This window comes from Elephas maximus, chromosome 7 (genome assembly GCF_024166365.1).
Source record: "Elephas maximus indicus isolate mEleMax1 chromosome 7, mEleMax1 primary haplotype, whole genome shotgun sequence".
In the NCBI taxonomy this organism is placed as follows: domain Eukaryota; kingdom Metazoa; phylum Chordata; class Mammalia; order Proboscidea; family Elephantidae; genus Elephas; species Elephas maximus.
The window spans coordinates 468,031-612,209 of record NC_064825.1 but is presented as its reverse complement, the minus strand read 5'-3'; positions in this window follow the sequence as shown (position 1 = coordinate 612,209).

The window sequence follows — 144,179 nt, the reverse complement described above, 5'->3', positions numbered from 1 at the left end:
ACACATAACATAAACTTCACCCCAAGCCTAACCCTAAAACTAAACATAATACGAAATCTCCCCCAACTCTCACCCTAACCCTAATCCGAACCCTAAACCTAACCCTAACCTGATCCTAACCATACCCCAAACACCTAACTCTAATATTTACCCAAACCCTAATCTTCACCTTCACCCTAAACCTAACCCTAAAACTAAACCTAACCCTAAACTATCCCCTCACTCTAGCCCTAAACCTTAAACTAACACTAACTCTAACCCTGACCCTAACCGTAACACCGTAAATCATCAGCTTAACGGTAAAACTAACACTAACCCTCCCACGAACCCTAACCCTTTCCCTAAATCTAACCCTATCCCTAATCCTAACTCTAAACCTGCCCTAAACGTAACCTTTACCCTAACCCTACACTTAACCCTAATCTTAACTCTACCCTAACCCTATCCCTAACAATAACTCGAAAGCTGACCCTAAGCCTAACCCTAAACCCTAGTACTAACTCTAAGCCTAAACCTAACCCTAACCCTAACCTAGCCCTACCCTTGAGCGTAATCCTAGCCTTAACCCTAACCTTGCCCCACCCTAACCCTAAACCTAAACCTAACCCTAACACTAATCTGAATCCTGACTCTAACCTTAACCCTAACCCTTACCCTAACCCTCACTATTAACTGAAAATTCACCCTAACCCTAACCCTAACTCTAACTCTAACCCTAACCATAACCCTTACCCTAAACCCTCACCTTAACTCTAAACCTAACCCTAACCCTCACCCTAACCCCTAACCGTATCCCCACCCTAAACCTAACGCAATCTCTAAACTTATCCCTATCCCTAACCCAAACACAAACAGTAACCCTAATCTAACACTAACCCTGACATTAACAATAAACTTAACCCTATCCTAACCATAAACCTAACCCTAACACCCTAAACCTAACCTCTAACACTAAGTATAATCCTCACCCTAATCCTAACTCTTATCTTAACCCTCACCCTGAACCTAAACCTAACACTAAACCTCTATGTTCCTCCTAAAACTTACCCGAACCCTAAACCTAACCTTAACACTAACCTGAACACAAAATCAAACTCTAGGCCTAATGATAAGAATAACCCTCACCCCATCCTACACTTCCTCCAACCCTAACCCTATCCTTAACCCTACACCTAAACCAAACCCAAACCCTAACCTTAAACCAAACTCCAACCATAACACTGCTCCACCTGTAACCCTAAAACTAAGCCTCACATTAGCCCTCAACCTAAGCCTAGACCTAATCCTAATCCTAACCATAGACCTAACCCTAACCCTAACTCTAACCTTGACTCTAAATAGAACACTCACTCTAATTCGAAACCTGAACCTAAACCGAAATCTTACGCTACACCTAACCCTAAACCTACCCCTAACCCTAACTCTAACCCTAAACATAACACTAACCCTAATCCCTCACCTGAACTGTAAAACTAACCATAACCCTCACCCTAACCCCTAACCGTATCCCCAAACCCTAACCCTAATGCTCTCCCTAATCCTAATATAGACCAGAAACCCTAAGCCCGAAAGATAACCCTAACCCTAACCCAAACCCTAACCCCTGACACCAAAGCCTAACCCAAACCTTAAGCCTAACTCTCACCCTAACCTAAACACTAACCCTAAACCTAATCATAAACCTACCCCTAACCCTAAAACAAACCTAACCATGACCAGAACCACAATGACTAACAAGTACCCTCACCCAAGCCCTAACCCTAAACTGAAACTCTAAGCCCTAACACCTTACCATAACCAGAATCCGAACCCTACCCAACCCTAACCCTAAACCTAACACTCACCCCAACCACAGCGCCTAACACAAACCGTGACCTAAGCCTAACCGTAACACTAAACTTAACCCTAACCTAAAATCTATAAACTAACCCTAAAACTAAACCGAACCCGCAAACTTAACCCTAACACGAAACACAACCTTAACACTAACCTGAAAACTAAACCAAACCTTAGCCATAACCCTAACCCTAACACTCACCCGATCTTAAAGTTCACCGTATCCCAAACCTAAAGCTCACCCTTAACTCTAAACCTATCTATACCCCTCAACCTAACCCTAGCCTTCCCCTTGGCCCACCTGTAACTCTAAAAGTAACCCTTACAATAACTCTGATCCTAACCCTCACCCTAAAGCTAATCCTAACCCTGACCATAACCCTAACCTAACCTTAACCCTAACTTTAACCCTACCATAAACTCAAACCTAACCCTAACAATAACTCGAACCCTAACCCTAAACCGAACCCTCACCTGCAACCAAAATTTCACCCTACCCGTAACCCTAAACCTACCCTAACTTCATTCCAATCCTAACCCTAACCAAAACTAAAGCTAACCCGCAACCTAACTCTAACGCTAACCCTAACCCTAAACCTAACCCAGACCCTAACCCTGACCCTAACCTGAACCCAAACCCCTAACCCTAACCCTAAAGCTAACCCTCACACATAACATAAACTTCACCCCAAGCCTAACCCTAAAACTAAACATAATACGAAATCTCCCCCAACTCTCACCCTAACCCTAATCCTAACCCTAAACCTAACCCTAACCTGATCCTAACCATACCCCAAACACCTAACTCTAATATTTACCCAAACCCTAATCTTCACCTTCACCCTAAACCTAACCCTAAAACTAAACCTAACCCTAAACTATCCCCTCACTCTAGCCCTAAACCTTAAACTAACACTAACTCTAACCCTGACCCTAACCGTAACACCGTAAATCATCAGCTTAACGGTAAAACTAACACTAACCCTCCCACGAACCCTAACCCTTTCCCTAAATCTAACCCTATCCCTAATCCTAACTCTAAACCTGCCCTAAACGTAACCTTTACCCTAACCCTACACTTAACCCTAATCTTAACTCTACCCTAACCCTATCCCTAACAATAACTCGAAAGCTGACCCTAAGCCTAACCCTAAACCCTAGTACTAACTCTAAGCCTAAACCTAACCCTAACCCTAACCTAGCCCTACCCTTGAGCGTAATCCTAGCCTTAACCCTAACCTTGCCCCACCCTAACCCTAAACCTAAACCTAACCCTAACACTAATCTGAATCCTGACTCTAACCTTAACCCTAACCCTTACCCTAACCCTCACTATTAACTGAAAATTCACCCTAACCCTAACCCTAACTCTAACTCTAACCCTAACCATAACCCTTACCCTAAACCCTCACCTTAACTCTAAACCTAACCCTAACCCTCACCCTAACCCCTAACCGTATCCCCACCCTAAACCTAACGCAATCTCTAAACTTATCCCTATCCCTAACCCAAACACAAACAGTAACCCTAATCTAACACTAACCCTGACATTAACAATAAACTTAACCCTATCCTAACCATAAACCTAACCCTAACACCCTAAACCTAACCTCTAACACTAAGTATAATCCTCACCCTAATCCTAACTCTTATCTTAACCCTCACCCTGAACCTAAACCTAACACTAAACCTCTATGTTCCTCCTAAAACTTACCCGAACCCTAAACCTAACCTTAACACTAACCTGAACACAAAATCAAACTCTAGGCCTAATGATAAGAATAACCCTCACCCCATCCTACACTTCCTCCAACCCTAACCCTATCCTTAACCCTACACCTAAACCAAACCCAAACCCTAACCTTAAACCAAACTCCAACCATAACACTGCTCCACCTGTAACCCTAAAACTAAGCCTCACATTAGCCCTCAACCTAAGCCTAGACCTAATCCTAATCCTAACCATAGACCTAACCCTAACCCTAACTCTAACCTTGACTCTAAATAGAACACTCACTCTAATTCGAAACCTGAACCTAAACCGAAATCTTACGCTACACCTAACCCTAAACCTACCCCTAACCCTAACTCTAACCCTAAACATAACACTAACCCTAATCCCTCACCTGAACTGTAAAACTAACCATAACCCTCACCCTAACCCCTAACCGTATCCCCAAACCCTAACCCTAATGCTCTCCCTAATCCTAATATAGACCAGAAACCCTAAGCCCGAAAGATAACCCTAACCCTAACCCAAACCCTAACCCCTGACACCAAAGCCTAACCCAAACCTTAAGCCTAACTCTCACCCTAACCTAAACACTAACCCTAAACCTAATCATAAACCTACCCCTAACCCTAAAACAAACCTAACCATGACCAGAACCACAATGACTAACAAGTACCCTCACCCAAGCCCTAACCCTAAACTGAAACTCTAAGCCCTAACACCTTACCATAACCAGAATCCGAACCCTACCCAACCCTAACCCTAAACCTAACACTCACCCCAACCACAGCGCCTAACACAAACCGTGACCTAAGCCTAACCGTAACACTAAACTTAACCCTAACCTAAAATCTATAAACTAACCCTAAAACTAAACCGAACCCGCAAACCTAACCCTAACACGAAACACAACCTTAACACTAACCTGAAAACTAAACCAAACCTTAGCCATAACCCTAACCCTAACACTCACCCGATCTTAAAGTTCACCGTATCCCAAACCTAAAGCTCACCCTTAACTCTAAACCTATCTATACCCCTCAACCTAACCCTAGCCTTCCCCTTGGCCCACCTGTAACTCTAAAAGTAACCCTTACAATAACTCTGATCCTAACCCTCACCCTAAAGCTAATCCTAACCCTGACCATAACCCTAACCTAACCTTAACCCTAACTTTAACCCTACCATAAACTCAAACCTAACCCTAACAATAACTCGAACCCTAACCCTAAACCGAACCCTCACCTGCAACCAAAATTTCACCCTACCCGTAACCCTAAACCTACCCTAACTTCATTCCAATCCTAACCCTAACCAAAACTAAAGCTAACCCGCAACCTAACTCTAACGCTAACCCTAACCCTAAACCTAACCCAGACCCTAACCCTGACCCTAACCTGAACCCAAACCCCTAACCCTAACCCTAAAGCTAACCCTCACACATAACATAAACTTCACCCCAAGCCTAACCCTAAAACTAAACATAATACGAAATCTCCCCCAACTCTCACCCTAACCCTAATCCTAACCCTAAACCTAACCCTAACCTGATCCTAACCATACCCCAAACACCTAACTCTAATATTTACCCAAACCCTAATCTTCACCTTCACCCTAAACCTAACCCTAAAACTAAACCTAACCCTAAACTATCCCCTCACTCTAGCCCTAAACCTTAAACTAACACTAACTCTAACCCTGACCCTAACCGTAACACCGTAAATCATCAGCTTAACGGTAAAACTAACACTAACCCTCCCACGAACCCTAACCCTTTCCCTAAATCTAACCCTATCCCTAATCCTAACTCTAAACCTGCCCTAAACGTAACCTTTACCCTAACCCTACACTTAACCCTAATCTTAACTCTACCCTAACCCTATCCCTAACAATAACTCGAAAGCTGACCCTAAGCCTAACCCTAAACCCTAGTACTAACTCTAAGCCTAAACCTAACCCTAACCCTAACCTAGCCCTACCCTTGAGCGTAATCCTAGCCTTAACCCTAACCTTGCCCCACCCTAACCCTAAACCTAAACCTAACCCTAACACTAATCTGAATCCTGACTCTAACCTTAACCCTAACCCTTACCCTAACCCTCACTATTAACTGAAAATTCACCCTAACCCTAACCCTAACTCTAACTCTAACCCTAACCATAACCCTTACCCTAAACCCTCACCTTAACTCTAAACCTAACCCTAACCCTCACCCTAACCCCTAACCGTATCCCCACCCTAAACCTAACGCAATCTCTAAACTTATCCCTATCCCTAACCCAAACACAAACAGTAACCCTAATCTAACACTAACCCTGACATTAACAATAAACTTAACCCTATCCTAACCATAAACCTAACCCTAACACCCTAAACCTAACCTCTAACACTAAGTATAATCCTCACCCTAATCCTAACTCTTATCTTAACCCTCACCCTGAACCTAAACCTAACACTAAACCTCTATGTTCCTCCTAAAACTTACCCGAACCCTAAACCTAACCTTAACACTAACCTGAACACAAAATCAAACTCTAGGCCTAATGATAAGAATAACCCTCACCCCATCCTAAACTTCCTCCAACCCTAACCCTATCCTTAACCCTACACCTAAACCAAACCCAAACCCTAACCTTAAACCAAACTCTAACCATAACACTGCTCCACCTGTAACCCTAAAACTAAGCCTCACATTAGCCCTCAACCTAAGCCTAGACCTAATCCTAATCCTAACCATAGACCTAACCCTAACCCTAACCCTAACTCTAACCTTGACTCTAAATAGAACACTCACTCTAATTCGAAACCTGAACCTAAACCGAAATCTTACGCTACACCTAACCCTAAACCTACCCCTAACCCTAACTCTAACCCAAACATAACACTAACCCTAATCCCTCACCTGAACTGTAAAACTAACCATAACCCTCACCCTAACCCCTAACCGTATCCCCAAACCCTAACCCTAATGCTCTCCCTAATCCTAATATAGACCAGAAACCCTAAGCCCGAAAGATAACCCTAACCCTAACCCAAACCCTAACCCCTGACACCAAAGCCTAACCCAAACCTTAAGCCTAACTCTCACCCTAACCTAAACACTAACCCTAAACCTAATCATAAACCTACCCCTAACCCTAAAACAAACCTAACCATGACCAGAACCACAATGACTAACAAGTACCCTCACCCAAGCCCTAACCCTAAACTGAAACTCTAAGCCCTAACACCTTACCATAACCAGAATCCGAGCCCTACCCAACCCTAACCCTAAACCTAACACTCACCCCAACCACAGCGCCTAACACAAACCGTGACCTAAGCCTAACCGTAACACTAAACTTAACCCTAACCTAAAATCTATAAACTAACCCTAAAACTAAACCGAACCCGCAAACCTAACCCTAACACGAAACACAACCTTAACACTAACCTGAAAACTAAACCAAACCTTAGCCATAACCCTAACCCTAACACTCACCCGATCTTAAAGTTCACCGTATCCCAAACCTAAAGCTCACCCTTAACTCTAAACCTATCTATACCCCTCAACCTAACCCTAGCCTTCCCCTTGGCCCACCTGTAACTCTAAAAGTAACCCTTACAATAACTCTGATCCTAACCCTCACCCTAAAGCTAATCCTAACCCTGACCATAACCCTAACCTAACCTTAACCCTAACTTTAACCCTACCATAAACTCAAACCTAACCCTAACAATAACTCGAACCCTAACCCTAAACCGAACCCTCACCTGCAACCAAAATTTCACCCTACCCGTAACCCTAAACCTACCCTAACTTCATTCCAATCCTAACCCTAACCAAAACTAAAGCTAACCCGCAACCTAACTCTAACGCTAACCCTAACCCTAAACCTAACCCAGACCCTAACCCTGACCCTAACCTGAACCCAAACCCCTAACCCTAACCCTAAAGCTAACCCTCACACATAACATAAACTTCACCCCAAGCCTAACCCTAAAACTAAACATAATACGAAATCTCCCCCAACTCTCACCCTAACCCTAATCCTAACCCTAAACCTAACCCTAACCTGATCCTAACCATACCCCAAACACCTAACTCTAATATTTACCCAAACCCTAATCTTCACCTTCACCCTAAACCTAACCCTAAAACTAAACCTAACCCTAAACTATCCCCTCACTCTAGCCCTAAACCTTAAACTAACACTAACTCTAACCCTGACCCTAACCGTAACACCGTAAATCATCAGCTTAACGGTAAAACTAACACTAACCCTCCCACGAACCCTAACCCTTTCCCTAAATCTAACCCTATCCCTAATCCTAACTCTAAACCTGCCCTAAACGTAACCTTTACCCTAACCCTACACTTAACCCTAATCTTAACTCTACCCTAACCCTATCCCTAACAATAACTCGAAAGCTGACCCTAAGCCTAACCCTAAACCCTAGTACTAACTCTAAGCCTAAACCTAACCCTAACCCTAACCTAGCCCTACCCTTGAGCGTAATCCTAGCCTTAACCCTAACCTTGCCCCACCCTAACCCTAAACCTAAACCTAACCCTAACACTAATCTGAATCCTGACTCTAACCTTAACCCTAACCCTTACCCTAACCCTCACTATTAACTGAAAATTCACCCTAACCCTAACCCTAACTCTAACTCTAACCCTAACCATAACCCTTACCCTAAACCCTCACCTTAACTCTAAACCTAACCCTAACCCTCACCCTAACCCCTAACCGTATCCCCACCCTAAACCTAACGCAATCTCTAAACTTATCCCTATCCCTAACCCAAACACAAACAGTAACCCTAATCTAACACTAACCCTGACATTAACAATAAACTTAACCCTATCCTAACCATAAACCTAACCCTAACACCCTAAACCTAACCTCTAACACTAAGTATAATCCTCACCCTAATCCTAACTCTTATCTTAACCCTCACCCTGAACCTAAACCTAACACTAAACCTCTATGTTCCTCCTAAAACTTACCCGAACCCTAAACCTAACCTTAACACTAACCTGAACACAAAATCAAACTCTAGGCCTAATGATAAGAATAACCCTCACCCCATCCTACACTTCCTCCAACCCTAACCCTATCCTTAACCCTACACCTAAACCAAACCCAAACCCTAACCTTAAACCAAACTCCAACCATAACACTGCTCCACCTGTAACCCTAAAACTAAGCCTCACATTAGCCCTCAACCTAAGCCTAGACCTAATCCTAATCCTAACCATAGACCTAACCCTAACCCTAACTCTAACCTTGACTCTAAATAGAACACTCACTCTAATTCGAAACCTGAACCTAAACCGAAATCTTACGCTACACCTAACCCTAAACCTACCCCTAACCCTAACTCTAACCCTAAACATAACACTAACCCTAATCCCTCACCTGAACTGTAAAACTAACCATAACCCTCACCCTAACCCCTAACCGTATCCCCAAACCCTAACCCTAATGCTCTCCCTAATCCTAATATAGACCAGAAACCCTAAGCCCGAAAGATAACCCTAACCCTAACCCAAACCCTAACCCCTGACACCAAAGCCTAACCCAAACCTTAAGCCTAACTCTCACCCTAACCTAAACACTAACCCTAAACCTAATCATAAACCTACCCCTAACCCTAAAACAAACCTAACCATGACCAGAACCACAATGACTAACAAGTACCCTCACCCAAGCCCTAACCCTAAACTGAAACTCTAAGCCCTAACACCTTACCATAACCAGAATCCGAACCCTACCCAACCCTAACCCTAAACCTAACACTCACCCCAACCACAGCGCCTAACACAAACCGTGACCTAAGCCTAACCGTAACACTAAACTTAACCCTAACCTAAAATCTATAAACTAACCCTAAAACTAAACCGAACCCGCAAACCTAACCCTAACACGAAACACAACCTTAACACTAACCTGAAAACTAAACCAAACCTTAGCCATAACCCTAACCCTAACACTCACCCGATCTTAAAGTTCACCGTATCCCAAACCTAAAGCTCACCCTTAACTCTAAACCTATCTATACCCCTCAACCTAACCCTAGCCTTCCCCTTGGCCCACCTGTAACTCTAAAAGTAACCCTTACAATAACTCTGATCCTAACCCTCACCCTAAAGCTAATCCTAACCCTGACCATAACCCTAACCTAACCTTAACCCTAACTTTAACCCTACCATAAACTCAAACCTAACCCTAACAATAACTCGAACCCTAACCCTAAACCGAACCCTCACCTGCAACCAAAATTTCACCCTACCCGTAACCCTAAACCTACCCTAACTTCATTCCAATCCTAACCCTAACCAAAACTAAAGCTAACCCGCAACCTAACTCTAACGCTAACCCTAACCCTAAACCTAACCCAGACCCTAACCCTGACCCTAACCTGAACCCAAACCCCTAACCCTAACCCTAAAGCTAACCCTCACACATAACATAAACTTCACCCCAAGCCTAACCCTAAAACTAAACATAATACGAAATCTCCCCCAACTCTCACCCTAACCCTAATCCTAACCCTAAACCTAACCCTAACCTGATCCTAACCATACCCCAAACACCTAACTCTAATATTTACCCAAACCCTAATCTTCACCTTCACCCTAAACCTAACCCTAAAACTAAACCTAACCCTAAACTATCCCCTCACTCTAGCCCTAAACCTTAAACTAACACTAACTCTAACCCTGACCCTAACCGTAACACCGTAAATCATCAGCTTAACGGTAAAACTAACACTAACCCTCCCACGAACCCTAACCCTTTCCCTAAATCTAACCCTATCCCTAATCCTAACTCTAAACCTGCCCTAAACGTAACCTTTACCCTAACCCTACACTTAACCCTAATCTTAACTCTACCCTAACCCTATCCCTAACAATAACTCGAAAGCTGACCCTAAGCCTAACCCTAAACCCTAGTACTAACTCTAAGCCTAAACCTAACCCTAACCCTAACCTAGCCCTACCCTTGAGCGTAATCCTAGCCTTAACCCTAACCTTGCCCCACCCTAACCCTAAACCTAAACCTAACCCTAACACTAATCTGAATCCTGACTCTAACCTTAACCCTAACCCTTACCCTAACCCTCACTATTAACTGAAAATTCACCCTAACCCTAACCCTAACTCTAACTCTAACCCTAACCATAACCCTTACCCTAAACCCTCACCTTAACTCTAAACCTAACCCTAACCCTCACCCTAACCCCTAACCGTATCCCCACCCTAAACCTAACGCAATCTCTAAACTTATCCCTATCCCTAACCCAAACACAAACAGTAACCCTAATCTAACACTAACCCTGACATTAACAATAAACTTAACCCTATCCTAACCATAAACCTAACCCTAACACCCTAAACCTAACCTCTAACACTAAGTATAATCCTCACCCTAATCCTAACTCTTATCTTAACCCTCACCCTGAACCTAAACCTAACACTAAACCTCTATGTTCCTCCTAAAACTTACCCGAACCCTAAACCTAACCTTAACACTAACCTGAACACAAAATCAAACTCTAGGCCTAATGATAAGAATAACCCTCACCCCATCCTAAACTTCCTCCAACCCTAACCCTATCCTTAACCCTACACCTAAACCAAACCCAAACCCTAACCTTAAACCAAACTCTAACCATAACACTGCTCCACCTGTAACCCTAAAACTAAGCCTCACATTAGCCCTCAACCTAAGCCTAGACCTAATCCTAATCCTAACCATAGACCTAACCCTAACCCTAACCCTAACTCTAACCTTGACTCTAAATAGAACACTCACTCTAATTCGAAACCTGAACCTAAACCGAAATCTTACGCTACACCTAACCCTAAACCTACCCCTAACCCTAACTCTAACCCAAACATAACACTAACCCTAATCCCTCACCTGAACTGTAAAACTAACCATAACCCTCACCCTAACCCCTAACCGTATCCCCAAACCCTAACCCTAATGCTCTCCCTAATCCTAATATAGACCAGAAACCCTAAGCCCGAAAGATAACCCTAACCCTAACCCAAACCCTAACCCCTGACACCAAAGCCTAACCCAAACCTTAAGCCTAACTCTCACCCTAACCTAAACACTAACCCTAAACCTAATCATAAACCTACCCCTAACCCTAAAACAAACCTAACCATGACCAGAACCACAATGACTAACAAGTACCCTCACCCAAGCCCTAACCCTAAACTGAAACTCTAAGCCCTAACACCTTACCATAACCAGAATCCGAGCCCTACCCAACCCTAACCCTAAACCTAACACTCACCCCAACCACAGCGCCTAACACAAACCGTGACCTAAGCCTAACCGTAACACTAAACTTAACCCTAACCTAAAATCTATAAACTAACCCTAAAACTAAACCGAACCCGCAAACCTAACCCTAACACGAAACACAACCTTAACACTAACCTGAAAACTAAACCAAACCTTAGCCATAACCCTAACCCTAACACTCACCCGATCTTAAAGTTCACCGTATCCCAAACCTAAAGCTCACCCTTAACTCTAAACCTATCTATACCCCTCAACCTAACCCTAGCCTTCCCCTTGGCCCACCTGTAACTCTAAAAGTAACCCTTACAATAACTCTGATCCTAACCCTCACCCTAAAGCTAATCCTAACCCTGACCATAACCCTAACCTAACCTTAACCCTAACTTTAACCCTACCATAAACTCAAACCTAACCCTAACAATAACTCGAACCCTAACCCTAAACCGAACCCTCACCTGCAACCAAAATTTCACCCTACCCGTAACCCTAAACCTACCCTAACTTCATTCCAATCCTAACCCTAACCAAAACTAAAGCTAACCCGCAACCTAACTCTAACGCTAACCCTAACCCTAAACCTAACCCAGACCCTAACCCTGACCCTAACCTGAACCCAAACCCCTAACCCTAACCCTAAAGCTAACCCTCACACATAACATAAACTTCACCCCAAGCCTAACCCTAAAACTAAACATAATACGAAATCTCCCCCAACTCTCACCCTAACCCTAATCCTAACCCTAAACCTAACCCTAACCTGATCCTAACCATACCCCAAACACCTAACTCTAATATTTACCCAAACCCTAATCTTCACCTTCACCCTAAACCTAACCCTAAAACTAAACCTAACCCTAAACTATCCCCTCACTCTAGCCCTAAACCTTAAACTAACACTAACTCTAACCCTGACCCTAACCGTAACACCGTAAATCATCAGCTTAACGGTAAAACTAACACTAACCCTCCCACGAACCCTAACCCTTTCCCTAAATCTAACCCTATCCCTAATCCTAACTCTAAACCTGCCCTAAACGTAACCTTTACCCTAACCCTACACTTAACCCTAATCTTAACTCTACCCTAACCCTATCCCTAACAATAACTCGAAAGCTGACCCTAAGCCTAACCCTAAACCCTAGTACTAACTCTAAGCCTAAACCTAACCCTAACCCTAACCTAGCCCTACCCTTGAGCGTAATCCTAGCCTTAACCCTAACCTTGCCCCACCCTAACCCTAAACCTAAACCTAACCCTAACACTAATCTGAATCCTGACTCTAACCTTAACCCTAACCCTTACCCTAACCCTCACTATTAACTGAAAATTCACCCTAACCCTAACCCTAACTCTAACTCTAACCCTAACCATAACCCTTACCCTAAACCCTCACCTTAACTCTAAACCTAACCCTAACCCTCACCCTAACCCCTAACCGTATCCCCACCCTAAACCTAACGCAATCTCTAAACTTATCCCTATCCCTAACCCAAACACAAACAGTAACCCTAATCTAACACTAACCCTGACATTAACAATAAACTTAACCCTATCCTAACCATAAACCTAACCCTAACACCCTAAACCTAACCTCTAACACTAAGTATAATCCTCACCCTAATCCTAACTCTTATCTTAACCCTCACCCTGAACCTAAACCTAACACTAAACCTCTATGTTCCTCCTAAAACTTACCCGAACCCTAAACCTAACCTTAACACTAACCTGAACACAAAATCAAACTCTAGGCCTAATGATAAGAATAACCCTCACCCCATCCTACACTTCCTCCAACCCTAACCCTATCCTTAACCCTACACCTAAACCAAACCCAAACCCTAACCTTAAACCAAACTCCAACCATAACACTGCTCCACCTGTAACCCTAAAACTAAGCCTCACATTAGCCCTCAACCTAAGCCTAGACCTAATCCTAATCCTAACCATAGACCTAACCCTAACCCTAACTCTAACCTTGACTCTAAATAGAACACTCACTCTAATTCGAAACCTGAACCTAAACCGAAATCTTACGCTACACCTAACCCTAAACCTACCCCTAACCCTAACTCTAACCCTAAACATAACACTAACCCTAATCCCTCACCTGAACTGTAAAACTAACCATAACCCTCACCCTAACCCCTAACCGTATCCCCAAACCCTAACCCTAATGCTCTCCCTAATCCTAATATAGACCAGAAACCCTAAGCCCGAAAGATAACCCTAACCCTAACCCAAACCCTAACCCCTGACACCAAAGCCTAACCCAAACCTTAAGCCTAACTCTCACCCTAACCTAAACACTAACCCTAAACCTAATCATAAACCTACCCCTAACCCTAAAACAAACCTAACCATGACCAGAACCACAATGACTAACAAGTACCCTCACCCAAGCCCTAACCCTAAACTGAAACTCTAAGCCCTAACACCTTACCATAACCAGAATCCGAACCCTACCCAACCCTAACCCTAAACCTAACACTCACCCCAACCACAGCGCCTAACACAAACCGTGACCTAAGCCTAACCGTAACACTAAACTTAACCCTAACCTAAAATCTATAAACTAACCCTAAAACTAAACCGAACCCGCAAACCTAACCCTAACACGAAACACAACCTTAACACTAACCTGAAAACTAAACCAAACCTTAGCCATAACCCTAACCCTAACACTCACCCGATCTTAAAGTTCACCGTATCCCAAACCTAAAGCTCACCCTTAACTCTAAACCTATCTATACCCCTCAACCTAACCCTAGCCTTCCCCTTGGCCCACCTGTAACTCTAAAAGTAACCCTTACAATAACTCTGATCCTAACCCTCACCCTAAACCTAATCCTAACCCTGACCATAACCCTAACCTAACCTTAACCCTAACCCTAACCCTACCATAAACTCAAACCTAACCCTAACAATAACTCGAACCCTAACCCTAAACCGAACCCTCACCTGCAACCAAAATTTCACCCTACCCGTAACCCTAAACCTACCCTAACTTCATTCCAATCCTAACCCTAACCAAAACTAAAGCTAACCCGCAACCTAACTCTAACGCTAACCCTAACCCTAAACCTAACCCAGACCCTAACCCTGACCCTAACCTGAACCCAAACCCCTAACCCTAACCCTAAAGCTAACCCTCACACATAACATAAACTTCACCCCAAGCCTAACCCTAAAACTAAACATAATACGAAATCTCCCCCAACTCTCACCCTAACCCTAATCCTAACCCTAAACCTAACCCTAACCTGATCCTAACCATACCCCAAACACCTAACTCTAATATTTACCCAAACCCTAATCTTCACCTTCACCCTAAACCTAACCCTAAAACTAAACCTAACCCTAAACTATCCCCTCACTCTAGCCCTAAACCTTAAACTAACACTAACTCTAACCCTGACCCTAACCGTAACACCGTAAATCATCAGCTTAACGGTAAAACTAACACTAACCCTCCCACGAACCCTAACCCTTTCCCTAAATCTAACCCTATCCCTAATCCTAACTCTAAACCTGCCCTAAACGTAACCTTTACCCTAACCCTACACTTAACCCTAATCTTAACTCTACCCTAACCCTATCCCTAACAATAACTCGAAAGCTGACCCTAAGCCTAACCCTAAACCCTAGTACTAACTCTAAGCCAAAACCTAACCCTAACCCTAACCTAGCCCTACCCTTGAGCGTAATCCTAGCCTTAACCCTAACCTTGCCCCACCCTAACCCTAAACCTAAACCTAACCCTAACACTAATCTGAATCCTGACTCTAACCTTAACCCTAACCCTTACCCTAACCCTCACTATTAACTGAAAATTCACCCTAACCCTAACCCTAACTCTAACTCTAACCCTAACCATAACCCTTACCCTAAACCCTCACCTTAACTCTAAACCTAACCCTAACCCTCACCCTAACCCCTAACCGTATCCCCACCCTAAACCTAACGCAATCTCTAAACTTATCCCTATCCCTAACCCAAACACAAACAGTAACCCTAATCTAACACTAACCCTGACATTAACAATAAACTTAACCCTATCCTAACCATAAACCTAACCCTAACACCCTAAACCTAACCTCTAACACTAAGTATAATCCTCACCCTAATCCTAACTCTTATCTTAACCCTCACCCTGAACCTAAACCTAACACTAAACCTCTATGTTCCTCCTAAAACTTACCCGAACCCTAAACCTAACCTTAACACTAACCTGAACACAAAATCAAACTCTAGGCCTAATGATAAGAATAACCCTCACCCCATCCTACACTTCCTCCAACCCTAACCCTATCCTTAACCCTACACCTAAACCAAACCCAAACCCTAACCTTAAACCAAACTCCAACCATAACACTGCTCCACCTGTAACCCTAAAACTAAGCCTCACATTAGCCCTCAACCTAAGCCTAGACCTAATCCTAATCCTAACCATAGACCTAACCCTAACCCTAACTCTAACCTTGACTCTAAATAGAACACTCACTCTAATTCGAAACCTGAACCTAAACCGAAATCTTACGCTACACCTAACCCTAAACCTACCCCTAACCCTAACTCTAACCCTAAACATAACACTAACCCTAATCCCTCACCTGAACTGTAAAACTAACCATAACCCTCACCCTAACCCCTAACCGTATCCCCAAACCCTAACCCTAATGCTCTCCCTAATCCTAATATAGACCAGAAACCCTAAGCCCAAAAGATAACCCTAACCCTAACCCAAACCCTAACCCCTGACACCAAAGCCTAACCCAAACCTTAAGCCTAACTCTCACCCTAACCTAAACACTAACCCTAAACCTAATCATAAACCTACCCCTAACCCTAAAACAAACCTAACCATGACCAGAACCACAATGACTAACAAGTACCCTCACCCAAGCCCTAACCCTAAACTGAAACTCTAAGCCCTAACACCTTACCATAACCAGAATCCGAACCCTACCCAACCGTAACCCTAAACCTAACACTCACCCCAACCACAGCGCCTAACACAAACCGTGACCTAAGCCTAACCGTAACACTAAACTTAACCCTAACCTAAAATCTATAAACTAACCCTAAAACTAAACCGAACCCGCAAACCTAACCCTAACACGAAACACAACCTTAACACTAACCTGAAAACTAAACCAAACCTTAGCCATAACCCTAACCCTAACACTCACCCGATCTTAAAGTTCACCGTATCCCAAACCTAAAGCTCACCCTTAACTCTAAACCTATCTATACCCCTCAACCTAACCCTAGCCTTCCCCTTGGCCCACCTGTAACTCTAAAAGTAACCCTTACAATAACTCTGATCCTAACCCTCACCCTAAAGCTAATCCTAACCCTGACCATAACCCTAACCTAACCTTAACCCTAACTTTAACCCTACCATAAACTCAAACCTAACCCTAACAATAACTCGAACCCTAACCCTAAACCGAACCCTCACCTGCAACCAAAATTTCACCCTACCCGTAACCCTAAACCTACCCTAACTTCATTCCAATCCTAACCCTAACCAAAACTAAAGCTAACCCGCAACCTAACTCTAACGCTAACCCTAACCCTAAACCTAACCCAGACCCTAACCCTGACCCTAACCTGAACCCAAACCCCTAACCCTAACCCTAAAGCTAACCCTCACACATAACATAAACTTCACCCCAAGCCTAACCCTAAAACTAAACATAATACGAAATCTCCCCCAACTCTCACCCTAACCCTAATCCTAACCCTAAACCTAACCCTAACCTGATCCTAACCATACCCCAAACACCTAACTCTAATATTTACCCAAACCCTAATCTTCACCTTCACCCTAAACCTAACCCTAAAACTAAACCTAACCCTAAACTATCCCCTCACTCTAGCCCTAAACCTTAAACTAACACTAACTCTAACCCTGACCCTAACCGTAACACCGTAAATCATCAGCTTAACGGTAAAACTAACACTAACCCTCCCACGAACCCTAACCCTTTCCCTAAATCTAACCCTATCCCTAATCCTAACTCTAAACCTGCCCTAAACGTAACCTTTACCCTAACCCTACACTTAACCCTAATCTTAACTCTACCCTAACCCTATCCCTAACAATAACTCGAAAGCTGACCCTAAGCCTAACCCTAAACCCTAGTACTAACTCTAAGCCTAAACCTAACCCTAACCCTAACCTAGCCCTACCCTTGAGCGTAATCCTAGCCTTAACCCTAACCTTGCCCCACCCTAACCCTAAACCTAAACCTAACCCTAACACTAATCTGAATCCTGACTCTAACCTTAACCCTAACCCTTACCCTAACCCTCACTATTAACTGAAAATTCACCCTAACCCTAACCCTAACTCTAACTCTAACCCTAACCATAACCCTTACCCTAAACCCTCACCTTAACTCTAAACCTAACCCTAACCCTCACCCTAACCCCTAACCGTATCCCCACCCTAAACCTAACACAATCTCTAAACTTATCCCTATCCCTAACCCAAACACAAACAGTAACCCTAATCTAACACTAACCCTGACATTAACAATAAACTTAACCCTATCCTAACCATAAACCTAACCCTAACACCCTAAACCTAACCTCTAACACTAAGTATAATCCTCACCCTAATCCTAACTCTTATCTTAACCCTCACCCTGAACCTAAACCTAACACTAAACCTCTATGTTCCTCCTAAAACTTACCCGAACCCTAAACCTAACCTTAACACTAACCTGAACACAAAATCAAACTCTAGGCCTAATGATAAGAATAACCCTCACCCCATCCTACACTTCCTCCAACCCTAACCCTATCCTTAACCCTACACCTAAACCAAACCCAAACCCTAACCTTAAACCAAACTCCAACCATAACACTGCTCCACCTGTAACCCTAAAACTAAGCCTCACATTAGCCCTCAACCTAAGCCTAGACCTAATCCTAATCCTAACCATAGACCTAACCCTAACCCTAACTCTAACCTTGACTCTAAATAGAACACTCACTCTAATTCGAAACCTGAACCTAAACCGAAATCTTACGCTACACCTAACCCTAAACCTACCCCTAACCCTAACTCTAACCCTAAACATAACACTAACCCTAATCCCTCACCTGAACTGTAAAACTAACCATAACCCTCACCCTAACCCCTAACCGTATCCCCAAACCCTAACCCTAATGCTCTCCCTAATCCTAATATAGACCAGAAACCCTAAGCCCAAAAGATAACCCTAACCCTAACCCAAACCCTAACCCCTGACACCAAAGCCTAACCCAAACCTTAAGCCTAACTCTCACCCTAACCTAAACACTAACCCTAAACCTAATCATAAACCTACCCCTAACCCTAAAACAAACCTAACCATGACCAGAACCACAATGACTAACAAGTACCCTCACCCAAGCCCTAACCCTAAACTGAAACTCTAAGCCCTAACACCTTACCATAACCAGAATCCGAACCCTACCCAACCGTAACCCTAAACCTAACACTCACCCCAACCACAGCGCCTAACACAAACCGTGACCTAAGCCTAACCGTAACACTAAACTTAACCCTAACCTAAAATCTATAAACTAACCCTAAAACTAAACCGAACCCGCAAACCTAACCCTAACACGAAACACAACCTTAACACTAACCTGAAAACTAAACCAAACCTTAGCCATAACCCTAACCCTAACACTCACCCGATCTTAAAGTTCACCGTATCCCAAACCTAAAGCTCACCCTTAACTCTAAACCTATCTATACCCCTCAACCTAACCCTAGCCTTCCCCTTGGCCCACCTGTAACTCTAAAAGTAACCCTTACAATAACTCTGATCCTAACCCTCACCCTAAAGCTAATCCTAACCCTGACCATAACCCTAACCTAACCTTAACCCTAACTTTAACCCTACCATAAACTCAAACCTAACCCTAACAATAACTCGAACCCTAACCCTAAACCGAACCCTCACCTGCAACCAAAATTTCACCCTACCCGTAACCCTAAACCTACCCTAACTTCATTCCAATCCTAACCCTAACCAAAACTAAAGCTAACCCGCAACCTAACTCTAACGCTAACCCTAACCCTAAACCTAACCCAGACCCTAACCCTGACCCTAACCTGAACCCAAACCCCTAACCCTAACCCTAAAGCTAACCCTCACACATAACATAAACTTCACCCCAAGCCTAACCCTAAAACTAAACATAATACGAAATCTCCCCCAACTCTCACCCTAACCCTAATCCTAACCCTAAACCTAACCCTAACCTGATCCTAACCATACCCCAAACACCTAACTCTAATATTTACCCAAACCCTAATCTTCACCTTCACCCTAAACCTAACCCTAAAACTAAACCTAACCCTAAACTATCCCCTCACTCTAGCCCTAAACCTTAAACTAACACTAACTCTAACCCTGACCCTAACCGTAACACCGTAAATCATCAGCTTAACGGTAAAACTAACACTAACCCTCCCACGAACCCTAACCCTTTCCCTAAATCTAACCCTATCCCTAATCCTAACTCTAAACCTGCCCTAAACGTAACCTTTACCCTAACCCTACACTTAACCCTAATCTTAACTCTACCCTAACCCTATCCCTAACAATAACTCGAAAGCTGACCCTAAGCCTAACCCTAAACCCTAGTACTAACTCTAAGCCTAAACCTAACCCTAACCCTAACCTAGCCCTACCCTTGAGCGTAATCCTAGCCTTAACCCTAACCTTGCCCCACCCTAACCCTAAACCTAAACCTAACCCTAACACTAATCTGAATCCTGACTCTAACCTTAACCCTAACCCTTACCCTAACCCTCACTATTAACTGAAAATTCACCCTAACCCTAACCCTAACTCTAACTCTAACCCTAACCATAACCCTTACCCTAAACCCTCACCTTAACTCTAAACCTAACCCTAACCCTCACCCTAACCCCTAACCGTATCCCCACCCTAAACCTAACGCAATCTCTAAACTTATCCCTATCCCTAACCCAAACACAAACAGTAACCCTAATCTAACACTAACCCTGACATTAACAATAAACTTAACCCTATCCTAACCATAAACCTAACCCTAACACCCTAAACCTAACCTCTAACACTAAGTATAATCCTCACCCTAATCCTAACTCTTATCTTAACCCTCACCCTGAACCTAAACCTAACACTAAACCTCTATGTTCCTCCTAAAACTTACCCGAACCCTAAACCTAACCTTAACACTAACCTGAACACAAAATCAAACTCTAGGCCTAATGATAAGAATAACCCTCACCCCATCCTACACTTCCTCCAACCCTAACCCTATCCTTAACCCTACACCTAAACCAAACCCAAACCCTAACCTTAAACCAAACTCTAACCATAACACTGCTCCACCTGTAACCCTAAAACTAAGCCTCACATTAGCCCTCAACCTAAGCCTAGACCTAATCCTAATCCTAACCATAGACCTAACCCTAACCCTAACCCTAACTCTAACCTTGACTCTAAATAGAACACTCACTCTAATTCGAAACCTGAACCTAAACCGAAATCTTACGCTACACCTAACCCTAAACCTACCCCTAACCCTAACTCTAACCCAAACATAACACTAACCCTAATCCCTCACCTGAACTGTAAAACTAACCATAACCCTCACCCTAACCCCTAACCGTATCCCCAAACCCTAACCCTAATGCTCTCCCTAATCCTAATATAGACCAGAAACCCTAAGCCCGAAAGATAACCCTAACCCTAACCCAAACCCTAACCCCTGACACCAAAGCCTAACCCAAACCTTAAGCCTAACTCTCACCCTAACCTAAACACTAACCCTAAACCTAATCATAAACCTACCCCAACCCTAAAACAAACCTAACCATGACCAGAACCACAATGACTAACAAGTACCCTCACCCAAGCCCTAACCCTAAACTGAAACTCTAAGCCCTAACACCTTACCATAACCAGAATCCGAGCCCTACCCAACCCTAACCCTAAACCTAACACTCACCCCAACCACAGCGCCTAACACAAACCGTGACCTAAGCCTAACCGTAACACTAAACTTAACCCTAACCTAAAATCTATAAACTAACCCTAAAACTAAACCGAACCCGCAAACCTAACCCTAACACGAAACACAACCTTAACACTAACCTGAAAACTAAACCAAACCTTAGCCATAACCCTAACCCTAACACTCACCCGATCTTAAAGTTCACCGTATCCCAAACCTAAAGCTCACCCTTAACTCTAAACCTATCTATACCCCTCAACCTAACCCTAGCCTTCCCCTTGGCCCACCTGTAACTCTAAAAGTAACCCTTACAATAACTCTGATCCTAACCCTCACCCTAAAGCTAATCCTAACCCTGACCATAACCCTAACCTAACCTTAACCCTAACTTTAACCCTACCATAAACTCAAACCTAACCCTAACAATAACTCGAACCCTAACCCTAAACCGAACCCTCACCTGCAACCAAAATTTCACCCTACCCGTAACCCTAAACCTACCCTAACTTCATTCCAATCCTAACCCTAACCAAAACTAAAGCTAACCCGCAACCTAACTCTAACGCTAACCCTAACCCTAAACCTAACCCAGACCCTAACCCTGACCCTAACCTGAACCCAAACCCCTAACCCTAACCCTAAAGCTAACCCTCACACATAACATAAACTTCACCCCAAGCCTAACCCTAAAACTAAACATAATACGAAATCTCCCCCAACTCTCACCCTAACCCTAATCCTAACCCTAAACCTAACCCTAACCTGATCCTAACCATACCCCAAACACCTAACTCTAATATTTACCCAAACCCTAATCTTCACCTTCACCCTAAACCTAACCCTAAAACTAAACCTAACCCTAAACTATCCCCTCACTCTAGCCCTAAACCTTAAACTAACACTAACTCTAACCCTGACCCTAACCGTAACACCGTAAATCATCAGCTTAACGGTAAAACTAACACTAACCCTCCCACGAACCCTAACCCTTTCCCTAAATCTAACCCTATCCCTAATCCTAACTCTAAACCTGCCCTAAACGTAACCTTTACCCTAACCCTACACTTAACCCTAATCTTAACTCTACCCTAACCCTATCCCTAACAATAACTCGAAAGCTGACCCTAAGCCTAACCCTAAACCCTAGTACTAACTCTAAGCCTAAACCTAACCCTAACCCTAACCTAGCCCTACCCTTGAGCGTAATCCTAGCCTTAACCCTAACCTTGCCCCACCCTAACCCTAAACCTAAACCTAACCCTAACACTAATCTGAATCCTGACACTAACCTTAACCCTAACCCTTACCCTAACCCTCACTATTAACTGAAAATTCACCCTAACCCTAACCCTAACTCTAACTCTAACCCTAACCATAACCCTTACCCTAAACCCTCACCTTAACTCTAAACCTAACCCTAACCCTCACCCTAACCCCTAACCGTATCCCCACCCTAAACCTAACGCAATCTCTAAACTTATCCCTATCCCTAACCCAAACACAAACAGTAACCCTAATCTAACACTAACCCTGACATTAACAATAAACTTAACCCTATCCTAACCATAAACCTAACCCTAACACCCTAAACCTAACCTCTAACACTAAGTATAATCCTCACCCTAATCCTAACTCTTATCTTAACCCTCACCCTGAACCTAAACCTAACACTAAACCTCTATGTTCCTCCTAAAACTTACCCGAACCCTAAACCTAACCTTAACACTAACCTGAACACAAAATCAAACTCTAGGCCTAATGATAAGAATAACCCTCACCCCATCCTACACTTCCTCCAACCCTAACCCTATCCTTAACCCTACACCTAAACCAAACCCAAACCCTAACCTTAAACCAAACTCTAACCATAACACTGCTCCACCTGTAACCCTAAAACTAAGCCTCACATTAGCCCTCAACCTAAGCCTAGACCTAATCCTAATCCTAACCATAGACCTAACCCTAACCCTAACCCTAACTCTAACCTTGACTCTAAATAGAACACTCACTCTAATTCGAAACCTGAACCTAAACCGAAATCTTACGCTACACCTAACCCTAAACCTACCCCTAACCCTAACTCTAACCCAAACATAACACTAACCCTAATCCCTCACCTGAACTGTAAAACTAACCATAACCCTCACCCTAACCCCTAACCGTATCCCCAAACCCTAACCCTAATGCTCTCCCTAATCCTAATATAGACCAGAAACCCTAAGCCCGAAAGATAACCCTAACCCTAACCCAAACCCTAACCCCTGACACCAAAGCCTAACCCAAACCTTAAGCCTAACTCTCACCCTAACCTAAACACTAACCCTAAACCTAATCATAAACCTACCCCTAACCCTAAAACAAACCTAACCATGACCAGAACCACAATGACTAACAAGTACCCACACCCAAGCCCTAACCCTAAACTGAAACTCTAAGCCCTAACACCTTACCATAACCAGAATCCGAGCCATACCCAACCCTAACCCTAAACCTAACACTCACCCCAACCACAGCGCCTAACACAAACCGTGACCTAAGCCTAACCGTAACACTAAACTTAACCCTAACCTAAAATCTATAAACTAACCCTAAAACTAAACCGAACCCGCAAACCTAACCCTAACACGAAACACAACCTTAACACTAACCTGAAAACTAAACCAAACCTTAGCCATAACCCTAACCCTAACACTCACCCGATCTTAAAGTTCACCGTATCCCAAACCTAAAGCTCACCCTTAACTCTAAACCTATCTATACCCCTCAACCTAACCCTAGCCTTCCCCTTGGCCCACCTGTAACTCTAAAAGTAACCCTTACAATAACTCTGATCCTAACCCTCACCCTAAAGCTAATCCTAACCCTGACCATAACCCTAACCTAACCTTAACCCTAACTTTAACCCTACCATAAACTCAAACCTAACCCTAACAATAACTCGAACCCTAACCCTAAACCGAACCCTCACCTGCAACCAAAATTTCACCCTACCCGTAACCCTAAACCTACCCTAACTTCATTCCAATCCTAACCCTAACCAAAACTAAAGCTAACCCGCAACCTAACTCTAACGCTAACCCTAACCCTAAACCTAACCCAGACCCTAACCCTGACCCTAACCTGAACCCAAACCCCTAACCCTAACCCTAAAGCTAACCCTCACACATAACATAAACTTCACCCCAAGCCTAACCCTAAAACTAAACATAATACGAAATCTCCCCCAACTCTCACCCTAACCCTAATCCTAACCCTAAACCTAACCCTAACCTGATCCTAACCATACCCCAAACACCTAACTCTAATATTTACCCAAACCCTAATCTTCACCTTCACCCTAAACCTAACCCTAAAACTAAACCTAACCCTAAACTATCCCCTCACTCTAGCCCTAAACCTTAAACTAACACTAACTCTAACCCTGACCCTAACCGTAACACCGTAAATCATCAGCTTAACGGTAAAACTAACACTAACCCTCCCACGAACCCTAACCCTTTCCCTAAATGTAACCCTATCCCTAATCCTAACTCTAAACCTGCCCTAAACGTAACCTTTACCCTAACCCTACACTTAACCCTAATCTTAACTCTACCCTAACCCTATCCCTAACAATAACTCGAAAGCTGACCCTAAGCCTAACCCTAAACCCTAGTACTAACTCTAAGCCTAAACCTAACCCTAACCCTAACCTAGCCCTACCCTTGAGCGTAATCCTAGCATTAACCCTAACCTTGCCCCACCCTAACCCTAAACCTAAACCTAACCCTAACACTAATCTGAATCCTGACTCTAACCTTAACCCTAACCCTTACCCTAACCCTCACTATTAACTGAAAATTCACCCTAACCCTAACCCTAACTCTAACTCTAACCCTAACCATAACCCTTACCCTAAACCCTCACCTTAACTCTAAACCTAACCCTAACCCTCACCCTAACCCCTAACCGTATCCCCACCCTAAACCTAACGCAATCTCTAAACTTATCCCTATCCCTAACCCAAACACAAACAGTAACCCTAATCTAACACTAACCCTGACATTAACAATAAACTTAACCCTATCCTAACCATAAACCTAACCCTAACACCCTAAACCTAACCTCTAACACTAAGTATAATCCTCACCCTAATCCTAACTCTTATCTTAACCCTCACCCTGAACCTAAACCTAACACTAAACCTCTATGTTCCTCCTAAAACTTACCCGAACCCTAAACCTAACCTTAACACTAACCTGAACACAAAATCAAACTCTAGGCCTAATGATAAGAATAACCCTCACCCCATCCTACACTTCCTCCAACCCTAACCCTATCCTTAACCCTACACCTAAACCAAACCCAAACCCTAACCTTAAACCAAACTCCAACCATAACACTGCTCCACCTGTAACCCTAAAACTAAGCCTCACATTAGCCCTCAACCTAAGCCTAGACCTAATCCTAATCCTAACCATAGACCTAACCCTAACCCTAACTCTAACCTTGACTCTAAATAGAACACTCACTCTAATTCGAAACCTGAACCTAAACCGAAATCTTACGCTACACCTAACCCTAAACCTACCCCTAACCCTAACTCTAACCCTAAACATAACACTAACCCTAATCCCTCACCTGAACTGTAAAACTAACCATAACCCTCACCCTAACCCCTAACCGTATCCCCAAACCCTAACCCTAATGCTCTCCCTAATCCTAATATAGACCAGAAACCCTAAGCCCAAAAGATAACCCTAACCCTAACCCAAACCCTAACCCCTGACACCAAAGCCTAACCCAAACCTTAAGCCTAACTCTCACCCTAACCTAAACACTAACCCTAAACCTAATCATAAACCTACCCCTAACCCTAAAACAAACCTAACCATGACCAGAACCACAATGACTAACAAGTACCCTCACCCAAGCCCTAACCCTAAACTGAAACTCTAAGCCCTAACACCTTACCATAACCAGAATCCGAACCCTACCCAACCCTAACCCTAAACCTAACACTCACCCCAACCACAGCGCCTAACACAAACCGTGACCTAAGCCTAACCGTAACACTAAACTTAACCCTAACCTAAAATCTATAAACTAACCCTAAAACTAAACCGAACCCGCAAACCTAACCCTAACACGAAACACAACCTTAACACTAACCTGAAAACTAAACCAAACCTTAGCCATAACCCTAACCCTAACACTCACCCGATCTTAAAGTTCACCGTATCCCAAACCTAAAGCTCACCCTTAACTCTAAACCTATCTATACCCCTCAACCTAACCCTAGCCTTCCCCTTGGCCCACCTGTAACTCTAAAAGTAACCCTTACAATAACTCTGATCCTAACCCTCACCCTAAAGCTAATCCTAACCCTGACCATAACCCTAACCTAACCTTAACCCTAACTTTAACCCTACCATAAACTCAAACCTAACCCTAACAATAACTCGAACCCTAACCCTAAACCGAACCCTCACCTGCAACCAAAATTTCACCCTACCCGTAACCCTAAACCTACCCTAACTTCATTCCAATCCTAACCCTAACCAAAACTAAAGCTAACCCGCAACCTAACTCTAACGCTAACCCTAACCCTAAACCTAACCCAGACCCTAACCCTGACCCTAACCTGAACCCAAACCCCTAACCCTAACCCTAAAGCTAACCCTCACACATAACATAAACTTCACCCCAAGCCTAACCCTAAAACTAAACATAATACGAAATCTCCCCCAACTCTCACCCTAACCCTAATCCTAACCCTAAACCTAACCCTAACCTGATCCTAACCATACCCCAAACACCTAACTCTAATATTTACCCAAACCCTAATCTTCACCTTCACCCTAAACCTAACCCTAAAACTAAACCTAACCCTAAACTATCCCCTCACTCTAGCCCTAAACCTTAAACTAACACTAACTCTAACCCTGACCCTAACCGTAACACCGTAAATCATCAGCTTAACGGTAAAACTAACACTAACCCTCCCACGAACCCTAACCCTTTCCCTAAATCTAACCCTATCCCTAATCCTAACTCTAAACCTGCCCTAAACGTAACCTTTACCCTAACCCTACACTTAACCCTAATCTTAACTCTACCCTAACCCTATCCCTAACAATAACTCGAAAGCTGACCCTAAGCCTAACCCTAAACCCTAGTACTAACTCTAAGCCTAAACCTAACCCTAACCCTAACCTAGCCCTACCCTTGAGCGTAATCCTAGCCTTAACCCTAACCTTGCCCCACCCTAACCCTAAACCTAAACCTAACCCTAACACTAATCTGAATCCTGACTCTAACCTTAACCCTAACCCTTACCCTAACCCTCACTATTAACTGAAAATTCACCCTAACCCTAACCCTAACTCTAACTCTAACCCTAACCATAACCCTTACCCTAAACCCTCACCTTAACTCTAAACCTAACCCTAACCCTCACCCTAACCCCTAACCGTATCCCCACCCTAAACCTAACGCAATCTCTAAACTTATCCCTATCCCTAACCCAAACACAAACAGTAACCCTAATCTAACACTAACCCTGACATTAACAATAAACTTAACCCTATCCTAACCATAAACCTAACCCTAACACCCTAAACCTAACCTCTAACACTAAGTATAATCCTCACCCTAATCCTAACTCTTATCTTAACCCTCACCCTGAACCTAAACCTAACACTAAACCTCTATGTTCCTCCTAAAACTTACCCGAACCCTAAACCTAACCTTAACACTAACCTGAACACAAAATCAAACTCTAGGCCTAATGATAAGAATAACCCTCACCCCATCCTAAACTTCCTCCAACCCTAACCCTATCCTTAACCCTACACCTAAACCAAACCCAAACCCTAACCTTAAACCAAACTCTAACCATAACACTGCTCCACCTGTAACCCTAAAACTAAGCCTCACATTAGCCCTCAACCTAAGCCTAGACCTAATCCTAATCCTAACCATAGACCTAACCCTAACCCTAACCCTAACTCTAACCTTGACTCTAAATAGAACACTCACTCTAATTCGAAACCTGAACCTAAACCGAAATCTTACGCTACACCTAACCCTAAACCTACCCCTAACCCTAACTCTAACCCAAACATAACACTAACCCTAATCCCTCACCTGAACTGTAAAACTAACCATAACCCTCACCCTAACCCCTAACCGTATCCCCAAACCCTAACCCTAATGCTCTCCCTAATCCTAATATAGACCAGAAACCCTAAGCCCGAAAGATAACCCTAACCCTAACCCAAACCCTAACCCCTGACACCAAAGCCTAACCCAAACCTTAAGCCTAACTCTCACCCTAACCTAAACACTAACCCTAAACCTAATCATAAACCTACCCCTAACCCTAAAACAAACCTAACCATGACCAGAACCACAATGACTAACAAGTACCCTCACCCAAGCCCTAACCCTAAACTGAAACTCTAAGCCCTAACACCTTACCATAACCAGAATCCGAGCCCTACCCAACCCTAACCCTAAACCTAACACTCACCCCAACCACAGCGCCTAACACAAACCGTGACCTAAGCCTAACCGTAACACTAAACTTAACCCTAACCTAAAATCTATAAACTAACCCTAAAACTAAACCGAACCCGCAAACCTAACCCTAACACGAAACACAACCTTAACACTAACCTGAAAACTAAACCAAACCTTAGCCATAACCCTAACCCTAACACTCACCCGATCTTAAAGTTCACCGTATCCCAAACCTAAAGCTCACCCTTAACTCTAAACCTATCTATACCCCTCAACCTAACCCTAGCCTTCCCCTTGGCCCACCTGTAACTCTAAAAGTAACCCTTACAATAACTCTGATCCTAACCCTCACCCTAAAGCTAATCCTAACCCTGACCATAACCCTAACCTAACCTTAACCCTAACTTTAACCCTACCATAAACTCAAACCTAACCCTAACAATAACTCGAACCCTAACCCTAAACCGAACCCTCACCTGCAACCAAAATTTCACCCTACCCGTAACCCTAAACCTACCCTAACTTCATTCCAATCCTAACCCTAACCAAAACTAAAGCTAACCCGCAACCTAACTCTAACGCTAACCCTAACCCTAAACCTAATCCAGACCCTAACCCTGACCCTAACCTGAACCCAAACCCCTAACCCTAACCCTAAAGCTAACCCTCACACATAACATAAACTTCACCCCAAGCCTAACCCTAAAACTAAACATAATACGAAATCTCCCCCAACTCTCACCCTAACCCTAATCCGAACCCTAAACCTAACCCTAACCTGATCCTAACCATACCCCAAACACCTAACTCTAATATTTACCCAAACCCTAATCTTCACCTTCACCCTAAACCTAACCCTAAAACTAAACCTAACCCTAAACTATCCCCTCACTCTAGCCCTAAACCTTAAACTAACACTAACTCTAACCCTGACCCTAACCGTAACACCGTAAATCATCAGCTTAACGGTAAAACTAACACTAACCCTCCCACGAACCCTAACCCTTTCCCTAAATCTAACCCTATCCCTAATCCTAACTCTAAACCTGCCCTAAACGTAACCTTTACCCTAACCCTACACTTAACCCTAATCTTAACTCTACCCTAACCCTATCCCTAACAATAACTCGAAAGCTGACCCTAAGCCTAACCCTAAACCCTAGTACTAACTCTAAGCCTAAACCTAACCCTAACCCTAACCTAGCCCTACCCTTGAGCGTAATCCTAGCCTTAACCCTAACCTTGCCCCACCCTAACCCTAAACCTAAACCTAACCCTAACACTAATCTGAATCCTGACTCTAACCTTAACCCTAACCCTTACCCTAACCCTCACTATTAACTGAAAATTCACCCTAACCCTAACCCTAACTCTAACTCTAACCCTAACCATAACCCTTACCCTAAACCCTCACCTTAACTCTAAACCTAACCCTAACCCTCACCCTAACCCCTAACCGTATCCCCACCCTAAACCTAACGCAATCTCTAAACTTATCCCTATCCCTAACCCAAACACAAACAGTAACCCTAATCTAACACTAACCCTGACATTAACAATAAACTTAACCCTATCCTAACCATAAACCTAACCCTAACACCCTAAACCTAACCTCTAACACTAAGTATAATCCTCACCCTAATCCTAACTCTTATCTTAACCCTCACCCTGAACCTAAACCTAACACTAAACCTCTATGTTCCTCCTAAAACTTACCCGAACCCTAAACCTAACCTTAACACTAACCTGAACACAAAATCAAACTCTAGGCCTAATGATAAGAATAACCCTCACCCCATCCTACACTTCCTCCAACCCTAACCCTATCCTTAACCCTACACCTAAACCAAACCCAAACCCTAACCTTAAACCAAACTCCAACCATAACACTGCTCCACCTGTAACCCTAAAACTAAGCCTCACATTAGCCCTCAACCTAAGCCTAGACCTAATCCTAATCCTAACCATAGACCTAACCCTAACCCTAACTCTAACCTTGACTCTAAATAGAACACTCACTCTAATTCGAAACCTGAACCTAAACCGAAATCTTACGCTACACCTAACCCTAAACCTACCCCTAACCCTAACTCTAACCCTAAACATAACACTAACCCTAATCCCTCACCTGAACTGTAAAACTAACCATAACCCTCACCCTAACCCCTAACCGTATCCCCAAACCCTAACCCTAATGCTCTCCCTAATCCTAATATAGACCAGAAACCCTAAGCCCGAAAGATAACCCTAACCCTAACCCAAACCCTAACCCCTGACACCAAAGCCTAACCCAAACCTTAAGCCTAACTCTCACCCTAACCTAAACACTAACCCTAAACCTAATCATAAACCTACCCCTAACCCTAAAACAAACCTAACCATGACCAGAACCACAATGACTAACAAGTACCCTCACCCAAGCCCTAACCCTAAACTGAAACTCTAAGCCCTAACACCTTACCATAACCAGAATCCGAACCCTACCCAACCCTAACCCTAAACCTAACACTCACCCCAACCACAGCGCCTAACACAAACCGTGACCTAAGCCTAACCGTAACACTAAACTTAACCCTAACCTAAAATCTATAAACTAACCCTAAAACTAAACCGAACCCGCAAACTTAACCCTAACACGAAACACAACCTTAACACTAACCTGAAAACTAAACCAAACCTTAGCCATAACCCTAACCCTAACACTCACCCGATCTTAAAGTTCACCGTATCCCAAACCTAAAGCTCACCCTTAACTCTAAACCTATCTATACCCCTCAACCTAACCCTAGCCTTCCCCTTGGCCCACCTGTAACTCTAAAAGTAACCCTTACAATAACTCTGATCCTAACCCTCACCCTAAAGCTAATCCTAACCCTGACCATAACCCTAACCTAACCTTAACCCTAACTTTAACCCTACCATAAACTCAAACCTAACCCTAACAATAACTCGAACCCTAACCCTAAACCGAACCCTCACCTGCAACCAAAATTTCACCCTACCCGTAACCCTAAACCTACCCTAACTTCATTCCAATCCTAACCCTAACCAAAACTAAAGCTAACCCGCAACCTAACTCTAACGCTAACCCTAACCCTAAACCTAACCCAGACCCTAACCCTGACCCTAACCTGAACCCAAACCCCTAACCCTAACCCTAAAGCTAACCCTCACACATAACATAAACTTCACCCCAAGCCTAACCCTAAAACTAAACATAATACGAAATCTCCCCCAACTCTCACCCTAACCCTAATCCTAACCCTAAACCTAACCCTAACCTGATCCTAACCATACCCCAAACACCTAACTCTAATATTTACCCAAACCCTAATCTTCACCTTCACCCTAAACCTAACCCTAAAACTAAACCTAACCCTAAACTATCCCCTCACTCTAGCCCTAAACCTTAAACTAACACTAACTCTAACCCTGACCCTAACCGTAACACCGTAAATCATCAGCTTAACGGTAAAACTAACACTAACCCTCCCACGAACCCTAACCCTTTCCCTAAATCTAACCCTATCCCTAATCCTAACTCTAAACCTGCCCTAAACGTAACCTTTACCCTAACCCTACACTTAACCCTAATCTTAACTCTACCCTAACCCTATCCCTAACAATAACTCGAAAGCTGACCCTAAGCCTAACCCTAAACCCTAGTACTAACTCTAAGCCTAAACCTAACCCTAACCCTAACCTAGCCCTACCCTTGAGCGTAATCCTAGCCTTAACCCTAACCTTGCCCCACCCTAACCCTAAACCTAAACCTAACCCTAACACTAATCTGAATCCTGACTCTAACCTTAACCCTAACCCTTACCCTAACCCTCACTATTAACTGAAAATTCACCCTAACCCTAACCCTAACTCTAACTCTAACCCTAACCATAACCCTTACCCTAAACCCTCACCTTAACTCTAAACCTAACCCTAACCCTCACCCTAACCCCTAACCGTATCCCCACCCTAAACCTAACGCAATCTCTAAACTTATCCCTATCCCTAACCCAAACACAAACAGTAACCCTAATCTAACACTAACCCTGACATTAACAATAAACTTAACCCTATCCTAACCATAAACCTAACCCTAACACCCTAAACCTAACCTCTAACACTAAGTATAATCCTCACCCTAATCCTAACTCTTATCTTAACCCTCACCCTGAACCTAAACCTAACACTAAACCTCTATGTTCCTCCTAAAACTTACCCGAACCCTAAACCTAACCTTAACACTAACCTGAACACAAAATCAAACTCTAGGCCTAATGATAAGAATAACCCTCACCCCATCCTACACTTCCTCCAACCCTAACCCTATCCTTAACCCTACACCTAAACCAAACCCAAACCCTAACCTTAAACCAAACTCCAACCATAACACTGCTCCACCTGTAACCCTAAAACTAAGCCTCACATTAGCCCTCAACCTAAGCCTAGACCTAATCCTAATCCTAACCATAGACCTAACCCTAACCCTAACTCTAACCTTGACTCTAAATAGAACACTCACTCTAATTCGAAACCTGAACCTAAACCGAAATCTTACGCTACACCTAACCCTAAACCTACCCCTAACCCTAACTCTAACCCTAAACATAACACTAACCCTAATCCCTCACCTGAACTGTAAAACTAACCATAACCCTCACCCTAACCCCTAACCGTATCCCCAAACCCTAACCCTAATGCTCTCCCTAATCCTAATATAGACCAGAAACCCTAAGCCCGAAAGATAACCCTAACCCTAACCCAAACCCTAACCCCTGACACCAAAGCCTAACCCAAACCTTAAGCCTAACTCTCACCCTAACCTAAACACTAACCCTAAACCTAATCATAAACCTACCCCTAACCCTAAAACAAACCTAACCATGACCAGAACCACAATGACTAACAAGTACCCTCACCCAAGCCCTAACCCTAAACTGAAACTCTAAGCCCTAACACCTTACCATAACCAGAATCCGAACCCTACCCAACCGTAACCCTAAACCTAACACTCACCCCAACCACAGCGCCTAACACAAACCGTGACCTAAGCCTAACCGTAACACTAAACTTAACCCTAACCTAAAATCTATAAACTAACCCTAAAACTAAACCGAACCCGCAAACCTAACCCTAACACGAAACACAACCTTAACACTAACCTGAAAACTAAACCAAACCTTAGCCATAACCCTAACCCTAACACTCACCCGATCTTAAAGTTCACCGTATCCCAAACCTAAAGCTCACCCTTAACTCTAAACCTATCTATACCCCTCAACCTAACCCTAGCCTTCCCCTTGGCCCACCTGTAACTCTAAAAGTAACCCTTACAATAACTCTGATCCTAACCCTCACCCTAAAGCTAATCCTAACCCTGACCATAACCCTAACCTAACCTTAACCCTAACTTTAACCCTACCATAAACTCAAACCTAACCCTAACAATAACTCGAACCCTAACCCTAAACCGAACCCTCACCTGCAACCAAAATTTCACCCTACCCGTAACCCTAAACCTACCCTAACTTCATTCCAATCCTAACCCTAACCAAAACTAAAGCTAACCCGCAACCTAACTCTAACGCTAACCCTAACCCTAAACCTAACCCAGACCCTAACCCTGACCCTAACCTGAACCCAAACCCCTAACCCTAACCCTAAAGCTAACCCTCACACATAACATAAACTTCACCCCAAGCCTAACCCTAAAACTAAACATAATACGAAATCTCCCCCAACTCTCACCCTAACCCTAATCCTAACCCTAAACCTAACCCTAACCTGATCCTAACCATACCCCAAACACCTAACTCTAATATTTACCCAAACCCTAATCTTCACCTTCACCCTAAACCTAACCCTAAAACTAAACCTAACCCTAAACTATCCCCTCACTCTAGCCCTAAACCTTAAACTAACACTAACTCTAACCCTGACCCTAACCGTAACACCGTAAATCATCAGCTTAACGGTAAAACTAACACTAACCCTCCCACGAACCCTAACCCTTTCCCTAAATCTAACCCTATCCCTAATCCTAACTCTAAACCTGCCCTAAACGTAACCTTTACCCTAACCCTACACTTAACCCTAATCTTAACTCTACCCTAACCCTATCCCTAACAATAACTCGAAAGCTGACCCTAAGCCTAACCCTAAACCCTAGTACTAACTCTAAGCCTAAACCTAACCCTAACCCTAACCTAGCCCTACCCTTGAGCGTAATCCTAGCCTTAACCCTAACCTTGCCCCACCCTAACCCTAAACCTAAACCTAACCCTAACACTAATCTGAATCCTGACTCTAACCTTAACCCTAACCCTTACCCTAACCCTCACTATTAACTGAAAATTCACCCTAACCCTAACCCTAACTCTAACTCTAACCCTAACCATAACCCTTACCCTAAACCCTCACCTTAACTCTAAACCTAACCCTAACCCTCACCCTAACCCCTAACCGTATCCCCACCCTAAACCTAACGCAATCTCTAAACTTATCCCTATCCCTAACCCAAACACAAACAGTAACCCTAATCTAACACTAACCCTGACATTAACAATAAACTTAACCCTATCCTAACCATAAACCTAACCCTAACACCCTAAACCTAACCTCTAACACTAAGTATAATCCTCACCCTAATCCTAACTCTTATCTTAACCCTCACCCTGAACCTAAACCTAACACTAAACCTCTATGTTCCTCCTAAAACTTACCCGAACCCTAAACCTAACCTTAACACTAACCTGAACACAAAATCAAACTCTAGGCCTAATGATAAGAATAACCCTCACCCCATCCTAAACTTCCTCCAACCCTAACCCTATCCTTAACCCTACACCTAAACCAAACCCAAACCCTAACCTTAAACCAAACTCTAACCATAACACTGCTCCACCTGTAACCCTAAAACTAAGCCTCACATTAGCCCTCAACCTAAGCCTAGACCTAATCCTAATCCTAACCATAGACCTAACCCTAACCCTAACCCTAACTCTAACCTTGACTCTAAATAGAACACTCACTCTAATTCGAAACCTGAACCTAAACCGAAATCTTACGCTACACCTAACCCTAAACCTACCCCTAACCCTAACTCTAACCCTAAACATAACACTAACCCTAATCCCTCACCTGAACTGTAAAACTAACCATAACCCTCACCCTAACCCCTAACCGTATCCCCAAACCCTAACCCTAATGCTCTCCCTAATCCTAATATAGACCAGAAACCCTAAGCCCGAAAGATAACCCTAACCCTAACCCAAACCCTAACCCCTGACACCAAAGCCTAACCCAAACCTTAAGCCTAACTCTCACCCTAACCTAAACACTAACCCTAAACCTAATCATAAACCTACCCCTAACCCTAAAACAAACCTAACCATGACCAGAACCACAATGACTAACAAGTACCCTCACCCAAGCCCTAACCCTAAACTGAAACTCTAAGCCCTAACACCTTACCATAACCAGAATCCGAACCCTACCCAACCGTAACCCTAAACCTAACACTCACCCCAACCACAGCGCCTAACACAAACCGTGACCTAAGCCTAACCGTAACACTAAACTTAACCCTAACCTAAAATCTATAAACTAACCCTAAAACTAAACCGAACCCGCAAACCTAACCCTAACACGAAACACAACCTTAACACTAACCTGAAAACTAAACCAAACCTTAGCCATAACCCTAACCCTAACACTCACCCGATCTTAAAGTTCACCGTATCCCAAACCTAAAGCTCACCCTTAACTCTAAACCTATCTATACCCCTCAACCTAACCCTAGCCTTCCCCTTGGCCCACCTGTAACTCTAAAAGTAACCCTTACAATAACTCTGATCCTAACCCTCACCCTAAAGCTAATCCTAACCCTGACCATAACCCTAACCTAACCTTAACCCTAACTTTAACCCTACCATAAACTCAAACCTAACCCTAACAATAACTCGAACCCTAACCCTAAACCGAACCCTCACCTGCAACCAAAATTTCACCCTACCCGTAACCCTAAACCTACCCTAACTTCATTCCAATCCTAACCCTAACCAAAACTAAAGCTAACCCGCAACCTAACTCTAACGCTAACCCTAACCCTAAACCTAACCCAGACCCTAACCCTGACCCTAACCTGAACCCAAACCCCTAACCCTAACCCTAAAGCTAACCCTCACACATAACATAAACTTCACCCCAAGCCTAACCCTAAAACTAAACATAATACGAAATCTCCCCCAACTCTCACCCTAACCCTAATCCTAACCCTAAACCTAACCCTAACCTGATCCTAACCATACCCCAAACACCTAACTCTAATATTTACCCAAACCCTAATCTTCACCTTCACCCTAAACCTAACCCTAAAACTAAACCTAACCCTAAACTATCCCCTCACTCTAGCCCTAAACCTTAAACTAACACTAACTCTAACCCTGACCCTAACCGTAACACCGTAAATCATCAGCTTAACGGTAAAACTAACACTAACCCTCCCACGAACCCTAACCCTTTCCCTAAATCTAACCCTATCCCTAATCCTAACTCTAAACCTGCCCTAAACGTAACCTTTACCCTAACCCTACACTTAACCCTAATCTTAACTCTACCCTAACCCTATCCCTAACAATAACTCGAAAGCTGACCCTAAGCCTAACCCTAAACCCTAGTACTAACTCTAAGCCTAAACCTAACCCTAACCCTAACCTAGCCCTACCCTTGAGCGTAATCCTAGCCTTAACCCTAACCTTGCCCCACCCTAACCCTAAACCTAAACCTAACCCTAACACTAATCTGAATCCTGACTCTAACCTTAACCCTAACCCTTACCCTAACCCTCACTATTAACTGAAAATTCACCCTAACCCTAACCCTAACTCTAACTCTAACCCTAACCATAACCCTTACCCTAAACCCTCACCTTAACTCTAAACCTAACCCTAACCCTCACCCTAACCCCTAACCGTATCCCCACCCTAAACCTAACGCAATCTCTAAACTTATCCCTATCCCTAACCCAAACACAAACAGTAACCCTAATCTAACACTAACCCTGACATTAACAATAAACTTAACCCTATCCTAACCATAAACCTAACCCTAACACCCTAAACCTAACCTCTAACACTAAGTATAATCCTCACCCTAATCCTAACTCTTATCTTAACCCTCACCCTGAACCTAAACCTAACACTAAACCTCTATGTTCCTCCTAAAACTTACCCGAACCCTAAACCTAACCTTAACACTAACCTGAACACAAAATCAAACTCTAGGCCTAATGATAAGAATAACCCTCACCCCATCCTACACTTCCTCCAACCCTAACCCTATCCTTAACCCTACACCTAAACCAAACCCAAACCCTAACCTTAAACCAAACTCCAACCATAACACTGCTCCACCTGTAACCCTAAAACTAAGCCTCACATTAGCCCTCAACCTAAGCCTAGACCTAATCCTAATCCTAACCATAGACCTAACCCTAACCCTAACTCTAACCTTGACTCTAAATAGAACACTCACTCTAATTCGAAACCTGAACCTAAACCGAAATCTTACGCTACACCTAACCCTAAACCTACCCCTAACCCTAACTCTAACCCTAAACATAACACTAACCCTAATCCCTCACCTGAACTGTAAAACTAACCATAACCCTCACCCTAACCCCTAACCGTATCCCCAAACCCTAACCCTAATGCTCTCCCTAATCCTAATATAGACCAGAAACCCTAAGCCCGAAAGATAACCCTAACCCTAACCCAAACCCTAACCCCTGACACCAAAGCCTAACCCAAACCTTAAGCCTAACTCTCACCCTAACCTAAACACTAACCCTAAACCTAATCATAAACCTACCCCTAACCCTAAAACAAACCTAACCATGACCAGAACCACAATGACTAACAAGTACCCTCACCCAAGCCCTAACCCTAAACTGAAACTCTAAGCCCTAACACCTTACCATAACCAGAATCCGAACCCTACCCAACCGTAACCCTAAACCTAACACTCACCCCAACCACAGCGCCTAACACAAACCGTGACCTAAGCCTAACCGTAACACTAAACTTAACCCTAACCTAAAATCTATAAACTAACCCTAAAACTAAACCGAACCCGCAAACCTAACCCTAACACGAAACACAACCTTAACACTAACCTGAAAACTAAACCAAACCTTAGCCATAACCCTAACCCTAACACTCACCCGATCTTAAAGTTCACCGTATCCCAAACCTAAAGCTCACCCTTAACTCTAAACCTATCTATACCCCTCAACCTAACCCTAGCCTTCCCCTTGGCCCACCTGTAACTCTAAAAGTAACCCTTACAATAACTCTGATCCTAACCCTCACCCTAAAGCTAATCCTAACCCTGACCATAACCCTAACCTAACCTTAACCCTAACTTTAACCCTACCATAAACTCAAACCTAACCCTAACAATAACTCGAACCCTAACCCTAAACCGAACCCTCACCTGCAACCAAAATTTCACCCTACCCGTAACCCTAAACCTACCCTAACTTCATTCCAATCCTAACCCTAACCAAAACTAAAGCTAACCCGCAACCTAACTCTAACGCTAACCCTAACCCTAAACCTAACCCAGACCCTAACCCTGACCCTAACCTGAACCCAAACCCCTAACCCTAACCCTAAAGCTAACCCTCACACATAACATAAACTTCACCCCAAGCCTAACCCTAAAACTAAACATAATACGAAATCTCCCCCAACTCTCACCCTAACCCTAATCCTAACCCTAAACCTAACCCTAACCTGATCCTAACCATACCCCAAACACCTAACTCTAATATTTACCCAAACCCTAATCTTCACCTTCACCCTAAACCTAACCCTAAAACTAAACCTAACCCTAAACTATCCCCTCACTCTAGCCCTAAACCTTAAACTAACACTAACTCTAACCCTGACCCTAACCGTAACACCGTAAATCATCAGCTTAACGGTAAAACTAACACTAACCCTCCCACGAACCCTAACCCTTTCCCTAAATCTAACCCTATCCCTAATCCTAACTCTAAACCTGCCCTAAACGTAACCTTTACCCTAACCCTACACTTAACCCTAATCTTAACTCTACCCTAACCCTATCCCTAACAATAACTCGAAAGCTGACCCTAAGCCTAACCCTAAACCCTAGTACTAACTCTAAGCCTAAACCTAACCCTAACCCTAACCTAGCCCTACCCTTGAGCGTAATCCTAGCCTTAACCCTAACCTTGCCCCACCCTAACCCTAAACCTAAACCTAACCCTAACACTAATCTGAATCCTGACTCTAACCTTAACCCTAACCCTTACCCTAACCCTCACTATTAACTGAAAATTCACCCTAACCCTAACCCTAACTCTAACTCTAACCCTAACCATAACCCTTACCCTAAACCCTCACCTTAACTCTAAACCTAACCCTAACCCTCACCCTAACCCCTAACCGTATCCCCACCCTAAACCTAACGCAATCTCTAAACTTATCCCTATCCCTAACCCAAACACAAACAGTAACCCTAATCTAACACTAACCCTGACATTAACAATAAACTTAACCCTATCCTAACCATAAACCTAACCCTAACACCCTAAACCTAACCTCTAACACTAAGTATAATCCTCACCCTAATCCTAACTCTTATCTTAACCCTCACCCTGAACCTAAACCTAACACTAAACCTCTATGTTCCTCCTAAAACTTACCCGAACCCTAAACCTAACCTTAACACTAACCTGAACACAAAATCAAACTCTAGGCCTAATGATAAGAATAACCCTCACCCCATCCTAAACTTCCTCCAACCCTAACCCTATCCTTAACCCTACACCTAAACCAAACCCAAACCCTAACCTTAAACCAAACTCTAACCATAACACTGCTCCACCTGTAACCCTAAAACTAAGCCTCACATTAGCCCTCAACCTAAGCCTAGACCTAATCCTAATCCTAACCATAGACCTAACCCTAACCCTAACCCTAACTCTAACCTTGACTCTAAATAGAACACTCACTCTAATTCGAAACCTGAACCTAAACCGAAATCTTACGCTACACCTAACCCTAAACCTACCCCTAACCCTAACTCTAACCCAAACATAACACTAACCCTAATCCCTCACCTGAACTGTAAAACTAACCATAACCCTCACCCTAACCCCTAACCGTATCCCCAAACCCTAACCCTAATGCTCTCCCTAATCCTAATATAGACCAGAAACCCTAAGCCCGAAAGATAACCCTAACCCTAACCCAAACCCTAACCCCTGACACCAAAGCCTAACCCAAACCTTAAGCCTAACTCTCACCCTAACCTAAACACTAACCCTAAACCTAATCATAAACCTACCCCTAACCCTAAAACAAACCTAACCATGACCAGAACCACAATGACTAACAAGTACCCTCACCCAAGCCCTAACCCTAAACTGAAACTCTAAGCCCTAACACCTTACCATAACCAGAATCCGAGCCCTACCCAACCCTAACCCTAAACCTAACACTCACCCCAACCACAGCGCCTAACACAAACCGTGACCTAAGCCTAACCGTAACACTAAACTTAACCCTAACCTAAAATCTATAAACTAACCCTAAAACTAAACCGAACCCGCAAACCTAACCCTAACACGAAACACAACCTTAACACTAACCTGAAAACTAAACCAAACCTTAGCCATAACCCTAACCCTAACACTCACCCGATCTTAAAGTTCACCGTATCCCAAACCTAAAGCTCACCCTTAACTCTAAACCTATCTATACCCCTCAACCTAACCCTAGCCTTCCCCTTGGCCCACCTGTAACTCTAAAAGTAACCCTTACAATAACTCTGATCCTAACCCTCACCCTAAAGCTAATCCTAACCCTGACCATAACCCTAACCTAACCTTAACCCTAACTTTAACCCTACCATAAACTCAAACCTAACCCTAACAATAACTCGAACCCTAACCCTAAACCGAACCCTCACCTGCAACCAAAATTTCACCCTACCCGTAACCCTAAACCTACCCTAACTTCATTCCAATCCTAACCCTAACCAAAACTAAAGCTAACCCGCAACCTAACTCTAACGCTAACCCTAACCCTAAACCTAACCCAGACCCTAACCCTGACCCTAACCTGAACCCAAACCCCTAACCCTAACCCTAAAGCTAACCCTCACACATAACATAAACTTCACCCCAAGCCTAACCCTAAAACTAAACATAATACGAAATCTCCCCCAACTCTCACCCTAACCCTAATCCGAACCCTAAACCTAACCCTAACCTGATCCTAACCATACCCCAAACACCTAACTCTAATATTTACCCAAACCCTAATCTTCACCTTCACCCTAAACCTAACCCTAAAACTAAACCTAACCCTAAACTATCCCCTCACTCTAGCCCTAAACCTTAAACTAACACTAACTCTAACCCTGACCCTAACCGTAACACCGTAAATCATCAGCTTAACGGTAAAACTAACACTAACCCTCCCACGAACCCTAACCCTTTCCCTAAATCTAACCCTATCCCTAATCCTAACTCTAAACCTGCCCTAAACGTAACCTTTACCCTAACCCTACACTTAACCCTAATCTTAACTCTACCCTAACCCTATCCCTAACAATAACTCGAAAGCTGACCCTAAGCCTAACCCTAAACCCTAGTACTAACTCTAAGCCTAAACCTAACCCTAACCCTAACCTAGCCCTACCCTTGAGCGTAATCCTAGCCTTAACCCTAACCTTGCCCCACCCTAACCCTAAACCTAAACCTAACCCTAACACTAATCTGAATCCTGACTCTAACCTTAACCCTAACCCTTACCCTAACCCTCACTATTAACTGAAAATTCACCCTAACCCTAACCCTAACTCTAACTCTAACCCTAACCATAACCCTTACCCTAAACCCTCACCTTAACTCTAAACCTAACCCTAACCCTCACCCTAACCCCTAACCGTATCCCCACCCTAAACCTAACGCAATCTCTAAACTTATCCCTATCCCTAACCCAAACACAAACAGTAACCCTAATCTAACACTAACCCTGACATTAACAATAAACTTAACCCTATCCTAACCATAAACCTAACCCTAACACCCTAAACCTAACCTCTAACACTAAGTATAATCCTCACCCTAATCCTAACTCTTATCTTAACCCTCACCCTGAACCTAAACCTAACACTAAACCTCTATGTTCCTCCTAAAACTTACCCGAACCCTAAACCTAACCTTAACACTAACCTGAACACAAAATCAAACTCTAGGCCTAATGATAAGAATAACCCTCACCCCATCCTACACTTCCTCCAACCCTAACCCTATCCTTAACCCTACACCTAAACCAAACCCAAACCCTAACCTTAAACCAAACTCCAACCATAACACTGCTCCACCTGTAACCCTAAAACTAAGCCTCACATTAGCCCTCAACCTAAGCCTAGACCTAATCCTAATCCTAACCATAGACCTAACCCTAACCCTAACTCTAACCTTGACTCTAAATAGAACACTCACTCTAATTCGAAACCTGAACCTAAACCGAAATCTTACGCTACACCTAACCCTAAACCTACCCCTAACCCTAACTCTAACCCTAAACATAACACTAACCCTAATCCCTCACCTGAACTGTAAAACTAACCATAACCCTCACCCTAACCCCTAACCGTATCCCCAAACCCTAACCCTAATGCTCTCCCTAATCCTAATATAGACCAGAAACCCTAAGCCCGAAAGATAACCCTAACCCTAACCCAAACCCTAACCCCTGACACCAAAGCCTAACCCAAACCTTAAGCCTAACTCTCACCCTAACCTAAACACTAACCCTAAACCTAATCATAAACCTACCCCTAACCCTAAAACAAACCTAACCATGACCAGAACCACAATGACTAACAAGTACCCTCACCCAAGCCCTAACCCTAAACTGAAACTCTAAGCCCTAACACCTTACCATAACCAGAATCCGAACCCTACCCAACCGTAACCCTAAACCTAACACTCACCCCAACCACAGCGCCTAACACAAACCGTGACCTAAGCCTAACCGTAACACTAAACTTAACCCTAACCTAAAATCTATAAACTAACCCTAAAACTAAACCGAACCCGCAAACCTAACCCTAACACGAAACACAACCTTAACACTAACCTGAAAACTAAACCAAACCTTAGCCATAACCCTAACCCTAACACTCACCCGATCTTAAAGTTCACCGTATCCCAAACCTAAAGCTCACCCTTAACTCTAAACCTATCTATACCCCTCAACCTAACCCTAGCCTTCCCCTTGGCCCACCTGTAACTCTAAAAGTAACCCTTACAATAACTCTGATCCTAACCCTCACCCTAAAGCTAATCCTAACCCTGACCATAACCCTAACCTAACCTTAACCCTAACTTTAACCCTACCATAAACTCAAACCTAACCCTAACAATAACTCGAACCCTAACCCTAAACCGAACCCTCACCTGCAACCAAAATTTCACCCTACCCGTAACCCTAAACCTACCCTAACTTCATTCCAATCCTAACCCTAACCAAAACTAAAGCTAACCCGCAACCTAACTCTAACGCTAACCCTAACCCTAAACCTAACCCAGACCCTAACCCTGACCCTAACCTGAACCCAAACCCCTAACCCTAACCCTAAAGCTAACCCTCACACATAACATAAACTTCACCCCAAGCCTAACCCTAAAACTAAACATAATACGAAATCTCCCCCAACTCTCACCCTAACCCTAATCCTAACCCTAAACCTAACCCTAACCTGATCCTAACCATACCCCAAACACCTAACTCTAATATTTACCCAAACCCTAATCTTCACCTTCACCCTAAACCTAACCCTAAAACTAAACCTAACCCTAAACTATCCCCTCACTCTAGCCCTAAACCTTAAACTAACACTAACTCTAACCCTGACCCTAACCGTAACACCGTAAATCATCAGCTTAACGGTAAAACTAACACTAACCCTCCCACGAACCCTAACCCTTTCCCTAAATCTAACCCTATCCCTAATCCTAACTCTAAACCTGCCCTAAACGTAACCTTTACCCTAACCCTACACTTAACCCTAATCTTAACTCTACCCTAACCCTATCCCTAACAATAACTCGAAAGCTGACCCTAAGCCTAACCCTAAACCCTAGTACTAACTCTAAGCCTAAACCTAACCCTAACCCTAACCTAGCCCTACCCTTGAGCGTAATCCTAGCCTTAACCCTAACCTTGCCCCACCCTAACCCTAAACCTAAACCTAACCCTAACACTAATCTGAATCCTGACTCTAACCTTAACCCTAACCCTTACCCTAACCCTCACTATTAACTGAAAATTCACCCTAACCCTAACCCTAACTCTAACTCTAACCCTAACCATAACCCTTACCCTAAACCCTCACCTTAACTCTAAACCTAACCCTAACCCTCACCCTAACCCCTAACCGTATCCCCACCCTAAACCTAACGCAATCTCTAAACTTATCCCTATCCCTAACCCAAACACAAACAGTAACCCTAATCTAACACTAACCCTGACATTAACAATAAACTTAACCCTATCCTAACCATAAACCTAACCCTAACACCCTAAACCTAACCTCTAACACTAAGTATAATCCTCACCCTAATCCTAACTCTTATCTTAACCCTCACCCTGAACCTAAACCTAACACTAAACCTCTATGTTCCTCCTAAAACTTACCCGAACCCTAAACCTAACCTTAACACTAACCTGAACACAAAATCAAACTCTAGGCCTAATGATAAGAATAACCCTCACCCCATCCTAAACTTCCTCCAACCCTAACCCTATCCTTAACCCTACACCTAAACCAAACCCAAACCCTAACCTTAAACCAAACTCTAACCATAACACTGCTCCACCTGTAACCCTAAAACTAAGCCTCACATTAGCCCTCAACCTAAGCCTAGACCTAATCCTAATCCTAACCATAGACCTAACCCTAACCCTAACCCTAACTCTAACCTTGACTCTAAATAGAACACTCACTCTAATTCGAAACCTGAACCTAAACCGAAATCTTACGCTACACCTAACCCTAAACCTACCCCTAACCCTAACTCTAACCCTAAACATAACACTAACCCTAATCCCTCACCTGAACTGTAAAACTAACCATAACCCTCACCCTAACCCCTAACCGTATCCCCAAACCCTAACCCTAATGCTCTCCCTAATCCTAATATAGACCAGAAACCCTAAGCCCGAAAGATAACCCTAACCCTAACCCAAACCCTAACCCCTGACACCAAAGCCTAACCCAAACCTTAAGCCTAACTCTCACCCTAACCTAAACACTAACCCTAAACCTAATCATAAACCTACCCCTAACCCTAAAACAAACCTAACCATGACCAGAACCACAATGACTAACAAGTACCCTCACCCAAGCCCTAACCCTAAACTGAAACTCTAAGCCCTAACACCTTACCATAACCAGAATCCGAACCCTACCCAACCGTAACCCTAAACCTAACACTCACCCCAACCACAGCGCCTAACACAAACCGTGACCTAAGCCTAACCGTAACACTAAACTTAACCCTAACCTAAAATCTATAAACTAACCCTAAAACTAAACCGAACCCGCAAACCTAACCCTAACACGAAACACAACCTTAACACTAACCTGAAAACTAAACCAAACCTTAGCCATAACCCTAACCCTAACACTCACCCGATCTTAAAGTTCACCGTATCCCAAACCTAAAGCTCACCCTTAACTCTAAACCTATCTATACCCCTCAACCTAACCCTAGCCTTCCCCTTGGCCCACCTGTAACTCTAAAAGTAACCCTTACAATAACTCTGATCCTAACCCTCACCCTAAAGCTAATCCTAACCCTGACCATAACCCTAACCTAACCTTAACCCTAACTTTAACCCTACCATAAACTCAAACCTAACCCTAACAATAACTCGAACCCTAACCCTAAACCGAACCCTCACCTGCAACCAAAATTTCACCCTACCCGTAACCCTAAACCTACCCTAACTTCATTCCAATCCTAACCCTAACCAAAACTAAAGCTAACCCGCAACCTAACTCTAACGCTAACCCTAACCCTAAACCTAACCCAGACCCTAACCCTGACCCTAACCTGAACCCAAACCCCTAACCCTAACCCTAAAGCTAACCCTCACACATAACATAAACTTCACCCCAAGCCTAACCCTAAAACTAAACATAATACGAAATCTCCCCCAACTCTCACCCTAACCCTAATCCTAACCCTAAACCTAACCCTAACCTGATCCTAACCATACCCCAAACACCTAACTCTAATATTTACCCAAACCCTAATCTTCACCTTCACCCTAAACCTAACCCTAAAACTAAACCTAACCCTAAACTATCCCCTCACTCTAGCCCTAAACCTTAAACTAACACTAACTCTAACCCTGACCCTAACCGTAACACCGTAAATCATCAGCTTAACGGTAAAACTAACACTAACCCTCCCACGAACCCTAACCCTTTCCCTAAATCTAACCCTATCCCTAATCCTAACTCTAAACCTGCCCTAAACGTAACCTTTACCCTAACCCTACACTTAACCCTAATCTTAACTCTACCCTAACCCTATCCCTAACAATAACTCGAAAGCTGACCCTAAGCCTAACCCTAAACCCTAGTACTAACTCTAAGCCTAAACCTAACCCTAACCCTAACCTAGCCCTACCCTTGAGCGTAATCCTAGCCTTAACCCTAACCTTGCCCCACCCTAACCCTAAACCTAAACCTAACCCTAACACTAATCTGAATCCTGACTCTAACCTTAACCCTAACCCTTACCCTAACCCTCACTATTAACTGAAAATTCACCCTAACCCTAACCCTAACTCTAACTCTAACCCTAACCATAACCCTTACCCTAAACCCTCACCTTAACTCTAAACCTAACCCTAACCCTCACCCTAACCCCTAACCGTATCCCCACCCTAAACCTAACGCAATCTCTAAACTTATCCCTATCCCTAACCCAAACACAAACAGTAACCCTAATCTAACACTAACCCTGACATTAACAATAAACTTAACCCTATCCTAACCATAAACCTAACCCTAACACCCTAAACCTAACCTCTAACACTAAGTATAATCCTCACCCTAATCCTAACTCTTATCTTAACCCTCACCCTGAACCTAAACCTAACACTAAACCTCTATGTTCCTCCTAAAACTTACCCGAACCCTAAACCTAACCTTAACACTAACCTGAACACAAAATCAAACTCTAGGCCTAATGATAAGAATAACCCTCACCCCATCCTACACTTCCTCCAACCCTAACCCTATCCTTAACCCTACACCTAAACCAAACCCAAACCCTAACCTTAAACCAAACTCCAACCATAACACTGCTCCACCTGTAACCCTAAAACTAAGCCTCACATTAGCCCTCAACCTAAGCCTAGACCTAATCCTAATCCTAACCATAGACCTAACCCTAACCCTAACTCTAACCTTGACTCTAAATAGAACACTCACTCTAATTCGAAACCTGAACCTAAACCGAAATCTTACGCTACACCTAACCCTAAACCTACCCCTAACCCTAACTCTAACCCTAAACATAACACTAACCCTAATCCCTCACCTGAACTGTAAAACTAACCATAACCCTCACCCTAACCCCTAACCGTATCCCCAAACCCTAACCCTAATGCTCTCCCTAATCCTAATATAGACCAGAAACCCTAAGCCCGAAAGATAACCCTAACCCTAACCCAAACCCTAACCCCTGACACCAAAGCCTAACCCAAACCTTAAGCCTAACTCTCACCCTAACCTAAACACTAACCCTAAACCTAATCATAAACCTACCCCTAACCCTAAAACAAACCTAACCATGACCAGAACCACAATGACTAACAAGTACCCTCACCCAAGCCCTAACCCTAAACTGAAACTCTAAGCCCTAACACCTTACCATAACCAGAATCCGAACCCTACCCAACCGTAACCCTAAACCTAACACTCACCCCAACCACAGCGCCTAACACAAACCGTGACCTAAGCCTAACCGTAACACTAAACTTAACCCTAACCTAAAATCTATAAACTAACCCTAAAACTAAACCGAACCCGCAAACCTAACCCTAACACGAAACACAACCTTAACACTAACCTGAAAACTAAACCAAACCTTAGCCATAACCCTAACCCTAACACTCACCCGATCTTAAAGTTCACCGTATCCCAAACCTAAAGCTCACCCTTAACTCTAAACCTATCTATACCCCTCAACCTAACCCTAGCCTTCCCCTTGGCCCACCTGTAACTCTAAAAGTAACCCTTACAATAACTCTGATCCTAACCCTCACCCTAAAGCTAATCCTAACCCTGACCATAACCCTAACCTAACCTTAACCCTAACTTTAACCCTACCATAAACTCAAACCTAACCCTAACAATAACTCGAACCCTAACCCTAAACCGAACCCTCACCTGCAACCAAAATTTCACCCTACCCGTAACCCTAAACCTACCCTAACTTCATTCCAATCCTAACCCTAACCAAAACTAAAGCTAACCCGCAACCTAACTCTAACGCTAACCCTAACCCTAAACCTAACCCAGACCCTAACCCTGACCCTAACCTGAACCCAAACCCCTAACCCTAACCCTAAAGCTAACCCTCACACATAACATAAACTTCACCCCAAGCCTAACCCTAAAACTAAACATAATACGAAATCTCCCCCAACTCTCACCCTAACCCTAATCCTAACCCTAAACCTAACCCTAACCTGATCCTAACCATACCCCAAACACCTAACTCTAATATTTACCCAAACCCTAATCTTCACCTTCACCCTAAACCTAACCCTAAAACTAAACCTAACCCTAAACTATCCCCTCACTCTAGCCCTAAACCTTAAACTAACACTAACTCTAACCCTGACCCTAACCGTAACACCGTAAATCATCAGCTTAACGGTAAAACTAACACTAACCCTCCCACGAACCCTAACCCTTTCCCTAAATCTAACCCTATCCCTAATCCTAACTCTAAACCTGCCCTAAACGTAACCTTTACCCTAACCCTACACTTAACCCTAATCTTAACTCTACCCTAACCCTATCCCTAACAATAACTCGAAAGCTGACCCTAAGCCTAACCCTAAACCCTAGTACTAACTCTAAGCCTAAACCTAACCCTAACCCTAACCTAGCCCTACCCTTGAGCGTAATCCTAGCCTTAACCCTAACCTTGCCCCACCCTAACCCTAAACCTAAACCTAACCCTAACACTAATCTGAATCCTGACTCTAACCTTAACCCTAACCCTTACCCTAACCCTCACTATTAACTGAAAATTCACCCTAACCCTAACCCTAACTCTAACTCTAACCCTAACCATAACCCTTACCCTAAACCCTCACCTTAACTCTAAACCTAACCCTAACCCTCACCCTAACCCCTAACCGTATCCCCACCCTAAACCTAACGCAATCTCTAAACTTATCCCTATCCCTAACCCAAACACAAACAGTAACCCTAATCTAACACTAACCCTGACATTAACAATAAACTTAACCCTATCCTAACCATAAACCTAACCCTAACACCCTAAACCTAACCTCTAACACTAAGTATAATCCTCACCCTAATCCTAACTCTTATCTTAACCCTCACCCTGAACCTAAACCTAACACTAAACCTCTATGTTCCTCCTAAAACTTACCCGAACCCTAAACCTAACCTTAACACTAACCTGAACACAAAATCAAACTCTAGGCCTAATGATAAGAATAACCCTCACCCCATCCTAAACTTCCTCCAACCCTAACCCTATCCTTAACCCTACACCTAAACCAAACCCAAACCCTAACCTTAAACCAAACTCTAACCATAACACTGCTCCACCTGTAACCCTAAAACTAAGCCTCACATTAGCCCTCAACCTAAGCCTAGACCTAATCCTAATCCTAACCATAGACCTAACCCTAACCCTAACCCTAACTCTAACCTTGACTCTAAATAGAACACTCACTCTAATTCGAAACCTGAACCTAAACCGAAATCTTACGCTACACCTAACCCTAAACCTACCCCTAACCCTAACTCTAACCCAAACATAACACTAACCCTAATCCCTCACCTGAACTGTAAAACTAACCATAACCCTCACCCTAACCCCTAACCGTATCCCCAAACCCTAACCCTAATGCTCTCCCTAATCCTAATATAGACCAGAAACCCTAAGCCCGAAAGATAACCCTAACCCTAACCCAAACCCTAACCCCTGACACCAAAGCCTAACCCAAACCTTAAGCCTAACTCTCACCCTAACCTAAACACTAACCCTAAACCTAATCATAAACCTACCCCTAACCCTAAAACAAACCTAACCATGACCAGAACCACAATGACTAACAAGTACCCTCACCCAAGCCCTAACCCTAAACTGAAACTCTAAGCCCTAACACCTTACCATAACCAGAATCCGAGCCCTACCCAACCCTAACCCTAAACCTAACACTCACCCCAACCACAGCGCCTAACACAAACCGTGACCTAAGCCTAACCGTAACACTAAACTTAACCCTAACCTAAAATCTATAAACTAACCCTAAAACTAAACCGAACCCGCAAACCTAACCCTAACACGAAACACAACCTTAACACTAACCTGAAAACTAAACCAAACCTTAGCCATAACCCTAACCCTAACACTCACCCGATCTTAAAGTTCACCGTATCCCAAACCTAAAGCTCACCCTTAACTCTAAACCTATCTATACCCCTCAACCTAACCCTAGCCTTCCCCTTGGCCCACCTGTAACTCTAAAAGTAACCCTTACAATAACTCTGATCCTAACCCTCACCCTAAAGCTAATCCTAACCCTGACCATAACCCTAACCTAACCTTAACCCTAACTTTAACCCTACCATAAACTCAAACCTAACCCTAACAATAACTCGAACCCTAACCCTAAACCGAACCCTCACCTGCAACCAAAATTTCACCCTACCCGTAACCCTAAACCTACCCTAACTTCATTCCAATCCTAACCCTAACCAAAACTAAAGCTAACCCGCAACCTAACTCTAACGCTAACCCTAACCCTAAACCTAACCCAGACCCTAACCCTGACCCTAACCTGAACCCAAACCCCTAACCCTAACCCTAAAGCTAACCCTCACACATAACATAAACTTCACCCCAAGCCTAACCCTAAAACTAAACATAATACGAAATCTCCCCCAACTCTCACCCTAACCCTAATCCTAACCCTAAACCTAACCCTAACCTGATCCTAACCATACCCCAAACACCTAACTCTAATATTTACCCAAACCCTAATCTTCACCTTCACCCTAAACCTAACCCTAAAACTAAACCTAACCCTAAACTATCCCCTCACTCTAGCCCTAAACCTTAAACTAACACTAACTCTAACCCTGACCCTAACCGTAACACCGTAAATCATCAGCTTAACGGTAAAACTAACACTAACCCTCCCACGAACCCTAACCCTTTCCCTAAATCTAACCCTATCCCTAATCCTAACTCTAAACCTGCCCTAAACGTAACCTTTACCCTAACCCTACACTTAACCCTAATCTTAACTCTACCCTAACCCTATCCCTAACAATAACTCGAAAGCTGACCCTAAGCCTAACCCTAAACCCTAGTACTAACTCTAAGCCTAAACCTAACCCTAACCCTAACCTAGCCCTACCCTTGAGCGTAATCCTAGCCTTAACCCTAACCTTGCCCCACCCTAACCCTAAACCTAAACCTAACCCTAACACTAATCTGAATCCTGACTCTAACCTTAACCCTAACCCTTACCCTAACCCTCACTATTAACTGAAAATTCACCCTAACCCTAACCCTAACTCTAACTCTAACCCTAACCATAACCCTTACCCTAAACCCTCACCTTAACTCTAAACCTAACCCTAACCCTCACCCTAACCCCTAACCGTATCCCCACCCTAAACCTAACGCAATCTCTAAACTTATCCCTATCCCTAACCCAAACACAAACAGTAACCCTAATCTAACACTAACCCTGACATTAACAATAAACTTAACCCTATCCTAACCATAAACCTAACCCTAACACCCTAAACCTAACCTCTAACACTAAGTATAATCCTCACCCTAATCCTAACTCTTATCTTAACCCTCACCCTGAACCTAAACCTAACACTAAACCTCTATGTTCCTCCTAAAACTTACCCGAACCCTAAACCTAACCTTAACACTAACCTGAACACAAAATCAAACTCTAGGCCTAATGATAAGAATAACCCTCACCCCATCCTACACTTCCTCCAACCCTAACCCTATCCTTAACCCTACACCTAAACCAAACCCAAACCCTAACCTTAAACCAAACTCCAACCATAACACTGCTCCACCTGTAACCCTAAAACTAAGCCTCACATTAGCCCTCAACCTAAGCCTAGACCTAATCCTAATCCTAACCATAGACCTAACCCTAACCCTAACTCTAACCTTGACTCTAAATAGAACACTCACTCTAATTCGAAACCTGAACCTAAACCGAAATCTTACGCTACACCTAACCCTAAACCTACCCCTAACCCTAACTCTAACCCTAAACATAACACTAACCCTAATCCCTCACCTGAACTGTAAAACTAACCATAACCCTCACCCTAACCCCTAACCGTATCCCCAAACCCTAACCCTAATGCTCTCCCTAATCCTAATATAGACCAGAAACCCTAAGCCCAAAAGATAACCCTAACCCTAACCCAAACCCTAACCCCTGACACCAAAGCCTAACCCAAACCTTAAGCCTAACTCTCACCCTAACCTAAACACTAACCCTAAACCTAATCATAAACCTACCCCTAACCCTAAAACAAACCTAACCATGACCAGAACCACAATGACTAACAAGTACCCTCACCCAAGCCCTAACCCTAAACTGAAACTCTAAGCCCTAACACCTTACCATAACCAGAATCCGAACCCTACCCAACCCTAACCCTAAACCTAACACTCACCCCAACCACAGCGCCTAACACAAACCGTGACCTAAGCCTAACCGTAACACTAAACTTAACCCTAACCTAAAATCTATAAACTAACCCTAAAACTAAACCGAACCCGCAAACCTAACCCTAACACGAAACACAACCTTAACACTAACCTGAAAACTAAACCAAACCTTAGCCATAACCCTAACCCTAACACTCACCCGATCTTAAAGTTCACCGTATCCCAAACCTAAAGCTCACCCTTAACTCTAAACCTATCTATACCCCTCAACCTAACCCTAGCCTTCCCCTTGGCCCACCTGTAACTCTAAAAGTAACCCTTACAATAACTCTGATCCTAACCCTCACCCTAAAGCTAATCCTAACCCTGACCATAACCCTAACCTAACCTTAACCCTAACTTTAACCCTACCATAAACTCAAACCTAACCCTAACAATAACTCGAACCCTAACCCTAAACCGAACCCTCACCTGCAACCAAAATTTCACCCTACCCGTAACCCTAAACCTACCCTAACTTCATTCCAATCCTAACCCTAACCAAAACTAAAGCTAACCCGCAACCTAACTCTAACGCTAACCCTAACCCTAAACCTAACCCAGACCCTAACCCTGACCCTAACCTGAACCCAAACCCCTAACCCTAACCCTAAAGCTAACCCTCACACATAACATAAACTTCACCCCAAGCCTAACCCTAAAACTAAACATAATACGAAATCTCCCCCAACTCTCACCCTAACCCTAATCCTAACCCTAAACCTAACCCTAACCTGATCCTAACCATACCCCAAACACCTAACTCTAATATTTACCCAAACCCTAATCTTCACCTTCACCCTAAACCTAACCCTAAAACTAAACCTAACCCTAAACTATCCCCTCACTCTAGCCCTAAACCTTAAACTAACACTAACTCTAACCCTGACCCTAACCGTAACACCGTAAATCATCAGCTTAACGGTAAAACTAACACTAACCCTCCCACGAACCCTAACCCTTTCCCTAAATCTAACCCTATCCCTAATCCTAACTCTAAACCTGCCCTAAACGTAACCTTTACCCTAACCCTACACTTAACCCTAATCTTAACTCTACCCTAACCCTATCCCTAACAATAACTCGAAAGCTGACCCTAAGCCTAACCCTAAACCCTAGTACTAACTCTAAGCCTAAACCTAACCCTAACCCTAACCTAGCCCTACCCTTGAGCGTAATCCTAGCCTTAACCCTAACCTTGCCCCACCCTAACCCTAAACCTAAACCTAACCCTAACACTAATCTGAATCCTGACTCTAACCTTAACCCTAACCCTTACCCTAACCCTCACTATTAACTGAAAATTCACCCTAACCCTAACCCTAACTCTAACTCTAACCCTAACCATAACCCTTACCCTAAACCCTCACCTTAACTCTAAACCTAACCCTAACCCTCACCCTAACCCCTAACCGTATCCCCACCCTAAACCTAACGCAATCTCTAAACTTATCCCTATCCCTAACCCAAACACAAACAGTAACCCTAATCTAACACTAACCCTGACATTAACAATAAACTTAACCCTATCCTAACCATAAACCTAACCCTAACACCCTAAACCTAACCTCTAACACTAAGTATAATCCTCACCCTAATCCTAACTCTTATCTTAACCCTCACCCTGAACCTAAACCTAACACTAAACCTCTATGTTCCTCCTAAAACTTACCCGAACCCTAAACCTAACCTTAACACTAACCTGAACACAAAATCAAACTCTAGGCCTAATGATAAGAATAACCCTCACCCCATCCTACACTTCCTCCAACCCTAACCCTATCCTTAACCCTACACCTAAACCAAACCCAAACCCTAACCTTAAACCAAACTCCAACCATAACACTGCTCCACCTGTAACCCTAAAACTAAGCCTCACATTAGCCCTCAACCTAAGCCTAGACCTAATCCTAATCCTAACCATAGACCTAACCCTAACCCTAACTCTAACCTTGACTCTAAATAGAACACTCACTCTAATTCGAAACCTGAACCTAAACCGAAATCTTACGCTACACCTAACCCTAAACCTACCCCTAACCCTAACTCTAACCCTAAACATAACACTAACCCTAATCCCTCACCTGAACTGTAAAACTAACCATAACCCTCACCCTAACCCCTAACCGTATCCCCAAACCCTAACCCTAATGCTCTCCCTAATCCTAATATAGACCAGAAACCCTAAGCCCAAAAGATAACCCTAACCCTAACCCAAACCCTAACCCCTGACACCAAAGCCTAACCCAAACCTTAAGCCTAACTCTCACCCTAACCTAAACACTAACCCTAAACCTAATCATAAACCTACCCCTAACCCTAAAACAAACCTAACCATGACCAGAACCACAATGACTAACAAGTACCCTCACCCAAGCCCTAACCCTAAACTGAAACTCTAAGCCCTAACACCTTACCATAACCAGAATCCGAACCCTACCCAACCGTAACCCTAAACCTAACACTCACCCCAACCACAGCGCCTAACACAAACCGTGACCTAAGCCTAACCGTAACACTAAACTTAACCCTAACCTAAAATCTATAAACTAACCCTAAAACTAAACCGAACCCGCAAACCTAACCCTAACACGAAACACAACCTTAACACTAACCTGAAAACTAAACCAAACCTTAGCCATAACCCTAACCCTAACACTCACCCGATCTTAAAGTTCACCGTATCCCAAACCTAAAGCTCACCCTTAACTCTAAACCTATCTATACCCCTCAACCTAACCCTAGCCTTCCCCTTGGCCCACCTGTAACTCTAAAAGTAACCCTTACAATAACTCTGATCCTAACCCTCACCCTAAAGCTAATCCTAACCCTGACCATAACCCTAACCTAACCTTAACCCTAACTTTAACCCTACCATAAACTCAAACCTAACCCTAACAATAACTCGAACCCTAACCCTAAACCGAACCCTCACCTGCAACCAAAATTTCACCCTACCCGTAACCCTAAACCTACCCTAACTTCATTCCAATCCTAACCCTAACCAAAACTAAAGCTAACCCGCAACCTAACTCTAACGCTAACCCTAACCCTAAACCTAACCCAGACCCTAACCCTGACCCTAACCTGAACCCAAACCCCTAACCCTAACCCTAAAGCTAACCCTCACACATAACATAAACTTCACCCCAAGCCTAACCCTAAAACTAAACATAATACGAAATCTCCCCCAACTCTCACCCTAACCCTAATCCTAACCCTAAACCTAACCCTAACCTGATCCTAACCATACCCCAAACACCTAACTCTAATATTTACCCAAACCCTAATCTTCACCTTCACCCTAAACCTAACCCTAAAACTAAACCTAACCCTAAACTATCCCCTCACTCTAGCCCTAAACCTTAAACTAACACTAACTCTAACCCTGACCCTAACCGTAACACCGTAAATCATCAGCTTAACGGTAAAACTAACACTAACCCTCCCACGAACCCTAACCCTTTCCCTAAATCTAACCCTATCCCTAATCCTAACTCTAAACCTGCCCTAAACGTAACCTTTACCCTAACCCTACACTTAACCCTAATCTTAACTCTACCCTAACCCTATCCCTAACAATAACTCGAAAGCTGACCCTAAGCCTAACCCTAAACCCTAGTACTAACTCTAAGCCTAAACCTAACCCTAACCCTAACCTAGCCCTACCCTTGAGCGTAATCCTAGCCTTAACCCTAACCTTGCCCCACCCTAACCCTAAACCTAAACCTAACCCTAACACTAATCTGAATCCTGACTCTAACCTTAACCCTAACCCTTACCCTAACCCTCACTATTAACTGAAAATTCACCCTAACCCTAACCCTAACTCTAACTCTAACCCTAACCATAACCCTTACCCTAAACCCTCACCTTAACTCTAAACCTAACCCTAACCCTCACCCTAACCCCTAACCGTATCCCCACCCTAAACCTAACGCAATCTCTAAACTTATCCCTATCCCTAACCCAAACACAAACAGTAACCCTAATCTAACACTAACCCTGACATTAACAATAAACTTAACCCTATCCTAACCATAAACCTAACCCTAACACCCTAAACCTAACCTCTAACACTAAGTATAATCCTCACCCTAATCCTAACTCTTATCTTAACCCTCACCCTGAACCTAAACCTAACACTAAACCTCTATGTTCCTCCTAAAACTTACCCGAACCCTAAACCTAACCTTAACACTAACCTGAACACAAAATCAAACTCTAGGCCTAATGATAAGAATAACCCTCACCCCATCCTAAACTTCCTCCAACCCTAACCCTATCCTTAACCCTACACCTAAACCAAACCCAAACCCTAACCTTAAACCAAACTCTAACCATAACACTGCTCCACCTGTAACCCTAAAACTAAGCCTCACATTAGCCCTCAACCTAAGCCTAGACCTAATCCTAATCCTAACCATAGACCTAACCCTAACCCTAACCCTAACTCTAACCTTGACTCTAAATAGAACACTCACTCTAATTCGAAACCTGAACCTAAACCGAAATCTTACGCTACACCTAACCCTAAACCTACCCCTAACCCTAACTCTAACCCAAACATAACACTAACCCTAATCCCTCACCTGAACTGTAAAACTAACCATAACCCTCACCCTAACCCCTAACCGTATCCCCAAACCCTAACCCTAATGCTCTCCCTAATCCTAATATAGACCAGAAACCCTAAGCCCGAAAGATAACCCTAACCCTAACCCAAACCCTAACCCCTGACACCAAAGCCTAACCCAAACCTTAAGCCTAACTCTCACCCTAACCTAAACACTAACCCTAAACCTAATCATAAACCTACCCCAACCCTAAAACAAACCTAACCATGACCAGAACCACAATGACTAACAAGTACCCTCACCCAAGCCCTAACCCTAAACTGAAACTCTAAGCCCTAACACCTTACCATAACCAGAATCCGAGCCCTACCCAACCCTAACCCTAAACCTAACACTCACCCCAACCACAGCGCCTAACACAAACCGTGACCTAAGCCTAACCGTAACACTAAACTTAACCCTAACCTAAAATCTATAAACTAACCCTAAAACTAAACCGAACCCGCAAACCTAACCCTAACACGAAACACAACCTTAACACTAACCTGAAAACTAAACCAAACCTTAGCCATAACCCTAACCCTAACACTCACCCGATCTTAAAGTTCACCGTATCCCAAACCTAAAGCTCACCCTTAACTCTAAACCTATCTATACCCCTCAACCTAACCCTAGCCTTCCCCTTGGCCCACCTGTAACTCTAAAAGTAACCCTTACAATAACTCTGATCCTAACCCTCACCCTAAAGCTAATCCTAACCCTGACCATAACCCTAACCTAACCTTAACCCTAACTTTAACCCTACCATAAACTCAAACCTAACCCTAACAATAACTCGAACCCTAACCCTAAACCGAACCCTCACCTGCAACCAAAATTTCACCCTACCCGTAACCCTAAACCTACCCTAACTTCATTCCAATCCTAACCCTAACCAAAACTAAAGCTAACCCGCAACCTAACTCTAACGCTAACCCTAACCCTAAACCTAATCCAGACCCTAACCCTGACCCTAACCTGAACCCAAACCCCTAACCCTAACCCTAAAGCTAACCCTCACACATAACATAAACTTCACCCCAAGCCTAACCCTAAAACTAAACATAATACGAAATCTCCCCCAACTCTCACCCTAACCCTAATCCTAACCCTAAACCTAACCCTAACCTGATCCTAACCATACCCCAAACACCTAACTCTAATATTTACCCAAACCCTAATCTTCACCTTCACCCTAAACCTAACCCTAAAACTAAACCTAACCCTAAACTATCCCCTCACTCTAGCCCTAAACCTTAAACTAACACTAACTCTAACCCTGACCCTAACCGTAACACCGTAAATCATCAGCTTAACGGTAAAACTAACACTAACCCTCCCACGAACCCTAACCCTTTCCCTAAATCTAACCCTATCCCTAATCCTAACTCTAAACCTGCCCTAAACGTAACCTTTACCCTAACCCTACACTTAACCCTAATCTTAACTCTACCCTAACCCTATCCCTAACAATAACTCGAAAGCTGACCCTAAGCCTAACCCTAAACCCTAGTACTAACTCTAAGCCTAAACCTAACCCTAACCCTAACCTAGCCCTACCCTTGAGCGTAATCCTAGCCTTAACCCTAACCTTGCCCCACCCTAACCCTAAACCTAAACCTAACCCTAACACTAATCTGAATCCTGACTCTAACCTTAACCCTAACCCTTACCCTAACCCTCACTATTAACTGAAAATTCACCCTAACCCTAACCCTAACTCTAACTCTAACCCTAACCATAACCCTTACCCTAAACCCTCACCTTAACTCTAAACCTAACCCTAACCCTCACCCTAACCCCTAACCGTATCCCCACCCTAAACCTAACGCAATCTCTAAACTTATCCCTATCCCTAACCCAAACACAAACAGTAACCCTAATCTAACACTAACCCTGACATTAACAATAAACTTAACCCTATCCTAACCATAAACCTAAACCTAACACCCTAAACCTAACCTCTAACACTAAGTATAATCCTCACCCTAATCCTAACTCTTATCTTAACCCTCACCCTGAACCTAAACCTAACACTAAACCTCTATGTTCCTCCTAAAACTTACCCGAACCCTAAACCTAACCTTAACACTAACCTGAACACAAAATCAAACTCTAGGCCTAATGATAAGAATAACCCTCACCCCATCCTACACTTCCTCCAACCCTAACCCTATCCTTAACCCTACACCTAAACCAAACCCAAACCCTAACCTTAAACCAAACTCCAACCATAACACTGCTCCACCTGTAACCCTAAAACTAAGCCTCACATTAGCCCTCAACCTAAGCCTAGACCTAATCCTAATCCTAACCATAGACCTAACCCTAACCCTAACTCTAACCTTGACTCTAAATAGAACACTCACTCTAATTCGAAACCTGAACCTAAACCGAAATCTTACGCTACACCTAACCCTAAACCTACCCCTAACCCTAACTCTAACCCTAAACATAACACTAACCCTAATCCCTCACCTGAACTGTAAAACTAACCATAACCCTCACCCTAACCCCTAACCGTATCCCCAAACCCTAACCCTAATGCTCTCCCTAATCCTAATATAGACCAGAAACCCTAAGCCCAAAAGATATCCCTAACCCTAACCCAAACCCTAACCCCTGACACCAAAGCCTAACCCAAACCTTAAGCCTAACTCTCACCCTAACCTAAACACTAACCCTAAACCTAATCATAAACCTACCCCTAACCCTAAAACAAACCTAACCATGACCATAACCACAATGACTAACAAGTACCCTCACCCAAGCCCTAACCCTAAACTGAAACTCTAAGCCCTAACACCTTACCATAACCAGAATCCGAACCCTACCCAACCCTAACCCTAAACCTAACACTCACCCCAACCACAGCGCCTAACACAAACCGTGACCTAAGCCTAACCGTAACACTAAACTTAACCCTAACCTAAAATCTATAAACTAACCCTAAAACTAAACCGAACCCGCAAACCTAACCCTAACACGAAACACAACCTTAACACTAACCTGAAAACTAAACCAAACCTTAGCCATAACCCTAACCCTAACACTCACCCGATCTTAAAGTTCACCGTATCCCAAACCTAAAGCTCACCCTTAACTCTAAACCTATCTATACCCCTCAACCTAACCCTAGCCTTCCCCTTGGCCCACCTGTAACTCTAAAAGTAACCCTTACAATAACTCTGATCCTAACCCTCACCCTAAAGCTAATCCTAACCCTGACCATAACCCTAACCTAACCTTAACCCTAACTTTAACCCTACCATAAACTCAAACCTAACCCTAACAATAACTCGAACCCTAACCCTAAACCGAACCCTCACCTGCAACCAAAATTTCACCCTACCCGTAACCCTAAACCTACCCTAACTTCATTCCAATCCTAACCCTAACCAAAACTAAAGCTAACCCGCAACCTAACTCTAACGCTAACCCTAACCCTAAACCTAACCCAGACCCTAACCCTGACCCTAACCTGAACCCAAACCCCTAACCCTAACCCTAAAGCTAACCCTCACACATAACATAAACTTCACCCCAAGCCTAACCCTAAAACTAAACATAATACGAAATCTCCCCCAACTCTCACCCTAACCCTAATCCTAACCCTAAACCTAACCCTAACCTGATCCTAACCATACCCCAAACACCTAACTCTAATATTTACCCAAACCCTAATCTTCACCTTCACCCTAAACCTAACCCTAAAACTAAACCTAACCCTAAACTATCCCCTCACTCTAGCCCTAAACCTTAAACTAACACTAACTCTAACCCTGACCCTAACCGTAACACCGTAAATCATCAGCTTAACGGTAAAACTAACACTAACCCTCCCACGAACCCTAACCCTTTCCCTAAATCTAACCCTATCCCTAATCCTAACTCTAAACCTGCCCTAAACGTAACCTTTACCCTAACCCTACACTTAACCCTAATCTTAACTCTACCCTAACCCTATCCCTAACAATAACTCGAAAGCTGACCCTAAGCCTAACCCTAAACCCTAGTACTAACTCTAAGCCTAAACCTAACCCTAACCCTAACCTAGCCCTACCCTTGAGCGTAATCCTAGCCTTAACCCTAACCTTGCCCCACCCTAACCCTAAACCTAAACCTAACCCTAACACTAATCTGAATCCTGACACTAACCTTAACCCTAACCCTTACCCTAACCCTCACTATTAACTGAAAATTCACCCTAACCCTAACCCTAACTCTAACTCTAACCCTAACCATAACCCTTACCCTAAACCCTCACCTTAACTCTAAACCTAACCCTAACCCTCACCCTAACCCCTAACCGTATCCCCACCCTAAACCTAACGCAATCTCTAAACTTATCCCTATCCCTAACCCAAACACAAACAGTAACCCTAATCTAACACTAACCCTGACATTAACAATAAACTTAACCCTATCCTAACCATAAACCTAACCCTAACACCCTAAACCTAACCTCTAACACTAAGTATAATCCTCACCCTAATCCTAACTCTTATCTTAACCCTCACCCTGAACCTAAACCTAACACTAAACCTCTATGTTCCTCCTAAAACTTACCCGAACCCTAAACCTAACCTTAACACTAACCTGAACACAAAATCAAACTCTAGGCCTAATGATAAGAATAACCCTCACCCCATCCTACACTTCCTCCAACCCTAACCCTATCCTTAACCCTACACCTAAACCAAACCCAAACCCTAACCTTAAACCAAACTCTAACCATAACACTGCTCCACCTGTAACCCTAAAACTAAGCCTCACATTAGCCCTCAACCTAAGCCTAGACCTAATCCTAATCCTAACCATAGACCTAACCCTAACCCTAACCCTAACTCTAACCTTGACTCTAAATAGAACACTCACTCTAATTCGAAACCTGAACCTAAACCGAAATCTTACGCTACACCTAACCCTAAACCTACCCCTAACCCTAACTCTAACCCAAACATAACACTAACCCTAATCCCTCACCTGAACTGTAAAACTAACCATAACCCTCACCCTAACCCCTAACCGTATCCCCAAACCCTAACCCTAATGCTCTCCCTAATCCTAATATAGACCAGAAACCCTAAGCCCGAAAGATAACCCTAACCCTAACCCAAACCCTAACCCCTGACACCAAAGCCTAACCCAAACCTTAAGCCTAACTCTCACCCTAACCTAAACACTAACCCTAAACCTAATCATAAACCTACCCCTAACCCTAAAACAAACCTAACCATGACCAGAACCACAATGACTAACAAGTACCCTCACCCAAGCCCTAACCCTAAACTGAAACTCTAAGCCCTAACACCTTACCATAACCAGAATCCGAACCCTACCCAACCCTAACCCTAAACCTAACACTCACCCCAACCACAGCGCCTAACACAAACCGTGACCTAAGCCTAACCGTAACACTAAACTTAACCCTAACCTAAAATCTATAAACTAACCCTAAAACTAAACCGAACCCGCAAACCTAACCCTAACACGAAACACAACCTTAACACTAACCTGAAAACTAAACCAAACCTTAGCCATAACCCTAACCCTAACACTCACCCGATCTTAAAGTTCACCGTATCCCAAACCTAAAGCTCACCCTTAACTCTAAACCTATCTATACCCCTCAACCTAACCCTAGCCTTCCCCTTGGCCCACCTGTAACTCTAAAAGTAACCCTTACAATAACTCTGATCCTAACCCTCACCCTAAAGCTAATCCTAACCCTGACCATAACCCTAACCTAACCTTAACCCTAACTTTAACCCTACCATAAACTCAAACCTAACCCTAACAATAACTCGAACCCTAACCCTAAACCGAACCCTCACCTGCAACCAAAATTTCACCCTACCCGTAACCCTAAACCTACCCTAACTTCATTCCAATCCTAACCCTAACCAAAACTAAAGCTAACCCGCAACCTAACTCTAACGCTAACCCTAACCCTAAACCTAATCCAGACCCTAACCCTGACCCTAACCTGAACCCAAACCCCTAACCCTAACCCTAAAGCTAACCCTCACACATAACATAAACTTCACCCCAAGCCTAACCCTAAAACTAAACATAATACGAAATCTCCCCCAACTCTCACCCTAACCCTAATCCTAACCCTAAACCTAACCCTAACCTGATCCTAACCATACCCCAAACACCTAACTCTAATATTTACCCAAACCCTAATCTTCACCTTCACCCTAAACCTAACCCTAAAACTAAACCTAACCCTAAACTATCCCCTCACTCTAGCCCTAAACCTTAAACTAACACTAACTCTAACCCTGACCCTAACCGTAACACCGTAAATCATCAGCTTAACGGTAAAACTAACACTAACCCTCCCACGAACCCTAACCCTTTCCCTAAATCTAACCCTATCCCTAATCCTAACTCTAAACCTGCCCTAAACGTAACCTTTACCCTAACCCTACACTTAACCCTAATCTTAACTCTACCCTAACCCTATCCCTAACAATAACTCGAAAGCTGACCCTAAGCCTAACCCTAAACCCTAGTACTAACTCTAAGCCTAAACCTAACCCTAACCCTAACCTAGCCCTACCCTTGAGCGTAATCCTAGCCTTAACCCTAACCTTGCCCCACCCTAACCCTAAACCTAAACCTAACCCTAACACTAATCTGAATCCTGACTCTAACCTTAACCCTAACCCTTACCCTAACCCTCACTATTAACTGAAAATTCACCCTAACCCTAACCCTAACTCTAACTCTAACCCTAACCATAACCCTTACCCTAAACCCTCACCTTAACTCTAAACCTAACCCTAACCCTCACCCTAACCCCTAACCGTATCCCCACCCTAAACCTAACGCAATCTCTAAACTTATCCCTATCCCTAACCCAAACACAAACAGTAACCCTAATCTAACACTAACCCTGACATTAACAATAAACTTAACCCTATCCTAACCATAAACCTAACCCTAACACCCTAAACCTAACCTCTAACACTAAGTATAATCCTCACCCTAATCCTAACTCTTATCTTAACCCTCACCCTGAACCTAAACCTAACACTAAACCTCTATGTTCCTCCTAAAACTTACCCGAACCCTAAACCTAACCTTAACACTAACCTGAACACAAAATCAAACTCTAGGCCTAATGATAAGAATAACCCTCACCCCATCCTACACTTCCTCCAACCCTAACCCTATCCTTAACCCTACACCTAAACCAAACCCAAACCCTAACCTTAAACCAAACTCCAACCATAACACTGCTCCACCTGTAACCCTAAAACTAAGCCTCACATTAGCCCTCAACCTAAGCCTAGACCTAATCCTAATCCTAACCATAGACCTAACCCTAACCCTAACTCTAACCTTGACTCTAAATAGAACACTCACTCTAATTCGAAACCTGAACCTAAACCGAAATCTTACGCTACACCTAACCCTAAACCTACCCCTAACCCTAACTCTAACCCTAAACATAACACTAACCCTAATCCCTCACCTGAACTGTAAAACTAACCATAACCCTCACCCTAACCCCTAACCGTATCCCCAAACCCTAACCCTAATGCTCTCCCTAATCCTAATATAGACCAGAAACCCTAAGCCCGAAAGATAACCCTAACCCTAACCCAAACCCTAACCCCTGACACCAAAGCCTAACCCAAACCTTAAGCCTAACTCTCACCCTAACCTAAACACTAACCCTAAACCTAATCATAAACCTACCCCTAACCCTAAAACAAACCTAACCATGACCAGAACCACAATGACTAACAAGTACCCTCACACAAGCCCTAACCCTAAACTGAAACTCTAAGCCCTAACACCTTACCATAACCAGAATCCGAACCCTACCCAACCCTAACCCTAAACCTAACACTCACCCCAACCACAGCGCCTAACACAAACCGTGACCTAAGCCTAACCGTAACACTAAACTTAACCCTAACCTAAAATCTATAAACTAACCCTAAAACTAAACCGAACCCGCAAACCTAACCCTAACACGAAACACAACCTTAACACTAACCTGAAAACTAAACCAAACCTTAGCCATAACCCTAACCCTAACACTCACCCGATCTTAAAGTTCACCGTATCCCAAACCTAAAGCTCACCCTTAACTCTAAACCTATCTATACCCCTCAACCTAACCCTAGCCTTCCCCTTGGCCCACCTGTAACTCTAAAAGTAACCCTTACAATAACTCTGATCCTAACCCTCACCCTAAAGCTAATCCTAACCCTGACCATAACCCTAACCTAACCTTAACCCTAACTTTAACCCTACCATAAACTCAAACCTAACCCTAACAATAACTCGAACCCTAACCCTAAACCGAACCCTCACCTGCAACCAAAATTTCACCCTACCCGTAACCCTAAACCTACCCTAACTTCATTCCAATCCTAACCCTAACCAAAACTAAAGCTAACCCGCAACCTAACTCTAACGCTAACCCTAACCCTAAACCTAACCCAGACCCTAACCCTGACCCTAACCTGAACCCAAACCCCTAACCCTAACCCTAAAGCTAACCCTCACACATAACATAAACTTCACCCCAAGCCTAACCCTAAAACTAAACATAATACGAAATCTCCCCCAACTCTCACCCTAACCCTAATCCTAACCCTAAACCTAACCCTAACCTGATCCTAACCATACCCCAAACACCTAACTCTAATATTTACCCAAACCCTAATCTTCACCTTCACCCTAAACCTAACCCTAAAACTAAACCTAACCCTAAACTATCCCCTCACTCTAGCCCTAAACCTTAAACTAACACTAACTCTAACCCTGACCCTAACCGTAACACCGTAAATCATCAGCTTAACGGTAAAACTAACACTAACCCTCCCACGAACCCTAACCCTTTCCCTAAATCTAACCCTATCCCTAATCCTAACTCTAAACCTGCCCTAAACGTAACCTTTACCCTAACCCTACACTTAACCCTAATCTTAACTCTACCCTAACCCTATCCCTAACAATAACTCGAAAGCTGACCCTAAGCCTAACCCTAAACCCTAGTACTAACTCTAAGCCTAAACCTAACCCTAACCCTAACCTAGCCCTACCCTTGAGCGTAATCCTAGCCTTAACCCTAACCTTGCCCCACCCTAACCCTAAACCTAAACCTAACCCTAACACTAATCTGAATCCTGACTCTAACCTTAACCCTAACCCTTACCCTAACCCTCACTATTAACTGAAAATTCACCCTAACCCTAACCCTAACTCTAACTCTAACCCTAACCATAACCCTTACCCTAAACCCTCACCTTAACTCTAAACCTAACCCTAACCCTCACCCTAACCCCTAACCGTATCCCCACCCTAAACCTAACGCAATCTCTAAACTTATCCCTATCCCTAACCCAAACACAAACAGTAACCCTAATCTAACACTAACCCTGACATTAACAATAAACTTAACCCTATCCTAACCATAAACCTAACCCTAACACCCTAAACCTAACCTCTAACACTAAGTATAATCCTCACCCTAATCCTAACTCTTATCTTAACCCTCACCCTGAACCTAAACCTAACACTAAACCTCTATGTTCCTCCTAAAACTTACCCGAACCCTAAACCTAACCTTAACACTAACCTGAACACAAAATCAAACTCTAGGCCTAATGATAAGAATAACCCTCACCCCATCCTACACTTCCTCCAACCCTAACCCTATCCTTAACCCTACACCTAAACCAAACCCAAACCCTAACCTTAAACCAAACTCCAACCATAACACTGCTCCACCTGTAACCCTAAAACTAAGCCTCACATTAGCCCTCAACCTAAGCCTAGACCTAATCCTAATCCTAACCATAGACCTAACCCTAACCCTAACTCTAACCTTGACTCTAAATAGAACACTCACTCTAATTCGAAACCTGAACCTAAACCGAAATCTTACGCTACACCTAACCCTAAACCTACCCCTAACCCTAACTCTAACCCTAAACATAACACTAACCCTAATCCCTCACCTGAACTGTAAAACTAACCATAACCCTCACCCTAACCCCTAACCGTATCCCCAAACCCTAACCCTAATGCTCTCCCTAATCCTAATATAGACCAGAAACCCTAAGCCCGAAAGATAACCCTAACCCTAACCCAAACCCTAACCCCTGACACCAAAGCCTAACCCAAACCTTAAGCCTAACTCTCACCCTAACCTAAACACTAACCCTAAACCTAATCATAAACCTACCCCTAACCCTAAAACAAACCTAACCATGACCAGAACCACAATGACTAACAAGTACCCTCACCCAAGCCCTAACCCTAAACTAAAACTCTAAGCCCTAACACCTTACCATAACCAGAATCCGAACCCTACCCAACCCTAACCCTAAACCTAACACTCACCCCAACCACAGCGCCTAACACAAACCGTGACCTAAGCCTAACCGTAACACTAAACTTAACCCTAACCTAAAATCTATAAACTAACCCTAAAACTAAACCGAACCCGCAAACCTAACCCTAACACGAAACACAACCTTAACACTAACCTGAAAACTAAACCAAACCTTAGCCATAACCCTAACCCTAACACTCACCCGATCTTAAAGTTCACCGTATCCCAAACCTAAAGCTCACCCTTAACTCTAAACCTATCTATACCCCTCAACCTAACCCTAGCCTTCCCCTTGGCCCACCTGTAACTCTAAAAGTAACCCTTACAATAACTCTGATCCTAACCCTCACCCTAAAGCTAATCCTAACCCTGACCATAACCCTAACCTAACCTTAACCCTAACTTTAACCCTACCATAAACTCAAACCTAACCCTAACAATAACTCGAACCCTAACCCTAAACCGAACCCTCACCTGCAACCAAAATTTCACCCTACCCGTAACCCTAAACCTACCCTAACTTCATTCCAATCCTAACCCTAACCAAAACTAAAGCTAACCCGCAACCTAACTCTAACGCTAACCCTAACCCTAAACCTAACCCAGACCCTAACCCTGACCCTAACCTGAACCCAAACCCCTAACCCTAACCCTAAAGCTAACCCTCACACATAACATAAACTTCACCCCAAGCCTAACCCTAAAACTAAACATAATACGAAATCTCCCCCAACTCTCACCCTAACCCTAATCCTAACCCTAAACCTAACCCTAACCTGATCCTAACCATACCCCAAACACCTAACTCTAATATTTACCCAAACCCTAATCTTCACCTTCACCCTAAACCTAACCCTAAAACTAAACCTAACCCTAAACTATCCCCTCACTCTAGCCCTAAACCTTAAACTAACACTAACTCTAACCCTGACCCTAACCGTAACACCGTAAATCATCAGCTTAACGGTAAAACTAACACTAACCCTCCCACGAACCCTAACCCTTTCCCTAAATCTAACCCTATCCCTAATCCTAACTCTAAACCTGCCCTAAACGTAACCTTTACCCTAACCCTACACTTAACCCTAATCTTAACTCTACCCTAACCCTATCCCTAACAATAACTCGAAAGCTGACCCTAAGCCTAACCCTAAACCCTAGTACTAACTCTAAGCCTAAACCTAACCCTAACCCTAACCTAGCCCTACCCTTGAGCGTAATCCTAGCCTTAACCCTAACCTTGCCCCACCCTAACCCTAAACCTAAACCTAACCCTAACACTAATCTGAATCCTGACTCTAACCTTAACCCTAACCCTTACCCTAACCCTCACTATTAACTGAAAATTCACCCTAACCCTAACCCTAACTCTAACTCTAACCCTAACCATAACCCTTACCCTAAACCCTCACCTTAACTCTAAACCTAACCCTAACCCTCACCCTAACCCCTAACCGTATCCCCACCCTAAACCTAACGCAATCTCTAAACTTATCCCTATCCCTAACCCAAACACAAACAGTAACCCTAATCTAACACTAACCCTGACATTAACAATAAACTTAACCCTATCCTAACCATAAACCTAACCCTAACACCCTAAACCTAACCTCTAACACTAAGTATAATCCTCACCCTAATCCTAACTCTTATCTTAACCCTCACCCTGAACCTAAACCTAACACTAAACCTCTATGTTCCTCCTAAAACTTACCCGAACCCTAAACCTAACCTTAACACTAACCTGAACACAAAATCAAACTCTAGGCCTAATGATAAGAATAACCCTCACCCCATCCTAAACTTCCTCCAACCCTAACCCTATCCTTAACCCTACACCTAAACCAAACCCAAACCCTAACCTTAAACCAAACTCTAACCATAACACTGCTCCACCTGTAACCCTAAAACTAAGCCTCACATTAGCCCTCAACCTAAGCCTAGACCTAATCCTAATCCTAACCATAGACCTAACCCTAACCCTAACCCTAACTCTAACCTTGACTCTAAATAGAACACTCACTCTAATTCGAAACCTGAACCTAAACCGAAATCTTACGCTACACCTAACCCTAAACCTACCCCTAACCCTAACTCTAACCCAAACATAACACTAACCCTAATCCCTCACCTGAACTGTAAAACTAACCATAACCCTCACCCTAACCCCTAACCGTATCCCCAAACCCTAACCCTAATGCTCTCCCTAATCCTAATATAGACCAGAAACCCTAAGCCCGAAAGATAACCCTAACCCTAACCCAAACCCTAACCCCTGACACCAAAGCCTAACCCAAACCTTAAGCCTAACTCTCACCCTAACCTAAACACTAACCCTAAACCTAATCATAAACCTACCCCAACCCTAAAACAAACCTAACCATGACCAGAACCACAATGACTAACAAGTACCCTCACCCAAGCCCTAACCCTAAACTGAAACTCTAAGCCCTAACACCTTACCATAACCAGAATCCGAGCCCTACCCAACCCTAACCCTAAACCTAACACTCACCCCAACCACAGCGCCTAACACAAACCGTGACCTAAGCCTAACCGTAACACTAAACTTAACCCTAACCTAAAATCTATAAACTAACCCTAAAACTAAACCGAACCCGCAAACCTAACCCTAACACGAAACACAACCTTAACACTAACCTGAAAACTAAACCAAACCTTAGCCATAACCCTAACCCTAACACTCACCCGATCTTAAAGTTCACCGTATCCCAAACCTAAAGCTCACCCTTAACTCTAAACCTATCTATACCCCTCAACCTAACCCTAGCCTTCCCCTTGGCCCACCTGTAACTCTAAAAGTAACCCTTACAATAACTCTGATCCTAACCCTCACCCTAAAGCTAATCCTAACCCTGACCATAACCCTAACCTAACCTTAACCCTAACTTTAACCCTACCATAAACTCAAACCTAACCCTAACAATAACTCGAACCCTAACCCTAAACCGAACCCTCACCTGCAACCAAAATTTCACCCTACCCGTAACCCTAAACCTACCCTAACTTCATTCCAATCCTAACCCTAACCAAAACTAAAGCTAACCCGCAACCTAACTCTAACGCTAACCCTAACCCTAAACCTAATCCAGACCCTAACCCTGACCCTAACCTGAACCCAAACCCCTAACCCTAACCCTAAAGCTAACCCTCACACATAACATAAACTTCACCCCAAGCCTAACCCTAAAACTAAACATAATACGAAATCTCCCCCAACTCTCACCCTAACCCTAATCCTAACCCTAAACCTAACCCTAACCTGATCCTAACCATACCCCAAACACCTAACTCTAATATTTACCCAAACCCTAATCTTCACCTTCACCCTAAACCTAACCCTAAAACTAAACCTAACCCTAAACTATCCCCTCACTCTAGCCCTAAACCTTAAACTAACACTAACTCTAACCCTGACCCTAACCGTAACACCGTAAATCATCAGCTTAACGGTAAAACTAACACTAACCCTCCCACGAACCCTAACCCTTTCCCTAAATCTAACCCTATCCCTAATCCTAACTCTAAACCTGCCCTAAACGTAACCTTTACCCTAACCCTACACTTAACCCTAATCTTAACTCTACCCTAACCCTATCCCTAACAATAACTCGAAAGCTGACCCTAAGCCTAACCCTAAACCCTAGTACTAACTCTAAGCCTAAACCTAACCCTAACCCTAACCTAGCCCTACCCTTGAGCGTAATCCTAGCCTTAACCCTAACCTTGCCCCACCCTAACCCTAAACCTAAACCTAACCCTAACACTAATCTGAATCCTGACTCTAACCTTAACCCTAACCCTTACCCTAACCCTCACTATTAACTGAAAATTCACCCTAACCCTAACCCTAACTCTAACTCTAACCCTAACCATAACCCTTACCCTAAACCCTCACCTTAACTCTAAACCTAACCCTAACCCTCACCCTAACCCCTAACCGTATCCCCACCCTAAACCTAACGCAATCTCTAAACTTATCCCTATCCCTAACCCAAACACAAACAGTAACCCTAATCTAACACTAACCCTGACATTAACAATAAACTTAACCCTATCCTAACCATAAACCTAAACCTAACACCCTAAACCTAACCTCTAACACTAAGTATAATCCTCACCCTAATCCTAACTCTTATCTTAACCCTCACCCTGAACCTAAACCTAACACTAAACCTCTATGTTCCTCCTAAAACTTACCCGAACCCTAAACCTAACCTTAACACTAACCTGAACACAAAATCAAACTCTAGGCCTAATGATAAGAATAACCCTCACCCCATCCTACACTTCCTCCAACCCTAACCCTATCCTTAACCCTACACCTAAACCAAACCCAAACCCTAACCTTAAACCAAACTCCAACCATAACACTGCTCCACCTGTAACCCTAAAACTAAGCCTCACATTAGCCCTCAACCTAAGCCTAGACCTAATCCTAATCCTAACCATAGACCTAACCCTAACCCTAACTCTAACCTTGACTCTAAATAGAACACTCACTCTAATTCGAAACCTGAACCTAAACCGAAATCTTACGCTACACCTAACCCTAAACCTACCCCTAACCCTAACTCTAACCCTAAACATAACACTAACCCTAATCCCTCACCTGAACTGTAAAACTAACCATAACCCTCACCCTAACCCCTAACCGTATCCCCAAACCCTAACCCTAATGCTCTCCCTAATCCTAATATAGACCAGAAACCCTAAGCCCAAAAGATATCCCTAACCCTAACCCAAACCCTAACCCCTGACACCAAAGCCTAACCCAAACCTTAAGCCTAACTCTCACCCTAACCTAAACACTAACCCTAAACCTAATCATAAACCTACCCCTAACCCTAAAACAAACCTAACCATGACCATAACCACAATGACTAACAAGTACCCTCACCCAAGCCCTAACCCTAAACTGAAACTCTAAGCCCTAACACCTTACCATAACCAGAATCCGAACCCTACCCAACCCTAACCCTAAACCTAACACTCACCCCAACCACAGCGCCTAACACAAACCGTGACCTAAGCCTAACCGTAACACTAAACTTAACCCTAACCTAAAATCTATAAACTAACCCTAAAACTAAACCGAACCCGCAAACCTAACCCTAACACGAAACACAACCTTAACACTAACCTGAAAACTAAACCAAACCTTAGCCATAACCCTAACCCTAACACTCACCCGATCTTAAAGTTCACCGTATCCCAAACCTAAAGCTCACCCTTAACTCTAAACCTATCTATACCCCTCAACCTAACCCTAGCCTTCCCCTTGGCCCACCTGTAACTCTAAAAGTAACCCTTACAATAACTCTGATCCTAACCCTCACCCTAAAGCTAATCCTAACCCTGACCATAACCCTAACCTAACCTTAACCCTAACTTTAACCCTACCATAAACTCAAACCTAACCCTAACAATAACTCGAACCCTAACCCTAAACCGAACCCTCACCTGCAACCAAAATTTCACCCTACCCGTAACCCTAAACCTACCCTAACTTCATTCCAATCCTAACCCTAACCAAAACTAAAGCTAACCCGCAACCTAACTCTAACGCTAACCCTAACCCTAAACCTAACCCAGACCCTAACCCTGACCCTAACCTGAACCCAAACCCCTAACCCTAACCCTAAAGCTAACCCTCACACATAACATAAACTTCACCCCAAGCCTAACCCTAAAACTAAACATAATACGAAATCTCCCCCAACTCTCACCCTAACCCTAATCCTAACCCTAAACCTAACCCTAACCTGATCCTAACCATACCCCAAACACCTAACTCTAATATTTACCCAAACCCTAATCTTCACCTTCACCCTAAACCTAACCCTAAAACTAAACCTAACCCTAAACTATCCCCTCACTCTAGCCCTAAACCTTAAACTAACACTAACTCTAACCCTGACCCTAACCGTAACACCGTAAATCATCAGCTTAACGGTAAAACTAACACTAACCCTCCCACGAACCCTAACCCTTTCCCTAAATCTAACCCTATCCCTAATCCTAACTCTAAACCTGCCCTAAACGTAACCTTTACCCTAACCCTACACTTAACCCTAATCTTAACTCTACCCTAACCCTATCCCTAACAATAACTCGAAAGCTGACCCTAAGCCTAACCCTAAACCCTAGTACTAACTCTAAGCCTAAACCTAACCCTAACCCTAACCTAGCCCTACCCTTGAGCGTAATCCTAGCCTTAACCCTAACCTTGCCCCACCCTAACCCTAAACCTAAACCTAACCCTAACACTAATCTGAATCCTGACACTAACCTTAACCCTAACCCTTACCCTAACCCTCACTATTAACTGAAAATTCACCCTAACCCTAACCCTAACTCTAACTCTAACCCTAACCATAACCCTTACCCTAAACCCTCACCTTAACTCTAAACCTAACCCTAACCCTCACCCTAACCCCTAACCGTATCCCCACCCTAAACCTAACGCAATCTCTAAACTTATCCCTATCCCTAACCCAAACACAAACAGTAACCCTAATCTAACACTAACCCTGACATTAACAATAAACTTAACCCTATCCTAACCATAAACCTAACCCTAACACCCTAAACCTAACCTCTAACACTAAGTATAATCCTCACCCTAATCCTAACTCTTATCTTAACCCTCACCCTGAACCTAAACCTAACACTAAACCTCTATGTTCCTCCTAAAACTTACCCGAACCCTAAACCTAACCTTAACACTAACCTGAACACAAAATCAAACTCTAGGCCTAATGATAAGAATAACCCTCACCCCATCCTACACTTCCTCCAACCCTAACCCTATCCTTAACCCTACACCTAAACCAAACCCAAACCCTAACCTTAAACCAAACTCTAACCATAACACTGCTCCACCTGTAACCCTAAAACTAAGCCTCACATTAGCCCTCAACCTAAGCCTAGACCTAATCCTAATCCTAACCATAGACCTAACCCTAACCCTAACCCTAACTCTAACCTTGACTCTAAATAGAACACTCACTCTAATTCGAAACCTGAACCTAAACCGAAATCTTACGCTACACCTAACCCTAAACCTACCCCTAACCCTAACTCTAACCCAAACATAACACTAACCCTAATCCCTCACCTGAACTGTAAAACTAACCATAACCCTCACCCTAACCCCTAACCGTATCCCCAAACCCTAACCCTAATGCTCTCCCTAATCCTAATATAGACCAGAAACCCTAAGCCCGAAAGATAACCCTAACCCTAACCCAAACCCTAACCCCTGACACCAAAGCCTAACCCAAACCTTAAGCCTAACTCTCACCCTAACCTAAACACTAACCCTAAACCTAATCATAAACCTACCCCAACCCTAAAACAAACCTAACCATGACCAGAACCACAATGACTAACAAGTACCCACACCCAAGCCCTAACCCTAAACTGAAACTCTAAGCCCTAACACCTTACCATAACCAGAATCCGAGCCCTACCCAACCCTAACCCTAAACCTAACACTCACCCCAACCACAGCGCCTAACACAAACCGTGACCTAAGCCTAACCGTAACACTAAACTTAACCCTAACCTAAAATCTATAAACTAACCCTAAAACTAAACCGAACCCGCAAACCTAACCCTAACACGAAACACAACCTTAACACTAACCTGAAAACTAAACCAAACCTTAGCCATAACCCTAACCCTAACACTCACCCGATCTTAAAGTTCACCGTATCCCAAACCTAAAGCTCACCCTTAACTCTAAACCTATCTATACCCCTCACCCTAACCCTAGCCTTCCCCTTGGCCCACCTGTAACTCTAAAAGTAACCCTTACAATAACTCTGATCCTAACCCTCACCCTAAAGCTAATCCTAACCCTGACCATAACCCTAACCTAACCTTAACCCTAACTTTAACCCTACCATAAACTCAAACCTAACCCTAACAATAACTCGAACCCTAACCCTAAACCGAACCCTCACCTGCAACCAAAATTTCACCCTACCCGTAACCCTAAACCTACCCTAACTTCATTCCAATCCTAACCCTAACCAAAACTAAAGCTAACCCGCAACCTAACTCTAACGCTAACCCTAACCCTAAACCTAATCCAGACCCTAACCCTGACCCTAACCTGAACCCAAACCCCTAACCCTAACCCTAAAGCTAACCCTCACACATAACATAAACTTCACCCCAAGCCTAACCCTAAAACTAAACATAATACGAAATCTCCCCCAACTCTCACCCTAACCCTAATCCTAACCCTAAACCTAACCCTAACCTGATCCTAACCATACCCCAAACACCTAACTCTAATATTTACCCAAACCCTAATCTTCACCTTCACCCTAAACCTAACCCTAAAACTAAACCTAACCCTAAACTATCCCCTCACTCTAGCCCTAAACCTTAAACTAACACTAACTCTAACCCTGACCCTAACCGTAACACCGTAAATCATCAGCTTAACGGTAAAACTAACACTAACCCTCCCACGAACCCTAACCCTTTCCCTAAATCTAACCCTATCCCTAATCCTAACTCTAAACCTGCCCTAAACGTAACCTTTACCCTAACCCTACACTTAACCCTAATCTTAACTCTACCCTAACCCTATCCCTAACAATAACTCGAAAGCTGACCCTAAGCCTAACCCTAAACCCTAGTACTAACTCTAAGCCTAAACCTAACCCTAACCCTAACCTAGCCCTACCCTTGAGCGTAATCCTAGCCTTAACCCTAACCTTGCCCCACCCTAACCCTAAACCTAAACCTAACCCTAACACTAATCTGAATCCTGACTCTAACCTTAACCCTAACCCTTACCCTAACCCTCACTATTAACTGAAAATTCACCCTAACCCTAACCCTAACTCTAACTCTAACCCTAACCATAACCCTTACCCTAAACCCTCACCTTAACTCTAAACCTAACCCTAACCCTCACCCTAACCCCTAACCGTATCCCCACCCTAAACCTAACGCAATCTCTAAACTTATCCCTATCCCTAACCCAAACACAAACAGTAACCCTAATCTAACACTAACCCTGACATTAACAATAAACTTAACCCTATCCTAACCATAAACCTAAACCTAACACCCTAAACCTAACCTCTAACACTAAGTATAATCCTCACCCTAATCCTAACTCTTATCTTAACCCTCACCCTGAACCTAAACCTAACACTAAACCTCTATGTTCCTCCTAAAACTTACCCGAACCCTAAACCTAACCTTAACACTAACCTGAACACAAAATCAAACTCTAGGCCTAATGATAAGAATAACCCTCACCCCATCCTACACTTCCTCCAACCCTAACCCTATCCTTAACCCTACACCTAAACCAAACCCAAACCCTAACCTTAAACCAAACTCCAACCATAACACTGCTCCACCTGTAACCCTAAAACTAAGCCTCACATTAGCCCTCAACCTAAGCCTAGACCTAATCCTAATCCTAACCATAGACCTAACCCTAACCCTAACTCTAACCTTGACTCTAAATAGAACACTCACTCTAATTCGAAACCTGAACCTAAACCGAAATCTTACGCTACACCTAACCCTAAACCTACCCCTAACCCTAACTCTAACCCTAAACATAACACTAACCCTAATCCCTCACCTGAACTGTAAAACTAACCATAACCCTCACCCTAACCCCTAACCGTATCCCCAAACCCTAACCCTAATGCTCTCCCTAATCCTAATATAGACCAGAAACCCTAAGCCCAAAAGATATCCCTAACCCTAACCCAAACCCTAACCCCTGACACCAAAGCCTAACCCAAACCTTAAGCCTAACTCTCACCCTAACCTAAACACTAACCCTAAACCTAATCATAAACCTACCCCTAACCCTAAAACAAACCTAACCATGACCATAACCACAATGACTAACAAGTACCCTCACCCAAGCCCTAACCCTAAACTGAAACTCTAAGCCCTAACACCTTACCATAACCAGAATCCGAACCCTACCCAACCCTAACCCTAAACCTAACACTCACCCCAACCACAGCGCCTAACACAAACCGTGACCTAAGCCTAACCGTAACACTAAACTTAACCCTAACCTAAAATCTATAAACTAACCCTAAAACTAAACCGAACCCGCAAACCTAACCCTAACACGAAACACAACCTTAACACTAACCTGAAAACTAAACCAAACCTTAGCCATAACCCTAACCCTAACACTCACCCGATCTTAAAGTTCACCGTATCCCAAACCTAAAGCTCACCCTTAACTCTAAACCTATCTATACCCCTCAACCTAACCCTAGCCTTCCCCTTGGCCCACCTGTAACTCTAAAAGTAACCCTTACAATAACTCTGATCCTAACCCTCACCCTAAAGCTAATCCTAACCCTGACCATAACCCTAACCTAACCTTAACCCTAACTTTAACCCTACCATAAACTCAAACCTAACCCTAACAATAACTCGAACCCTAACCCTAAACCGAACCCTCACCTGCAACCAAAATTTCACCCTACCCGTAACCCTAAACCTACCCTAACTTCATTCCAATCCTAACCCTAACCAAAACTAAAGCTAACCCGCAACCTAACTCTAACGCTAACCCTAACCCTAAACCTAACCCAGACCCTAACCCTGACCCTAACCTGAACCCAAACCCCTAACCCTAACCCTAAAGCTAACCCTCACACATAACATAAACTTCACCCCAAGCCTAACCCTAAAACTAAACATAATACGAAATCTCCCCCAACTCTCACCCTAACCCTAATCCTAACCCTAAACCTAACCCTAACCTGATCCTAACCATACCCCAAACACCTAACTCTAATATTTACCCAAACCCTAATCTTCACCTTCACCCTAAACCTAACCCTAAAACTAAACCTAACCCTAAACTATCCCCTCACTCTAGCCCTAAACCTTAAACTAACACTAACTCTAACCCTGACCCTAACCGTAACACCGTAAATCATCAGCTTAACGGTAAAACTAACACTAACCCTCCCACGAACCCTAACCCTTTCCCTAAATCTAACCCTATCCCTAATCCTAACTCTAAACCTGCCCTAAACGTAACCTTTACCCTAACCCTACACTTAACCCTAATCTTAACTCTACCCTAACCCTATCCCTAACAATAACTCGAAAGCTGACCCTAAGCCTAACCCTAAACCCTAGTACTAACTCTAAGCCTAAACCTAACCCTAACCCTAACCTAGCCCTACCCTTGAGCGTAATCCTAGCCTTAACCCTAACCTTGCCCCACCCTAACCCTAAACCTAAACCTAACCCTAACACTAATCTGAATCCTGACACTAACCTTAACCCTAACCCTTACCCTAACCCTCACTATTAACTGAAAATTCACCCTAACCCTAACCCTAACTCTAACTCTAACCCTAACCATAACCCTTACCCTAAACCCTCACCTTAACTCTAAACCTAACCCTAACCCTCACCCTAACCCCTAACCGTATCCCCACCCTAAACCTAACGCAATCTCTAAACTTATCCCTATCCCTAACCCAAACACAAACAGTAACCCTAATCTAACACTAACCCTGACATTAACAATAAACTTAACCCTATCCTAACCATAAACCTAACCCTAACACCCTAAACCTAACCTCTAACACTAAGTATAATCCTCACCCTAATCCTAACTCTTATCTTAACCCTCACCCTGAACCTAAACCTAACACTAAACCTCTATGTTCCTCCTAAAACTTACCCGAACCCTAAACCTAACCTTAACACTAACCTGAACACAAAATCAAACTCTAGGCCTAATGATAAGAATAACCCTCACCCCATCCTACACTTCCTCCAACCCTAACCCTATCCTTAACCCTACACCTAAACCAAACCCAAACCCTAACCTTAAACCAAACTCTAACCATAACACTGCTCCACCTGTAACCCTAAAACTAAGCCTCACATTAGCCCTCAACCTAAGCCTAGACCTAATCCTAATCCTAACCATAGACCTAACCCTAACCCTAACCCTAACTCTAACCTTGACTCTAAATAGAACACTCACTCTAATTCGAAACCTGAACCTAAACCGAAATCTTACGCTACACCTAACCCTAAACCTACCCCTAACCCTAACTCTAACCCAAACATAACACTAACCCTAATCCCTCACCTGAACTGTAAAACTAACCATAACCCTCACCCTAACCCCTAACCGTATCCCCAAACCCTAACCCTAATGCTCTCCCTAATCCTAATATAGACCAGAAACCCTAAGCCCGAAAGATAACCCTAACCCTAACCCAAACCCTAACCCCTGACACCAAAGCCTAACCCAAACCTTAAGCCTAACTCTCACCCTAACCTAAACACTAACCCTAAACCTAATCATAAACCTACCCCTAACCCTAAAACAAACCTAACCATGACCAGAACCACAATGACTAACAAGTACCCACACCCAAGCCCTAACCCTAAACTGAAACTCTAAGCCCTAACACCTTACCATAACCAGAATCCGAGCCATACCCAACCCTAACCCTAAACCTAACACTCACCCCAACCACAGCGCCTAACACAAACCGTGACCTAAGCCTAACCGTAACACTAAACTTAACCCTAACCTAAAATCTATAAACTAACCCTAAAACTAAACCGAACCCGCAAACCTAACCCTAACACGAAACACAACCTTAACACTAACCTGAAAACTAAACCAAACCTTAGCCATAACCCTAACCCTAACACTCACCCGATCTTAAAGTTCACCGTATCCCAAACCTAAAGCTCACCCTTAACTCTAAACCTATCTATACCCCTCAACCTAACCCTAGCCTTCCCCTTGGCCCACCTGTAACTCTAAAAGTAACCCTTACAATAACTCTGATCCTAACCCTCACCCTAAAGCTAATCCTAACCCTGACCATAACCCTAACCTAACCTTAACCCTAACTTTAACCCTACCATAAACTCAAACCTAACCCTAACAATAACTCGAACCCTAACCCTAAACCGAACCCTCACCTGCAACCAAAATTTCACCCTACCCGTAACCCTAAACCTACCCTAACTTCATTCCAATCCTAACCCTAACCAAAACTAAAGCTAACCCGCAACCTAACTCTAACGCTAACCCTAACCCTAAACCTAATCCAGACCCTAACCCTGACCCTAACCTGAACCCAAACCCCTAACCCTAACCCTAAAGCTAACCCTCACACATAACATAAACTTCACCCCAAGCCTAACCCTAAAACTAAACATAATACGAAATCTCCCCCAACTCTCACCCTAACCCTAATCCTAACCCTAAACCTAACCCTAACCTGATCCTAACCATACCCCAAACACCTAACTCTAATATTTACCCAAACCCTAATCTTCACCTTCACCCTAAACCTAACCCTAAAACTAAACCTAACCCTAAACTATCCCCTCACTCTAGCCCTAAACCTTAAACTAACACTAACTCTAACCCTGACCCTAACCGTAACACCGTAAATCATCAGCTTAACGGTAAAACTAACACTAACCCTCCCACGAACCCTAACCCTTTCCCTAAATCTAACCCTATCCCTAATCCTAACTCTAAACCTGCCCTAAACGTAACCTTTACCCTAACCCTACACTTAACCCTAATCTTAACTCTACCCTAACCCTATCCCTAACAATAACTCGAAAGCTGACCCTAAGCCTAACCCTAAACCCTAGTACTAACTCTAAGCCTAAACCTAACCCTAACCCTAACCTAGCCCTACCCTTGAGCGTAATCCTAGCATTAACCCTAACCTTGCCCCACCCTAACCCTAAACCTAAACCTAACCCTAACACTAATCTGAATCCTGACTCTAACCTTAACCCTAACCCTTACCCTAACCCTCACTATTAACTGAAAATTCACCCTAACCCTAACCCTAACTCTAACTCTAACCCTAACCATAACCCTTACCCTAAACCCTCACCTTAACTCTAAACCTAACCCTAACCCTCACCCTAACCCCTAACCGTATCCCCACCCTAAACCTAACGCAATCTCTAAACTTATCCCTATCCCTAACCCAAACACAAACAGTAACCCTAATCTAACACTAACCCTGACATTAACAATAAACTTAACCCTATCCTAACCATAAACCTAACCCTAACACCCTAAACCTAACCTCTAACACTAAGTATAATCCTCACCCTAATCCTAACTCTTATCTTAACCCTCACCCTGAACCTAAACCTAACACTAAACCTCTATGTTCCTCCTAAAACTTACCCGAACCCTAAACCTAACCTTAACACTAACCTGAACACAAAATCAAACTCTAGGCCTAATGATAAGAATAACCCTCACCCCATCCTACACTTCCTCCAACCCTAACCCTATCCTTAACCCTACACCTAAACCAAACCCAAACCCTAACCTTAAACCAAACTCCAACCATAACACTGCTCCACCTGTAACCCTAAAACTAAGCCTCACATTAGCCCTCAACCTAAGCCTAGACCTAATCCTAATCCTAACCATAGACCTAACCCTAACCCTAACTCTAACCTTGACTCTAAATAGAACACTCACTCTAATTCGAAACCTGAACCTAAACCGAAATCTTACGCTACACCTAACCCTAAACCTACCCCTAACCCTAACTCTAACCCTAAACATAACACTAACCCTAATCCCTCACCTGAACTGTAAAACTAACCATAACCCTCACCCTAACCCCTAACCGTATCCCCAAACCCTAACCCTAATGCTCTCCCTAATCCTAATATAGACCAGAAACCCTAAGCCCAAAAGATAACCCTAACCCTAACCCAAACCCTAACCCCTGACACCAAAGCCTAACCCAAACCTTAAGCCTAACTCTCACCCTAACCTAAACACTAACCCTAAACCTAATCATAAACCTACCCCTAACCCTAAAACAAACCTAACCATGACCAGAACCACAATGACTAACAAGTACCCTCACCCAAGCCCTAACCCTAAACTGAAACTCTAAGCCCTAACACCTTACCATAACCAGAATCCGAACCCTACCCAACCCTAACCCTAAACCTAACACTCACCCCAACCACAGCGCCTAACACAAACCGTGACCTAAGCCTAACCGTAACACTAAACTTAACCCTAACCTAAAATCTATAAACTAACCCTAAAACTAAACCGAACCCGCAAACCTAACCCTAACACGAAACACAACCTTAACACTAACCTGAAAACTAAACCAAACCTTAGCCATAACCCTAACCCTAACACTCACCCGATCTTAAAGTTCACCGTATCCCAAACCTAAAGCTCACCCTTAACTCTAAACCTATCTATACCCCTCAACCTAACCCTAGCCTTCCCCTTGGCCCACCTGTAACTCTAAAAGTAACCCTTACAATAACTCTGATCCTAACCCTCACCCTAAAGCTAATCCTAACCCTGACCATAACCCTAACCTAACCTTAACCCTAACTTTAACCCTACCATAAACTCAAACCTAACCCTAACAATAACTCGAACCCTAACCCTAAACCGAACCCTCACCTGCAACCAAAATTTCACCCTACCCGTAACCCTAAACCTACCCTAACTTCATTCCAATCCTAACCCTAACCAAAACTAAAGCTAACCCGCAACCTAACTCTAACGCTAACCCTAACCCTAAACCTAATCCAGACCCTAACCCTGACCCTAACCTGAACCCAAACCCCTAACCCTAACCCTAAAGCTAACCCTCACACATAACATAAACTTCACCCCAAGCCTAACCCTAAAACTAAACATAATACGAAATCTCCCCCAACTCTCACCCTAACCCTAATCCTAACCCTAAACCTAACCCTAACCTGATCCTAACCATACCCCAAACACCTAACTCTAATATTTACCCAAACCCTAATCTTCACCTTCACCCTAAACCTAACCCTAAAACTAAACCTAACCCTAAACTATCCCCTCACTCTAGCCCTAAACCTTAAACTAACACTAACTCTAACCCTGACCCTAACCGTAACACCGTAAATCATCAGCTTAACGGTAAAACTAACACTAACCCTCCCACGAACCCTAACCCTTTCCCTAAATCTAACCCTATCCCTAATCCTAACTCTAAACCTGCCCTAAACGTAACCTTTACCCTAACCCTACACTTAACCCTAATCTTAACTCTACCCTAACCCTATCCCTAACAATAACTCGAAAGCTGACCCTAAGCCTAACCCTAAACCCTAGTACTAACTCTAAGCCTAAACCTAACCCTAACCCTAACCTAGCCCTACCCTTGAGCGTAATCCTAGCCTTAACCCTAACCTTGCCCCACCCTAACCCTAAACCTAAACCTAACCCTAACACTAATCTGAATCCTGACTCTAACCTTAACCCTAACCCTTACCCTAACCCTCACTATTAACTGAAAATTCACCCTAACCCTAACCCTAACTCTAACTCTAACCCTAACCATAACCCTTACCCTAAACCCTCACCTTAACTCTAAACCTAACCCTAACCCTCACCCTAACCCCTAACCGTATCCCCACCCTAAACCTAACGCAATCTCTAAACTTATCCCTATCCCTAACCCAAACACAAACAGTAACCCTAATCTAACACTAACCCTGACATTAACAATAAACTTAACCCTATCCTAACCATAAACCTAACCCTAACACCCTAAACCTAACCTCTAACACTAAGTATAATCCTCACCCTAATCCTAACTCTTATCTTAACCCTCACCCTGAACCTAAACCTAACACTAAACCTCTATGTTCCTCCTAAAACTTACCCGAACCCTAAACCTAACCTTAACACTAACCTGAACACAAAATCAAACTCTAGGCCTAATGATAAGAATAACCCTCACCCCATCCTACACTTCCTCCAACCCTAACCCTATCCTTAACCCTACACCTAAACCAAACCCAAACCCTAACCTTAAACCAAACTCCAACCATAACACTGCTCCACCTGTAACCCTAAAACTAAGCCTCACATTAGCCCTCAACCTAAGCCTAGACCTAATCCTAATCCTAACCATAGACCTAACCCTAACCCTAACTCTAACCTTGACTCTAAATAGAACACTCACTCTAATTCGAAACCTGAACCTAAACCGAAATCTTACGCTACACCTAACCCTAAACCTACCCCTAACCCTAACTCTAACCCTAAACATAACACTAACCCTAATCCCTCACCTGAACTGTAAAACTAACCATAACCCTCACCCTAACCCCTAACCGTATCCCCAAACCCTAACCCTAATGCTCTCCCTAATCCTAATATAGACCAGAAACCCTAAGCCCAAAAGATAACCCTAACCCTAACCCAAACCCTAACCCCTGACACCAAAGCCTAACCCAAACCTTAAGCCTAACTCTCACCCTAACCTAAACACTAACCCTAAACCTAATCATAAACCTACCCCTAACCCTAAAACAAACCTAACCATGACCATAACCACAATGACTAACAAGTACCCTCACCCAAGCCCTAACCCTAAACTGAAACTCTAAGCCCTAACACCTTACCATAACCAGAATCCGAACCCTACCCAACCGTAACCCTAAACCTAACACTCACCCCAACCACAGCGCCTAACACAAACCGTGACCTAAGCCTAACCGTAACACTAAACTTAACCCTAACCTAAAATCTATAAACTAACCCTAAAACTAAACCGAACCCGCAAACCTAACCCTAACACGAAACACAACCTTAACACTAACCTGAAAACTAAACCAAACCTTAGCCATAACCCTAACCCTAACACTCACCCGATCTTAAAGTTCACCGTATCCCAAACCTAAAGCTCACCCTTAACTCTAAACCTATCTATACCCCTCAACCTAACCCTAGCCTTCCCCTTGGCCCACCTGTAACTCTAAAAGTAACCCTTACAATAACTCTGATCCTAACCCTCACCCTAAAGCTAATCCTAACCCTGACCATAACCCTAACCTAACCTTAACCCTAACTTTAACCCTACCATAAACTCAAACCTAACCCTAACAATAACTCGAACCCTAACCCTAAACCGAACCCTCACCTGCAACCAAAATTTCACCCTACCCGTAACCCTAAACCTACCCTAACTTCATTCCAATCCTAACCCTAACCAAAACTAAAGCTAACCCGCAACCTAACTCTAACGCTAACCCTAACCCTAAACCTAACCCAGACCCTAACCCTGACCCTAACCTGAACCCAAACCCCTAACCCTAACCCTAAAGCTAACCCTCACACATAACATAAACTTCACCCCAAGCCTAACCCTAAAACTAAACATAATACGAAATCTCCCCCAACTCTCACCCTAACCCTAATCCTAACCCTAAACCTAACCCTAACCTGATCCTAACCATACCCCAAACACCTAACTCTAATATTTACCCAAACCCTAATCTTCACCTTCACCCTAAACCTAACCCTAAAACTAAACCTAACCCTAAACTATCCCCTCACTCTAGCCCTAAACCTTAAACTAACACTAACTCTAACCCTGACCCTAACCGTAACACCGTAAATCATCAGCTTAACGGTAAAACTAACACTAACCCTCCCACGAACCCTAACCCTTTCCCTAAATCTAACCCTATCCCTAATCCTAACTCTAAACCTGCCCTAAACGTAACCTTTACCCTAACCCTACACTTAACCCTAATCTTAACTCTACCCTAACCCTATCCCTAACAATAACTCGAAAGCTGACCCTAAGCCTAACCCTAAACCCTAGTACTAACTCTAAGCCTAAACCTAACCCTAACCCTAACCTAGCCCTACCCTTGAGCGTAATCCTAGCCTTAACCCTAACCTTGCCCCACCCTAACCCTAAACCTAAACCTAACCCTAACACTAATCTGAATCCTGACTCTAACCTTAACCCTAACCCTTACCCTAACCCTCACTATTAACTGAAAATTCACCCTAACCCTAACCCTAACTCTAACTCTAACCCTAACCATAACCCTTACCCTAAACCCTCACCTTAACTCTAAACCTAACCCTAACCCTCACCCTAACCCCTAACCGTATCCCCACCCTAAACCTAACGCAATCTCTAAACTTATCCCTATCCCTAACCCAAACACAAACAGTAACCCTAATCTAACACTAACCCTGACATTAACAATAAACTTAACCCTATCCTAACCATAAACCTAACCCTAACACCCTAAACCTAACCTCTAACACTAAGTATAATCCTCACCCTAATCCTAACTCTTATCTTAACCCTCACCCTGAACCTAAACCTAACACTAAACCTCTATGTTCCTCCTAAAACTTACCCGAACCCTAAACCTAACCTTAACACTAACCTGAACACAAAATCAAACTCTAGGCCTAATGATAAGAATAACCCTCACCCCATCCTACACTTCCTCCAACCCTAACCCTATCCTTAACCCTACACCTAAACCAAACCCAAACCCTAACCTTAAACCAAACTCCAACCATAACACTGCTCCACCTGTAACCCTAAAACTAAGCCTCACATTAGCCCTCAACCTAAGCCTAGACCTAATCCTAATCCTAACCATAGACCTAACCCTAACCCTAACTCTAACCTTGACTCTAAATAGAACACTCACTCTAATTCGAAACCTGAACCTAAACCGAAATCTTACGCTACACCTAACCCTAAACCTACCCCTAACCCTAACTCTAACCCTAAACATAACACTAACCCTAATCCCTCACCTGAACTGTAAAACTAACCATAACCCTCACCCTAACCCCTAACCGTATCCCCAAACCCTAACCCTAATGCTCTCCCTAATCCTAATATAGACCAGAAACCCTAAGCCCGAAAGATAACCCTAACCCTAACCCAAACCCTAACCCCTGACACCAAAGCCTAACCCAAACCTTAAGCCTAACTCTCACCCTAACCTAAACACTAACCCTAAACCTAATCATAAACCTACCCCTAACCCTAAAACAAACCTAACCATGACCAGAACCACAATGACTAACAAGTACCCTCACCCAAGCCCTAACCCTAAACTGAAACTCTAAGCCCTAACACCTTACCATAACCAGAATCCGAACCCTACCCAACCCTAACCCTAAACCTAACACTCACCCCAACCACAGCGCCTAACACAAACCGTGACCTAAGCCTAACCGTAACACTAAACTTAACCCTAACCTAAAATCTATAAACTAACCCTAAAACTAAACCGAACCCGCAAACCTAACCCTAACACGAAACACAACCTTAACACTAACCTGAAAACTAAACCAAACCTTAGCCATAACCCTAACCCTAACACTCACCCGATCTTAAAGTTCACCGTATCCCAAACCTAAAGCTCACCCTTAACTCTAAACCTATCTATACCCCTCAACCTAACCCTAGCCTTCCCCTTGGCCCACCTGTAACTCTAAAAGTAACCCTTACAATAACTCTGATCCTAACCCTCACCCTAAAGCTAATCCTAACCCTGACCATAACCCTAACCTAACCTTAACCCTAACTTTAACCCTACCATAAACTCAAACCTAACCCTAACAATAACTCGAACCCTAACCCTAAACCGAACCCTCACCTGCAACCAAAATTTCACCCTACCCGTAACCCTAAACCTACCCTAACTTCATTCCAATCCTAACCCTAACCAAAACTAAAGCTAACCCGCAACCTAACTCTAACGCTAACCCTAACCCTAAACCTAACCCAGACCCTAACCCTGACCCTAACCTGAACCCAAACCCCTAACCCTAACCCTAAAGCTAACCCTCACACATAACATAAACTTCACCCCAAGCCTAACCCTAAAACTAAACATAATACGAAATCTCCCCCAACTCTCACCCTAACCCTAATCCTAACCCTAAACCTAACCCTAACCTGATCCTAACCATACCCCAAACACCTAACTCTAATATTTACCCAAACCCTAATCTTCACCTTCACCCTAAACCTAACCCTAAAACTAAACCTAACCCTAAACTATCCCCTCACTCTAGCCCTAAACCTTAAACTAACACTAACTCTAACCCTGACCCTAACCGTAACACCGTAAATTATCAGCTTAACGGTAAAACTAACACTAACCCTCCCACGAACCCTAACCCTTTCCCTAAATCTAACCCTATCCCTAATCCTAACTCTAAACCTGCCCTAAACGTAACCTTTACCCTAACCCTACACTTAACCCTAATCTTAACTCTACCCTAACCCTATCCCTAACAATAACTCGAAAGCTGACCCTAAGCCTAACCCTAAACCCTAGTACTAACTCTAAGCCTAAACCTAACCCTAACCCTAACCTAGCCCTACCCTTGAGCGTAATCCTAGCCTTAACCCTAACCTTGCCCCACCCTAACCCTAAACCTAAACCTAACCCTAACACTAATCTGAATCCTGACTCTAACCTTAACCCTAACCCTTACCCTAACCCTCACTATTAACTGAAAATTCACCCTAACCCTAACCCTAACTCTAACTCTAACCCTAACCATAACCCTTACCCTAAACCCTCACCTTAACTCTAAACCTAACCCTAACCCTCACCCTAACCCCTAACCGTATCCCCACCCTAAACCTAACGCAATCTCTAAACTTATCCCTATCCCTAACCCAAACACAAACAGTAACCCTAATCTAACACTAACCCTGACATTAACAATAAACTTAACCCTATCCTAACCATAAACCTAACCCTAACACCCTAAACCTAACCTCTAACACTAAGTATAATCCTCACCCTAATCCTAACTCTTATCTTAACCCTCACCCTGAACCTAAACCTAACACTAAACCTCTATGTTCCTCCTAAAACTTACCCGAACCCTAAACCTAACCTTAACACTAACCTGAACACAAAATCAAACTCTAGGCCTAATGATAAGAATAACCCTCACCCCATCCTACACTTCCTCCAACCCTAACCCTATCCTTAACCCTACACCTAAACCAAACCCAAACCCTAACCTTAAACCAAACTCCAACCATAACACTGCTCCACCTGTAACCCTAAAACTAAGCCTCACATTAGCCCTCAACCTAAGCCTAGACCTAATCCTAATCCTAACCATAGACCTAACCCTAACCCTAACTCTAACCTTGACTCTAAATAGAACACTCACTCTAATTCGAAACCTGAACCTAAACCGAAATCTTACGCTACACCTAACCCTAAACCTACCCCTAACCCTAACTCTAACCCTAAACATAACACTAACCCTAATCCCTCACCTGAACTGTAAAACTAACCATAACCCTCACCCTAACCCCTCACCGTATCCCCAAACCCTAACCCTAATGCTCTCCCTAATCCTAATATAGACCAGAAACCCTAAGCCCGAAAGATAACCCTAACCCTAACCCAAACCCTAACCCCTGACACCAAAGCCTAACCCAAACCTTAAGCCTAACTCTCACCCTAACCTAAACACTAACCCTAAACCTAATCATAAACCTACCCCTAACCCTAAAACAAACCTAACCATGACCAGAACCACAATGACTAACAAGTACCCTCACCCAAGCCCTAACCCTAAACTGAAACTCTAAGCCCTAACACCTTACCATAACCAGAATCCGAACCCTACCCAACCCTAACCCTAAACCTAACACTCACCCCAACCACAGCGCCTAACACAAACCGTGACCTAAGCCTAACCGTAACACTAAACTTAACCCTAACCTAAAATCTATAAACTAACCCTAAAACTAAACCGAACCCGCAAACCTAACCCTAACACGAAACACAACCTTAACACTAACCTGAAAACTAAACCAAACCTTAGCCATAACCCTAACCCTAACACTCACCCGATCTTAAAGTTCACCGTATCCCAAACCTAAAGCTCACCCTTAACTCTAAACCTATCTATACCCCTCAACCTAACCCTAGCCTTCCCCTTGGCCCACCTGTAACTCTAAAAGTAACCCTTACAATAACTCTGATCCTAACCCTCACCCTAAAGCTAATCCTAACCCTGACCATAACCCTAACCTAACCTTAACCCTAACTTTAACCCTACCATAAACTCAAACCTAACCCTAACAATAACTCGAACCCTAACCCTAAACCGAACCCTCACCTGCAACCAAAATTTCACCCTACCCGTAACCCTAAACCTACCCTAACTTCATTCCAATCCTAACCCTAACCAAAACTAAAGCTAACCCGCAACCTAACTCTAACGCTAACCCTAACCCTAAACCTAACCCAGACCCTAACCCTGACCCTAACCTGAACCCAAACCCCTAACCCTAACCCTAAAGCTAACCCTCACACATAACATAAACTTCACCCCAAGCCTAACCCTAAAACTAAACATAATACGAAATCTCCCCCAACTCTCACCCTAACCCTAATCCTAACCCTAAACCTAACCCTAACCTGATCCTAACCATACCCCAAACACCTAACTCTAATATTTACCCAAACCCTAATCTTCACCTTCACCCTAAACCTAACCCTAAAACTAAACCTAACCCTAAACTATCCCCTCACTCTAGCCCTAAACCTTAAACTAACACTAACTCTAACCCTGACCCTAACCGTAACACCGTAAATCATCAGCTTAACGGTAAAACTAACACTAACCCTCCCACGAACCCTAACCCTTTCCCTAAATCTAACCCTATCCCTAATCCTAACTCTAAACCTGCCCTAAACGTAACCTTTACCCTAACCCTACACTTAACCCTAATCTTAACTCTACCCTAACCCTATCCCTAACAATAACTCGAAAGCTGACCCTAAGCCTAACCCTAAACCCTAGTACTAACTCTAAGCCTAAACCTAACCCTAACCCTAACCTAGCCCTACCCTTGAGCGTAATCCTAGCCTTAACCCTAACCTTGCCCCACCCTAACCCTAAACCTAAACCTAACCCTAACACTAATCTGAATCCTGACTCTAACCTTAACCCTAACCCTTACCCTAACCCTCACTATTAACTGAAAATTCACCCTAACCCTAACCCTAACTCTAACTCTAACCCTAACCATAACCCTTACCCTAAACCCTCACCTTAACTCTAAACCTAACCCTAACCCTCACCCTAACCCCTAACCGTATCCCCACCCTAAACCTAACGCAATCTCTAAACTTATCCCTATCCCTAACCCAAACACAAACAGTAACCCTAATCTAACACTAACCCTGACATTAACAATAAACTTAACCCTATCCTAACCATAAACCTAACCCTAACACCCTAAACCTAACCTCTAACACTAAGTATAATCCTCACCCTAATCCTAACTCTTATCTTAACCCTCACCCTGAACCTAAACCTAACACTAAACCTCTATGTTCCTCCTAAAACTTACCCGAACCCTAAACCTAACCTTAACACTAACCTGAACACAAAATCAAACTCTAGGCCTAATGATAAGAATAACCCTCACCCCATCCTAAACTTCCTCCAACCCTAACCCTATCCTTAACCCTACACCTAAACCAAACCCAAACCCTAACCTTAAACCAAACTCTAACCATAACACTGCTCCACCTGTAACCCTAAAACTAAGCCTCACATTAGCCCTCAACCTAAGCCTAGACCTAATCCTAATCCTAACCATAGACCTAACCCTAACCCTAACCCTAACTCTAACCTTGACTCTAAATAGAACACACACTCTAATTCGAAACCTGAACCTAAACCGAAATCTTACGCTACACCTAACCCTAAACCTACCCCTAACCCTAACTCTAACCCAAACATAACACTAACCCTAATCCCTCACCTGAACTGTAAAACTAACCATAACCCTCACCCTAACCCCTAACCGTATCCCCAAACCCTAACCCTAATGCTCTCCCTAATCCTAATATAGACCAGAAACCCTAAGCCCGAAAGATAACCCTAACCATAACCCAAACCCTAACCCCTGACACCAAAGCCTAACCCAAACCTTAAGCCTAACTCTCACCCTAACCTAAACACTAACCCTAAACCTAATCATAAACCTACCCCTAACCCTAAAACAAACCTAACCATGACCAGAACCACAATGACTAACAAGTACCCTCACCCAAGCCCTAACCCTAAACTAAAACTCTAAGCCCTAACACCTTACCATAACCAGAATCCGAACCCTACCCAACCCTAACCCTAAACCTAACACTCACCCCAACCACAGCGCCTAACACAAACCGTGACCTAAGCCTAACCGTAACACTAAACTTAACCCTAACCTAAAATCTATAAACTAACCCTAAAACTAAACCGAACCCGCAAACCTAACCCTAACACGAAACACAACCTTAACACTAACCTGAAAACTAAACCAAACCTTAGCCATAACCCTAACCCTAACACTCACCCGATCTTAAAGTTCACCGTATCCCAAACCTAAAGCTCACCCTTAACTCTAAACCTATCTATACCCCTCAACCTAACCCTAGCCTTCCCCTTGGCCCACCTGTAACTCTAAAAGTAACCCTTACAATAACTCTGATCCTAACCCTCACCCTAAAGCTAATCCTAACCCTGACCATAACCCTAACCTAACCTTAACCCTAACTTTAACCCTACCATAAACTCAAACCTAACCCTAACAATAACTCGAACCCTAACCCTAAACCGAACCCTCACCTGCAACCAAAATTTCACCCTACCCGTAACCCTAAACCTACCCTAACTTCATTCCAATCCTAACCCTAACCAAAACTAAAGCTAACCCGCAACCTAACTCTAACGCTAACCCTAACCCTAAACCTAACCCAGACCCTAACCCTGACCCTAACCTGAACCCAAACCCCTAACCCTAACCCTAAAGCTAACCCTCACACATAACATAAACTTCACCCCAAGCCTAACCCTAAAACTAAACATAATACGAAATCTCCCCCAACTCTCACCCTAACCCTAATCCTAACCCTAAACCTAACCCTAACCTGATCCTAACCATACCCCAAACACCTAACTCTAATATTTACCCAAACCCTAATCTTCACCTTCACCCTAAACCTAACCCTAAAACTAAACCTAACCCTAAACTATCCCCTCACTCTAGCCCTAAACCTTAAACTAACACTAACTCTAACCCTGACCCTAACCGTAACACCGTAAATCATCAGCTTAACGGTAAAACTAACACTAACCCTCCCACGAACCCTAACCCTTTCCCTAAATGTAACCCTATCCCTAATCCTAACTCTAAACCTGCCCTAAACGTAACCTTTACCCTAACCCTACACTTAACCCTAATCTTAACTCTACCCTAACCCTATCCCTAACAATAACTCGAAAGCTGACCCTAAGCCTAACCCTAAACCCTAGTACTAACTCTAAGCCTAAACCTAACCCTAACCCTAACCTAGCCCTACCCTTGAGCGTAATCCTAGCCTTAACCCTAACCTTGCCCCACCCTAACCCTAAACCTAAACCTAACCCTAACACTAATCTGAATCCTGACTCTAACCTTAACCCTAACCCTTACCCTAACCCTCACTATTAACTGAAAATTCACCCTAACCCTAACCCTAACTCTAACTCTAACCCTAACCATAACCCTTACCCTAAACCCTCACCTTAACTCTAAACCTAACCCTAACCCTCACCCTAACCCCTAACCGTATCCCCACCCTAAACCTAACGCAATCTCTAAACTTATCCCTATCCCTAACCCAAACACAAACAGTAACCCTAATCTAACACTAACCCTGACATTAACAATAAACTTAACCCTATCCTAACCATAAACCTAACCCTAACACCCTAAACCTAACCTCTAACACTAAGTATAATCCTCACCCTAATCCTAACTCTTATCTTAACCCTCACCCTGAACCTAAACCTAACACTAAACCTCTATGTTCCTCCTAAAACTTACCCGAACCCTAAACCTAACCTTAACACTAACCTGAACACAAAATCAAACTCTAGGCCTAATGATAAGAATAACCCTCACCCCATCCTACACTTCCTCCAACCCTAACCCTATCCTTAATCCTACACCTAAACCAAACCCAAACCCTAACCTTAAACCAAACTCCAACCATAACACTGCTCCACCTGTAACCCTAAAACTAAGCCTCACATTAGCCCTCAACCTAAGCCTAGACCTAATCCTAATCCTAACCATAGACCTAACCCTAACCCTAACTCTAACCTTGACTCTAAATAGAACACTCACTCTAATTCGAAACCTGAACCTAAACCGAAATCTTACGCTACACCTAACCCTAAACCTACCCCTAACCCTAACTCTAACCCTAAACATAACACTAACCCTAATCCCTCACCTGAACTGTAAAACTAACCATAACCCTCACCCTAACCCCTAACCGTATCCCCAAACCCTAACCCTAATGCTCTCCCTAATCCTAATATAGACCAGAAACCCTAAGCCCAAAAGATAACCCTAACCCTAACCCAAACCCTAACCCCTGACACCAAAGCCTAACCCAAACCTTAAGCCTAACTCTCACCCTAACCTAAACACTAACCCTAAACCTAATCATAAACCTACCCCTAACCCTAAAACAAACCTAACCATGACCAGAACCACAATGACTAACAAGTACCCTCACCCAAGCCCTAACCCTAAACTGAAACTCTAAGCCCTAACACCTTACCATAACCAGAATCCGAACCCTACCCAACCCTAACCCTAAACCTAACACTCACCCCAACCACAGCGCCTAACACAAACCGTGACCTAAGCCTAACCGTAACACTAAACTTAACCCTAACCTAAAATCTATAAACTAACCCTAAAACTAAACCGAACCCGCAAACCTAACCCTAACACGAAACACAACCTTAACACTAACCTGAAAACTAAACCAAACCTTAGCCATAACCCTAACCCTAACACTCACCCGATCTTAAAGTTCACCGTATCCCAAACCTAAAGCTCACCCTTAACTCTAAACCTATCTATACCCCTCAACCTAACCCTAGCCTTCCCCTTGGCCCACCTGTAACTCTAAAAGTAACCCTTACAATAACTCTGATCCTAACCCTCACCCTAAAGCTAATCCTAACCCTGACCATAACCCTAACCTAACCTTAACCCTAACTTTAACCCTACCATAAACTCAAACCTAACCCTAACAATAACTCGAACCCTAACCCTAAACCGAACCCTCACCTGCAACCAAAATTTCACCCTACCCGTAACCCTAAACCTACCCTAACTTCATTCCAATCCTAACCCTAACCAAAACTAAAGCTAACCCGCAACCTAACTCTAACGCTAACCCTAACCCTAAACCTAACCCAGACCCTAACCCTGACCCTAACCTGAACCCAAACCCCTAACCCTAACCCTAAAGCTAACCCTCACACATAACATAAACTTCACCCCAAGCCTAACCCTAAAACTAAACATAATACGAAATCTCCCCCAACTCTCACCCTAACCCTAATCCTAACCCTAAACCTAACCCTAACCTGATCCTAACCATACCCCAAACACCTAACTCTAATATTTACCCAAACCCTAATCTTCACCTTCACCCTAAACCTAACCCTAAAACTAAACCTAACCCTAAACTATCCCCTCACTCTAGCCCTAAACCTTAAACTAACACTAACTCTAACCCTGACCCTAACCGTAACACCGTAAATCATCAGCTTAACGGTAAAACTAACACTAACCCTCCCACGAACCCTAACCCTTTCCCTAAATCTAACCCTATCCCTAATCCTAACTCTAAACCTGCCCTAAACATAACCTTTACCCTAACCCTACACTTAACCCTAATCTTAACTCTACCCTAACCCTATCCCTAACAATAACTCGAAAGCTGACCCTAAGCCTAACCCTAAACCCTAGTACTAACTCTAAGCCTAAACCTAACCCTAACCCTAACCTAGCCCTACCCTTGAGCGTAATCCTAGCCTTAACCCTAACCTTGCCCCACCCTAACCCTAAACCTAAACCTAACCCTAACACTAATCTGAATCCTGACTCTAACCTTAACCCTAACCCTTACCCTAACCCTCACTATTAACTGAAAATTCACCCTAACCCTAACCCTAACTCTAACTCTAACCCTAACCATAACCCTTACCCTAAACCCTCACCTTAACTCTAAACCTAACCCTAACCCTCACCCTAACCCCTAACCGTATCCCCACCCTAAACCTAACGCAATCTCTAAACTTATCCCTATCCCTAACCCAAACACAAACAGTAACCCTAATCTAACACTAACCCTGACATTAACAATAAACTTAACCCTATCCTAACCATAAACCTAACCCTAACACCCTAAACCTAACCTCTAACACTAAGTATAATCCTCACCCTAATCCTAACTCTTATCTTAACCCTCACCCTGAACCTAAACCTAACACTAAACCTCTATGTTCCTCCTAAAACTTACCCGAACCCTAAACCTAACCTTAACACTAACCTGAACACAAAATCAAACTCTAGGCCTAATGATAAGAATAACCCTCACCCCATCCTACACTTCCTCCAACCCTAACCCTATCCTTAACCCTACACCTAAACCAAACCCAAACCCTAACCTTAAACCAAACTCCAACCATAACACTGCTCCACCTGTAACCCTAAAACTAAGCCTCACATTAGCCCTCAACCTAAGCCTAGACCTAATCCTAATCCTAACCATAGACCTAACCCTAACCCTAACTCTAACCTTGACTCTAAATAGAACACTCACTCTAATTCGAAACCTGAACCTAAACCGAAATCTTACGCTACACCTAACCCTAAACCTACCCCTAACCCTAACTCTAACCCTAAACATAACACTAACCCTAATCCCTCACCTGAACTGTAAAACTAACCATAACCCTCACCCTAACCCCTCACCGTATCCCCAAACCCTAACCCTAATGCTCTCCCTAATCCTAATATAGACCAGAAACCCTAAGCCCGAAAGATAACCCTAACCCTAACCCAAACCCTAACCCCTGACACCAAAGCCTAACCCAAACCTTAAGCCTAACTCTCACCCTAACCTAAACACTAACCCTAAACCTAATCATAAACCTACCCCTAACCCTAAAACAAACCTAACCATGACCAGAACCACAATGACTAACAAGTACCCTCACCCAAGCCCTAACCCTAAACTGAAACTCTAAGCCCTAACACCTTACCATAACCAGAATCCGAACCCTACCCAACCCTAACCCTAAACCTAACACTCACCCCAACCACAGCGCCTAACACAAACCGTGACCTAAGCCTAACCGTAACACTAAACTTAACCCTAACCTAAAATCTATAAACTAACCCTAAAACTAAACCGAACCCGCAAACCTAACCCTAACACGAAACACAACCTTAACACTAACCTGAAAACTAAACCAAACCTTAGCCATAACCCTAACCCTAACACTCACCCGATCTTAAAGTTCACCGTATCCAAACCTAAAGCTCACCCTTAACTCTAAACCTATCTATACCCCTCAACCTAACCCTAGCCTTCCCCTTGGCCCACCTGTAACTCTAAAAGTAACCCTTACAATAACTCTGATCCTAACCCTCACCCTAAAGCTAATCCTAACCCTGACCATAACCCTAACCTAACCTTAACCCTAACTTTAACCCTACCATAAACTCAAACCTAACCCTAACAATAACTCGAACCCTAACCCTAAACCGAACCCTCACCTGCAACCAAAATTTCACCCTACCCGTAACCCTAAACCTACCCTAACTTCATTCCAATCCTAACCCTAACCAAAACTAAAGCTAACCCGCAACCTAACTCTAACGCTAACCCTAACCCTAAACCTAACCCAGACCCTAACCCTGACCCTAACCTGAACCCAAACCCCTAACCCTAACCCTAAAGCTAACCCTCACACATAACATAAACTTCACCCCAAGCCTAACCCTAAAACTAAACATAATACGAAATCTCCCCCAACTCTCACCCTAACCCTAATCCTAACCCTAAACCTAACCCTAACCTGATCCTAACCATACCCCAAACACCTAACTCTAATATTTACCCAAACCCTAATCTTCACCTTCACCCTAAACCTAACCCTAAAAAACTATCCCCTCACTCTAGCCCTAAACCTTAAACTAACACTAACTCTAACCCTGACCCTAACCGTAACACCGTAAATCATCAGCTTAACGGTAAAACTAACACTAACCCTCCCACGAACCCTAACCCTTTCCCTAAATCTAACCCTATCCCTAATCCTAACTCTAAACCTGCCCTAAACGTAACCTTTACCCTAACCCTACACTTAACCCTAATCTTAACTCTACCCTAACCCTATCCCTAACAATAACTCGAAAGCTGACCCTAAGCCTAACCCTAAACCCTAGTACTAACTCTAAGCCTAAACCTAACCCTAACCCTAACCTAGCCCTACCCTTGAGCGTAATCCTAGCCTTAACCCTAACCTTGCCCCACCCTAACCCTAAACCTAAACCTAACCCTAACACTAATCTGAATCCTGACTCTAACCTTAACCCTAACCCTTACCCTAACCCTCACTATTAACTGAAAATTCACCCTAACCCTAACCCTAACTCTAACTCTAACCCTAACCATAACCCTTACCCTAAACCCTCACCTTAACTCTAAACCTAACCCTAACCCTCACCCTAACCCCTAACCGTATCCCCACCCTAAACCTAACGCAATCTCTAAACTTATCCCTATCCCTAACCCAAACACAAACAGTAACCCTAATCTAACACTAACCCTGACATTAACAATAAACTTAACCCTATCCTAACCATAAACCTAACCCTAACACCCTAAACCTAACCTCTAACACTAAGTATAATCCTCACCCTAATCCTAACTCTTATCTTAACCCTCACCCTGAACCTAAACCTAACACTAAACCTCTATGTTCCTCCTAAAACTTACCCGAACCCTAAACCTAACCTTAACACTAACCTGAACACAAAATCAAACTCTAGGCCTAATGATAAGAATAACCCTCACCCCATCCTACACTTCCTCCAACCCTAACCCTATCCTTAACCCTACACCTAAACCAAACCCAAACCCTAACCTTAAACCAAACTCCAACCATAACACTGCTCCACCTGTAACCCTAAAACTAAGCCTCACATTAGCCCTCAACCTAAGCCTAGACCTAATCCTAATCCTAACCATAGACCTAACCCTAACCCTAACTCTAACCTTGACTCTAAATAGAACACTCACTCTAATTCGAAACCTGAACCTAAACCGAAATCTTACGCTACACCTAACCCTAAACCTACCCCTAACCCTAACTCTAACCCTAAACATAACACTAACCCTAATCCCTCACCTGAACTGTAAAACTAACCATAACCCTCACCCTAACCCCTCACCGTATCCCCAAACCCTAACCCTAATGCTCTCCCTAATCCTAATATAGACCAGAAACCCTAAGCCCGAAAGATAACCCTAACCCTAACCCAAACCCTAACCCCTGACACCAAAGCCTAACCCAAACCTTAAGCCTAACTCTCACCCTAACCTAAACACTAACCCTAAACCTAATCATAAACCTACCCCTAACCCTAAAACAAACCTAACCATGACCAGAACCACAATGACTAACAAGTACCCTCACCCAAGCCCTAACCCTAAACTGAAACTCTAAGCCCTAACACCTTACCATAACCAGAATCCGAACCCTACCCAACCCTAACCCTAAACCTAACACTCACCCCAACCACAGCGCCTAACACAAACCGTGACCTAAGCCTAACCGTAACACTAAACTTAACCCTAACCTAAAATCTATAAACTAACCCTAAAACTAAACCGAACCCGCAAACCTAACCCTAACACGAAACACAACCTTAACACTAACCTGAAAACTAAACCAAACCTTAGCCATAACCCTAACCCTAACACTCACCCGATCTTAAAGTTCACCGTATCCAAACCTAAAGCTCACCCTTAACTCTAAACCTATCTATACCCCTCAACCTAACCCTAGCCTTCCCCTTGGCCCACCTGTAACTCTAAAAGTAACCCTTACAATAACTCTGATCCTAACCCTCACCCTAAAGCTAATCCTAACCCTGACCATAACCCTAACCTAACCTTAACCCTAACTTTAACCCTACCATAAACTCAAACCTAACCCTAACAATAACTCGAACCCTAACCCTAAACCGAACCCTCACCTGCAACCAAAATTTCACCCTACCCGTAACCCTAAACCTACCCTAACTTCATTCCAATCCTAACCCTAACCAAAACTAAAGCTAACCCGCAACCTAACTCTAACGCTAACCCTAACCCTAAACCTAACCCAGACCCTAACCCTGACCCTAACCTGAACCCAAACCCCTAACCCTAACCCTAAAGCTAACCCTCACACATAACATAAACTTCACCCCAAGCCTAACCCTAAAACTAAACATAATACGAAATCTCCCCCAACTCTCACCCTAACCCTAATCCTAACCCTAAACCTAACCCTAACCTGATCCTAACCATACCCCAAACACCTAACTCTAATATTTACCCAAACCCTAATCTTCACCTTCACCCTAAACCTAACCCTAAAACTAAACCTAACCCTAAACTATCCCCTCACTCTAGCCCTAAACCTTAAACTAACACTAACTCTAACCCTGACCCTAACCGTAACACCGTAAATCATCAGCTTAACGGTAAAACTAACACTAACCCTCCCACGAACCCTAACCCTTTCCCTAAATGTAACCCTATCCCTAATCCTAACTCTAAACCTGCCCTAAACATAACCTTTACCCTAACCCTACACTTAACCCTAATCTTAACTCTACCCTAACCCTATCCCTAACAATAACTCGAAAGCTGACCCTAAGCCTAACCCTAAACCCTAGTACTAACTCTAAGCCTAAACCTAACCCTAACCCTAACCTAGCCCTACCCTTGAGCGTAATCCTAGCCTTAACCCTAACCTTGCCCCACCCTAACCCTAAACCTAAACCTAACCCTAACACTAATCTGAATCCTGACTCTAACCTTAACCCTAACCCTTACCCTAACCCTCACTATTAACTGAAAATTCACCCTAACCCTAACCCTAACTCTAACTCTAACCCTAACCATAACCCTTACCCTAAACCCTCACCTTAACTCTAAACCTAACCCTAACCCTCACCCTAACCCCTAACCGTATCCCCACCCTAAACCTAACGCAATCTCTAAACTTATCCCTATCCCTAACCCAAACACAAACAGTAACCCTAATCTAACACTAACCCTGACATTAACAATAAACTTAACCCTATCCTAACCATAAACCTAACCCTAACACCCTAAACCTAACCTCTAACACTAAGTATAATCCTCACCCTAATCCTAACTCTTATCTTAACCCTCACCCTGAACCTAAACCTAACACTAAACCTCTATGTTCCTCCTAAAACTTACCCGAACCCTAAACCTAACCTTAACACTAACCTGAACACAAAATCAAACTCTAGGCCTAATGATAAGAATAACCCTCACCCCATCCTACACTTCCTCCAACCCTAACCCTATCCTTAACCCTACACCTAAACCAAACCCAAACCCTAACCTTAAACCAAACTCCAACCATAACACTGCTCCACCTGTAACCCTAAAACTAAGCCTCACATTAGCCCTCAACCTAAGCCTAGACCTAATCCTAATCCTAACCATAGACCTAACCCTAACCCTAACTCTAACCTTGACTCTAAATAGAACACTCACTCTAATTCGAAACCTGAACCTAAACCGAAATCTTACGCTACACCTAACCCTAAACCTACCCCTAACCCTAACTCTAACCCTAAACATAACACTAACCCTAATCCCTCACCTGAACTGTAAAACTAACCATAACCCTCACCCTAACCCCTCACCGTATCCCCAAACCCTAACCCTAATGCTCTCCCTAATCCTAATATAGACCAGAAACCCTAAGCCCAAAAGATAACCCTAACCCTAACCCAAACCCTAACCCAAACCCTAACCCCTGACACCAAAGCCTAACCCAAACCTTAAGCCTAACTCTCACCCTAACCTAAACACTAACCCTAAACCTAATCATAAACCTACCCCTAACCCTAAAACAAACCTAACCATGACCAGAACCACAATGACTAACAAGTACCCTCACCCAAGCCCTAACCCTAAACTGAAACTCTAAGCCCTAACACCTTACCATAACCAGAATCCGAACCCTACCCAACCGTAACCCTAAACCTAACACTCACCCCAACCACAGCGCCTAACACAAACCGTGACCTAAGCCTAACCGTAACACTAAACTTAACCCTAACCTAAAATCTATAAACTAACCCTAAAACTAAACCGAACCCGCAAACCTAACCCTAACACGAAACACAACCTTAACACTAACCTGAAAACTAAACCAAACCTTAGCCATAACCCTAACCCTAACACTCACCCGATCTTAAAGTTCACCGTATCCAAACCTAAAGCTCACCCTTAACTCTAAACCTATCTATACCCCTCAACCTAACCCTAGCCTTCCCCTTGGCCCACCTGTAACTCTAAAAGTAACCCTTACAATAACTCTGATCCTAACCCTCACCCTAAAGCTAATCCTAACCCTGACCATAACCCTAACCTAACCTTAACCCTAACTTTAACCCTACCATAAACTCAAACCTAACCCTAACAATAACTCGAACCCTAACCCTAAACCGAACCCTCACCTGCAACCAAAATTTCACCCTACCCGTAACCCTAAACCTACCCTAACTTCATTCCAATCCTAACCCTAACCAAAACTAAAGCTAACCCGCAACCTAACTCTAACGCTAACCCTAACCCTAAACCTAACCCAGACCCTAACCCTGACCCTAACCTGAACCCAAACCCCTAACCCTAACCCTAAAGCTAACCCTCACACATAACATAAACTTCACCCCAAGCCTAACCCTAAAACTAAACATAATACGAAATCTCCCCCAACTCTCACCCTAACCCTAATCCGAACCCTAAACCTAACCCTAACCTGATCCTAACCATACCCCAAACACCTAACTCTAATATTTACCCAAACCCTAATCTTCACCTTCACCCTAAACCTAACCCTAAAACTAAACCTAACCCTAAACTATCCCCTCACTCTAGCCCTAAACCTTAAACTAACACTAACTCTAACCCTGACCCTAACCGTAACACCGTAAATCATCAGCTTAACGGTAAAACTAACACTAACCCTCCCACGAACCCTAACCCTTTCCCTAAATCTAACCCTATCCCTAATCCTAACTCTAAACCTGCCCTAAACATAACCTTTACCCTAACCCTACACTTAACCCTAATCTTAACTCTACCCTAACCCTATCCCTAACAATAACTCGAAAGCTGACCCTAAGCCTAACCCTAAACCCTAGTACTAACTCTAAGCCTAAACCTAACCCTAACCCTAACCTAGCCCTACCCTTGAGCGTAATCCTAGCCTTAACCCTAACCTTGCCCCACCCTAACCCTAAACCTAAACCTAACCCTAACACTAATCTGAATCCTGACTCTAACCTTAACCCTAACCCTTACCCTAACCCTCACTATTAACTGAAAATTCACCCTAACCCTAACCCTAACTCTAACTCTAACCCTAACCATAACCCTTACCCTAAACCCTCACCTTAACTCTAAACCTAACCCTAACCCTCACCCTAACCCCTAACCGTATCCCCACCCTAAACCTAACGCAATCTCTAAACTTATCCCTATCCCTAACCCAAACACAAACAGTAACCCTAATCTAACACTAACCCTGACATTAACAATAAACTTAACCCTATCCTAACCATAAACCTAACCCTAACACCCTAAACCTAACCTCTAACACTAAGTATAATCCTCACCCTAATCCTAACTCTTATCTTAACCCTCACCCTGAACCTAAACCTAACACTAAACCTCTATGTTCCTCCTAAAACTTACCCGAACCCTAAACCTAACCTTAACACTAACCTGAACACAAAATCAAACTCTAGGCCTAATGATAAGAATAACCCTCACCCCATCCTACACTTCCTCCAACCCTAACCCTATCCTTAACCCTACACCTAAACCAAACCCAAACCCTAACCTTAAACCAAACTCCAACCATAACACTGCTCCACCTGTAACCCTAAAACTAAGCCTCACATTAGCCCTCAACCTAAGCCTAGACCTAATCCTAATCCTAACCATAGACCTAACCCTAACCCTAACTCTAACCTTGACTCTAAATAGAACACTCACTCTAATTCGAAACCTGAACCTAAACCGAAATCTTACGCTACACCTAACCCTAAACCTACCCCTAACCCTAACTCTAACCCTAAACATAACACTAACCCTAATCCCTCACCTGAACTGTAAAACTAACCATAACCCTCACCCTAACCCCTCACCGTATCCCCAAACCCTAACCCTAATGCTCTCCCTAATCCTAATATAGACCAGAAACCCTAAGCCCAAAAGATAACCCTAACCCTAACCCAAACCCTAACCCCTGACACCAAAGCCTAACCCAAACCTTAAGCCTAACTCTCACCCTAACCTAAACACTAACCCTAAACCTAATCATAAACCTACCCCTAACCCTAAAACAAACCTAACCATGACCAGAACCACAATGACTAACAAGTACCCTCACCCAAGCCCTAACCCTAAACTGAAACTCTAAGCCCTAACACCTTACCATAACCAGAATCCGAACCCTACCCAACCCTAACCCTAAACCTAACACTCACCCCAACCACAGCGCCTAACACAAACCGTGACCTAAGCCTAACCGTAACACTAAACTTAACCCTAACCTAAAATCTATAAACTAACCCTAAAACTAAACCGAACCCGCAAACCTAACCCTAACACGAAACACAACCTTAACACTAACCTGAAAACTAAACCAAACCTTAGCCATAACCCTAACCCTAACACTCACCCGATCTTAAAGTTCACCGTATCCCAAACCTAAAGCTCACCCTTAACTCTAAACCTATCTATACCCCTCAACCTAACCCTAGCCTTCCCCTTGGCCCACCTGTAACTCTAAAAGTAACCCTTACAATAACTCTGATCCTAACCCTCACCCTAAAGCTAATCCTAACCCTGACCATAACCCTAACCTAACCTTAACCCTAACTTTAACCCTACCCTAAACTCAAACCTAACCCTAACAATAACTCGAACCCTAACCCTAAACCGAACCCTCACCTGCAACCAAAATTTCACCCTACCCGTAACCCTAAACCTACCCTAACTTCATTCCAATCCTAACCCTAACCAAAACTAAAGCTAACCCGCAACCTAACTCTAACGCTAACCCTAACCCTAAACCTAACCCAGACCCTAACCCTGACCCTAACCTGAACCCAAACCCCTAACCCTAACCCTAAAGCTAACCCTCACACATAACATAAACTTCACCCCAAGCCTAACCCTAAAACTAAACATAATACGAAATCTCCCCCAACTCTCACCCTAACCCTAATCCTAACCCTAAACCTAACCCTAACCTGATCCTAACCATACCCCAAACACCTAACTCTAATATTTACCCAAACCCTAATCTTCACCTTCACCCTAAACCTAACCCTAAAACTAAACCTAACCCTAAACTATCCCCTCACTCTAGCCCTAAACCTTAAACTAACACTAACTCTAACCCTGACCCTAACCGTAACACCGTAAATCATCAGCTTAACGGTAAAACTAACACTAACCCTCCCACGAACCCTAACCCTTTCCCTAAATCTAACCCTATCCCTAATCCTAACTCTAAACCTGCCCTAAACATAACCTTTACCCTAACCCTACACTTAACCCTAATCTTAACTCTACCCTAACCCTATCCCTAACAATAACTCGAAAGCTGACCCTAAGCCTAACCCTAAACCCTAGTACTAACTCTAAGCCTAAACCTAACCCTAACCCTAACCTAGCCCTACCCTTGAGCGTAATCCTAGCCTTAACCCTAACCTTGCCCCACCCTAACCCTAAACCTAAACCTAACCCTAACACTAATCTGAATCCTGACTCTAACCTTAACCCTAACCCTTACCCTAACCCTCACTATTAACTGAAAATTCACCCTAACCCTAACCCTAACTCTAACTCTAACCCTAACCATAACCCTTACCCTAAACCCTCACCTTAACTCTAAACCTAACCCTAACCCTCACCCTAACCCCTAACCGTATCCCCACCCTAAACCTAACGCAATCTCTAAACTTATCCCTATCCCTAACCCAAACACAAACAGTAACCCTAATCTAACACTAACCCTGACATTAACAATAAACTTAACCCTATCCTAACCATAAACCTAACCCTAACACCCTAAACCTAACCTCTAACACTAAGTATAATCCTCACCCTAATCCTAACTCTTATCTTAACCCTCACCCTGAACCTAAACCTAACACTAAACCTCTATGTTCCTCCTAAAACTTACCCGAACCCTAAACCTAACCTTAACACTAACCTGAACACAAAATCAAACTCTAGGCCTAATGATAAGAATAACCCTCACCCCATCCTACACTTCCTCCAACCCTAACCCTATCCTTAACCCTACACCTAAACCAAACCCAAACCCTAACCTTAAACCAAACTCCAACCATAACACTGCTCCACCTGTAACCCTAAAACTAAGCCTCACATTAGCCCTCAACCTAAGCCTAGACCTAATCCTAATCCTAACCATAGACCTAACCCTAACCCTAACTCTAACCTTGACTCTAAATAGAACACTCACTCTAATTCGAAACCTGAACCTAAACCGAAATCTTACGCTACACCTAACCCTAAACCTACCCCTAACCCTAACTCTAACCCTAAACATAACACTAACCCTAATCCCTCACCTGAACTGTAAAACTAACCATAACCCTCACCCGAACCCCTAACCGTATCCCCAAACCCTAACCCTAATGCTCTCCCTAATCCTAATATAGACCAGAAACCCTAAGCCCGAAAGATAACCCTAACCCTAACCCAAACCCTAACCCCTGACACCAAAGCCTAACCCAAACCTTAAGCCTAACTCTCACCCTAACCTAAACACTAACCCTAAACCTAATCATAAACCTACCCCTAACCCTAAAACAAACCTAACCATGACCAGAACCACAATGACTAACAAGTACCCTCACCCAAGCCCTAACCCTAAACTGAAACTCTAAGCCCTAACACCTTACCATAACCAGAATCCGAACCCTACCCAACCCTAACCCTAAACCTAACACTCACCCCAACCACAGCGCCTAACACAAACCGTGACCTAAGCCTAACCGTAACACTAAACTTAACCCTAACCTAAAATCTATAAACTAACCCTAAAACTAAACCGAACCCGCAAACCTAACCCTAACACGAAACACAACCTTAACACTAACCTGAAAACTAAACCAAACCTTAGCCATAACCCTAACCCTAACACTCACCCGATCTTAAAGTTCACCGTATCCCAAACCTAAAGCTCACCCTTAACTCTAAACCTATCTATACCCCTCAACCTAACCCTAGCCTTCCCCTTGGCCCACCTGTAACTCTAAAAGTAACCCTTACAATAACTCTGATCCTAACCCTCACCCTAAAGCTAATCCTAACCCTGACCATAACCCTAACCTAACCTTAACCCTAACTTTAACCCTACCCTAAACTCAAACCTAACCCTAACAATAACTCGAACCCTAACCCTAAACCGAACCCTCACCTGCAACCAAAATTTCACCCTACCCGTAACCCTAAACCTACCCTAACTTCATTCCAATCCTAACCCTAACCAAAACTAAAGCTAACCCGCAACCTAACTCTAACGCTAACCCTAACCCTAAACCTAACCCAGACCCTAACCCTGACCCTAACCTGAACCCAAACCCCTAACCCTAACCCTAAAGCTAACCCTCACACATAACATAAACTTCACCCCAAGCCTAACCCTAAAACTAAACATAATACGAAATCTCCCCCAACTCTCACCCTAACCCTAATCCTAACCCTAAACCTAACCCTAACCTGATCCTAACCATACCCCAAACACCTAACTCTAATATTTACCCAAACCCTAATCTTCACCTTCACCCTAAACCTAACCCTAAAACTAAACCTAACCCTAAACTATCCCCTCACTCTAGCCCTAAACCTTAAACTAACACTAACTCTAACCCTGACCCTAACCGTAACACCGTAAATCATCAGCTTAACGGTAAAACTAACACTAACCCTCCCACGAACCCTAACCCTTTCCCTAAATCTAACCCTATCCCTAATCCTAACTCTAAACCTGCCCTAAACGTAACCTTTACCCTAACCCTACACTTAACCCTAATCTTAACTCTACCCTAACCCTATCCCTAACAATAACTCGAAAGCTGACCCTAAGCCTAACCCTAAACCCTAGTACTAACTCTAAGCCTAAACCTAACCCTAACCCTAACCTAGCCCTACCCTTGAGCGTAATCCTAGCCTTAACCCTAACCTTGCCCCACCCTAACCCTAAACCTAAACCTAACCCTAACACTAATCTGAATCCTGACTCTAACCTTAACCCTAACCCTTACCCTAACCCTCACTATTAACTGAAAATTCACCCTAACCCTAACCCTAACTCTAACTCTAACCCTAACCATAACCCTTACCCTAAACCCTCACCTTAACTCTAAACCTAACCCTAACCCTCACCCTAACCCCTAACCGTATCCCCACCCTAAACCTAACGCAATCTCTAAACTTATCCCTATCCCTAACCCAAACACAAACAGTAACCCTAATCTAACACTAACCCTGACATTAACAATAAACTTAACCCTATCCTAACCATAAACCTAACCCTAACACCCTAAACCTAACCTCTAACACTAAGTATAATCCTCACCCTAATCCTAACTCTTATCTTAACCCTCACCCTGAACCTAAACCTAACACTAAACCTCTATGTTCCTCCTAAAACTTACCCGAACCCTAAACCTAACCTTAACACTAACCTGAACACAAAATCAAACTCTAGGCCTAATGATAAGAATAACCCTCACCCCATCCTACACTTCCTCCAACCCTAACCCTATCCTTAACCCTACACCTAAACCAAACCCAAACCCTAACCTTAAACCAAACTCCAACCATAACACTGCTCCACCTGTAACCCTAAAACTAAGCCTCACATTAGCCCTCAACCTAAGCCTAGACCTAATCCTAATCCTAACCATAGACCTAACCCTAACCCTAACTCTAACCTTGACTCTAAATAGAACACTCACTCTAATTCGAAACCTGAACCTAAACCGAAATCTTACGCTACACCTAACCCTAAACCTACCCCTAACCCTAACTCTAACCCTAAACATAACACTAACCCTAATCCCTCACCTGAACTGTAAAACTAACCATAACCCTCACCCGAACCCCTAACCGTATCCCCAAACCCTAACCCTAATGCTCTCCCTAATCCTAATATAGACCAGAAACCCTAAGCCCGAAAGATAACCCTAACCCTAACCCAAACCCTAACCCCTGACACCAAAGCCTAACCCAAACCTTAAGCCTAACTCTCACCCTAACCTAAACACTAACCCTAAACCTAATCATAAACCTACCCCTAACCCTAAAACAAACCTAACCATGACCAGAACCACAATGACTAACAAGTACCCTCACCCAAGCCCTAACCCTAAACTGAAACTCTAAGCCCTAACACCTTACCATAACCAGAATCCGAACCCTACCCAACCCTAACCCTAAACCTAACACTCACCCCAACCACAGCGCCTAACACAAACCGTGACCTAAGCCTAACCGTAACACTAAACTTAACCCTAACCTAAAATCTATAAACTAACCCTAAAACTAAACCGAACCCGCAAACCTAACCCTAACACGAAACACAACCTTAACACTAACCTGAAAACTAAACCAAACCTTAGCCATAACCCTAACCCTAACACTCACCCGATCTTAAAGTTCACCGTATCCCAAACCTAAAGCTCACCCTTAACTCTAAACCTATCTATACCCCTCAACCTAACCCTAGCCTTCCCCTTGGCCCACCTGTAACTCTAAAAGTAACCCTTACAATAACTCTGATCCTAACCCTCACCCTAAAGCTAATCCTAACCCTGACCATAACCCTAACCTAACCTTAACCCTAACTTTAACCCTACCCTAAACTCAAACCTAACCCTAACAATAACTCGAACCCTAACCCTAAACCGAACCCTCACCTGCAACCAAAATTTCACCCTACCCGTAACCCTAAACCTACCCTAACTTCATTCCAATCCTAACCCTAACCAAAACTAAAGCTAACCCGCAACCTAACTCTAACGCTAACCCTAACCCTAAACCTAACCCAGACCCTAACCCTGACCCTAACCTGAACCCAAACCCCTAACCCTAACCCTAAAGCTAACCCTCACACATAACATAAACTTCACCCCAAGCCTAACCCTAAAACTAAACATAATACGAAATCTCCGCCAACTCTCACCCTAACCCTAATCCTAACCCTAAACCTAACCCTAACCTGATCCTAACCATACCCCAAACACCTAACTCTAATATTTACCCAAACCCTAATCTTCACCTTCACCCTAAACCTAACCCTAAAACTAAACCTAACCCTAAACTATCCCCTCACTCTAGCCCTAAACCTTAAACTAACACTAACTCTAACCCTGACCCTAACCGTAACACCGTAAATCATCAGCTTAACGGTAAAACTAACACTAACCCTCCCACGAACCCTAACCCTTTCCCTAAATCTAACCCTATCCCTAATCCTAACTCTAAACCTGCCCTAAACGTAACCTTTACCCTAACCCTACACTTAACCCTAATCTTAACTCTACCCTAACCCTATCCCTAACAATAACTCGAAAGCTGACCCTAAGCCTAACCCTAAACCCTAGTACTAACTCTAAGCCTAAACCTAACCCTAACCCTAACCTAGCCCTACCCTTGAGCGTAATCCTAGCCTTAACCCTAACCTTGCCCCACCCTAACCCTAAACCTAAACCTAACCCTAACACTAATCTGAATCCTGACTCTAACCTTAACCCTAACCCTTACCCTAACCCTCACTATTAACTGAAAATTCACCCTAACCCTAACCCTAACTCTAACTCTAACCCTAACCATAACCCTTACCCTAAACCCTCACCTTAACTCTAAACCTAACCCTAACCCTCACCCTAACCCCTAACCGTATCCCCACCCTAAACCTAACGCAATCTCTAAACTTATCCCTATCCCTAACCCAAACACAAACAGTAACCCTAATCTAACACTAACCCTGACATTAACAATAAACTTAACCCTATCCTAACCATAAACCTAACCCTAACACCCTAAACCTAACCTCTAACACTAAGTATAATCCTCACCCTAATCCTAACTCTTATCTTAACCCTCACCCTGAACCTAAACCTAACACTAAACCTCTATGTTCCTCCTAAAACTTACCCGAACCCTAAACCTAACCTTAACACTAACCTGAACACAAAATCAAACTCTAGGCCTAATGATAAGAATAACCCTCACCCCATCCTACACTTCCTCCAACCCTAACCCTATCCTTAACCCTACACCTAAACCAAACCCAAACCCTAACCTTAAACCAAACTTCAACCATAACACTGCTCCACCTGTAACCCTAAAACTAAGCCTCACATTAGCCCTCAACCTAAGCCTAGACCTAATCCTAATCCTAACCATAGACCTAACCCTAACCCTAACCCTAACTCTAACCTTGACTCTAAATAGAACACTCACTCTAATTCGAAACCTGAACCTAAACCGAAATCTTACGCTACACCTAACCCTAAACCTACCCCTAACCCTAACTCTAACCCTAAACATAACACTAACCCTAATCCCTCACCTGAACTGTAAAACTAACCATAACCCTCACCCTAACCCCTAACCGTATCCCCAAACCCTAACCCTAATGCTCTCCCTAATCCTAATATAGACCAGAAACCCTAAGCCCGAAAGATAACCCTAACCCTAACCCAAACCCTAACCCCTGACACCAAAGCCTAACCCAAACCTTAAGCCTAACTCTCACCCTAACCTAAACACTAACCCTAAACCTAATCATAAACCTACCCCTAACCCTAAAACAAACCTAACCATGACCAGAACCACAATGACTAACAAGTACCCTCACCCAAGCCCTAACCCTAAACTGAAACTCTAAGCCCTAACACCTTACCATAACCAGAATCCGAACCCTACCCAACCCTAACCCTAAACCTAACACTCACCCCAACCACAGCGCCTAACACAAACCGTGACCTAAGCCTAACCATAACACTAAACTTAACCCTAACCTAAAATCTATAAACTAACCCTAAAACTAAACCGAACCCGCAAACCTAACCCTAACACGAAACACAACCTTAACACTAACCTGAAAACTAAACCAAACCTTAGCCATAACCCTAACCCTAACACTCACCCGATCTTAAAGTTCACCGTATCCCAAACCTAAAGCTCACCCTTAACTCTAAACCTATCTATACCCCTCAACCTAACCCTAGCCTTCCCCTTGGCCCACCTGTAACTCTAAAAGTAACCCTTACAATAACTCTGATCCTAACCCTCACCCTAAAGCTAATCCTAACCCTGACCATAACCCTAACCTAACCTTAACCCTAACTTTAACCCTACCCTAAACTCAAACCTAACCCTAACAATAACTCGAACCCTAACCCTAAACCGAACCCTCACCTGCAACCAAAATTTCACCCTACCCGTAACCCTAAACCTACCCTAACTTCATTCCAATCCTAACCCTAACCAAAACTAAAGCTAACCCGCAACCTAACTCTAACGCTAACCCTAACCCTAAACCTAACCCAGACCCTAACCCTGACCCTAACCTGAACCCAAACCCCTAACCCTAACCCTAAAGCTAACCCTCACACATAACATAAACTTCACCCCAAGCCTAACCCTAAAACTAAACATAATACGAAATCTCCCCCAACTCTCACCCTAACCCTAATCCTAACCCTAAACCTAACCCTAACCTGATCCTAACCATACCCCAAACACCTAACTCTAATATTTACCCAAACCCTAATCTTCACCTTCACCCTAAACCTAACCCTAAAACTAAACCTAACCCTAAACTATCCCCTCACTCTAGCCCTAAACCTTAAACTAACACTAACTCTAACCCTGACCCTAACCGTAACACCGTAAATCATCAGCTTAACGGTAAAACTAACACTAACCCTCCCACGAACCCTAACCCTTTCCCTAAATCTAACCCTATCCCTAATCCTAACTCTAAACCTGCCCTAAACGTAACCTTTACCCTAACCCTACACTTAACCCTAATCTTAACTCTACCCTAACCCTATCCCTAACAATAACTCGAAAGCTGACCCTAAGCCTAACCCTAAACCCTAGTACTAACTCTAAGCCTAAACCTAACCCTAACCCTAACCTAGCCCTACCCTTGAGCGTAATCCTAGCCTTAACCCTAACCTTGCCCCACCCTAACCCTAAACCTAAACCTAACCCTAACACTAATCTGAATCCTGACTCTAACCTTAACCCTAACCCTTACCCTAACCCTCACTATTAACTGAAAATTCACCCTAACCCTAACCCTAACTCTAACTCTAACCCTAACCATAACCCTTACCCTAAACCCTCACCTTAACTCTAAACCTAACCCTAACCCTCACCCTAACCCCTAACCGTATCCCCACCCTAAACCTAACGCAATCTCTAAACTTATCCCTATCCCTAACCCAAACACAAACAGTAACCCTAATCTAACACTAACCCTGACATTAACAATAAACTTAACCCTATCCTAACCATAAACCTAACCCTAACACCCTAAACCTAACCTCTAACACTAAGTATAATCCTCACCCTAATCCTAACTCTTATCTTAACCCTCACCCTGAACCTAAACCTAACACTAAACCTCTATGTTCCTCCTAAAACTTACCCGAACCCTAAACCTAACCTTAACACTAACCTGAACACAAAATCAAACTCTAGGCCTAATGATAAGAATAACCCTCACCCCATCCTACACTTCCTCCAACCCTAACCCTATCCTTAACCCTACACCTAAACCAAACCCAAACCCTAACCTTAAACCAAACTCCAACCATAACACTGCTCCACCTGTAACCCTAAAACTAAGCCTCACATTAGCCCTCAACCTAAGCCTAGACCTAATCCTAATCCTAACCATAGACCTAACCCTAACCCTAACTCTAACCTTGACTCTAAATAGAACACTCACTCTAATTCGAAACCTGAACCTAAACCGAAATCTTACGCTACACCTAACCCTAAACCTACCCCTAACCCTAACTCTAACCCTAAACATAACACTAACCCTAATCCCTCACCTGAACTGTAAAACTAACCATAACCCTCACCCTAACCCCTAACCGTATCCCCAAACCCTAACCCTAATGCTCTCCCTAATCCTAATATAGACCAGAAACCCTAAGCCCGAAAGATAACCCTAACCCTAACCCAAACCCTAACCCCTGACACCAAAGCCTAACCCAAACCTTAAGCCTAACTCTCACCCTAACCTAAACACTAACCCTAAACCTAATCATAAACCTACCCCTAACCCTAAAACAAACCTAACCATGACCAGAACCACAATGACTAACAAGTACCCTCACCCAAGCCCTAACCCTAAACTGAAACTCTAAGCCCTAACACCTTACCATAACCAGAATCCGAACCCTACCCAACCCTAACCCTAAACCTAACACTCACCCCAACCACAGCGCCTAACACAAACCGTGACCTAAGCCTAACCGTAACACTAAACTTAACCCTAACCTAAAATCTATAAACTAACCCTAAAACTAAACCGAACCCGCAAACCTAACCCTAACACGAAACACAACCTTAACACTAACCTGAAAACTAAACCAAACCTTAGCCATAACCCTAACCCTAACACTCACCCGATCTTAAAGTTCACCGTATCCCAAACCTAAAGCTCACCCTTAACTCTAAACCTATCTATACCCCTCAACCTAACCCTAGCCTTCCCCTTGGCCCACCTGTAACTCTAAAAGTAACCCTTACAATAACTCTGATCCTAACCCTCACCCTAAAGCTAATCCTAACCCTGACCATAACCCTAACCTAACCTTAACCCTAAATTTAACCCTACCCTAAACTCAAACCTAACCCTAACAATAACTCGAACCCTAACCCTAAACCGAACCCTCACCTGCAACCAAAATTTCACCCTACCCGTAACCCTAAACCTACCCTAACTTCATTCCAATCCTAACCCTAACCAAAACTAAAGCTAACCCGCAACCTAACTCTAACGCTAACCCTAACCCTAAACCTAACCCAGACCCTAACCCTGACCCTAACCTGAACCCAAACCCCTAACCCTAACCCTAAAGCTAACCCTCACACATAACATAAACTTCACCCCAAGCCTAACCCTAAAACTAAACATAATACGAAATCTCCCCCAACTCTCACCCTAACCCTAATCCTAACCCTAAACCTAACCCTAACCTGATCCTAACCATACCCCAAACACCTAACTCTAATATTTACCCAAACCCTAATCTTCACCTTCACCCTAAACCTAACCCTAAAACTAAACCTAACCCTAAACTATCCCCTCACTCTAGCCCTAAACCTTAAACTAACACTAACTCTAACCCTGACCCTAACCGTAACACCGTAAATCATCAGCTTAACGGTAAAACTAACACTAACCCTCCCACGAACCCTAACCCTTTCCCTAAATCTAACCCTATCCCTAATCCTAACTCTAAACCTGCCCTAAACGTAACCTTTACCCTAACCCTACACTTAACCCTAATCTTAACTCTACCCTAACCCTATCCCTAACAATAACTCGAAAGCTGACCCTAAGCCTAACCCTAAACCCTAGTACTAACTCTAAGCCTAAACCTAACCCTAACCCTAACCTAGCCCTACCCTTGAGCGTAATCCTAGCCTTAACCCTAACCTTGCCCCACCCTAACCCTAAACCTAAACCTAACCCTAACACTAATCTGAATCCTGACTCTAACCTTAACCCTAACCCTTACCCTAACCCTCACTATTAACTGAAAATTCACCCTAACCCTAACCCTAACTCTAACTCTAACCCTAACCATAACCCTTACCCTAAACCCTCACCTTAACTCTAAACCTAACCCTAACCCTCACCCTAACCCCTAACCGTATCCCCACCCTAAACCTAACGCAATCTCTAAACTTATCCCTATCCCTAACCCAAACACAAACAGTAACCCTAATCTAACACTAACCCTGACATTAACAATAAACTTAACCCTATCCTAACCATAAACCTAACCCTAACACCCTAAACCTAACCTCTAACACTAAGTATAATCCTCACCCTAATCCTAACTCTTATCTTAACCCTCACCCTGAACCTAAACCTAACACTAAACCTCTATGTTCCTCCTAAAACTTACCCGAACCCTAAACCTAACCTTAACACTAACCTGAACACAAAATCAAACTCTAGGCCTAATGATAAGAATAACCCTCACCCCATCCTACACTTCCTCCAACCCTAACCCTATCCTTAACCCTACACCTAAACCAAACCCAAACCCTAACCTTAAACCAAACTCCAACCATAACACTGCTCCACCTGTAACCCTAAAACTAAGCCTCACATTAGCCCTCAACCTAAGCCTAGACCTAATCCTAATCCTAACCATAGACCTAACCCTAACCCTAACTCTAAATAGAACACTCACTCTAATTCGAAACCTGAACCTAAACCGAAATCTTACGCTACACCTAACCCTAAACCTACCCCTAACCCTAACTCTAACCCTAAACATAACACTAACCCTAATCCCTCACCTGAACTGTAAAACTAACCATAACCCTCACCCTAACCCCTAACCGTATCCCCAAACCCTAACCCTAATGCTCTCCCTAATCCTAATATAGACCAGAAACCCTAAGCCCGAAAGATAACCCTAACCCTAACCCAAACCCTAACCCCTGACACCAAAGCCTAACCCAAACCTTAAGCCTAACTCTCACCCTAACCTAAACACTAACCCTAAACCTAATCATAAACCTACCCCTAACCCTAAAACAAACCTAACCATGACCAGAACCACAATGACTAACAAGTACCCTCACCCAAGCCCTAACCCTAAACTGAAACTCTAAGCCCTAACACCTTACCATAACCAGAATCCGAACCCTACCCAACCCTAACCCTAAACCTAACACTCACCCCAACCACAGCGCCTAACACAAACCGTGACCTAAGCCTAACCGTAACACTAAACTTAACCCTAACCTAAAATCTATAAACTAACCCTAAAACTAAACCGAACCCGCAAACCTAACCCTAACACGAAACACAACCTTAACACTAACCTGAAAACTAAACCAAACCTTAGCCATAACCCTAACCCTAACACTCACCCGATCTTAAAGTTCACCGTATCCCAAACCTAAAGCTCACCCTTAACTCTAAACCTATCTATACCCCTCAACCTAACCCTAGCCTTCCCCTTGGCCCACCTGTAACTCTAAAAGTAACCCTTACAATAACTCTGATCCTAACCCTCACCCTAAAGCTAATCCTAACCCTGACCATAACCCTAACCTAACCTTAACCCTAACTTTAACCCTACCCTAAACTCAAACCTAACCCTAACAATAACTCGAACCCTAACCCTAAACCGAACCCTCACCTGCAACCAAAATTTCACCCTACCCGTAACCCTAAACCTACCCTAACTTCATTCCAATCCTAACCCTAACCAAAACTAAAGCTAACCCGCAACCTAACTCTAACGCTAACCCTAACCCTAAACCTAACCCAGACCCTAACCCTGACCCTAACCTGAACCCAAACCCCTAACCCTAACCCTAAAGCTAACCCTCACACATAACATAAACTTCACCCCAAGCCTAACCCTAAAACTAAACATAATACGAAATCTCCCCCAACTCTCACCCTAACCCTAATCCTAACCCTAAACCTAACCCTAACCTGATCCTAACCATACCCCAAACACCTAACTCTAATATTTACTCAAACCCTAATCTTCACCTTCACCCTAAACCTAACCCTAAAACTAAACCTAACCCTAAACTATCCCCTCACTCTAGCCCTAAACCTTAAACTAACACTAACTCTAACCCTGACCCTAACCGTAACACCGTAAATCATCAGCTTAACGGTAAAACTAACACTAACCCTCCCACGAACCCTAACCCTTTCCCTAAATCTAACCCTATCCCTAATCCTAACTCTAAACCTGCCCTAAACGTAACCTTTACCCTAACCCTACACTTAACCCTAATCTTAACTCTACCCTAACCCTATCCCTAACAATAACTCGAAAGCTGACCCTAAGCCTAACCCTAAACCCTAGTACTAACTCTAAGCCTAAACCTAACCCTAACCCTAACCTAGCCCTACCCTTGAGCGTAATCCTAGCCTTAACCCTAACCTTGCCCCACCCTAACCCTAAACCTAAACCTAACCCTAACACTAATCTGAATCCTGACTCTAACCTTAACCCTAACCCTTACCCTAACCCTCACTATTAACTGAAAATTCACCCTAACCCTAACCCTAACTCTAACTCTAACCCTAACCATAACCCTTACCCTAAACCCTCACCTTAACTCTAAACCTAACCCTAACCCTCACCCTAACCCCTAACCGTATCCCCACCCTAAACCTAACGCAATCTCTAAACTTATCCCTATCCCTAACCCAAACACAAACAGTAACCCTAATCTAACACTAACCCTGACATTAACAATAAACTTAACCCTATCCTAACCATAAACCTAACCCTAACACCCTAAACCTAACCTCTAACACTAAGTATAATCCTCACCCTAATCCTAACTCTTATCTTAACCCTCACCCTGAACCTAAACCTAACACTAAACCTCTATGTTCCTCCTAAAACTTACCCGAACCCTAAACCTAACCTTAACACTAACCTGAACACAAAATCAAACTCTAGGCCTAATGATAAGAATAACCCTCACCCCATCCTACACTTCCTCCAACCCTAACCCTATCCTTAACCCTACACCTAAACCAAACCCAAACCCTAACCTTAAACCAAACTCCAACCATAACACTGCTCCACCTGTAACCCTAAAACTAAGCCTCACATTAGCCCTCAACCTAAGCCTAGACCTAATCCTAATCCTAACCATAGACCTAACCCTAACCCTAACTCTAACCTTGACTCTAAATAGAACACTCACTCTAATTCGAAACCTGAACCTAAACCGAAATCTTACGCTACACCTAACCCTAAACCTACCCCTAACCCTAACTCTAACCCTAAACATAACACTAACCCTAATCCCTCACCTGAACTGTAAAACTAACCATAACCCTCACCCTAACCCCTAACCGTATCCCCAAACCCTAACCCTAATGCTCTCCCTAATCCTAATATAGACCAGAAACCCTAAGCCCGAAAGATAACCCTAACCCTAACCCAAACCCTAACCCCTGACACCAAAGCCTAACCCAAACCTTAAGCCTAACTCTCACCCTAACCTAAACACTAACCCTAAACCTAATCATAAACCTACCCCTAACCCTAAAACAAACCTAACCATGACCAGAACCACAATGACTAACAAGTACCCTCACCCAAGCCCTAACCCTAAACTGAAACTCTAAGCCCTAACACCTTACCATAACCAGAATCCGAACCCTACCCAACCCTAACCCTAAACCTAACACTCACCCCAACCACAGCGCCTAACACAAACCGTGACCTAAGCCTAACCGTAACACTAAACTTAACCCTAACCTAAAATCTATAAACTAACCCTAAAACTAAACCGAACCCGCAAACCTAACCCTAACACGAAACACAACCTTAACACTAACCTGAAAACTAAACCAAACCTTAGCCATAACCCTAACCCTAACACTCACCCGATCTTAAAGTTCACCGTATCCCAAACCTAAAGCTCACCCTTAACTCTAAACCTATCTATACCCCTCAACCTAACCCTAGCCTTCCCCTTGGCCCACCTGTAACTCTAAAAGTAACCCTTACAATAACTCTGATCCTAACCCTCACCCTAAAGCTAATCCTAACCCTGACCATAACCCTAACCTAACCTTAACCCTAAATTTAACCCTACCCTAAACTCAAACCTAACCCTAACAATAACTCGAACCCTAACCCTAAACCGAACCCTCACCTGCAACCAAAATTTCACCCTACCCGTAACCCTAAACCTACCCTAACTTCATTCCAATCCTAACCCTAACCAAAACTAAAGCTAACCCGCAACCTAACTCTAACGCTAACCCTAACCCTAAACCTAACCCAGACCCTAACCCTGACCCTAACCTGAACCCAAACCCCTAACCCTAACCCTAAAGCTAACCCTCACACATAACATAAACTTCACCCCAAGCCTAACCCTAAAACTAAACATAATACGAAATCTCCCCCAACTCTCACCCTAACCCTAATCCTAACCCTAAACCTAACCCTAACCTGATCCTAACCATACCCCAAACACCTAACTCTAATATTTACCCAAACCCTAATCTTCACCTTCACCCTAAACCTAACCCTAAAACTAAACCTAACCCTAAACTATCCCCTCACTCTAGCCCTAAACCTTAAACTAACACTAACTCTAACCCTGACCCTAACCGTAACACCGTAAATCATCAGCTTAACGGTAAAACTAACACTAACCCTCCCACGAACCCTAACCCTTTCCCTAAATGTAACCCTATCCCTAATCCTAACTCTAAACCTGCCCTAAACGTAACCTTTACCCTAACCCTACACTTAACCCTAATCTTAACTCTACCCTAACCCTATCCCTAACAATAACTCGAAAGCTGACCCTAAGCCTAACCCTAAACCCTAGTACTAATTCTAAGCCTAAACCTAACCCTAACCCTAACCTAGCCCTACCCTTGAGCGTAATCCTAGCCTTAACCCTAACCTTGCCCCACCCTAACCCTAAACCTAACCCTAACACTAATCTGAATCCTGACTCTAACCTTAACCCTAACCCTTACCCTAACCCTCACTATTAACTGAAAATTCACCCTAACCCTAACCCTAACTCTAACTCTAACCCTAACCATAACCCTTACCCTAAACCCTCACCTTAACTCTAAACCTAACCCTAACCCTCACCCTAACCCCTAACCGTATCCCCACCCTAAACCTAACGCAATCTCTAAACTTATCCCTATCCCTAACCCAAACACAAACAGTAACCCTAATCTAACACTAACCCTGACATTAACAATAAACTTAACCCTATCCTAACCATAAACATAACCCTAACACCCTAAACCTAACCTCTAACACTAAGTATAATCCTCACCCTAATCCTAACTCTTATCTTAACCCTCACCCTGAACCTAAACCTAACACTAAACCTCTATGTTCCTCCTAAAACTTACCCGAACCCTAAACCTAACCTTAACACTAACCTGAACACAAAATCAAACTCTAGGCCTAATGATAAGAATAACCCTCACCCCATCCTACACTTCCTCCAACCCTAACCCTATCCTTAACCCTACACCTAAACCAAACCCAAACCCTAACCTTAAACCAAACTCCAACCATAACACTGCTCCACCTGTAACCCTAAAACTAAGCCTCACATTAGCCCTCAACCTAAGCCTAGACCTAATCCTAATCCTAACCATAGACCTAACCCTAACCCTAACTCTAAATAGAACACTCACTCTAATTCGAAACCTGAACCTAAACCGAAATCTTACGCTACACCTAACCCTAAACCTACCCCTAACCCTAACTCTAACCCTAAACATAACACTAACCCTAATCCCTCACCTGAACTGTAAAACTAACCATAACCCTCACCCTAACCCCTAACCGTATCCCCAAACCCTAACCCTAATGCTCTCCCTAATCCTAATATAGACCAGAAACCCTAAGCCCGAAAGATAACCCTAACCCTAACCCAAACCCTAACCCCTGACACCAAAGCCTAACCCAAACCTTAAGCCTAACTCTCACCCTAACCTAAACACTAACCCTAAACCTAATCATAAACCTACCCCTAACCCTAAAACAAACCTAACCATGACCAGAACCACAATGACTAACAAGTACCCTCACCCAAGCCCTAACCCTAAACTGAAACTCTAAGCCCTAACACCTTACCATAACCAGAATCCGAACCCTACCCAACCCTAACCCTAAACCTAACACTCACCCCAACCACAGCGCCTAACACAAACCGTGACCTAAGCCTAACCGTAACACTAAACTTAACCCTAACCTAAAATCTATAAACTAACCCTAAAACTAAACCGAACCCGCAAACCTAACCCTAACACGAAACACAACCTTAACACTAACCTGAAAACTAAACCAAACCTTAGCCATAACCCTAACCCTAACACTCACCCGATCTTAAAGTTCACCGTATCCCAAACCTAAAGCTCACCCTTAACTCTAAACCTATCTATACCCCTCAACCTAACCCTAGCCTTCCCCTTGGCCCACCTGTAACTCTAAAAGTAACCCTTACAATAACTCTGATCCTAACCCTCACCCTAAAGCTAATCCTAACCCTGACCATAACCCTAACCTAACCTTAACCCTAACTTTAACCCTACCCTAAACTCAAACCTAACCCTAACAATAACTCGAACCCTAACCCTAAACCGAACCCTCACCTGCAACCAAAATTTCACCCTACCCGTAACCCTAAACCTACCCTAACTTCATTCCAATCCTAACCCTAACCAAAACTAAAGCTAACCCGCAACCTAACTCTAACGCTAACCCTAACCCTAAACCTAACCCAGACCCTAACCCTGACCCTAACCTGAACCCAAACCCCTAACCCTAACCCTAAAGCTAACCCTCACACATAACATAAACTTCACCCCAAGCCTAACCCTAAAACTAAACATAATACGAAATCTCCCCCAACTCTCACCCTAACCCTAATCCTAACCCTAAACCTAACCCTAACCTGATCCTAACCATACCCCAAACACCTAACTCTAATATTTACCCAAACCCTAATCTTCACCTTCACCCTAAACCTAACCCTAAAACTAAACCTAACCCTAAACTATCCCCTCACTCTAGCCCTAAACCTTAAACTAACACTAACTCTAACCCTGACCCTAACCGTAACACCGTAAATCATCAGCTTAACGGTAAAACTAACACTAACCCTCCCACGAACCCTAACCCTTTCCCTAAATCTAACCCTATCCCTAATCCTAACTCTAAACCTGCCCTAAACGTAACCTTTACCCTAACCCTACACTTAACCCTAATCTTAACTCTACCCTAACCCTATCCCTAACAATAACTCGAAAGCTGACCCTAAGCCTAACCCTAAACCCTAGTACTAACTCTAAGCCTAAACCTAACCCTAACCCTAACCTAGCCCTACCCTTGAGCGTAATCCTAGCCTTAACCCTAACCTTGCCCCACCCTAACCCTAAACCTAAACCTAACCCTAACACTAATCTGAATCCTGACTCTAACCTTAACCCTAACCCTTACCCTAACCCTCACTATTAACTGAAAATTCACCCTAACCCTAACCCTAACTCTAACTCTAACCCTAACCATAACCCTTACCCTAAACCCTCACCTTAACTCTAAACCTAACCCTAACCCTCACCCTAACCCCTAACCGTATCCCCACCCTAAACCTAACGCAATCTCTAAACTTATCCCTATCCCTAACCCAAACACAAACAGTAACCCTAATCTAACACTAACCCTGACATTAACAATAAACTTAACCCTATCCTAACCATAAACCTAACCCTAACACCCTAAACCTAACCTCTAACACTAAGTATAATCCTCACCCTAATCCTAACTCTTATCTTAACCCTCACCCTGAACCTAAACCTAACACTAAACCTCTATGTTCCTCCTAAAACTTACCCGAACCCTAAACCTAACCTTAACACTAACCTGAACACAAAATCAAACTCTAGGCCTAATGATAAGAATAACCCTCACCCCATCCTACACTTCCTCCAACCCTAACCCTATCCTTAACCCTACACCTAAACCAAACCCAAACCCTAACCTTAAACCAAACTCCAACCATAACACTGCTCCACCTGTAACCCTAAAACTAAGCCTCACATTAGCCCTCAACCTAAGCCTAGACCTAATCCTAATCCTAACCATAGACCTAACCCTAACCCTAACTCTAACCTTGACTCTAAATAGAACACTCACTCTAATTCGAAACCTGAACCTAAACCGAAATCTTACGCTACACCTAACCCTAAACCTACCCCTAACCCTAACTCTAACCCTAAACATAACACTAACCCTAATCCCTCACCTGAACTGTAAAACTAACCATAACCCTCACCCTAACCCCTAACCGTATCCCCAAACCCTAACCCTAATGCTCTCCCTAATCCTAATATAGACCAGAAACCCTAAGCCCGAAAGATAACCCTAACCCTAACCCAAACCCTAACCCCTGACACCAAAGCCTAACCCAAACCTTAAGCCTAACTCTCACCCTAACCTAAACACTAACCCTAAACCTAATCATAAACCTACCCCTAACCCTAAAACAAACCTAACCATGACCAGAACCACAATGACTAACAAGTACCCTCACCCAAGCCCTAACCCTAAACTGAAACTCTAAGCCCTAACACCTTACCATAACCAGAATCCGAACCCTACCCAACCCTAACCCTAAACCTAACACTCACCCCAACCACAGCGCCTAACACAAACCGTGACCTAAGCCTAACCGTAACACTAAACTTAACCCTAACCTAAAATCTATAAACTAACCCTAAAACTAAACCGAACCCGCAAACCTAACCCTAACACGAAACACAACCTTAACACTAACCTGAAAACTAAACCAAACCTTAGCCATAACCCTAACCCTAACACTCACCCGATCTTAAAGTTCACCGTATCCCAAACCTAAAGCTCACCCTTAACTCTAAACCTATCTATACCCCTCAACCTAACCCTAGCCTTCCCCTTGGCCCACCTGTAACTCTAAAAGTAACCCTTACAATAACTCTGATCCTAACCCTCACCCTAAAGCTAATCCTAACCCTGACCATAACCCTAACCTAACCTTAACCCTAACTTTAACCCTACCCTAAACTCAAACCTAACCCTAACAATAACTCGAACCCTAACCCTAAACCGAACCCTCACCTGCAACCAAAATTTCACCCTACCCGTAACCCTAAACCTACCCTAACTTCATTCCAATCCTAACCCTAACCAAAACTAAAGCTAACCCGCAACCTAACTCTAACGCTAACCCTAACCCTAAACCTAACCCAGACCCTAACCCTGACCCTAACCTGAACCCAAACCCCTAACCCTAACCCTAAAGCTAACCCTCACACATAACATAAACTTCACCCCAAGCCTAACCCTAAAACTAAACATAATACGAAATCTCCCCCAACTCTCACCCTAACCCTAATCCTAACCCTAAACCTAACCCTAACCTGATCCTAACCATACCCCAAACACCTAACTCTAATATTTACCCAAACCCTAATCTTCACCTTCACCCTAAACCTAACCCTAAAACTAAACCTAACCCTAAACTATCCCCTCACTCTAGCCCTAAACCTTAAACTAACACTAACTCTAACCCTGACCCTAACCGTAACACCGTAAATCATCAGCTTAACGGTAAAACTAACACTAACCCTCCCACGAACCCTAACCCTTTCCCTAAATCTAACCCTATCCCTAATCCTAACTCTAAACCTGCCCTAAACGTAACCTTTACCCTAACCCTACACTTAACCCTAATCTTAACTCTACCCTAACCCTATCCCTAACAATAACTCGAAAGCTGACCCTAAGCCTAACCCTAAACCCTAGTACTAACTCTAAGCCTAAACCTAACCCTAACCCTAACCTAGCCCTACCCTTGAGCGTAATCCTAGCCTTAACCCTAACCTTGCCCCACCCTAACCCTAAACCTAAACCTAACCCTAACACTAATCTGAATCCTGACTCTAACCTTAACCCTAACCCTTACCCTAACCCTCACTATTAACTGAAAATTCACCCTAACCCTAACCCTAACTCTAACTCTAACCCTAACCATAACCCTTACCCTAAACCCTCACCTTAACTCTAAACCTAACCCTAACCCTCACCCTAACCCCTAACCGTATCCCCACCCTAAACCTAACGCAATCTCTAAACTTATCCCTATCCCTAACCCAAACACAAACAGTAACCCTAATCTAACACTAACCCTGACATTAACAATAAACTTAACCCTATCCTAACCATAAACCTAACCCTAACACCCTAAACCTAACCTCTAACACTAAGTATAATCCTCACCCTAATCCTAACTCTTATCTTAACCCTCACCCTGAACCTAAACCTAACACTAAACCTCTATGTTCCTCCTAAAACTTACCCGAACCCTAAACCTAACCTTAACACTAACCTGAACACAAAATCAAACTCTAGGCCTAATGATAAGAATAACCCTCACCCCATCCTACACTTCCTCCAACCCTAACCCTATCCTTAACCCTACACCTAAACCAAACCCAAACCCTAACCTTAAACCAAACTCCAACCATAACACTGCTCCACCTGTAACCCTAAAACTAAGCCTCACATTAGCCCTCAACCTAAGCCTAGACCTAATCCTAATCCTAACCATAGACCTAACCCTAACCCTAACTCTAACCTTGACTCTAAATAGAACACTCACTCTAATTCGAAACCTGAACCTAAACCGAAATCTTACGCTACACCTAACCCTAAACCTACCCCTAACCCTAACTCTAACCCTAAACATAACACTAACCCTAATCCCTCACCTGAACTGTAAAACTAACCATAACCCTCACCCTAACCCCTCACCGTATCCCCAAACCCTAACCCTAATGCTCTCCCTAATCCTAATATAGACCAGAAACCCTAAGCCCGAAAGATAACCCTAACCCTAACCCAAACCCTAACCCCTGACACCAAAGCCTAACCCAAACCTTAAGCCTAACTCTCACCCTAACCTAAACACTAACCCTAAACCTAATCATAAACCTACCCCTAACCCTAAAACAAACCTAACCATGACCAGAACCACAATGACTAACAAGTACCCTCACCCAAGCCCTAACCCTAAACTGAAACTCTAAGCCCTAACACCTTACCATAACCAGAATCCGAACCCTACCCAACCCTAACCCTAAACCTAACACTCACCCCAACCACAGCGCCTAACACAAACCGTGACCTAAGCCTAACCGTAACACTAAACTTAACCCTAACCTAAAATCTATAAACTAACCCTCAAACTAAACCGAACCCGCAAACCTAACCCTAACACGAAACACAACCTTAACACTAACCTGAAAACTAAACCAAACCTTAGCCATAACCCTAACCCTAACACTCACCCGATCTTAAAGTTCACCGTATCCCAAACCTAAAGCTCACCCTTAACTCTAAACCTATCTATACCCCTCAACCTAACCCTAGCCTTCCCCTTGGCCCACCTGTAACTCTAAAAGTAACCCTTACAATAACTCTGATCCTAACCCTCACCCTAAAGCTAATCCTAACCCTGACCATAACCCTAACCTAACCTTAACCCTAACTTTAACCCTACCCTAAACTCAAACCTAACCCTAACAATAACTCGAACCCTAACCCTAAACCGAACCCTCACCTGCAACCAAAATTTCACCCTACCCGTAACCCTAAACCTACCCTAACTTCATTCCAATCCTAACCCTAACCAAAACTAAAGCTAACCCGCAACCTAACTCTAACGCTAACCCTAACCCTAAACCTAACCCAGACCCTAACCCTGACCCTAACCTGAACCCAAACCCCTAACCCTAACCCTAAAGCTAACCCTCACACATAACATAAACTTCACCCCAAGCCTAACCCTAAAACTAAACATAATACGAAATCTCCCCCAACTCTCACCCTAACCCTAATCCTAACCCTAAACCTAACCCTAACCTGATCCTAACCATACCCCAAACACCTAACTCTAATATTTACCCAAACCCTAATCTTCACCTTCACCCTAAACCTAACCCTAAAACTAAACCTAACCCTAAACTATCCCCTCACTCTAGCCCTAAACCTTAAACTAACACTAACTCTAACCCTGACCCTAACCGTAACACCGTAAATCATCAGCTTAACGGTAAAACTAACACTAACCCTCCCACGAACCCTAACCCTTTCCCTAAATCTAACCCTATCCCTAATCCTAACTCTAAACCTGCCCTAAACGTAACCTTTACCCTAACCCTACACTTAACCCTAATCTTAACTCTACCCTAAACCTATCCCAAACAATAACTCGAAAGCTGACCCTAAGCCTAACCCTAAACCCTAGTACTAACTCTAAGCCTAAACCTAACCCTAACCCTAACCTAGCCCTACCCTTGAGCGTAATCCTAGCCTTAACCCTAACCTTGCCCCACCCTAACCCTAAACCTAAACCTCACCCTAACACTAATCTGAATCCTGACTCTAACCTTAACCCTAACCCTTACCCTAACCCTCACTATTAACTGAAAATTCACCCTAACCCTAACCCTAACTCTAACTCTAACCCTAACCATAACCCTTACCCTAAACCCTCACCTTAACTCTAAACCTAACCCTAACCCTCACCCTAACCCCTAACCGTATCCCCACCCTAAACCTAACGCAATCTCTAAACTTATCCCTATCCCTAACCCAAACACAAACAGTAACCCTAATCTAACACTAACCCTGACATTAACAATAAACTTAACCCTATCCTAACCATAAACCTAACCCTAACACCCTAAACCTAACCTCTAACACTAAGTATAATCCTCACCCTAATCCTAACTCTTATCTTAACCCTCACCCTGAACCTAAACCTAACACTAAACCTCTATGTTCCTCCTAAAACTTACCCGAACCCTAAACCTAACCTTAACACTAACCTGAACACAAAATCAAACTCTAGGCCTAATGATAAGAATAACCCTCACCCCATCCTACACTTCCTCCAACCCTAACCCTATCCTTAACCCTACACCTAAACCAAACCCAAACCCTAACCTTAAACCAAACTCCAACCATAACACTGCTCCACCTGTAACCCTAAAACTAAGCCTCACATTAGCCCTCAACCTAAGCCTAGACCTAATCCTAATCCTAACCATAGACCTAACCCTAACCCTAACTCTAACCTTGACTCTAAATAGAACACTCACTCTAATTCGAAACCTGAACCTAAACCGAAATCTTACGCTACACCTAACCCTAAACCTACCCCTAACCCTAACTCTAACCCTAAACATAACACTAACCCTAATCCCTCACCTGAACTGTAAAACTAACCATAACCCTCACCCTAACCCCTCACCGTATCCCCAAACCCTAACCCTAATGCTCTCCCTAATCCTAATATAGACCAGAAACCCTAAGCCCGAAAGATAACCCTAACCCTAACCCAAACCCTAACCCCTGACACCAAAGCCTAACCCAAACCTTAAGCCTAACTCTCACCCTAACCTAAACACTAACCCTAAACCTAATCATAAACCTACCCCTAACCCTAAAACAAACCTAACCATGACCAGAACCACAATGACTAACAAGTACCCTCACCCAAGCCCTAACCCTAAACTGAAACTCTAAGCCCTAACACCTTACCATAACCAGAATCCGAACCCTACCCAACCCTAACCCTAAACCTAACACTCACCCCAACCACAGCGCCTAACACAAACCGTGACCTAAGCCTAACCGTAACACTAAACTTAACCCTAACCTAAAATCTATAAACTAACCCTAAAACTAAACCGAACCCGCAAACCTAACCCTAACACGAAACACAACCTTAACACTAACCTGAAAACTAAACCAAACCTTAGCCATAACCCTAACCCTAACACTCACCCGATCTTAAAGTTCACCGTATCCCAAACCTAAAGCTCACCCTTAACTCTAAACCTATCTATACCCCTCAACCTAACCCTAGCCTTCCCCTTGGCCCACCTGTAACTCTAAAAGTAACCCTTACAATAACTCTGATCCTAACCCTCACCCTAAAGCTAATCCTAACCCTGACCATAACCCTAACCTAACCTTAACCCTAACTTTAACCCTACCCTAAACTCAAACCTAACCCTAACAATAACTCGAACCCTAACCCTAAACCGAACCCTCACCTGCAACCAAAATTTCACCCTACCCGTAACCCTAAACCTACCCTAACTTCATTCCAATCCTAACCCTAACCAAAACTAAAGCTAACCCGCAACCTAACTCTAACGCTAACCCTAACCCTAAACCTAACCCAGACCCTAACCCTGACCCTAACCTGAACCCAAACCCCTAACCCTAACCCTAAAGCTAACCCTCACACATAACATAAACTTCACCCCAAGCCTAACCCTAAAACTAAACATAATACGAAATCTCCCCCAACTCTCACCCTAACCCTAATCCTAACCCTAAACCTAACCCTAACCTGATCCTAACCATACCCCAAACACCTAACTCTAATATTTACCCAAACCCTAATCTTCACCTTCACCCTAAACCTAACCCTAAAACTAAACCTAACCCTAAACTATCCCCTCACTCTAGCCCTAAACCTTAAACTAACACTAACTCTAACCCTGACCCTAACCGTAACACCGTAAATCATCAGCTTAACGGTAAAACTAACACTAACCCTCCCACGAACCCTAACCCTTTCCCTAAATCTAACCCTATCCCTAATCCTAACTCTAAACCTGCCCTAAACGTAACCTTTACCCTAACCCTACACTTAACCCTAATCTTAACTCTACCCTAACCCTATCCCTAACAATAACTCGAAAGCTGACCCTAAGCCTAACCCTAAACCCTAGTACTAACTCTAAGCCTAAACCTAACCCTAACCCTAACCTAGCCTTACCCTTGAGCGTAATCCTAGCCTTAACCCTAACCTTGCCCCACCCTAACCCTAAACCTAAACCTAACCCTAACACTAATCTGAATCCTGACTCTAACCTTAACCCTAACCCTTACCCTAACCCTCACTATTAACTGAAAATTCACCCTAACCCTAACCCTAACTCTAACTCTAACCCTAACCATAACCCTTACCCTAAACCCTCACCTTAACTCTAAACCTAACCCTAACCCTCACCCTAACCCCTAACCGTATCCCCACCCTAAACCTAACGCAATCTCTAAACTTATCCCTATCCCTAACCCAAACACAAACAGTAACCCTAATCTAACACTAACCCTGACATTAACAATAAACTTAACCCTATCCTAACCATAAACCTAACCCTAACACCCTAAACCTAACCTCTAACACTAAGTATAATCCTCACCCTAATCCTAACTCTTATCTTAACCCTCACCCTGAACCTAAACCTAACACTAAACCTCTATGTTCCTCCTAAAACTTACCCGAACCCTAAACCTAACCTTAACACTAACCTGAACACAAAATCAAACTCTAGGCCTAATGATAAGAATAACCCTCACCCCATCCTACACTTCCTCCAACCCTAACCCTATCCTTAACCCTACACCTAAACCAAACCCAAACCCTAACCTTAAACCAAACTCCAACCATAACATTGCTCCACCTGTAACCCTAAAACTAAGCCTCACATTAGCCCTCAACCTAAGCCTAGACCTAATCCTAATCCTAACCATAGACCTAACCCTAACCCTAACTCTAACCTTGACTCTAAATAGAACACTCACTCTAATTCGAAACCTGAACCTAAACCGAAATCTTACGCTACACCTAACCCTAAACCTACCCCTAACCCTAACTCTAACCCTAAACATAACACTAACCCTAATCCCTCACCTGAACTGTAAAACTAACCATAACCCTCACCCTAACCCCTAACCGTATCCCCAAACCCTAACCCTAATGCTCTCCCTAATCCTAATATAGACCAGAAACCCTAAGCCCGAAAGATAACCCTAACCCTAACCCAAACCCTAACCCCTGACACCAAAGCCTAACCCAAACCTTAAGCCTAACTCTCACCCTAACCTAAACACTAACCCTAAACCTAATCATAAACCTACCCCTAACCCTAAAACAAACCTAACCATGACCAGAACCACAATGACTAACAAGTACCCTCACCCAAGCCCTAACCCTAAACTGAAACTCTAAGCCCTAACACCTTACCATAACCAGAATCCGAACCCTACCCAACCCTAACCCTAAACCTAACACTCACCCCAACCACAGCGCCTAACACAAACCGTGACCTAAGCCTAACCGTAACACTAAACTTAACCCTAACCTAAAATCTATAAACTAACCCTCAAACTAAACCGAACCCGCAAACCTAACCCTAACACGAAACACAACCTTAACACTAACCTGAAAACTAAACCAAACCTTAGCCATAACCCTAACCCTAACACTCACCCGATCTTAAAGTTCACCGTATCCCAAACCTAAAGCTCACCCTTAACTCTAAACCTATCTATACCCCTCAACCTAACCCTAGCCTTCCCCTTGGCCCACCTGTAACTCTAAAAGTAACCCTTACAATAACTCTGATCCTAACCCTCACCCTAAAGCTAATCCTAACCCTGACCATAACCCTAACCTAACCTTAACCCTAACTTTAACCCTACCCTAAACTCAAACCTAACCCTAACAATAACTCGAACCCTAACCCTAAACCGAACCCTCACCTGCAACCAAAATTTCACCCTACCCGTAACCCTAAACCTACCCTAACTTCATTCCAATCCTAACCCTAACCAAAACTAAAGCTAACCCGCAACCTAACTCTAACGCTAACCCTAACCCTAAACCTAACCCAGACCCTAACCCTGACCCTAACCTGAACCCAAACCCCTAACCCTAACCCTAAAGCTAACCCTCACACATAACATAAACTTCACCCCAAGCCTAACCCTAAAACTAAACATAATACGAAATCTCCCCCAACTCTCACCCTAACCCTAATCCTAACCCTAAACCTAACCCTAACCTGATCCTAACCATACCCCAAACACCTAACTCTAATATTTACCCAAACCCTAATCTTCACCTTCACCCTAAACCTAACCCTAAAACTAAACCTAACCCTAAACTATCCCCTCACTCTAGCCCTAAACCTTAAACTAACACTAACTCTAACCCTGACCCTAACCGTAACACCGTAAATCATCAGCTTAACGGTAAAACTAACACTAACCCTCCCACGAACCCTAACCCTTTCCCTAAATCTAACCCTATCCCTAATCCTAACTCTAAACCTGCCCTAAACGTAACCTTTACCCTAACCCTACACTTAACCCTAATCTTAACTCTACCCTAACCCTATCCCTAACAATAACTCGAAAGCTGACCCTAAGCCTAACCCTAAACCCTAGTACTAACTCTAAGCCTAAACCTAACCCTAACCCTAACCTAGCCCTACCCTTGAGCGTAATCCTAGCCTTAACCCTAACCTTGCCCCACCCTAACCCTAAACCTAAACCTAACCCTAACACTAATCTGAATCCTGACTCTAACCTTAACCCTAACCCTTACCCTAACCCTCACTATTAACTGAAAATTCACCCTAACCCTAACCCTAACTCTAACTCTAACCCTAACCATAACCCTTACCCTAAACCCTCACCTTAACTCTAAACCTAACCCTAACCCTCACCCTAACCCCTAACCGTATCCCCACCCTAAACCTAACGCAATCTCTAAACTTATCCCTATCCCTAACCCAAACACAAACAGTAACCCTAATCTAACACTAACCCTGACATTAACAATAAACTTAACCCTATCCTAACCATAAACCTAACCCTAACACCCTAAACCTAACCTCTAACACTAAGTATAATCCTCACCCTAATCCTAACTCTTATCTTAACCCTCACCCTGAACCTAAACCTAACACTAAACCTCTATGTTCCTCCTAAAACTTACCCGAACCCTAAACCTAACCTTAACACTAACCTGAACACAAAATCAAACTCTAGGCCTAATGATAAGAATAACCCTCACCCCATCCTACACTTCCTCCAACCCTAACCCTATCCTTAACCCTACACCTAAACCAAACCCAAACCCTAACCTTAAACCAAACTCTAACCATAACACTGCTCCACCTGTAACCCTAAAACTAAGCCTCACATTAGCCCTCAACCTAAGCCTAGACCTAATCCTAATCCTAACCATAGACCTAACCCTAACCCTAACCCTAACTCTAACCTTGACTCTAAATAGAACACTCACTCTAATTCGAAACCTGAACCTAAACCGAAATCTTACGCTACACCTAACCCTAAACCTACCCCTAACCCTAACTCTAACCCTAAACATAACACTAACCCTAATCCCTCACCTGAACTGTAAAACTAAACATAACCCTCACCCTAACCCCTAACCGTATCCCCAAACCCTAACCCTAATGCTCTCCCTAATCCTAATATAGACCAGAAACCCTAAGCCCGAAAGATAACCCTAACCCTAACCCAAACCCTAACCCCTGACACCAAAGCCTAACCCAAACCTTAAGCCGAACTCTCACCCTAACCTAAACACTAACCCTAAACCTAATCATAAACCTACCCCTAACCCTAAAACAAACCTAACCATGACCAGAACCACAATGACTAACAAGTACCCTCACCCAAGCCCTAACCCTAAACTGAAACTCTAAGCCCTAACACCTTACCATAACCAGAATCCGAACCCTACCCAACCCTAACCCTAAACCTAACACTCACCCCAACCACAGCGCCTAACACAAACCGTGACCTAAGCCTAACCGTAACACTAAACTTAACCCTAACCTAAAATCTATAAACTAACCCTAAAACTAAACCGAACCCGCAAACCTAACCCTAACACGAAACACAACCTTAACACTAACCTGAAAACTAAACCAAACCTTAGCCATAACCCTAACCCTAACACTCACCCGATCTTAAAGTTCACCGTATCCCAAACCTAAAGCTCACCCTTAACTCTAAACCTATCTATACCCCTCAACCTAACCCTAGCCTTCCCCTTGGCCCACCTGTAACTCTAAAAGTAACCCTTACAATAACTCTGATCCTAACCCTCACCCTAAAGCTAATCCTAACCCTGACCATAACCCTAACCTAACCTTAACCCTAACTTTAACCCTACCCTAAACTCAAACCTAACCCTAACAATAACTCGAACCCTAACCCTAAACCGAACCCTCACCTGCAACCAAAATTTCACCCTACCCGTAACCCTAAACCTACCCTAACTTCATTCCAATCCTAACCCTAACCAAAACTAAAGCTAACCCGCAACCTAACTCTAACGCTAACCCTAACCCTAAACCTAACCCAGACCCTAACCCTGACCCTAACCTGAACCCAAACCCCTAACCCTAACCCTAAAGCTAACCCTCACACATAACATAAACTTCACCCCAAGCCTAACCCTAAAACTAAACATAATACGAAATCTCCCCCAACTCTCACCCTAACCCTAATCCTAACCCTAAACCTAACCCTAACCTGATCCTAACCATACCCCAAACACCTAACTCTAATATTTACCCAAACCCTAATCTTCACCTTCACCCTAAACCTAACCCTAAAACTAAACCTAACCCTAAACTATCCCCTCACTCTAGCCCTAAACCTTAAACTAACACTAACTCTAACCCTGACCCTAACCGTAACACCGTAAATCATCAGCTTAACGGTAAAACTAACACTAACCCTCCCACGAACCCTAACCCTTTCCCTAAATCTAACCCTATCCCTAATCCTAACTCTAAACCTGCCCTAAACGTAACCTTTACCCTAACCCTACACTTAACCCTAATCTTAACTCTACCCTAAACCTATCCCAAACAATAACTCGAAAGCTGACCCTAAGCCTAACCCTAAACCCTAGTACTAACTCTAAGCCTAAACCTAACCCTAACCCTAACCTAGCCCTACCCTTGAGCGTAATCCTAGCCTTAACCCTAACCTTGCCCCACCCTAACCCTAAACCTAAACCTAACCCTAACACTAATCTGAATCCTGACTCTAACCTTAACCCTAACCCTTACCCTAACCCTCACTATTAACTGAAAATTCACCCTAACCCTAACCCTAACTCTAACTCTAACCCTAACCATAACCCTTACCCTAAACCCTCACCTTAACTCTAAACCTAACCCTAACCCTCACCCTAACCCCTAACCGTATCCCCACCCTAAACCTAACGCAATCTCTAAACTTATCCCTATCCCTAACCCAAACACAAACAGTAACCCTAATCTAACACTAACCCTGACATTAACAATAAACTTAACCCTATCCTAACCATAAACCTAACCCTAACACCCTAAACCTAACCTCTAACACTAAGTATAATCCTCACCCTAATCCTAACTCTTATCTTAACCCTCACCCTGAACCTAAACCTAACACTAAACCTCTATGTTCCTCCTAAAACTTACCCGAACCCTAAACCTAACCTTAACACTAACCTGAACACAAAATCAAACTCTAGGCCTAATGATAAGAATAACCCTCACCCCATCCTACACTTCCTCCAACCCTAACCCTATCCTTAACCCTACACCTAAACCAAACCCAAACCCTAACCTTAAACCAAACTTCAACCATAACACTGCTCCACCTGTAACCCTAAAACTAAGCCTCACATTAGCCCTCAACCTAAGCCTAGACCTAATCCTAATCCTAACCATAGACCTAACCCTAACCCTAACCCTAACTCTAACCTTGACTCTAAATAGAACACTCACTCTAATTCGAAACCTGAACCTAAACCGAAATCTTACGCTACACCTAACCCTAAACCTACCCCTAACCCTAACTCTAACCCTAAACATAACACTAACCCTAATCCCTCACCTGAACTGTAAAACTAAACATAACCCTCACCCGAACCCCTAACCGTATCCCCAAACCCTAACCCTAATGCTCTCCCTAATCCTAATATAGACCAGAAACCCTAAGCCCGAAAGATAACCCTAACCCTAACCCAAACCCTAACCCCTGACACCAAAGCCTAACCCAAACCTTAAGCCTAACTCTCACCCTAACCTAAACACTAACCCTAAACCTAATCATAAACCTACCCCTAACCCTAAAACAAACCTAACCATGACCAGAACCACAATGACTAACAAGTACCCTCACCCAAGCCCTAACCCTAAACTGAAACTCTAAGCCCTAACACCTTACCATAACCAGAATCCGAACCCTACCCAACCCTAACCCTAAACCTAACACTCACCCCAACCACAGCGCCTAACACAAACCGTGACCTAAGCCTAACCGTAACACTAAACTTAACCCTAACCTAAAATCTATAAACTAACCCTCAAACTAAACCGAACCCGCAAACCTAACCCTAACACGAAACACAACCTTAACACTAACCTGAAAACTAAACCAAACCTTAGCCATAACCCTAACCCTAACACTCACCCGATCTTAAAGTTCACCGTATCCCAAACCTAAAGCTCACCCTTAACTCTAAACCTATCTATACCCCTCAACCTAACCCTAGCCTTCCCCTTGGCCCACCTGTAACTCTAAAAGTAACCCTTACAATAACTCTGATCCTAACCCTCACCCTAAAGCTAATCCTAACCCTGACCATAACCCTAACCTAACCTTAACCCTAACTTTAACCCTACCCTAAACTCAAACCTAACCCTAACAATAACTCGAACCCTAACCCTAAAACGAACCCTCACCTGCAACCAAAATTTCACCCTACCCGTAACCCTAAACCTACCCTAACTTCATTCCAATCCTAACCCTAACCAAAACTAAAGCTAACCCGCAACCTAACTCTAACGCTAACCCTAACCCTAAACCTAACCCAGACCCTAACCCTGACCCTAACCTGAACCCAAACCCCTAACCCTAACCCTAAAGCTAACCCTCACACATAACATAAACTTCACCCCAAGCCTAACCCTAAAACTAAACATAATACGAAATCTCCCCCAACTCTCACCCTAACCCTAATCCTAACCCTAAACCTAACCCTAACCTGATCCTAACCATACCCCAAACACCTAACTCTAATATTTACCCAAACCCTAATCTTCACCTTCACCCTAAACCTAACCCTAAAACTAAACCTAACCCTAAACTATCCCCTCACTCTAGCCCTAAACCTTAAACTAACACTAACTCTAACCCTGACCCTAACCGTAACACCGTAAATCATCAGCTTAACGGTAAAACTAACACTAACCCTCCCACGAACCCTAACCCTTTCCCTAAATCTAACCCTATCCCTAATCCTAACTCTAAACCTGCCCTAAACGTAACCTTTACCCTAACCCTACACTTAACCCTAATCTTAACTCTACCCTAACCCTATCCCTAACAATAACTCGAAAGCTGACCCTAAGCCTAACCCTAAACCCTAGTACTAACTCTAAGCCTAAACCTAACCCTAACCCTAACCTAGCCCTACCCTTGAGCGTAATCCTAGCCTTAACCCTAACCTTGCCCCACCCTAACCCTAAACCTAAACCTAACCCTAACACTAATCTGAATCCTGACTCTAACCTTAACCCTAACCCTTACCCTAACCCTCACTATTAACTGAAAATTCACCCTAACCCTAACCCTAACTCTAACTCTAACCCTAACCATAACCCTTACCCTAAACCCTCACCTTAACTCTAAACCTAACCCTAACCCTCACCCTAACCCCTAACCGTATCCCCACCCTAAACCTAACGCAATCTCTAAACTTATCCCTATCCCTAACCCAAACACAAACAGTAACCCTAATCTAACACTAACCCTGACATTAACAATAAACTTAACCCTATCCTAACCATAAACCTAACCCTAACACCCTAAACCTAACCTCTAACACTAAGTATAATCCTCACCCTAATCCTAACTCTTATCTTAACCCTCACCCTGAACCTAAGCCTAACACTAAACCTCTATGTTCCTCCTAAAACTTACCCGAACCCTAAACCTAACCTTAACACTAACCTGAACACAAAATCAAACTCTAGGCCTAATGATAAGAATAACCCTCACCCCATCCTACACTTCCTCCAACCCTAACCCTATCCTTAACCCTACACCTAAACCAAACCCAAACCCTAACCTTAAACCAAACTCTAACCATAACACTGCTCCACCTGTAACCCTAAACCTAAGCCTCACATTAGCCCTCAACCTAAGCCTAGACCTAATCCTAATCCTAACCATAGACCTAACCCTAACCCTAACCCTAACTCTAACCTTGACTCTAAATAGAACACTCACTCTAATTCGAAACCTGAACCTAAACCGAAATCTTACGCTACACCTAACCCTAAACCTACCCCTAACCCTAACTCTAACCCTAAACATAACACTAACCCTAATCCCTCACCTGAACTGTAAAACTAACCATAACCCTCACCCTAACCCCTAACCGTATCCCCAAACCCTAACCCTAATGCTCTCCCTAATCCTAATATAGACCAGAAACCCTAAGCCCGAAAGATAACCCTAACCCTAACCCAAACCCTAACCCCTGACACCAAAGCCTAACCCAAACCTTAAGCCTAACTCTCACCCTAACCTAAACACTAACCCTAAACCTAATCATAAACCTACCCCTAACCCTAAAACAAACCTAACCATGACCAGAACCACAATGACTAACAAGTACCCTCACCCAAGCCCTAACCCTAAACTAAAACTCTAAGCCCTAGCACCTTACCATAACCAGAATCCGAACCCTACCCAACCCTAACCCTAAACCTAACACTCACCCCAACCACAGCGCCTAACACAAACCGTGACCTAAGCCTAACCGTAACACTAAACTTAACCCTAACCTAAAATCTATAAACTAACCCTAAAACTAAACCGAACCCGCAAACCTAACCCTAACACGAAACACAACCTTAACACTAACCTGAAAACTAAACCAAACCTTAGCCATAACCCTAACCCTAACACTCACCCGATCTTAAAGTTCACCGTATCCCAAACCTAAAGCTCACCCTTAACTCTAAACCTATCTATACCCCTCAACCTAACCCTAGCCTTCCCCTTGGCCCACCTGTAACTCTAAAAGTAACCCTTACAATAACTCTGATCCTAACCCTCACCCTAAAGCTAATCCTAACCCTGACCATAACCCTAACCTAACCTTAACCCTAACTTTAACCCTACCATAAACTCAAACCTAACCCTAACAATAACTCGAACCCTAACCCTAAACCGAACCCTCACCTGCAACCAAAATTTCACCCTACCCGTAACCCTAAACCTACCCTAACTTCATTCCAATCCTAACCCTAACCAAAACTAAAGCTAACCCGCAACCTAACTCTAACGCTAACCCTAACCCTAAACCTAACCCAGACCCTAACCCTGACCCTAACCTGAACCCAAACCCCTAACCCTAACCCTAAAGCTAACCCTCACACATAACATAAACTTCACCCCAAGCCTAACCCTAAAACTAAACATAATACGAAATCTCCCCCAACTCTCACCCTAACCCTAATCCTAACCCTAAACCTAACCCTAACCTGATCCTAACCATACCCCAAACACCTAACTCTAATATTTACCCAAACCCTAATCTTCACCTTCACCCTAAACCTAACCCTAAAACTAAACCTAACCCTAAACTATCCCCTCACTCTAGCCCTAAACCTTAAACTAACACTAACTCTAACCCTGACCCTAACCGTAACACCGTAAATCATCAGCTTAACGGTAAAACTAACACTAACCCTCCCACGAACCCTAACCCTTTCCCTAAATCTAACCCTATCCCTAATCCTAACTCTAAACCTGCCCTAAACGTAACCTTTACCCTAACCCTACACTTAAACCTAATCTTAACTCTACCCTAACCCTATCCCTAACAATAACTCGAAAGCTGACCCTAAGCCTAACCCTAAACCCTAGTACTAACTCTAAGCCTAAACCTAACCCTAACCCTAACCTAGCCCTACCCTTGAGCGTAATCCTAGCCTTAACCCTAACCTTGCCCCACCCTAACCCTAAACCTAAACCTAACCCTAACACTAATCTGAATCCTGACTCTAACCTTAACCCTAACCCTTACCCTAACCCTCACTATTAACTGAAAATTCACCCTAACCCTAACCCTAACTCTAACTCTAACCCTAACCATAACCCTTACCCTAAACCCTCACCTTAACTCTAAACCTAACCCTAACCCTCACCCTAACCCCTAACCGTATCCCCACCCTAAACCTAACGCAATCTCTAAACTTATCCCTATCCCTAACCCAAACACAAACAGTAACCCTAATCTAACACTAACCCTGACATTAACAATAAACTTAACCCTATCCTAACCATAAACCTAACCCTAACACCCTAAACCTAACCTCTAACACTAAGTATAATCCTCACCCTAATCCTAACTCTTATCTTAACCCTCACCCTGAACCTAAGCCTAACACTAAACCTCTATGTTCCTCCTAAAACTTACCCGAACCCTAAACCTAACCTTAACACTAACCTGAACACAAAATCAAACTCTAGGCCTAATGATAAGAATAACCCTCACCCCATCCTACACTTCCTCCAACCCTAACCCTATCCTTAACCCTACACCTAAACCAAACCCAAACCCTAACCTTAAACCAAACTCCAACCATAACACTGCTCCACCTGTAACCCTAAAACTAAGCCTCACATTAGCCCTCAACCTAAGCCTAGACCTAATCCTAATCCTAACCATAGACCTAACCCTAACCCTAACCCTAACTCTAACCTTGACTCTAAATAGAACACTCACTCTAATTCGAAACCTGAACCTAAACCGAAATCTTACGCTACACCTAACCCTAAACCTACCCCTAACCCTAACTCTAACCCTAAACATAACA